The sequence below is a fragment of the Nipponia nippon genome, unplaced genomic scaffold (assembly GCF_047370975.1).
Source record: "Nipponia nippon isolate SJK-2023a ecotype South Korea unplaced genomic scaffold, ASM4737097v1 scaffold_4, whole genome shotgun sequence".
NCBI classification, from domain to species: Eukaryota; Metazoa; Chordata; class Aves; order Pelecaniformes; family Threskiornithidae; genus Nipponia; species Nipponia nippon.
Genome location: NW_028262358.1, coordinates 86,733,532 through 86,877,710, shown reverse-complemented (window position 1 = coordinate 86,877,710; position 144,179 = coordinate 86,733,532). Strand labels below are relative to the sequence as shown.

At 41.1% G+C, this 144,179-nt stretch overlaps 4 protein-coding genes across 10 annotated transcripts; 2 read left to right on the top strand and 2 right to left on the bottom strand.

Moving 5' to 3' along the window:
• Window positions 1-8,976: 8,976 nt before the first annotated feature.
• Window positions 8,977-10,467, top strand: HTR1E (5-hydroxytryptamine receptor 1E). The gene has a single exon (XM_009475600.2). It carries the CDS (start codon window positions 8,992-8,994, stop codon window positions 10,084-10,086), a length of 1,095 nt encoding a protein of 364 aa, XP_009473875.1. The 5' UTR covers window positions 8,977-8,991; the 3' UTR covers window positions 10,087-10,467.
• Window positions 10,468-45,237: 34,770 nt separating this feature from the next.
• Window positions 45,238-62,839, bottom strand: CGA (glycoprotein hormones, alpha polypeptide). The gene is made up of 4 exons (XM_087776159.1): window positions 62,774-62,839; window positions 47,950-48,056; window positions 46,797-46,981; window positions 45,238-45,315 (listed from the first exon to the last, which is right to left on the bottom strand). Exons 2-4 carry the CDS (start codon window positions 48,047-48,049, stop codon window positions 45,238-45,240), a joined length of 363 nt encoding a protein of 120 aa, XP_087632285.1. The 5' UTR covers window positions 48,050-48,056; window positions 62,774-62,839.
• Window positions 62,840-73,160: 10,321 nt separating this feature from the next.
• On the top strand, window positions 73,161-129,664 carry ZNF292 (zinc finger protein 292). Of its 7 annotated transcripts, XM_087773622.1 has the most exons (8): window positions 73,161-73,465; window positions 103,795-103,949; window positions 104,487-104,565; window positions 105,924-106,059; window positions 115,016-115,218; window positions 118,061-118,197; window positions 119,453-119,594; window positions 121,316-129,664. In XM_087773622.1, the coding sequence occupies exons 1-8, from the start codon at window positions 73,304-73,306 to the stop codon at window positions 128,501-128,503; spliced, it is 8,202 nt and encodes a 2,733-aa protein (XP_087629748.1). In that variant the 5' UTR covers window positions 73,161-73,303; the 3' UTR covers window positions 128,504-129,664. The 7 variants fall into 7 exon arrangements, with proteins under 7 accessions (XP_087629748.1, XP_087629749.1, XP_087629752.1 ...); XM_087773623.1 differs by lacking the exons at window positions 118,061-118,197; window positions 119,453-119,594 and having other exon boundaries at window positions 73,162-73,465; XM_087773624.1 differs by lacking the exons at window positions 73,161-73,465; window positions 103,795-103,949; window positions 104,487-104,565; window positions 105,924-106,059 and adding an exon at window positions 111,371-111,454.
• Window positions 129,665-130,776: 1,112 nt separating this feature from the next.
• GJB7 (gap junction protein beta 7) lies at window positions 130,777-136,054 on the bottom strand. Its single transcript, XM_087773642.1, is given in 2 exon segments — window positions 130,777-135,371; window positions 135,373-136,054. Coding segments are annotated over 2 exon segments (753 nt in total). The 5' UTR covers window positions 136,036-136,054; the 3' UTR covers window positions 130,777-135,281.
• Window positions 136,055-144,179: the final 8,125 nt, after the last annotated feature.

Here is a 144,179-nt window from a genome sequence, read left to right as displayed (position 1 = left end):
TCAGCAACCTGTGCAAACCGTATTTTTCTTCCCAGACGAGAGGTTAAGTGTGTAGGTTACATGTCTCCTGGGTCTGGCTATCTACTAAATTAGGAAATCACCAGGGATCAAAAGCCCCTTCTTTGCACTGAGACGAGATCTGCCGATAAGCACAGCTCCGGAGCAGCCAAATGCTGCTGTGGGGCAATCAAACAAGCTTGCGTGTCTCTGTTAATGTAGATGTCCCACATATCAGGGAAGAGCATGTCAGCTAGCTTTAATCAGGTTAACTCACATAACACAGCTGTCCAGCTGCGGGGACCGGGAACTCCATGGTGGAGAATTTACCCTATTTCTTGGCTGGGTGAATTAACCCATTCAGCACTCCATGCTAATGTAGCATGCTGTTTCTGGTACTCAACCTAGCTCATTTCAGCATTTATACAAATACAGTCTGCAAAACAAATGAACATCTTTTTCTTTTCTGCACTGTCAGGCACAGATTTACAGTGAAAGAAGGTTTCTATCTCCATAACTCATCTCTGGAGAAAGAGGAGGCACAGGGAGAAGGTCTTCCTGACACAACTTGGTGGGAAAGGCAGCACTTACATATTTTGACAGTGTAGGGTTGTACAACTGATTACTACAAATTCTGCCCCAAAAAAGGTTGCAAGATCTAGCTACCCATGTGTCCTGGTTCCACAGTATGGGAAAATACAGCCTCCAGTGTTCATAGGTTAAACACCTCAGGATTTAAGAAGGTGCATCAAAAGGAGCAAGTGAAGTGAGCTACAAAGAATGAGCTGAACCTTAAATGAGTATTTTGTGTAGTATAAAACAAAAGGGACTTTTTAAATGTACAGTGCTAAGGGTCTAAAATGTTATGAGGAGTGATGATAAGTTTTAAAATTATTTTTTATTCAATAGTCTCTTTAAAGCAAATTATTATAGAGTATTATTTATTACAAATTATTACAACTAGAGTAGGTGTCTACTCTAGTTGTTTACGAGAAATCTGGGTATTTTACCATCACAGAGAATTTTATTTATGTCTGATTAAAGACAGGATGAAATCTGCATTGAGTCCTAGTTTGTATCAGATTGCAGCTCAGCAGCATCTTATGAGCTTTCACTGCCTAAGATTTACGAAATTTTTTATTCAAAGCAGATAAAAATGAGTAATCATCTGTGAATGATAATTATACCACTGCTTGTGGGAGGAAGCATGGTTTGAAGATCGTCACTAATTATTGTTTCTCATTTGCATGTGCCAAGATCTACACCAGAAAAACTTACCTCTGAAGTGTGATCCTGGAAGGATTTCTGTAAAAATAACTTTGCTAAACTGCTGGCTTGTGGTCTTTCATTGACTCCAGATCAGATTGATTCAGGCCCAGGTTTGCAGTGGTTAGGCAAAAGGGTGCATTTTCAAATAAGTTAGTTACACCACAGCAAAACTCATCCTGGAGATTCTTAAATAAGTTTAAAATGGGTGTACATCAATTTGTCTTAAGAAGGTGCCGTACCAATTGAAAATACATCAATAAGCCCACCCTAAAGTGTTTGACTAACAGCATGTGGTTTCTTGTAACCGGTATTTCAGGTTAGAGTATAATTGTTTTCAAATATAATGATCTTGAGCATTGCCAACATGACAGAGGCATTTCTGAAGTGGATGGGAAGAGTCTGCAGGAAGTTGCACACCTGTAGCAAACTGCATCACTGTATAATTTTTGTTAGAGAAGCGTGCAGCCAGGCAATTTTTCAGCAATGAAAAAACAAATTTCTCCCATTTTGAGGGCATAAAGGCTGGGAGCTGGGATGTACTGAGGGAGACAAGTCTTAGTCCTGACCTCACCCTGAGCCAGAGCCTCTCTTGACCCTCCAGAGAGAGGATATTGATGGGCTGCTGACAGCACCATGGCTTTTTGGGAAGCAGTACCTCCCCTCTCCCAGCAGTTTTCTCCCAGGCTCCTAACTGGGAAGGAAATCCTCCAGATTTCCACTGGGAAGGGAGGTTGAGCTGTGCTGATGAGAGGGGGGAGATCCACTTTCCAATGCTGAGAGAGTTAAAACGTCATGGTCACACTGGCATTCGTCCTATGCTCTTCAGCAAAAGAGCTGGAGAGCAACAAAACAGCAGATCTGGGGACAGAAATAACAGTGCTAAAGCACCGCTTTGCAGCTTGCCGTTTCAGAAACCCCATAGGCAGCATTTAGGTTTCAATGGATGTTTAGAAGAGCCACTATAGTAAGCACACACACACAAAACTGGCCTGCATGAGCGCTTGCTTTTGGTCTTGCACGGGCGAGAGGACACGGTCACACCTCATTGCCCTGAGGAGGTGGTGGGTAGCTACCAACGCCATCAGGTCTGGTCCAGGCACCAACATGGTGGCACCAGGGTGCTGCATCCCTCTGTCCCCTGGGTCCCCATGTCAGCCAGCATGGGGAAAACTACCCATTCCCCCAGGCTTCCCAACCACAGTAGTGGGTTTGACTCATGTGCTCTGATCTGAACAACAGGTTGGGTTATCGCCTTGATTTTGACTGCGGGTGAGCAATACATACACCATTTCATCTTTGTTATCCCTTCTCCCATTTCTTGGCCCTCCTCTTCACCAGTCTTGAACCTCCCTTGCTCCATCCCAGTCTCCTCCCAGGTGGACAACCCTCCTCCCCACTGGTCGCCGTTTTGCAACATCCATACCCAAATCTGGTATTTTTGATATGGTTATGTAGGCAAGCTCAGCTTTATATGCAATTACTGATGCAGTGACCAAGGTGCTGTGGGTCTTGCAAGGCTGTGCTCCCAAAAAGTCCCCAGCACTCCCCTCCACTTGTCTGTGAATTTTGGTCATTTCTCACATAACTCCATCTCAACCACCTGCAAAACCCAGCCATCCCTTGGGGCACCATCTGTGACTTTTGTCAGGTGCCTGCGCTGGTATCTGTCACGTCCAGCGATTTCTCATTTTGTGCCTAGCAGTGTCCCCTGTGCTGTTCACTCAGCCCATCCTCTGGACAGGACCAAGCTGGGGTCTCCCTGCAACCCTAGCAATCTTCATCACACAAACACACTGGAGAACAGGCTACAGGCCATTATATCCTTGATTACAACGTACTGTGCTCTGGTTATTCATGTCAGGGTGAGTACATGTATGAGTGTTAGTCGAATGCCCACAGATACAAATACACAAAGAGATGTGCCTCCACACGCCTTGCTTAGTGCTGAGTTCCTCCAACCTGTCTTTCCATCGTGCTGCTTGGTTCACCGGTGTACACAGGGAAAATCTAACTTGAAGGTCAAATTCATAGCTCAGTTCATACAAACGTCATAATAATTTCATTCTCAGCCTCATTCAGTTTGTGTAGAAAAAGGTCGCATCCCTAAATCTGAGGCCCAATAATGCAGCTAGGAATTTCTCAAAGACAGGTTCTTACAAAATTTCAGCTCTCACACAAAAATAGCCATTTCATTTATTGTCCTACCCCAGTTTATGCTGTTGTAAGGCAACCTTGACCCGCCTTCTGATAGTTTGCCTTCATTTTGCCTACAATACAGCTGGCATCAAAAATCTCATGCTGTGAGTGTGAATATGAGCTGCCTGGTGACAGTAAGATTTTATTTTGCTGACAGTCCTGCCACAGATTGGTGTGATTCTGACCATCTCCACTTTCTCATCTTCCGGCTACCACTTTTCCCAATATGACATGTTACAAATAGCATTAGTGCCTATATAAATTGCAGTCAATTAAGACTGCTGCCATAACATGACCTCTGCAGCATTGAGATCCTGAGAAGTCCGAAGCAACACCACCATGCCAGAATACAATACAAAGTATTTGGAAACCTATAATCTTCAGTTAAACTCAGCTCTATCAGTTGGCTACCAAGGAGCCACGAAGCCCAAGAAGATTGGCTGACTCTATAAGAGCAGGATGATCTAGAAAGTTGCAAGATCTTGCAAAATAAATTTGAAATGAAAGGCTTGAATTTCAGTGCTTTTTACAGGAACTTGGAAGAGACAACCTCTTTGAGATAACAAGGAAGAATACTGGAAGTTTAGCATCTTTCCATAGTTTGAAATATTAACATTATCATAAATGTGCTAAGTCATATTTTCCATAAGCTAACCACCTGTCTCAGAAAGTGTGACACATATTCTTGCCCTTCACAGCTGCTATCATGGAAATATTGAAAGTGAAAAGCACTCAGACCAATGCAGGGTTTAACAAAGTCAAATTGATTTATTGCTGTCAAGGGCACAAAGATGTATCATTTGCACAGCGCCATAATTGCTTAGAGGAAATGTAAAACCGTGGATGTAAAGGAACTAACCTGTCCTGCACATACACATGTGCAATGCCAGTTCCCCTTGTTCTCTGCAAGTGATGTTATTCCATTTCTTATGAAATGGTGAAAAGTTCAGTGGCCAAGGAGTGGGAGCCAGTCTGTCCACCAGAAATTCAGAGTATTCTGCTACATAGCGGTCCTCTGCTGAGAAGGTGGAGATATTTTCTGGCAGGAGCAGACACGGACATTGCCGTCTCACAGCTTAAAGCTGTCCAGTTGCTTTTAAGGAATAATTAATCATCCTCTTCCCCCTTTCCTCCTCCCAGACAGCACTCAATGCCATTACCGATAATCAGCTAATATGAAACGTGATTGATTCCCATTTGGAGGAAGCCAGATGAGTTTCTCCCACCAAATCAGTAAAATTAGTCTATGTGTGTAAAATTCACGCTGTATGAAATGACTGACAGCCTAAAGGGATACAGCTGCAAAACATAAACATGGCAGTGCTTTTAGTGAGAATACTTTAAATAACTACGTTATCAATGTCCCTTCCAAGAAGTCACTTATAAAACCACAATCAATTACTATAGTGATAGTAATACTATACATATAGCAATAGTACGCAAGTGATATAGAGATACTGGAAAACAGCTATTATTGACTAGAGATGATAGTAAAATTCTCCTTGTTAACATACATGGCTTTTTCACTGGATCCTTTGTAGCTAGTCTCTCTACATGTGTTTGTCATAAATGACCTAACACTCAGACTATAAATTTTCCAATACTGTGTTTTCATGAGACCAAATCTCAGAGTCCCTGTGCCCCTTCCCCAGTGCTCCAGGACTGGTACCTGTCCCGGTCGCATCAGCCTTGCCTTTCATGCAGCCTCAGCTGAGAAGCAAATCATGGAGGTACCCTGGCCAGATCAGAAAATGAATGCGAAGAATATCACATCAGTTCCCCAAGCTAATCCTAAACTAAGTGATGGGAACCCCTTACACTGGGGTTACCCCTGCAGGCTTTGCCTTCCTGAATCACAGCTTGAGTTCTTCTGTTCTGTTTTGGACTAGGTGATCCCTGACTCTGCTCAGGGGCTGCCAGGTACCACCAAAGACAGGCAGTAAACAAAGAATTAAAATACAAGAACTACAAAATATATGACCACAACCGCACCTGCATTTTTAAAGATTAACGATAAGTAGCATTTAGATACTGCCCTGCAGGTCAATCATCACTGACATCTTCTAGTAAATCACTTCCCATTTTAAAACCCCATCTCTTTTCTGGGCCAAAATATTCCATATAGGTGCCTTCTAATTCAAAAGCAGAGAGATGAAAGCTGGGCAAGCGAGGAGAGTGAGGGCCAGGCTGGGGCACAGGTACTACGGGTGGCTGGACATGAGCCCTGGCCAAGCCACAGGAGGGAGCAGCTAAGATGGCAGCAGCAGGTCAGGGGAGCATCAGGCTGCTCCAGCACAGGAGGTGAGCTGAGAGGCGAACAGCGAGGACTAAGGGACCGAGTGTGCTTTAGGAAGCAGGAGTTGGGATTTGATCGTATAGAAGCAAGGACGGCTTGGAAAGGGGCGCAACAAGGGAAACAGCAGGAGAAAGAACACACAATGCCTACAGTCAATGTTACTAAGTAATGTTATAATGCCAGTGTGTGTCCTCATAATGTGGGTAAGGGATGAAAAGAGGTACAGACTTAAGCCATAGGGGAAACCTTCAGCCCAACATCTCTAGACTATTCAGTATATAAATATACTTCCTTAATAATGTTGGTTTAATATAGTTCTTGTATGTGTTATTTATATTGTCTGAATTGCTAAGGGCCCATTTCCTATAAAGAGCACGGGAATTAAAACCGAATAACTCTCCAGTGATGGGTTTTGATGTGAAGCAATGGGCCTGCCTGATCTGAGGTACCTGCAGGCTCATGTTCTGCAGGGAAGATGCTTTGTTTATATTTTTCCCCATCTTCAATTATTGCAGTGGTTTTCCAAGGAAAAAAATGTTGGCTCTGCTGAGCAGTGAGCAGACTTAAACAACGAAACTCCCCTGTGTTGTCAGCAGTACTCTTTGTCCTATTGGAAACCTGGTGCTTGGGCCTGATAAAGTGTGATGGGGTTTGTTTAAAGACAAGTTCATTAAGGAAAGGAAGAATTTATTTTTCAGAGTATCCTTGTGGTGCAGAGAATGGATAGAGCTCAGAAAGGATTTCCCTGGGGCTATGTTGGTGTGAAGGGCCATTGCGGAGAGAACCACAGCAATTCAGTTCCTACTGGATTAAAGATGCATATAGGCAGTGCTCAGCAGAGAATAAGGTGGGGACCACACAAGATGGGGAGAAATGCCAGGGCCATGAAACTTCAGGGCTCCCAGAGAAGCGAAGAACAAGCAGAAAAAAGTGCCGCTTACATCAAGAAGCAGCAGGAGCTGTCTTGTGCATGTACCAGATCAATAGGCGGTTGTGGACGATGTGTGAATCACATGGTGTCTTCCAGTACCTTTGCGTGTGCTTATGGATCAGGGGCATTTGCTAAAGGATAATGCTGAGGAAAGCATATGGATTGCAATTGCTTATGGTCCATGCTCCTGGAGTGCAGAGAGCCTCTTTGCTTTCTCCTCTGGTCAAACCATCAGACATAATCAGGGTGCAAACTAATGAAATCAAGATCTGGCTTGACAGATAAGACTCCCATGAACAATTCGTGAAGAAGGTTTGAGCTGAGGTTTTGGCTTTAGGCTTAAACGACCAAATCAGCATTTCCTATGCAGTAGCAACCTGAAGACTGATGGATGAATTTCCATCTGGCCTGACCAGTCTGTTCCTAATAAGCAGGCCTGATATTTTCTCCAAGGTTATTGATACTTTAAAGCAGTTTCTGAAGAACAGAGTGTAGTTGGGGGCGGGGGGGAGGGCGCTTCTGCTGTCCCTTGGGTAGAATTTAAAACTCACATTTTCCTAACACAGTCTACAATGATACAGATCTGCTTTCCTAAGGCCTATCTGTGAAGAACAGGTTTTTTTTCTGAAGTTTCTATTTTTGATTGTTCCTCATTCAGTTCATTCAGAAGACGGCACTCCAATTTTTGAATAAGATCATATGTACACACAGCTAAGCAGCTGACTAGCTTTAAATTCATAATTCCTCATTTAAATTCTTAATTCCTCATTAGCTTGCATGTGAAAACTCTCTCTCAGAGCCTAATCCAAGTCCCACTGGTGTCAGTGAGAATGGGTTTTACCTCTCAAATTTAGCCATCTAAAAATCAGGCATGTATTCTAAATGCAACTGTGGAGAAGCCACTTGTAGTCAAAACAGAGAAAGATCAGCATTTCCAGGATGTGATTCACACCATCTGCCGTAAAGACTTGTCTTGAGAGGGGACAAGTGTATTTCTGGCAGCCACTGTCTCATTCTCCTGCCTATCGAGGGAGCTTGTACAACTAGCCTAGAGGACTCCTTACTCTTCGATAAGTGAAGCCAGGGGAAGGAATCTTTCTGTTTATTTTAATGGAAAAGGATTCAGGTTTTCAGTTTTCTACATCCTTTATGCCAAGGTAAATTAAAAATGAGTAAGCAAGGCCCCAGAGGGTATCCCAAGTTGCATCTCACAGACTGCTAACTCTGGCTTCAGTCAACATTTGGATGTATGGAAAAGACATACGAACTCCTGAAACAAAATTAAACCTTTTTTTTTTTTTAATTATTGTTTGTACCTTGCATCATACTGGACTGCCTGACTGGGAGCATGATTTGATAGAAATCTCAAAGCAAAAGCAAAAGCTTTTTGTCTGTCTCCTCTAAAGACATACACAGTGGGATATGTGAAATGTCAGGAATAATTAGACAAAACTATATAAGCTCCTAGCAACACTAATGTGCTACGTAAAACTAAGCATTTGCCATAAAGCTTTAAACATTGTTTGAAAGCTGCATGTTAAAGGTAACCTGAGTAATTTTTAAGTACTGTTTCCAAGATATTAATATAGATGTGGATATGAAAAAGCAGGATAGAAAACTATGAAATGCTGGCATGCCTTTGCTGAGATAGGCTGCTCTGTTTCTTTTTTCAAAGGTGATACATAGAAGTAATTGATCCCTCTCGTATAGCAATTAAAATGAAAAGGCAGATTTCCTCAGCTCTTCATCTGCTGGAGCCTATTTAACAAGCAGGAAAAGGACTAGCTCCTAGTATCAATAATTCACAGAGATCATAGAAATGTTTGTTGGAAGAGACCTCTGGAGGTCCCTTAGTCCAACCTCCCACTTTAAGTGAGATCTCCAAAACCAAAGGAGAAATAATCAGTTCACATCAGCAGGAAATCTGGCCCAAAGTACCCTTTAGAGAAGAAAAAGAAATGAACTATGAATACAGAGAAAAAGGGGAAGAAAAGGCAGGAGAGGAGAAGAGAAGGAAAAACAGACCAACATTTTTATTTCAGGTGGTAATATTAGAAGCGTAGGGCTTTTGCCAAAAGGCGGGATTTGTCTAGGTTCATTAACAGGTGTGGTTTTATCTTCTAGGAAAAGAATGAACAGGAGGAAACCTGGAAGCTTTTTGCTGCTCTGTTGAATATGGGATTATAAAAAACAATTGCACCTGGAGCATCTCAGTCCCTCTTTCAAATGGGTGACTTCTGAATCTGGAACTATTTATTACCAGAAGCAGCAACGTCTTTCACTGTGCATCCTGGAGGGGAAAATGAATTTCACAAATTGCACCACTGAAGCCAATGTGGCTGCAAAGCCAAAAACCGTAACTGAAAAGATGCTCATTACCCTGACCTTGGCCACAATCACAACCTTTACTATGCTGCTGAATTCTGCTGTAATTGCGGCAATCTCCACAACCAAGAAGCTCCACCAGCCGGCAAATTATTTAATATGTTCACTAGCTGTGACAGATCTCCTTGTTGCTGTTCTCGTCATGCCCTTGAGCATCACTTACATAATGATAGATAAATGGACTTTGGGATACTTCATCTGTGAGATCTGGCTTAGCGTTGACATGACCTGTTGCACGTGTTCAATCCTTCATCTGTGTGTCATTGCTCTGGACAGGTACTGGGCAATCACAGATGCTATCGAATATGCCAGGAAAAGAACGGCAAAAAGGGCTGGGCTGATGATAGTCACCGTGTGGACTATCTCCATTTTCATATCAATGCCCCCCTTGTTTTGGAGAAATCACCACAGCGTCAATATTCCCAGTGAGTGTCGCATTCAGCACGATCATGTCATCTACACTATTTATTCCACATTTGGGGCATTTTACATCCCCTTGACTTTGATCCTGATCCTGTACTACAGAATTTACCACGCTGCAAAGAGCCTTTACCAAAAGCGGGGTTCAAGCCGCCACCTCAGCAACAGGAGCACCGACAGCCAAAACTCCTTTGCCAGCTGCAAGCTCACACAGACGTTCTGCGTCTCGGACTTCTCCACGTCCGACCCGACCACGGAGTTCGATAAAATCAATGCGTCTGTGAGGATCCCTCCTTTCGAGAATGACCTGGACCTGGCTGGCGACCGGCAGCAGATCTCCACGACGCGGGAACGAAAGGCTGCTCGCATTCTGGGGCTGATTTTAGGTGCTTTCATTTTGTCCTGGTTGCCCTTTTTCATCAAGGAGCTGCTTGTGGGCCTCCACATTTGCACTGTCTCTCCAGAAGTAGCAGACTTCTTGACCTGGCTGGGATATGTCAACTCCCTTATCAACCCTTTGCTGTACACTAGCTTTAACGAAGATTTCAAGCTGGCCTTTAGGAAGCTCATCAGGTGTAGAGAACATACTTGAAAGGACTGGGAGGTGATGATGATGATGATGTGACTCCTGGCCTTAAGAATGAGAAAAATCGTTTGACTCTGTCACCATTTCCCTTGATAAAGGGGATTTTTGTGTTTGCCTATTTGCTTGACTTATCTTTAGCCTGTAATTCATTCTGCTGTTTTTTACCTCTAGTGTTATTCATGGTAAAGAGTTTGAAATAAACTTATTCTACAAAGGAACAGATTTTTTAGCAATTAAACAACAAAAAAACCAAACTGTTATATACTCATGTTTAAGACATTTTGTGTAATCAATGATTCGAGAAGCAAACAACAATACTCACTTTTATACTTTTTTCATTTAAGAATCAAATGTCTAAATTATTGTGCACTGTAGTAATATAAAGGCTTATAAACTCAACCCCATAAATACGTGTGCAAAAATTAATAAACATTTCATGGTCATGACAGCTAAACAGCAAATCTTTACTGTGGCATTCTGAGAAAACTGTAACAGTCATTCAGAAGGAAAATAATCACCATTTCCAGCTTGGGGTAAGGCAGAATAAACCATTCCTTTCTTCAGGAATACACTCCCAAACCAGAAAGCAAAGTTCAGTACATTCCATCTAAAAATGGATCCCATTTTGTACTCCAAAGTAACTATTTAGGTGGCTGGTTTTGTGTAAGATTCCTGATTTATGTTCAAAGTATTGGGCAGACACCTGTGCAGTTTGTTTGGCAATTGAGAGGACACAGCTAGCAAGTGTCACACTTGTAAGATCAGCTGCACATCTGACTGGTCACATTTTTAATACACTAACCATATTTCTTCAGGGCTCAGGCCTTGTGCCTTGGTCGATTCTGGGGTGGCATTATTCACTTTTACCACACTTCACCTGGACCTTGTGGTGCACAACCCCACGGATCAATTGATCTCACCCTGCCGACTTAAACAACTGGTTATCTTCTCAGCAGGCCAGCAATATACAAAAATTCAGAATCATCTAAAACCAAATTATTTTCTGCTTGAACAGCAGCAAAAAAAAAAACATAGGGAAAATAATTTTTTTAAATAGCAGTCTGCACATCTCCTTACCATTATCTTACAATTCACCGTGGCATTCTTGTCAGCTTAACCTATGACCGGGTCCTCTAGCAGCATTTCTTGTTCTGGGAGTCCTTCATGGAGTTACTTCCCTTGTCTTGAGAGACAGCTAGACAGTCCTTCGTATCCTGTGTTCTGTGCTTATGAAAGTTAAAATGTCCTGGTTCAGATATTTTGGAAATCAAGCTGGGAAGGGGCAAAATCAAAGCTGAGAATTTGGTATTGTCCATTAGCAACTCCTAAGCACTGTTTAAATATTGATTACTTACCTTGCACCATAATTTTCTTCCCTGTCCATCTTTCTGGACAAATTCTTTTTGAATTATACCGATATACTGTATAAAAAATATCACATACGTCAACCTGACATGCAATAACAGTGAACTATAGCATGGCAGCTCCAAATCCATCAAAACAAATATTAGGGGTAGCAAAAGTGTTGTAACAGCACTGGAAGCTATCTCTGAAAAATGTTTTGAAAATTTACAAGATGACAATCATTTGTCTTACCAAGAGTCAAGGAACTGTAAGTAACATGTGAGTAATAAACTCCAGATGGAGCTGAGAAATTACATCCTTATTTCTGAGAGAAAGCGTTCAGTTGGAAAGATGCAGTGCTGCAATCTGAGTGTAAATCAAGTCTGAAGGCGACAAAAGTGTGGCCTACCACTTACCCACATGCGGTGGGATTCTGCTTTAAGGACTCCAAGTTTTCCATGCCTGAGTTTAGGAGGTTTATCTCCAGCTGCCCTTCTGAAGCTATTGTCACAGCTGCCTCCTCCAGCTGCCTTCAGTTCCCTACTAGCTAACATTAATATCTAAAAAGAGGGAAAAAATAATGTCAGCCACTGAAAACGTCTTGTAGTGAGGAAGCACAGAGATCCATTATGGTTTTTCCTTTTTGCAGCTTGTTGGAGATGGAAACTGTTGACTGAAGCTGGGGAAGAGTGGCCTGACCCTGTCTCTCTATAAAACTTCCAAAGCAGCCCCCCAGAGTACATATGCTATTAGGAAAAAAAATAGCCAGGAATTAAAATAAAAAGTAGTATTTGTAAGAACTGCTGCAAAATAATTTTATTTTTTCTTTCAGCAAGCTCAATAGAAATGATTAATAAAGAACAAGGATTGTGCATAATTTCCCCAAACATGGTGACTACTGCAGGGAAGACAGGGCACACAGGCAGTTGTTGCTAGAAGAGAGTAGGTTTTGGTGTCCCTTGGGCAGTTTGCTGCTCTGCTACAAGGGTGCCTAGCTACAGTAATGATCAGAGAGGGAAAAGTAAATGTGTAAGACTGGCCCAGCAGATAAGGCACTCAGCTAAGATGAGGCAGAAGCTGCACCCCAGCCAGCTTCTTTGGGGCTGTCTCTGGGGCTTGGGTTCAGTCGCAGGGTGGGCTGCATGGGGGCCTTTGCTGGGAGAAGGGAAGAGGTGGGAGTGACAATGTTGGTGAAAGGTGTTTCAGAGGGGAAAACCAACAACATGAGATAGGCTGCCAGCTCTGACTGCTGCTTTGTAAGGGCACATCGGCACACAGAATAATTTAGGTTGGAAGGGATCTCTGGAGGCCAACTAGTCCAATCCCCACTAACAACAACCCTCCAAGTGGGGCCAACCCCACAGCTAGATGCTGCTGCTGGCATGCGGTGTGCAGTCACATTTCTCATGCAAAAGTAACGGCTCAGTTAACTCTGTCACCTATACTGATGCTCGGTTAAAGCCAGAAGTATGGCTGAAGGACCAAAAATGGTGAACATGACCTCCACAGCAGCTGTTGTAGGTAGGTAGAAATGTTTCAGAGTCAGGTATGAAAGCTGTAAAACACAGGAGCTGCATCATCTTCATTTCTACTAATGTATGTCTGTTGGTATCTGATCTCCACTATTACACTCAAACTACCAATCAGTTTGAAGACTGTATTCAATTTTAATATCTAGAGGTAATTAACAGGAAAAAACAGATGGATGGGTAATTTTTGTGCTTCCTTGTTAAATAAAGACTCACCATTCACTGCCAGCTGACTACTGCTTTTCTAATTAAGTCATTAGCTAAACACAGAGCTATGTTTTCCAACAAATGCCACTAGATTGATGAAGTTGTCCTGTATGTTTTCCCCATGCTCATACTCAAAGTCAGGAGCAATTTAAAGGATTGTTTACTTAAAACAATTTAACTTGATCAGAAATTACCTGTCGTCTCATGGAAATAAAAACTTTTGCTAGTCTGGCACCATTGTTTGGCAATTTCATTTTTTTTCTGTGTCAAGCATTTGCTGATTTTACAAAGGGTTTGGAGACACTTCCTAAACTTTGACTTCTTGCCCATGGCAACTCCCCATTCATACCTGTCCTGGATCAGGCCCAGCCACACTACGCTCTGCAATGCAAGCTCTTCCCAGCAAGCTCTTAATGATGCATCCAAGAATTTCAGCCTATATCCATCTTCCTTAGCCTCTCTAAAACACCTTTCCTTCTCAAAGTGTTATTTGCCCTAATGCTCCCCTTGCATAGCTGTCTTCCTACATTTCTTCCTACATTTCTGAAAAGGTTTTTCTTCCCCTCTCCTCCTTTCTCTACAGCAGGATTCATACAGACTATTCAGGCTCTCTCGTCACTTCTACTGACATATTTTCTGAGTGCTATTTCCTCCTGTCTTTATACCCCTAACTCACCATCCTGTCTTTGGGTTTCTGACTCTCTCTAATCCCTAAATTTGTCGTGGTCCTACTGGAGCAAGCCCCCGCTCTCTCCCCCCATCTTAGTGCTGTTATTGGGATTCCCATGACTGCAGGTGTTCCAAGTCTGTCAGGTTTTACTTTGTCTTACGTATGTCCGGGCCATATCCAGAAGAGTGAGTTCATAGCCCTGAAGACTGCACCCATCAACCAGCTGGCCTCCCCAAAAGACTTACTCTTCAAATGCTATTTTACCTGCTACTTTTATCTTGTCATCCTCCTTCTGTGCCCTGTCTTTGTTGCTCCCTTTCTATCACATTAAAATTGACCCTTATATTACCATTTTAGGGTGCTGTATCTTCACTTTTGGGGACCTGTACCTGCACAGGTAACTCAGGTTGCACTCAGCTTCTGGTCTTCTACTTGTGCCAACCTCAGCTCTCTTCTCTGCAAGCTTTGTCTTCACCATCTGCATACAGTGCAACCTCTCTCCTGTTCCTTGCAGCTGATGTGTTTTTCCTTCTCAAACCCATTTCTGACATGACTCCTGAAAGGAAAACGTCAACATGGGCAGTGGAGGAATTATTGTGTGGGTATCATTTGTACTTTTTCTCCATCTTTCCCACATAGATCACATCATCTCCCGAGGTGAGCTATCTCTCTCTAGTACATAGCACATCCTAGATGCAGCAAAAACATGGCAAGAGCTATGTATGTCCTGAGACACTCAGATCTGGTTCATCCACATCCCTTTAAAGCTTAGGGGTTGCCCACCACAATGATGTACTGAGCTGTTCGCAGCACGTGAGATTAATTTTGTTGATCTTCCTGAATGGAGATAGATGATGGGATTGAACTTTCCAAATGGGAAAGTTTCACCCTGTTTCACCAAGTTTACATAAAAGACTGCCACTATTCCAACTTCACTGCCATGTACCTGAGCTGTCCAGTTTTCCGTAGTTGCCACTTCTTATTTTCCTATATTGCCTGCAGACTCTGTCCTTTGCATGTACCAGGAGGGAATAAAAACAAAAATGTAGCTTTACTTGGGACAAGATGTTAAAAGAATAAGGGAATCTTTTCTAAGGTCTCTATTTCCACTCCTCTGTTTTCAACGCGTTATCAAAAAGTAAACAGCATTGCAGTGTTGAGGGGAAATACAGGCTTCCAGCACAAGTGCAGAGATTGTCCTTGTGCTTGCCTGTTGTTTAACCATTGCAAATATCAGTAACAGACAGGCTGGTTTACGTTCATCTTTTACACGCCCAAATGATTTGTATGAAGAATTATCTTAAATTGCTTTATTCTTTAAGTGGACACAGTAAATATTGTGATACCTTTTATTGCCTTAGCCAATATATTACAAGTTGTATTTCATAAGAGTCCCATACAACACATACTCCCTTTGTAATTGCTACCTGTTTTTCTCTTAAGGCCAAAAAGAATAAAATTTAAAAAAAAAAAAATCTGTGTTTGGATAAATGCCAGGTTCATCAGCTGTAAAATTATTCTTTAACATTCTCTATTTTATGCTATGTATGAAACCAGAACAGCAGAAGATGTCAGAACTATGAGCGAGCTGTGGGAAAAAACACACAAGCAAATAATATGAACCTTTGCTCAAAGACCTAAGGAAGAATGATTTGTTTCAACTTTTTTCCTTCTTAATCACTTTTCTTTCCTCCTCATCTCACTATTTCCTGGTCTGTGCCTCCTGTTCATTAATTTTTCCCTCCGTTTTTTATTTCTCTCTCCTTCCCTTCCTTTGCAGCCTTCCTGAGCACCACAGTGGCATCTAGTAACCTGTAGCAAGATGCAAGGCTACTTTGTGCTATGTTGATACACACCACCTAAGCATCGCTCTGCTCTTGATTTTAGGAAATCAGGTTGCAGACTCTGTTCCATAGCACTGCTCTGCACAGCCTCTGCTACTATTTTATTGCAGTTTTACTATAAATCAGATGTCTAACATGCATCAAGATTCTTCCAAATGAAAGATGCTGCATAATACACCACAATGTCTTCCCATGTGTCACAATTTTTTAAGATGCCCTTTTAATAATTCTCTCTCTTCTCCTCTCCCATGGGGCTTCTATCAGTAGAAACTAAACCCACAGCTAGTATGGTTCCTCGATGCAATAAGCAATGTTGGAAATGCCTCCCTTCACCATTCCACTACTCCTCCCCCCATATTTCACCCTCTTCCAGTTGCTTGCACTGCATTCTTAAAATACATTAGCATATAGATCAGCTCTCTGAAGTTTTCATGGATTAATTTCCTGCATGACAAATTCTCACCCTCATTTCTATCTGGTGCAAAATCCCATGTCATTGGGGTACTCAAATCTTCTAAAGCACTATGTTTCCCATACTCATTTCATATGCCACATGACTGCAAATGGACACATTTCTATGAGGTGAGGCAGAAAGCACTGTCTCCTTGCAACTATGCTTTATAAAAGACGCACATTTTGTCAATTAAGAAACAAAACGTAACTTCTAGGAAGAGGGAGGACAGAACTCCTTTTGTAAACTGTTGTTTTGCACATAATTTGAAATGACTCAGCTTCTGGCTATTAATTTTAAAGGAGTACTAAGAAGCAAAACACAAAATCACATGTGCATGCCTGCACTACCTGCAACAAGTAGAGTGACCTTCCAGTGGATTTTACAATAAAAAATTGTTTCTTTCCAAAGCTTTCTACAACAACCTTTTCAGGAGAACAGAAAGTTCCACACAAATGACTTCCACTTCTGTGACGCCACCAGAAATAATATCTCAGTCCTTTGTAGGAGGAACAGCCTGCCAAGCTGCTAGGGTGCTGGGATAAGCCTCAACAAGTTTATTTCTCCAGTAAATAAAAAATCAGGCTAGCACCTCCAGGTTGAGAGTTTTTAAATTGGAGAATCTGACCACTAAAATCAGGTCTATCAGCTAGAGTTTTACTTTTATTCATACATACTCCAGTGCAGCTCCTCATTCTTTTATTGCTAAGTCTGTGTATAAGAAATAAAAAGAAACACTTTTCAAATTTAGAGTAATAAGAAAATACTCTACCTCTTATTTTTGCAATTTCAGGAGAACAGTTTTGTATTATGACTGGATGGTCATTGTGAAGCAGGCAGAAAGAAAAAATTAATCCAATTAGGTCACAGAAGTTAATCTATCATTGCAAAATTAAGCATGGTGTTCTTGCTTCAATGCTTGCATATACACACAAGTCACAGATCATAATCCTTTAATTTTTCACTACAGCAGTTTTGCTCCTTGCTCAAGAGCAGGTTATCTGTGGTTTTAATTAAGGCCAGTCGGAGGCTGTACCCCTTCCTACCACGCATGCAGAGCCCATGGGCAGGAAGGGGATCGAGATCCGAGGCGTTGTGGCTGGCAGAGGCTGCGCCTCGTCTTCCCCTGTGCAATGGGGACACAGTGTCACCGCTGTGACCTGCCTTCATCAGAGCACAGTCTGCCTCCAGCCAAACTGCTGCTTCCACCTTCGCCCAGGGGACCCAGGGCACCTCTGACCAAAATAAAAGTGGGGGGGTGTGAAGGACAGGACCACTGTCTCCCCTGGGCTGTGCACTAAGCAAGTGGCCAGAGTTGTGTCCCCCAACCCCGTTGCACTAGCAGGGGGGTGACAGAGCAGGACAGGCGTCCAGACGGGCAACAGACTGTGAACTAGCTGCCTGCATCAGCATGGTACCCCAGGCACCTCTCAGCAAGGCACAGCCCCCAAGGCAGCCACTGCCCCTTTCCCTGCAGCATGGCCCAGCACACCAAACCTGCTCCATGCCAGTGGCTCCACTCAGATCTGCAGCAGAAACCCCTGGGAGAGCAAACCTGCCTGGCCTGAGCACATGTCACTATATCCCTGCTACTTTAATCCAGCCTGTATGGCAAGTTACAGCAAGGCAGACAACAGCAAAGGCTAAGCATTGTCCCTCATGGGGCTGTACTCATGTGTCAGCCCATGCAAAAGCTCAGGCCACAGCATCTTGACCAGACGTACCCCAGTTAATGCAGAAAGGACACATTATCTTGTGTTACAGGGATGCTTCTGCTTTGCTCAGTTGACCTGCTTTTTTTGCCACCAAACTCTTCTTCGTACTGCAGGGAGGCACGTACCCCATGGGCAGTAACAGACCAACTCAGGTGGTAAAACAGCCACACCAGGGACAGTTTCTAAACTTATTTAAACTATTCCCTAAAGCAGATTAACAAGGCTTGATTTTTCACAGAGTAGAACACTGCCAGGCAGGAGATTCAAACCCACAGTAAAAGAGAGCACTGCTGTTCTCCTCCACCACCGGTCCTGGCTGGAAATAAGCCATTTCCCTAGTCCAGACACTGCAGCGACTGTTCAGGCTAACAGAGATATTGACAGTGCATACATGTTACTGAGACCAAACCTACCCCATGCACAGAAAACCAAGGCACACAGTGGCCATGCCAGCCAGTACTCATCACCAAGACATTTAAAAGGTTATCCTTTAAAAGGTTACCAACCCGAAGGAGGGGTTGATAACACCCACCATGCAGTGACACCATTAACCCCCAAGCACTGCAGCTGCGCTTCCCAACACCTCACACAGCAGCCACCGATGTCCACAAAAGCAACCATTGCCAAGGTCTTACCAGTCTTTAAAGGCCCTGTTGTGGTGACAACAGCTTCTCAGCTCAGCGCCCAGCTTGAACAGCTGAGGAAAGGCAATGGAAAAGACCAAATGCCCTTTCTCCCCCAGGCTGGGGAAATGCAAGCTGGTGCCACTGCAGCCCTGAAGCAGCCACAGACTTGTGGCTTGCTGCTCTCCACGCTCCGGGTGGGCACAAATGTGGAATAAGGGAGTTTTTGTCACAGCTGATGGGTTAGATCACTCTTAAATGTGCCACGTGGCAATCACCAAGAACAGCCGGGGCACTCGGCAGTAGTCAGGCATATAAAAGCACATGAAACAGCTCATGGGGCACAGAGTGCACTGAGCGGCTCCCGCTGGCTCTCCTGGCTAATTGACAACCTCTCACCTCCTTCCACATCCCTGTTTGCTCCTTTTCCTCTTCCTCTCTGGAAAATCAGTCATTATTAATGGATCCTGATGGAGCCAGCACAGTCACCTCAAGTCGGTGGTGATGACTAACCGCACAAAGGCTGGAGGTCCTCTGGGCCAACTGCATTCTCTTTGAGGATTACAGTTATTTCTATATTGAAGAAACAGCCTCTAGGGCACTTCTAAAGGAGAATTGCTTTTAGAGGACAAAGTTTTGAGAAGTTCTGGAGCATGGTGATCTGCTCGTCGTGTTAATTTTTTGTATATTGTAGACCCACAAAATTTTGGGAACTGTATCCAAAGTCACACAAGTCAGTGGTAGACTTGGTACTGTCTTCAAGTACCTTTGAATCAGTCTCTTGATGCACAAAATTTGGAGCTACTTTTGAAGGTTGCTTGAAAACTTGACTTATAATCTGCTTTTCAGAGTTACAATAACCAACAGTGTCTGAATGCTGATTACTTTAGATGAGAGATCTTATCTCGATTCCATGTCTGCATTTCCTCCCTCTTCCACACATTCCCCCTTTATCCTGTTGGACTAATATTTTACTGTGAACCATTACCTTAGATCCAGTGGGTCGGTTTGACTTCAGCAGCAGCACATAGGTTAGCATGTGCATTCCCCAACCCGTTAACCAAAAGCCACAGCAAACATGAGCTGGAACACCAGCAGAGGTAGAAGATACCCAGGACGAGGGTTGATTTGCCCTCCTGGTTTGCCCCCTACGTGTTCTTCCTGCATTTCTCAGCAATTCTGTGCCTCTGCAAGAGCACTCTGCACTTTGTGGTACTCTGAGATCAACACTTCTGTCATTGGAGTGACAGGGAAAAAGCTAAGCAAGCTGAAGAAGTGACAGATGAAATGTATTATGCTTTTACATATATATGTGCACCATTGGGGACAGAACTACCATCAGCAGCATGAAAACAACAGCCTACTGTCATCTGAGCTAAAAGGCATACTTTTCTAAAAAGTCTGGCCTCCTTGGCAGGCCAGCAGCTGGAGGCAGACATAATTTCAGGCCCCTACACAGACCCCTGGCGCAGGAGGCAGGGGTGGGCTGCCCGCCCCCAGCCCCAGCCCCAATATTAGGCTGTCACAGAGTAGACACGTGCTGCACTGCCACCCCCATGGCACTTGTCAGGGACACTCTGCTCACTTTGAACACTGTCACAGCTCAAGTCTGGGTTTAATTCACAGTTGTCGAGTATTGTCTTCCTCTGCACAGGAGTGTGATTGCAGAGCAGAGATGATACGTTGCGGGGAAAACAGAGGGATGGAAGTAAACCTCCTGCCAAAGCCTGTTCCTTATTCATCCAGCTGCAATGGACTTTGCCATGGGGCTGGGGACCCCAAGGAAGCTGGATGCAGGGCTATGCATCCTGCTGTCTCATATGCTATAAGCTAGAGAAACAGCACTTTTACCTATACTGAGTTTGAAATTTCTTTTCCCCCTTGCAACTGACATCACGTATTTTTAACAACATCACTGAAGAGCTTGATTCGAAGAAGCAGCCAGCAGCCGACTCCACCAGGAACACCCCGCTGGGTTCAAAAGCACAGATGCCAGCCCGGGAGCAGGTTGGTGTCGTGGATGTCACTGTCCTGCACCAGGGCAGGCAGCGGGACGGCAGCGCAGGCAGGGGGAAGGCAGCACAGGCAGCGGGACGGCAGCGGCTGCATGCCCAGCACCCACAGCTGAAAACTTCCATTTCTCAGGATGGCCATGAGACAGTCACCTTCGGAAACGCTCCTAAACACCCAGTTTGCTTTGTAGTGCGAACAAGTGCCTGTGTCAGAGCTACAGTAGCCCGAGGGGAGTTTGGGCTGAAAAAGGAAGCTACTGTTTATTAAGTTAACTATTAAGTTCTGTTTTTTAGGAGGGTTTATTTCACAAACAGGCTTCAAACATCATTTGTTAGACATCTAATTTGCCAAAACTATCAAAAAAATAACATGCACAAGTCTAAAAATCAAGCAAATCCCATTTAAAATGTTCATTGAAAGCAGCAGAAAAACAGTATTTTTTAAGGGCATTTTAAGCTAAGTAGAAGGAAACAGCCGGGGGTACTCTGGAGATGAATCTGTTCCTATAGGCTTTCGCTTACGTTGATGAATTGCCTCCATGCTCTAACCTTCCCAGCTACTTTACACTGAATACTTTCCAATGGTAGTTTTCTGGCTTTTAACCAAATTAGTGCACACGTTGTTTTCACTGCTCAGCAGGGGTGTTAGGCACACAGTTCTTCACATTAGTCTTTTCATTTTTCCTGGTAACCCACAATTTCATGATCTTTTTAACCTATCTACCATTTTATGTAAGGTGATTGACAAGTGAGCATCTTGAAAAGCCACATTAATTAAAGAGCAAAAATCAAACACTTCCATAGCTATAAGACCTCTCATTGGCTCTAAAGCAGCTTTGCCACTTATTTTTCTAATTCCTGCCAATGTAATTGCTACATTATGCCTTACATGAAGCTCATTTTCTTGCTAGAACAGGAAATGCAGTACTTGGCTTTCTGGGGTATAGAAATTTCAATGATCCAAAGCTTTTTGGTGCCCCATTCATGAACACTTTGTTTTCTAAAGACAAAAATGAAAGTTCTGATTATTTCATATAACTCTCCACTTAAAAAGGAGAGAGCATAGAGCTCAGTTGCTCTTTGTCAGCAGATGCAAAATGAATTGAAATCCCAAATGGTCAAGGCTGCATCATATCCCCAGCCTAATGAGGCTGGGATTGGGAGCACAAGAGGGATATCAGGGAGTGTCTGGAATGGAGACAGACAGGATGAGATCTGGCTGCATATGAAGACACCCAAATTTACGTATACTGAAAAGTTCCTACATGTGTGCTGGGTTTGTCTGCTCCCATTACAGTCAAAAGAGATCTGTCCAATGCAGCCTTTGGAGTCAGGGGTTGTGATTAATTTTGTCCTGCAAGACAGACCTGCATATAGGCATGACACAGGCCTCACAGATCTGTACCTTTGCAAAGCAACAGCAGGACACTTTAGGGCACCTCAGGTATCACTAGGTGCCTACCTGTGAGCAACTGAATTTAGCCCTAGATTCTCACTGGCTCCAATGGGAGCTTGGACTCCTGCCTTGTCTGTAGGCAACTGCACGTACGCGCTTGAATGCTGAAACACGGTCATCCAAGAATGAGTTTTCTAGTTTGACCTTTTTAAAATAAAGTCTTTAAAAAACATGCTCTGTGTGAACAGCCCATCTTCTAGGGACAGATGATTTTCTTCTTTTTCCCACTAGGCACTTGCTTTGGTCTTTTTTTGAATCACATAAAAGTATTTTCTACTTCACTTCTTCAAGATAGTCATGTGTAGATCAACAGGGTGCTGGAAACAGCAAGCCTATCCAAGGAAATAAAGGTGGGAATATATGTTCAGATGAAGGAAATAGCCACCTTTGTGCAGTGAATACATGAGCACGCAGGGGAAAAGGGATGCAAACAAAACCAGTCTTAGGGGTCATCTAATTCCAAGCAAAAGACATGAAAACCTAGAGATAAGAATAAGTTTCTGCACAAAAAAAAAAAAAAAAAAAGGCCTTAAAAATAATTGTGGCAGCCAAGGCAGAACAGTTTCTCTGCTCACAAGCTCATGTGCTACATGTGGCTGTGTTAACGCAATTTTCCTTGAGGGTATATTTTTTTTAACTGATAGTGTATCTGTGTTGTTGAAGTATTTGCTAATGGACTGTATAAAAACATCCTTTGGTCTATAGGCAGAGAAAGGAAACGCAAACATAGTGGAAGCTCCTTGCCTTGGCAATAGCCATGAATCCATGTCAGCTGCAGCCTCATGCAGCTGCTCTCCAGGACAGCCTGGTTTGCACAGCTGCACAGGAGAGAGGCACCAGCACTTTGAGGAGCAGCATGGTTAGGGGATTAGGCTCCAAGACCATGGCTTCACTGCTCTGTCAGGTTGTCAGGACCACATCGACACTGATGAACAGACAGGGCAATATCAGTCACAGCAGCTACCCCACAGGTGGTTTTAACACTCCAGCCAGGTTCCCATCCTCGTCTCATCTCCAGTCAGAGGCTCCTGCCCATCCACAGGCTCCTGATCTTGCTGTGTTGGCCTCCCGCACCCACTCAAGAAGGGAGAGAAAAGAAGCAAGAGATCCTTGCACACTCCAGGCACATGGGGGCATGCCACAATGCTCTCTGTCAGCTGTACTGCAGATACCCCAGGGGTATCTGTTGTGGTTTAAATGCAGGACAGTATCTTAGGAGCTGAAGCCCCAGCACCGACACCAGCAACAGCCAGTCTTTCATACACCAGAAACATGGCCCATTGCCAGGAGCTGTTGCCATGAGTTGTAGACCTACCATGTCTTGACCATTATGGACACGTCACAAGCACCCTGTTGGGACTACCCTATACTTCTGATTTGACCACTAATTTGAGGATGCAAATCTTCATGGTCCTGAGCCCAGACCAGCCACCAGCTTTGTAGTGGCAGCTCACCAATGTGCAGCCCTCAATCCCCGTACAGATACAGGTAATTGCTCTCTTCTGAAAGCTGATCCCATCAGTTTCCTATCCCCCCTGCCCCATATTAGGAGCTAACAATCAGCAAGTTCATGCTGGCTGTCCTTATCATGGAAGCCTACCAGTCACACTGTCATCTGCTGCCTCTCCAGCTTGTTTTCCCCCTGTCCTAGCCCAGGCCTCATCACCCCCTTCCAGGTGAGCAGTATGCCCAGCTATTCTGGAGCCGTTGACTGGACACTTATATCCCACCCAGTATCCCTCAAAGCAAAGTAGTGGTTATTGCAATCATGGGAGGAGCAATTTCTTCATACACTGAGGCCCCACCGGACACTGCCACAATTCACACACATCAACATCATTTGCAAATACGATGCTGGCATACTCTGGAGCCCTGGTTTTTCTCTAAGACATGTACCTATACTGACACCTAGGGTGTAATGATGATGACACTTGTCGATTTTACCACCATTTTCTGCTGTCCCAGCAATCACAGTGGTCACTGGGAGACTGACCGTGTTGTCAATTCCTACCTGATGGTGTCAAGCACAGATTTTGGTGGCCAAAGGCCAGCTGGTACTAGCTACAAAACCAGCCAGAGCCGAGGAGGCTGCCTAGATCACCGTGACCAAACTGTGCATTTCACACACCATGGGAAAACAGTGGGAAGCAGGTGCTGAGCGGGTGGAAGCAGACTGGACACTGTGAAGGGCCCTTGCCCAGCCAGCTGACCACCTTGGACGCAGCTTCGGTTCCACGCGGCTCCTGTAAGGGATGTATATCCTGTCATCTGAGGCTCTGTTCAAAAGTCCAGCGAGAGAGGGAGAGCCAGGAAGGGAAGCACAGGGAACAGGCGGGGAAGGGACACCGTGCACAGGGCAGTGTCAGGAAGATGCTGTAATTCACACAGGTCTCTCTTACACCATTCAGGTCCTACCTGAATCAACAATAACTCACACTTCAAAAATAACCAACCCCCCCGCCCGGTTCTTTAGAAAGTGTAGTGCTGTATGACCCAGTCTGCAATATTAGAAGCAGCAAGTGTTACACTCAGACCTTTTAAAATAGGCTTCCTAAACAGGTTCCCCAATCCCTCACTTCGTTTTAGGAAATTAACCCCAATTAAACATGAAGTGTTAAACTCGTGGCTGTTAGGCTTACTGTTTGTACTCGCAGTGGTCTAACAGTCTGACAAACAGATTGCTGTGGTGTTGATGCCAACAGACTTGTCCGTAGTAGATAATTCATCTCAGACAGCCAGCAGATCATAAGGCTGGAAGGGCCTCATCCATTCCCTAACCTCAAGACAGGGTCACCTACAGCCATGTCACTTCTGACAAATGTTTGTTCAATCTGTTCTTAAAGTCCTCCGGTGATGGAGATGCCTCATCTTCCTCAGACAGCCTATTTCCCTGCTTCATTTCCTTCAGCAACAGAAAGCTTTATTCACTATCTAACCTGAATCTCCCTTGCTGCAGTTGGAGTATGTTGCTTTTCATCCTATCTACCACAGACAAAGAGAAAAAAAAATGCACTATTCTTTGCAGCAGCCTCTGAACACTTATCACCTGACAAACCTTCCTTCCTATTCTGCTTATGTCTTGCCCATAAACAGATTGCAGCTATTCAGACATTATGGTCAGAAAAGTTTCCCTCAAAATGTCATGTGTATTTAAGGCTTCCAATCTGAAGACTGCCACTTTGCTGCAATTGCTTCACAGACCCCCTGAGACCTCTCCTGCTCAGTTCAGCCATGGAAGAAGGCACTAATACTTACACTGCAGCTTCTGCTGAGTGTTTGCTGCAGCAAATTTGCTTAATATTAATATTTGCTGAGTAAACTTTGGCTGCACAAAAATATATGGGAAGCAAGCCAAAAAGTTTGGCTGTAGACAGACATTTGGAGTTCAGCGCAGGAAACCATGCACTGCAAAAGAAGGTATTTAACACCAGTCTTCACCGTCACCTCCTACCTGCACCCTCGCTCAGGGTCTGCCTCCTGGTCTCCTCAATGCTCTGCATCTCCTGACCCATCAGCCTCGTCCTTGAGGCTCCACCACCCACCTCTTGTTCCTCAGTGTCCTCCTCTCTGCCTCAGGCCCCAGCAGTGCCGCAGCAGAGCCCAAACTAGCAAGCTGAGCATGGCTCAACAGGGTGGATGCTGCTCTACCGTCATGATGTATGATGGTGGCAGCGCTTTGAGGTTCACCTCACTGGTCAGTGACTGGTGCTGTAGGAAACACTCAGGTGGGATTTGTTTCACCTAGTTTTGGCCACCCAGAAATGAGGCACCTGAGCTACTCATGTAGTCTTCTTCACTATGCAACAAGGACACAAATGACCCTTGTACAGGGATGTGTCTCTCTCCACTGGTTATAGAGGAAGCCCTAATACCTAGGCAATTTAACAAATTTCACTCCTAATGAAGAGAAATAGTTCCCATCATCAATGCCAAAGCCACTGGATTTCACATGGTTTCCTACAAAACTCGAGCAAGGAGCAGAGTTTGAACAAAATATGACGATCTCACACCTAATAATGAAGAGGTCAAGGTCAGTATCAAAGCCTCACTGCACAGACAATTATCTTTTCTTAAGATGCTTTTTCTGCAGATCTCAGTGCACAAGGAGCCTAAGACCCGTGAGTTGTAAGTGAAAAAGACGACCATCACCTGCCCCTCAAGTCAACAGGAGCAAAAGACAAGAAACCAGCCTACGTTCAATAAGCGGTTCACAATGACACACTTCCTTTTTATTCCTCTTTAGCTGAGTGCCTATTACAAGAAGTACTTACAAGTATGAAATGCCCCATATAGCATACATTTAACTACCAGAATACTCTTCAGCAACTCTTATCTCAGGAGAGAAGTATTCCAGGAAGCACACCACTTAAACAAGCATGTGTTTACCAGAAAAAGAAATGACCTTTAGCAGCAAGAGAAATCTCTCACGCATATCTCTGAGCTCCAGGCTTTACAGCCAATTGCTTTTCATATGCCTCACATATATGCATGAAAGAGTTGCTTTTCAGTGAAGTACATAAGCCAGGCACCTAGCATGTCTAGGACCAACTTGCACAATAGTGCCGGCTCTTCTCACTTGAGTCTGTCTCCCTCCTTGCTCCACATACACTGAGTAGCAGAGCCAGTCTGAGGTAAGAGAGAGCATATCCACACACCTAGGACTGGATGGGATGTCCGTGTCTCTGCCCTGATGCCGTCCCCCAAATGCTGTGTCATACTATGTCTTTTACAAACAGACCACATGCTACCTTAGTCTAGTTTCCCTATTTCTTTGCCCACCTCAGAACAGGAGTTTCTTCCAAAATCCCACTGATTTGACAGTGTGAGCTGGCGGGAGCTTGAAGCTCACTGCTCTTCAACCCACGCACTGGGATAGGGCCACTCCTCAGCAGCCATCTGGTGGCGTTATGGATCTGGGCTTATCTTTACATTATGACTTTCTGATCTAGCAAAACGTTGCTGAATGGACAAATGTGACAATTTATTATTCAATTTCTAGTTCTTCCAGGGGCTGCGAGTACAGCAGTGCTTGCTTAAACAGAGCCTGGGTTATCACAGCTGCAGAGGCCGTATGTCTACATAATGCCACTGGGAAAGCTGGGGGACTGAGCTGTCTGTGACACATCCTTCTTCTTCCAAGAAATTTGGGACAGTTCCCCCAAAATCAGCTCCCAGAAGTTGGTAGTGAAGCACATGAAGGCACCCATTCTTCCAAAGCATCATACCCTGGGCAGCCACTTCTTCCTTCCAGCCCAGATACAAATCAAGGCATTGCAAGGACTGCTGCATGATGCCAGCGCACCATGACTTCCATTGCATTGTGTTGACATATCCCAAGGACCTCTCTCCTACCTCTGTCCCAAGGGACAGTAAGATTCTCTCATGTATATACGCAACAATGGAAAAGACCTAGGTTTTTGCTCTTCCCATCCCTGAGCTGCAGAACTGACACAGGGAGAAAACTCAAGTTCATTTACTAGCAATCCAGAAGAAGGTTCCAGTTTTGTCACTTTTCTGAGCTTTTCTGCAAAGGTATAATTGAAATCACAGCACACAGGGCAGCAAAGCATCACAGCCTTCAGATTCTGTCTCTTTGCAGAAAAGCAAGAATTTATCCCCCCTACATGCCTGACATAAGCTTTGTCTTGTAGTGATCAACACTTAAATTAGCACAGGCTTGAAAACATTCTGAGTCTACCCTGGCTGACTATGATTTCTGTGTAAAGTCCCACTTCTCCTTGCTTCTGCACCTCCCCACCCCCCACTTCCCGATTCAGAGACCAGCAGTAAATCCTCTCTCAGTCCCCAGTGTATGAAGCTTTCTGAATGTAGACATCAACCACAGCCAGGGCCTGAGACCACTCTGAAAAAGTAATTCTTTCTTTCTTTTGGCTATGAATTACACAAAGAGAAAAGCTCTAGTTTCCTTTCCAGATTGTGGGACAGGGAATGCCTTTTATTATTTTTCTTCAATACAGCACCCACCACATATGGTTATTACCAGTAGCAGATTTGACCATAACAGCTAGCAATGGCACAGAATTAGTAAGGCATGCTAAGATTTCATGAGCTGTCCTAAACATGCTGTTTAATGAAAACATCCTGTGCATACCTCAGTGTGTATTTTAGTTGAACTTTATGATAATAACTACAGTATTTCAGTTAAAATACATAAATATGGGCATGTTCATCCTTCTCACTTGCACTTACAATTTGGACATAGAATTTGAACTTTTCTCCATCTTTTAACTCTGTTATAAGATACCAGTGTGATAATCAAAATCTCAGCCCAGAGAAACCAGCCCCCTCATCTTCTAAATTTCTTACCAGAGCTCACTGACTGATTTTGGGTGGTGAGTTCAGCTGGCACAGCTGTAACTCCTATGTTCGTTCCCCACCTCTATTCCCCAGGTTTCCATTCCTGATACAGGGATGGCTTAAGAGGACAAATATCTCCTCTTGAGCAGTTTACAGTTCAGTGATTTAATAATGTATGTAACATAGCATTAATGCAACTATATACATTCTCCTCTTCCTCCTACATGGCTGCATGGTGAAGTGGCAGCTGCAACCAGTGGAAATCTAAAAGGACGTCAAAGACAGATTAGAACAACCGTGTTTCCAAAAGTCCATTTTCAAATATTTAATTCCTCCCTTGGAGAAAAATTAGACAAAGGAATCTATTTCAGGAGATTTTCAATACAAACCAGCAGTATGGCCATCAGCCACTCATGCTTTGGGCATCTTGAAACAGCAGTCTTCCCAATTAACCTCAGTGTTAAATCACTAATGTTTATTTGTCAGATCTTAACAATTCCTTGAAAAGAGTTTCCATGAAACAAGTGGTAGAAACACTGTGAAAATGTGTTTTCAAATCTGGCAGAGTCCCCAGAAAATCCAAGTCCAGGTTTCATTTGTGGCTGTAGAAGCAACAGGAAAGCAAATGACTTCATGGAGTGTCACATAAAGTTTCCATTCATTTGCATTGTAGTAGAGCATTGACAGGCAGCATTTGTTGAAGAAGCTCTGCAGATGATTTCTAGACAAGAGTATTGATGCACTTTCCAGAAAGGCAGCAGGAAAAGTTTCCTAGTTAAAAATTTAACAGGCAGCCACAAAACAGTAACTTCTCATGCAAGTTCTCCCATCCATCCCTGGTGGACTGAACTCTGCCACACTCACTTTCTACAGGGAAGATGTTTCAGCCCTGGATTTCTCTTGACAAAGAAACTAAGTGAAAAATGGTGTGGTCATCCTCTACAAGGGGAAATACCCTTCCAGAGTGCAATCTGATTCACCTTATTGTCCTGTGGGATTGTTTAAGTTCAGATCCCCCTGGTCCTTGGGGTCTCTGATGCTGACTTTCTTTAGCCTACTGACATTTAAAGCTCCCGTTTCCCAAGAGCATTCCCAAAGCACCAAGGCAGAGCCTCAGCTCTGCACTGACTGGAGTCAGACTTTTCTCTCTTCTGCTGGATTAGGATTACTTTGCAGTCCCAGTTTTTTATCTGCTATCCATCTGCCCCAGCCATGTACTCAGATAATTCACCACAACAAGTCTTCAGGAGAACAGCTGAGTTGCATTGCCATAATGATGGAAAAGGTCAGTCCACAGGAGAGCAACAAAACCTCTTCAGCTGACTTCAGTTTGGGCAGGTTGTGTTCACATGAATGGGATATAAATAAAACTCAAGTGCAACTGAAGGAAACTCAATGAATTCAGTAATTGCTTCTGGGAGCACAGGTGGGATGGGGCTGTGCAGCTCCCAGGTAAGAGAGGTTCTCCTCAACCCTGCACAGCCACTGCTCCAAGCACCCCTTGGCCACTGGCAGGAGTATGTGTGGTCTCTTCCCCTCAGTGATGACCGAAGCAGCCTGCTCCAGCTGCCTTTGTACCTACCAAGTTTTCTCTCTGATTTTTTTAACCTGGTTGTACATTAAGCTGATTTTTTTTTTCTTGTCCCATCCCACCACCCTTTCTACTGATGTCTATATAAGAATTTTCTGTCTTCTAGGAGACTATTAAGTTCCCTCCAGTCCTCTCTTTCCTGGGCTAAACAAGCCTGCATCCTCCACCTTTCCTTCACAGTCACGTATCCTGCACCCCTGATGAGACGTGGTCTGCCCACAAACACCTTCTCCCCCAGAGCTGAACAGAGCCAAGTAAATACCTTTTTCTCTTACGGACTCCTGTCCAGTTAATTCAGTACAAGGTGTCATTTGGCTTTTTTTTTTTTTTTTAGTTAGCAATGACAGTTTTACTCCATGCAGCTTGTGACAAGAGGCTTCTATTCTGTTGCTGCAATGCTTTTAAAAAAAAAAAAGTAATTACTTTTAAATATGTGCTTTGCATTAGACTTCTTAAGTGTTGCACTTTCACTTGCCTTTGTTTTTATTTCATTTCCTTGATTTTGGATCATTTGCCCAATTTATCAAAATCAGTGTGAATTCTTCTCCTCCAGGGTACATAAAACCACTGACCATTTAATGTCATCTGCAAACTTTGCAAATTTCCCATCTAGTTCATCATCCAAGTCATCAATAAACATAATGATTAGAGGTGCCCTCAGATCTTGTCCCACAGGACTGCATTTGCAGGGTCCTCCTTCTTTGACAGTGAATCCTTGAAAATTATTTAGAAGCACAGTTTTTCAGCTAGTTGTGCACTCATCTAGGAATGAAAATTTTCTCTAGACCCAGACATGATTTGAAAATAATATATCCAATAGCTGTACCAGAAGTTTGACTTAAATGCGAGGTAAATTACATTTCTCACTTCCCCTCGTAGAGTAGGCCATTACCTTGTCAAAAATGAAACTAGTTTGCTTTGACACAATTTATTTTCAACAAATCTATGTTGACTATTTTTTTTTATTTGAGGAGGTGTGTACAGATTGATTGCTTAAAAGCGTGTCCTGCACCTTCTCAGGTGTCAGAGTTAGTCTGGCTGGGCCTGAAGAAGGTTTTTCTTTTTTAGGAATGATATTATTCAAGCCCTGTTTGCACTTTTCTAAATGCAGGCACATTAAGCCTCCCCACACTCCTTTAATTCTCTGTGATAGTTGTTAATTACACAGAGGTGGCTTTGACTAGTTCTTTCCACACTTGTTTAATCAGATGCGGTCAGCCTGAAGACATCAAATTTACATGTTCTTTAACCTGTTCTTTGAATCATTTTTAGCCTATTCTTTAATCACTCCTTCCCCTTTCTGGCCTTGTTGTGGAGAAGAGAGAAGAAAGCGGAAAAGAAGCAGGGGCTGTCCTCCCCTTGTGAACCTGTAGCTGCTCGCGTTTGATTAGTTTTGATGGCATCTGCTGGCAGACACGGGATATGCCACTGCAAAGCAGAAAGGAGCCAGCAGACAGACGCGGACTGTCAACAGGAATATTTGCACCCCCATGACAGAAAACAAAGTGAGACAGAACTGTAAGGATAAGTCCTGGTGAAAATGGGGATGTTTTGTGAGGAAATTATCTCTGCCCAGCACCCAACCTTGTTCCCGTGCTGCTGGAAACAATACTTTAACTACACTACATGCAAATAGAGAGGAACACATCAAACAGCGCAACACAACCCAGACTCAGAAATACTAGGAGAGGCTCCAGGCAGAAGCCCCGTCGCAAGGCAGAAAACACGCTTGTGCGGCACTAGGGTAGCATGGGTCTCGACGTGGCTGCACAATGTACCCGTCAGCTTCTTCACACGTGAGAGCCACAGCGTCTGATTGTGCAAGACTGACAGAAAAGCGAGTGTACGGCACGAACTGGGGCCGGCTTTGCCAGGACCAGAGATCTGTGCTGCCTGCTGGTTTTGCCGCCGTCCTGAGCACCCGCAGGACATGTAGCAATGACTGCAGGGTACTGTGCAGGCAGGCACAAACACCCACACAAACAGTACCTGTGCCTCTCTGCTGTCAGGATTAACTCAGTGTAGAAGTCATGTTCCCTCTCTGCTTCTTGAATCTTCTGTCCCTCTACCAGGAATTAGTGGCTAACCCCAAAAATGGAAGGAGATGCTGAACCCCCTGGGCAGCCTGAAGAGGAGAGTCAGAAGTGGGGAGCAGAGGCAAACAGTGGAAGGACCAGGCACCCTGGACCACAGGCAGCCCTGCCTGCCTCTGCCTGTCTCCCTCCACGTGGGTGTCTTCCTCCAAGATGTGGGGGTACAAGGAAGGCAGAGAAGCTTGAAAATATGGTACCGCTAAAGGCTGTAAAACTAGCAGGCAAAAAACCTTACAATCTATTGCTGCTAATAATTTCATCACTCTTATGCTGGGCTCTTAATTTTTGAGAAATAATTTTTGAAATTTTTAATTTTTGAAAAATAATTTTCTTAATTATTTTCAATTTATTATTGAAAATAATCTATGCTTATTTTTCAGCACTTGGAGAACTGCTACGAATCCCAGTTGAGAACTGCTATGACTCCTCGTTTCTAAGAGCACTTTGTTCCTTGAGACATGCGGCAGATAAAAGAGAGATGTGATTTGCCTCATCAAGAGAAGCATATGCAGGACCTTCATGAAAAAGGCATTGGGAATATGCCTGTCAAAGCAAAAGGTAAAGAAAAGTAACACCAACAGAACTGCGTGATACGTCTTTCCGGGGATTAGTGTTCAGAGACAGGCAGACTTGGAGTGTTAATCCCAAAATGTATGCCACTGTTGTTGCAATAGCTTCCCTGAAAATTATAACTAGGGAAATCAGTGGCATTGCTGATCCCATAGTCCCCATCCCATAGCAGTCCTCACAAGCATGCAAATGATTTAAACACTCAGGATGAAATGAAAACAGGCGCAGGTACCATTTTGTGCCTCACCACAACAGCTAAGGACTGAGTAGCCATTAATGCCAATGCCAAACATAACGATAAACACTGTCTGGGATTCAGGATTTATTTGAGTACTGTATTCTGCCTGGGACTTGTACACAAAAGGTATAGACACTCAGCCATCTAACAGTACAAGTCCTTGCTCCCCACTCCTGAGGCCAGCTGGCATGGTCTGTCCTCCAAACTTGTCCTCCAAAACTGGGGCCATACTGGAATAATCCCGAATGCTCACTCTTGAACCAGGTCTGGGATTTGTGCTAGATGGCACGGAGCATGCTAACAGGTCACCAGTATGAACGGCCAGGTCTGATAGTAGCCAGGGAGAAGGGAACTCTTAGGTGGAGACAGCATGAATATCTGTTCATCTCTGCGCTGCAAATCCTTGCAAGGTGAGGAAGGGTCTACGTAGGAGCCTGAGGCTTCAGGACAAGGGCTGACCCTCGTTGTCAAATTGGTGGTCGAGCACTGGGCAGCGTAAGTGGTTGCAGCTCAGGGTGTTAAGTGGGGAATCTTGCTGGAGGGCAAGAAATCATAGTTTGACATGCATCTTGCTGAAAAGCAGAGGTGACTGGGCAGAAAGTATTTTAAATAGGAAAATTTGCCCCAAATGACATGAGTTTTAAAAGACTGAAAATCAAAGGTTTGCAGAGATATAAAAAAGAAGATGTTCTTCTTTGTAAGAAGAAATAATAAAATAAGAAAATGTTCCTTTTTTTTTTTATTATTACTTCTTTCTGTTTTCTGGCCATTTACCTCTTTGCTCATTCTATATTGCCATCATTAAGTGGCAGGGATGGGGAAAAGCAGAAACTGGGTGAGGAGAAAAAACAGTGAAAACCTGACTTTTTAAATTGTGGTTTAAGAATTGAGCAATGATAACTATTTGAAGAACTGTGCTTATTCTGTACGTTTGTTGTTTGGAGGTTTTTTTATCAAAACCAAACATTTAAAAAAAAAAAAACCAACAGCATATATTTTTAACTTCCAAACAAACCTGCAGTTTATTGGGCAGGCTGAACTGATAGACTTTGTTGTTACCTGCAGTCTGTGGTTTTGTAATTGCATAGAATCAAATCCTTACTGAATCCACACCATAGGAAAGTCAGAAAGTACTTTTACTTAAGTAACAATGTATTCTCGACAAGGCATATTTTGCAATCTCTGTCTATCAAGTTTCTGAAATACCCAGTTATTCCAAAGCCTTGCATGGAAATGGCTAACAAATCAGTCTCCCTCCAAGTGAGCTCACATTCTAGGTCTCCTGGTCCAGCAAATCCCAAGAGAAAATTCTGCCTAAAAAAATAGTGAAGATGAAAAAGTCAGCCCTTGCAGTTGTCTAAAGCTTAAAGTTGTTTAAACCTTGAGCTTTAAAGCTAGACAAATTCAAATTATAAATAGGGTATATTTCTATCTCACATTTTAAAGAACTGTGAAACACCAGATGGCTTTTCTGTTGCTGTGACCTACCATATAAAATATAGTTTTATGATTTCTGATTTCACTACAAATAGGGCACAAGAATGATACGCTGTTAATGTAAAAATAATTTTACGTGTGAACTTGCCATGGCTGGAAGCAGTTTATCAGCAGGCTGGGAGATGCCCTGCCTTTCCACCACTGGATGGCATTCAAGGGCCATAAATACTCACACTGGGAACTGCAGCAAAAGAAAATGCCTTTTAGAAAATTAAAACACAAAGCGTCCAAAGCCTTTGGATTCTCGGTAATGCTTCTGTAATATATTCATGTTTTCGAAGTTCGAAGGAAATAAATCCAGAAAATGAAAAACAGTTTCTGAGGAGAAAGGAGCTTTCCTCTGAGATGCAACAGAATATGCATGTAGGACACGGGACAGGAGATCTGAAAGCAGTATTTCAATTAGGAGAATTCAACAGTCATACCCAGTCATCTCAGTCTATGTCAGCACTAATACGGGTTGGCAGGGGACAACTGGATGGGACTTTTGCTTTTCCTTCCAGATATGGTCCCAACAGGGAGAGAAAAGGTGAGATGTATTAACTTGACCTTGGGTCTACACAGACATGATACCCTGGTTGCGTGACACCTGCATGCACAAAAAGCTCTTTAAAGCATTTCTGCCTTTGTCTTCCTTCTTTAAAGCTCAGACCTGTCCTGCTGCCAGGCAGCATCACTAAAAGCCACCTGATCTCACAGCTGAGCTGGCTGTGAGCAGGAGGTCAGGCTGGAGACCTCCTGGGGTCCCTTCCTACCTGAACCGCCCTGCGCTTCCATGGCCTCATTAAGAATAAAGACAGATTGACTTTTTTTAATAGATAAGAAGAGCAACCCGCAGTGGTAACAGAATTTGTGGGGGTGTAGCCATAAGGGTCTGGGAGTGCGAGTAGGGTCAAGTTTGTAGAGAGGCAACTGCTTTTACACACCAGCTGATATACCTGGGAAAGGGGAGGTGAGCTCTGGAACAGAGGAGCATCTCCTCAAGTCTGAAAGAGCACAGCAAGCTTCAGGCTGTCTGCAGGCTGGCAACATTTGCTGAGTTTTGCCAATTAGAGGACTTTAAAGAAAAGGATAGTTTGCACCTCTGTGGTACAAAGAAAGGTTTGGAAGAGGAGAGATGACAGAGTCACAGCCTCTATGGTGTAAAGATGGGGTAGAAGCAGCGAAAGACTCATCAGGAAAAGCTGCAGTATTCTAGGAAACCAGTGTCCTGCCATGTCTCTCATTTTTGCCATGAAGCCTAGCTATGAATTTTAATTCCCTCTTTAATTTTTGTAAGTCTGCCTTGGGAAACCACTGTTCCTGCTACTTGCTGAGAGTGTGACCGCTGGCGGTGGTCTGGTCTCACTCGCGCAAAGGTGTTTGGTGAGCTGTGTTTCTCAGGCTGTACTGCCTGAGGTACTTCTCACAGTGTTTCTAGCAGTGGGCTCAGGACTCAGTTTAGTTCCATTTGGGGTATGATGGCTACAGGATATGTTTGCTTCTGGAGAGGATTTTGCCATGGCTCAGGGGATAGATGCCTGTGGGTAAAAGGGGAGATCTGAGAACACCTAATTTACAATGTGGTCTCCTTCAGTTACTATATAGGGCACTTTGCAACAAAAAGAAGTGTACAGTTGATGGGGCTTCATCTTCCTATTGTAGTAAATGTGTATGTGGTGTTCAGGTAGTTCATTATATATATATTCATGTCCCTGGAGACGTGTCCTTTGTTCAGAGAAGATCCTCAGCAGTGTGCAGGGTGCTCTTCTCACAACAGCCTGGTGGTATCTTAAAACCCAGTTACACACAGCTTTTAGGGCTGTTTGGTTGATGGTTTTCTGGACAGGATCATGTTGGTCTCTGCGTCTTTGATATATGATAACTTCTAATTATCTCTCTGATATAGATTATGAGGCCTAGAAAGAAGATCACGGAGTTTAAACAGTCCTGCACGTACAACCTTGTTCTCCCAGCCTGTGCACTATCCACGTCAGGGCTTCAGGGCGGGAAGAGGCTCTCAGGGAGCAATCTTCTGGTCTTCTTTTACACCATCTGCTCAGAGGACTCCTTATCAGATACAGACCTTGTCCAAACCCTCTTCCCTGTAAGGCCCATTTTATGTTAGCTGAAGAGGTGGAAGTCGGTGCTGTGGTTTCCAGTCTTAAACTACTATCTACGCACAAGATTTTCTGCCCAGCCCTTGAAATGAGGTTTTAAGATAACAAAAGGAGAAAAACACACTTTTTTTTTTTTCCTGGAAGAAAACAGTAACAATTTTACTTCACACTTTATACTACAGTGTAATATAATATAAAACAGAAGAAATAGGAAACATCAAGGGCAGAGTTTTAACTGTAAGTATCAAAACAGTGACTGCAAACTGGGTTTTAGAAACTACAAAGCACAGTTCAAATATATGATCGTTTCTCAACAAAGATTATGTATACAACAAAGGCATTATGTTTTAACACATTCCTCATTTGAGATTCCCAGCATTATCTTCACTCCTTAGCCACTCTCTAATCAAATGCTTGAAAGGAAAAAAAACCTTTGTCATTACCTGCACTACATTCATGGCCACATAGTCACCCAGAATCCCATCAGCTAATACGAAATGTTGTTCCACAGTCATCAGCTTCTGCCTGTAGAGCCCTAACATCCAGTTCAACAGTTGAGAACTACAGCTCCTTCCTGAGCTGGTCCACAGTGCAACCACCGGACTGATCCAGAGCATAACCACCGGACTGATCTGTCACATCACCACCCTTTCTCTTCTCAAGCATTTCGCAGAAATCTATTGCATCCATGGCACCAACAAAAAGCCAGCGGGCTGTTGCTGCCCAAGGAGGGGGAAACTGCAGAGTGCAGAAACAGTAGTTGTTATAGTAAAGAGCTTTACACGGTCTCCATGGGCTGCTTTGTTATCATGAGCACCCTGCTGTTTTTTAGTCTCCCCACTGCCTGACAACACATCCAGAGCAAGATCATGTTTTCTCTTCTGATTGGAACAGAAAATATTCAGTAATACTAAGAAACTAAGAAGGATCCTTATTAGGAACACTAGGAAACCCTGTATCATCCACCCCAGCAATGGTTAATGCCTCACACCCAAGGAAAAGTAAAAAAAAAAAATAGAAATAAAGAAAACCTATCGAACAAGTATTTGATCTGACCAAAACACAACGAAGAAAAACATTGTTACTAATGCCTACAGGGCCAATTTACTTCTTGAAGTGCTGTATTTGTTTATGCTTGCCATTATCTTTGCATTCATAGCTGCAAATGTTATTAACGGCCATGCAATTATGCATCTCTTTTAACATTAAATTAGAGCTGTTTCAGACTCTTACCTCCAGCCCTGCACTTGGAGGCCCCATCAGCTGGAGCTCCTTCCCCGGGGCTCCCAGGCAACTGCGCATCCCTTATGTCTTTTCAAGAATACACGGCTCAATGTTTTGCACTTTAATTTATTTGGTGACTTTTCAGAATTGCTTTGTTATTGTATCCTCCTCTGGGAGTATATTTGCATGAAAGGAACATTATGAACCGCTTAGTATAAAGGCATAAAACAAGTGAAATGACAAACACATGTAAAACCATAGCTATTCCAAATCAAACTAACTCAAAATCTTGCAGGGGAAAAAAAGATAATTTTCCCTTCATGCCCTCATCTGCCCTTACCTTACTTGGCAAATTAATGAGTGTAGACTCAGGTCAAGGAGTGAGAACAAGGAAGAACATCCTCTGTCCCTGTCTACTGGAGATGAGAGCTGATGGGTCTCTGCACTCACTTGAGTATCACTATGGAGAAGATGGGCAGAGAAGGATGAAGGTGAAGAAAATGGAAAGAAAAAAAAAAAGAGAGAAAAAGAGCATGTTGGCTCTTTCTCTTTAAACAGTGGTTAGCTTAGCTGTGACCGTGTGGTGGAAGTTATTGTGTTGATATAGGCTAGCAGTAACTTAATATAATCATGTCTGGAAGGAAGAGAAACAGGGATATGAACTGTGGCTGGAGTGGTGGTTTTATTTCTGGACCGATTCTTCTCTGGGCTGTCTCTATGCGGAGGTGTAGGAAGTGGCGACGCAGCCAGGAAACTCAAGCCTTGCCTTCTCTGAGCCTAACTATAGCTAGGCTTGCTCCAAAAGAAAATATCCTTGCAAAATTTTCAAGAAAGGAAAACTGACTCAGCTGTGAGGAGACCTGACTCCAAACCCAGCGGCAGGGTAAAGGCAGTCTTAGCAGCCACCGGGCTGTTGTTCAATCTCTATCAGCAGCTCGAGACAGCTTGAACTGGATACTAAGATTTGGGGTGTTTGACTATTATAACACCACAGAAAATGGAGACATGCCAAAATAATGCTGAGAGAGTGTTTTTAAAGCAACTTAAGTGGCCACAGGGCTGGAGAAAAGATTCCTCTTATGAAGTAAAAGCTGACTGAGGGATAGGGAGCAAAGAGTAAGGCTTAATGGGGCTTTTTACTTTCAAGGAAAAATGCTGGAAACAGTTTTATTCAACATATTCATCAGAGATCTAGTGAAGGAAATCCACAGTGAAATTTCCAAATTCACAAATTGTACTAAACTCTTTCAGACAGCCAAATCTTATGCTGATGGTGAAGGACCCCAGAAAGACCACACAAAACTAAACAGGCAAATGGGTGTCAGACAAGTTTCAGCGTAGATAAATGTAAGTTAATGCATCTAGCGAAAAATAAGCCAAACCACACCTATATGATGCTGAATACAGAACTGACAGTGACATGACAGAAAAAAAGATCTTAGAATTCACCACTGACAATTCTCTGGTCATCAATAAAAGCCAAAACAATATCATGAAAAAGGGTACCAAGAACAAGACAGATGGTGTCATTTTCCTGCTACATATAACTTTGGTGTACCTGAGTACAGTTCATGGTCTGCTCTCTGCATCTCAGGAAGGATGCAGTAGAGTTAAAGCAGGTATGGAGAAAAACAACCAAAATGATCAAGCAGCTGCCTAACAAAGGAGGACCTAAAAATGCTGGGCTCTTTGTGATGGAGAGGAAAACACTAAGAGGAACAGTTGAGTATTACAAAATAATAAAGGCAATATCTAGGAGATTAGTTTAAAACAAATTAAAGTAAGTAGTTTTTATACTTCTCTAACTTATTGTGACATGAGGTTATGGAGGCAGGTAATATCAGCAGGTTCAAACTAGATTGGATAAATTCATAGAAAAGAAGTGCATGGGTAGACAGAAAACGGACAAAGCAGAGAAGTACCCTCTAATACCCCCCAATAAGAAAATGTGGATGCTGGGGGTGGTACAAGGGGAACTGACTGCAAGATGTGGCCAGACTCACGTGCTCCCCTAAACAGCATCTGATATTGCCAGTGTCAGAAACAGAGTACTTGGGCTAGAAGGATGATTGCTTTGATCAAAAAGGCATCTCTTATGCTTTTAAAACAACCAAATCATGGAGAGAGACAGATGTTTTTAAAAACAAATGGTCAAATAAACAAAAAACAAATTCCCAAGAAATTATGCTGAGCTGAAATCCCCTCCCAAAGCAAATGTACTGGCTTTTTTGTTTCCCTCAACCAAAAGAATACTGGTTTATCTCACACCTCAATACCTAGAATCATTTGGCAGGACAGTAACTGTTAGATTTACTGCTTACACGTGTGCATATAATGAGATGGCATCTTATTGCAACCTGACAGCAGGCCAAGTGCTGGGTTAACATATGCCAGAGACACGGGAAACTGTGGAGCAACAGGGAAACCCCTTAAATGGGGAAATCCTCCAGACAGTAATGAAGTGATTAACTGTTAGTTTTATTCCATCACCAAATGTGTTTACATGTTTCCTGATGTCATCTTCAAATCTCTTTTTTCATTGACACAGCCAAATGGTCTTCCCTCCACTGCAAGAGGCTCCTCCTATATATGAATATACTTAGATGACTTTCACGTTAGTAAGGAGCTTTCACCCAGCTGTAAAGGGGAGACATATAGCCTGCACAAGTCCTGGGATAACCTCCTCTTTCCCCCTCACCACTATTTAAAGTCATTGGTTAGGCAGTGTGACAGGGAGAGAAAAGAAAGGCTACTGCTCACTTGGAGCTTCTCAGGCTTCTCAGGTAGGAAGTCTGGTCTGAAATTTCAGTTCATTAAAATCCCTACAGCTCGAGAGCTTCACCTTTCTGCCGAGAAGACACCCGTCCTGCACGCACCAGCTGTGGACTGGAAATCGCAGTACTTCTGAATCATCGGAAGGATTTTTAGCCTGGCATCTTGCAGTAGTGAGGCACTCACACTGTCTGTCTGTCAACACATCTGTCTGACACCTCCTTCTCAGCAACTGTTTAACCCTTTGGTTGGTTTTGAGCATTTTCGAGTGATGGGTAATGACCTCAGACCTTGGAAGGTCTTGCCAGTTTTGGGGAAAATCAACACCTGCTAATTGCAAAATATAAAAATTGGGGTCTGACTGAAAAGAGGCTAGTAGTAGCCTATATTCCCAGCTTTAAGAAAACACACTGGATGGGCAAACAGTGGCATGGCCCTGGCGCTGGCTGATAGCTCTGCGCCAGCTCGGCAGAGCACCCCATGGGGCTGCCCTGGGAGGAGGGAGAGGGGTTTGCTGAGGACAAGGTAAAATGGGGCTTTGGTGAGGCAGAGCACAGAGCATCAGGAAATCAAGCTTCATTAGTCCCTCTGCTCACAGAATGAATTTGTTATTAGGACTATGGTGATGTAGGTTTATATAGGTCACTGTGACAGTAAAAACATATCATTTTTATCTTCAGCTTGCTTGAGCTGCAGCATTTTTAATCCGCAGTATCAGCCTGACTGATTTATTACTACTTATAAACCACACTGACAAGGACTTCGTTTTATCTCTATGCACAAATACCCTGTTCCTAAAATACAGAAGATGCGCGTTGGCTGTCACTGTAAACAAGAGATTAGTCTCTCTTCTGATTTTGTGACATTGTCTCTCCATGCCCTCTCGAATATGTGTTACTGATCTAGCCTCTATCTCAGCCATTTTCTAATGTAAGGAAACCACATGGTACTTTTCTGTTTTCCATTCCTGCTGGAAATCTGGTATTTAATCCCTAAAGATATAAACCTAGATTGTCTTCCAGCATATATTCCCATTCATATCCCATTTATTCTCTATTATGGTCAACCATATTAGCTTGCTGAGAACATGTAGCATTGTTTTTCCCAGCCCTGACTGTGTATGGGCTCACTGACCTATCACCACCACTCTTCTGACTACGATCTTGGTTTTTACACTCAGCTTCAAACACATACAATTAAATTCTGACCTGATTCTAACAGCTACAATGTGAAAAAATGTATTTGGATAATATATCTTAAGGATGTAAAGGTTGGCTGCTGAATCCCACGGACTCCAGGACCCAGGGATCCCTCCTTGCTGACTGCTGCAGCCCAGCCAGGGGCACGCAGGGACTCAGGACATCTCTCCATCCCTGTCTGATGGACACGGCTCCTGTCCCTGTGTGCACGTTTGGCCAACGCCGAAGCTGAGCATCTGTCCCAGACAAGCACACACACACACACGCACATACACACAGAGGGCATCAAGGCAGCCCGACACACAGACTACCTGAGAGACCACTGCCTTTAGCCACAGTCACATAAAAACCAACAACCCTCACTTAAATGTAAGTAAGCCCAGTCCTGTTCCTCCTCTCTGGCTGATCAGGATTGAAGTCCTTTATGAAGTCCTTACCCAGCAAGGCTCTGACCTCGAGTCCTTCCAGATGCAGGCTTCCTCCTGCTCACCAACTAGTCTAGCTTGAAGTTTGCTAGCAAATTACACATACACGTGCACACAGGATTAAATTCACTGCAGGAAAAATAAATACGCTTTGGTATTTACAGGTGCTGCTATTTAGACCTCTCCCACATAAACATACACCCTGGTCCCTCCAGTTGCTGACATCTAGACCTCTCTGGCCCACGGTCCCTCCAGTTGCTACCACCCACACCTCTCTGGCATATCGGTCTCTCTAGTTGCTGGCACCAAGACCTATGGGGCCCTTCTCCAGTTGTTAGCACTTAGACCTTGCAGCACTTATACATAGGATAGAAAGTGAGATTACACAGAAAAAAAAAAAAAAAAGAAAAGAAAAAAAAAAGAGTTAAGTAAAGGATTTAATAAGAAGACGGGACAGACTGCAGCGATCAAGCAGAGGGCTCAGTCAGACAAGCATACTGACTGGCAGCTTGCACACACGACTGGCCCCTTTAGTACCCCTCTCCTCTGTCTTCCCACACTTGCTCCTCGCCAGTCCACCACCACCTTTCTCCACCTCCGGCCCTTCCCCTAAACATCCCATAACGAGCTTTGCACAGCCCCCCGTGCCCCCCAAACACCCCAGCGCACCGCGGGCAGCCTCGCTCCCCCTTCCCACCGCTTGGCGAGCGCCGGCTGCCCCGCTCCGCCGCCTGCCTGGGGGCCACTGATTGATGGCTAATGATGGGCTAATGGCCCATCAATCAGGGGCTGAGGAGGTCTGGTCTTTCTTATTGTCTCCCTTATCGCCTGCTGTTAGGTTTGTGTATCTGCGTGTTTATTTTATCACTTTCCTTGTTAGTTCTTCTGAACTGAAGAGTTTGAGCCAGATAACTTAATGAGGCGGACGCTCCCCCATTCCACATACCCGCACAATACACACCTTGCGAGCTCCGAGGTCGCCTCAGGGAGGAGAGGGATCCATGAGTTGAGAAGTTCATGACTAAATGGCTTTGTACAAGCAAGAGGGAAAATCCGCTGAGAAGGAAAAAGAGACCAGGCATCCTAGAATGACACAGGGCTACAGCATCCCACGTCTTCTTTAAAGCATGGGTTTCACTCTAATTGGACCTGGCTCTCCTGCAAAACTACCCGCATCAATCACGTTTAATAAAATTGTACAACTTGGAATTGTGAGTCACCTATAGCGGCTGCTTGATGTGTATTCCCGTAATGTCTTGAGTGATGCTCCAGAATGAGAAATTAGACTTCTCATTGTGAAAACCTGTGCTGCTGATGTCATTAAACTCATCCTAAAGACCACCCTGCTGGACTACCTCCCCTTTGACCAGAAGTAATGTCGAAGCAAATGAGATGTAGAAAAAACATTAGGGAAATACTTTCCAGAAGACTGAAATTTTCCAGCATAGTAAGAATAGTGAAGTGACAAGATCAGTCTCCTTGGAACATTCTGGAACAACCACTGGAGGTTTTTTTCAAGAGCAAGTCAGGCAAGAGATCTCCCAGGAGTGGCACGGTGCAGCTGACTCTGCACTAGTACATGGGACTGGACCAGACCAGTGGTTCCCAGGGGGGAGAGACTGAATCAGGGGGTTAAGGAATGTAGATCAGGCTAATAAGGTTTACTGGACATACGCTGAATAATACTTCTCTAAGAACCTCATCTTCCCTATCTATGAGAAGTCTTTTCTTCTCCACAAAGCCCCATGACTGTATTCTTAGAAAACAGCACTGAACTTGCGCTCCAATAGACAGAAGGGTGGATGGATAGTGGATTTAAAGCATCATTAGATCCTGCCGGTCTTGGGCTGCTCAAGTGCCCCATCACAGCTTAGCCCCGGAGGCCTGTCTAAACTGCTCAAGTCATTTGAGACTGGTGCAGACATCAGCCATGGTCATGCCCCAGGACAGACCAGACGCCCTCATAGCCTGACCCCGGGGCAACCTTCCCTGTCCCCATTAGACGCTCTTACTGCTACCTTCACAGCATCTGCTGCAAGGAAATCCCCCACAAATATACATGAGGCTTTTTGAGACAGCGCATTTAAACCCTTGCAGCCAGCGACCATAGCAAGGCTGATGTTCTCTACCCCAGATATTAGGGTGAAGAGCAGGGGAATTCCTTCACTTCGGTTCCCATGAGCGGGTTCCAGACCTGCAAGCAGTTCCTCCAGAGTCCCCGATCCAACCCACTACAATTGAACAAGTGCTATCTCTAAAATCCCAGTTTATGATATTAAGGTCATGTATTCTGAATACATACTCTGTGGTCCACTTCTCACCTAACATAGAATCACAGAATCACAGAATCATTTAGGTTGGAAAAGACCTTTAAGATCATCCAGCCCAACCATTAACCTAGCACTGCCAAGTCCACCACTAAACCATGTCCCTAAGCACCATATCTACAAGTCTTTTAAATACCTCCAGGGATGGGGACTCAACCACTTCCCTGGGCAGCCTGTTCCCCAGGAACATATTCCTTACCTTTCCCATTTGTTTATTTGGGAATTACTAAAGCCCTATACCATGCTGCTCAAGCACACCTTAAATAGCTAATATTGTTGTAGCACTCCTCTAGCCTACCACTGCTACACCAAACTGTACAATTTTTTATAAGGTCTGATTCTGCATCCATTTATGTATCTATATGAGAGGAGATTAAGTTCAAAGAAAAATAAAAGATGGCACAGAAGGACAGAGCACTGTGCATAGATGATACACTGTTAAACTTTCTGCCTACAAGGTAAAGAAAAAACGGAAGAGAAACAGGAGAAACAAAATGTTGAGTCTTCAAAAAAATCTAATCACTAAATGAATAAGGGGAAATGATTGCTTCTTTTTCTATCCACTTTCCCATCCCTCCCTTCCTCCTTCCCTCCCTCTCCCACAAAAAAAAGAAATCTAGAAATTAACTGCAGCAGAATCTTTTTCTGTTTTAAGCTATTAAATAATCATTTTTCCTCAAGAAACATTGATGATTTAACTGACAGTTTATTTTAAAAATAGATCAAGCCTTCGGTTGTCATGCAAGTGCTGTATTTTATCCCTAATGGAAATAATTAAACTTACTTAAACGCATGAAGAAGCAAAGAGGAAATAAAACAGCCATCCATCTTATTCAAAGGTCTACCCAGTGTCTTGATCAGAAAACATAAGATTTTACACAGCAGTGCTATAAAAGCTGAAAAACAAATATTCCATTCACCGTTGTCCTTGATCATTAACAAAGGGACAGGCTTTAGGATTTATGATAGTAGCAGGTACTGCAGTGACAATCTGTATGGTTCTCTATCTTCACATTGTCCTTAAGGGTAATCTTAAAGAAAGAAAACACACACACATAAGAAATAATTAGGATTAGCTAGACAGTAAAAACAGCATTCTCGAGTAAAAGATGTCTGAAGCCTTTTTCTTAACCATAAGGTACACAGGCTCTGTGGGGTACGTATACTAGAACAGCCTCTGAACGCCAACCTGCGAGGCTGCATCATCAGTGGCTTTCAGAGCCATAAAGAGAAAGTTTTCAAAAGCGACATAGTTTGGTGTCCTTAATTTGGCACTTCTTAAAGTGTCTGATATTCAAAAAGTGTCAAGTAACCAATCTATGAAAAATCAGGAAGTGTTCTTAGAGTTTTTCACACGGCGATTATAAAAACAGAGACCACAAACACGATGAGTCATTTTTATTTTTAATCTCAACCAAATTCTAGTTGCTGCCTCAGGGCAAGTATAATGTCAGTGGTCTAGAAAAAGAATCTATGCCCTACTCAGATGAAGAGCCAGGGTTCAGCCAGGTTCAGCTGTAGGTGTCTATAGGTAAGTCAGGTACCTGGGCTCTCATCACAGCCAGTGGAGACCCAGCACTTTGTTCAGCTGCGCACACAGAGCTGTCAACTGCCATTTGAGATATCAGAGGGGATCCCACCAAGCCTCCAGCTACCACTCCAGAAGGTCTTTTATGGGTCCTGTGTCTGCCAGCCGAACACAGATGTCTTGAGTACCCCAGGGTATTTCATATGGCACCAAATCTGTGAGTGGGTAACTGACCTGAGCCTCTAGTCAACACATTTAATGAGTCTGATTCAGATCACCACAGGATAGACACCTTAGCTTGTTTCAACTAGCTCACCATTTATTCAATGAAATTTAAGGTTTGTTCACCTGGAGCTGAATCACTCCCAAAACAGTCAGCTTTAGCAGAATCTCTCTTTAAGAGAGCCTTCCAGATGAGAGCATTAAATGCTCAAATAGTTGCACACATTTACAGTTCCCTCTTGGTTATACTATTAAAAGTAAACACAACCTCAATTAATCTAATGAGCACAGATGGTTTTGGTCCCTCATTCCCATACATGTAATTGATAGTATTGACCAGCCACCTTCCCAGAGAACTTCTGCCTATGCAGGAAAGACACAAGGAAAATGACTAATTAAAATCAAATACACACTGCATAGCATTTAAAGGGAGGGTGCATATCCAGGAGAGCTAAAAACAAGGGGACAACAAGTCCATCACCAGAACTTCAGGTGTCATGAGTCAAAGTAGTTTCACTGAAGTCAGTGACAGTGCATCAATTTCCACATCCCAACTGAATATCAGACTCAGTACTGGCTGACATTTTAATTTCCTCTTTAGAAAAAGAAAGAACCCAAGAGCAAAGGATATAAATGCCAAGGATGTTTCCCTCAAATAGTTCTCCAATGTCCTCCAGCAAAAACATATTTTTTTCTGTTCACTGGCTCAGCTAAACATTGCATCCTGAAACAAGCTTAAACGGGTCTCATTCACAGCCTCACCTTGGTAAAAGCCTTTGCTACGCAGCACGTTGCTTCTGATGTAATGTTCTTTGGAACGAGCATGGTCTTCTTGGACCTCATCGGAGTGGGATAGGCCCGGGAGAAACAGCACCCAGTGCACTGGTAAATGGGGGCTCCTGGCTTGGAAAAGAATCTGTTCTCCCCTAGCTTGCACTCTGGACAACCTGCCATAAAAATATAAGGAAGAACCTTTTACTTGGTCTCCAGCTGTATTTTCATTTTCATAAAGAAAGGGAAAGTGCGGGCAGTAAGAGGAAGCACTGGCCACATTTTGCTGCTTGATGCCTGCAGAACAGAAAAGCACAGACAGCAAAGCTCTCCTCTTTGGGGTCCTTCAACCCTGCAACATGCACCGTCTGTAAAACTAGAGGGTGGCTTTCTAGGTAAGGCACGAGCATCATTGTATCTTTTCTGGTTTTCTAACTTAATTTTGTTGACAGTTGTGGAGGCTTTTTTTGTATGTCTACTACACTAGCTGTCCCTAGAAAACTTCCTACTAGCTACAGATGGTTAAATAACACCAGCAGGACTTGTAGTGTTTCTTAAACATTGTCTGTTTTCAGGCAAGACTCTGTTATCAAGTTTTAAAAATGCCCAGTGATCCCGAGATTTTTGTAGCTCACATTTTTCTACATTCAGTTCGAGGCTGAATTAAAAAAAAAACAAAACGCAACCTCCAAAACACCCCTAAAATCTTCCTAATATGCTTCTTTCGTAGAATGCTACACCACCAACATCCCATATTCTGGGATCTACAGAGGACAAATTTTCTGCATATTATGAGGAGAAGCTATGGTTCTGCTGGTCCTGATGTTACGTTGCCATTTAGATCTCAGGAATACAAGAAACCAAAATGTTTCTATTTGATAATGTTTCAAGGATTAAGGTTACCCATGTCAACATGAGGACACAGTCATCTGTGAGGCTCTTGACCTGGAGAAATCAAGTTTAGAGAAGAAATAGGAAGTATATTTATAGCAAAATTACCTTGATTTATTATACCTTCATATCTCAGTGTCAATAAATGCAACTGAATGATAAGATTTATGACTGCATTTATAAAACATGTGAAATTTTAATTAATACTCTTTACGAACAATTGCCCTATTTCTGAATGCTGAAAGCAGCTTACCCTGCATGAGAAACTCTCCATCTGGGAAAGCATGAAGAAGATGCAGAAATACAGACAAAATGGTCAAAGTGACAGCTGCATACTTCCCGTAGCAACCCATGATCTTTCTGGAAATACAAATAAATACATTTTTAAGGGACTGTTTTGCATTGGGTACAGTACCAGCATCTAGGCTACACACTGATAGAGCATTCAGCGCAAGTAACAGAGACAATTTAGAACCAGGATTAGAAAATGAAAATGCAGTGTACTGATGTGCATTTTATAGGCTCAGAAAATTGACTTCACCACTATAACAAAATTGTGCCTTTCTTTCTGGCCTTAACAGTTTTTTCTGAATATTAACATAAACCACAGCACATAAACTTCAAACGTCATAACTGCCTAATATTTACGGTAGACTGGATAAAGCCAGCAAATGCTTATGGGAGGATGAGAGAATCTGCAGAATCTGAGCCATGAAAAGACTAATTTAAGGGGAAATAATTTCACATCAGGACATAATTTCCTGAACCAAGAGTCAGATTATTTGTTCACACACTGACGTCTTTAGCATCAAAGTCCCCATAAACAGATTTTCCCAGTCCTGTCCCTCAGTGGGCAAAAGCTCCTCTGACCCTTGTAATTAGACAGGCACTATATGCTGTGCTCCAGAGCACCCGAGGGGACACGGTGCTGAGAGAGAGCTCAGGAGGGCTTGAAACAGCCCTGGGGCCACCTGCATCGCATGGAGGCCTCGTCAGGGCAGCTCAGGGTCAGGGTGGTCCTGGGGAGTTCAGCATCTCTGCAGCCTTCTGGACCAAGATTTCTTTCAGGCTTCATTTTCCTGATGCAGCAAATAATTGACTTTTGGGTGCTGGTACAAACACACCCCCAGTCAGCTCAAACTTTTACAAATTTTTTCAATAGATTAATTTTGTGAAAGAAGGCTACATGCAGCACTGCACATCCATCCTTCTACTGCTAGCTCACAAGATGAAGTGGCCGTAAATAGCATATTGCATGTTCTCTGGGTAATTCAACAGAAATGCAGTTGTGTGGCTATATTTGATCCAGATCAAAGGGTAACGCGTATCTCTGATATGAATAACTGGGGGAACCACAACATTAAAGATGCAGAATATGTAAATTGCAACTGTACGAATATTGTCCCAAATTCTTTGCCTGATTTTTTAAAAAATGAATTCACTTTTTTTCATTATTATTCACAATAAGATGGGGACACACACACACACACACACACAAATCCTCAGTTCTCTCCATATCCAAATATCAGATGTACTAAGTAAGGGATACATGCAGATCAGTAGGATCCTTTTTGGTAATTACCACAGGACCTTTAAAATTATTCTGAAGCATTCTGTACCAGCCTGGTCAGAGATAAAAAATGGTCATAAATTGGTCATAAACTGGTGTTTCTTTTGAGCTAGAGAACTCCTATGTGCCTGTGGCATGGCCTGGGAGGACTTCCCTTAACTGAAAAGTCAGGCAGGATCTGAGGCTAAAGATGCCACATGCATTTCTGCAACTTCATATTATAAACATCTGGCCAAGTAATGCTTCTTTTAAAAATCTTGGATTCGTCTGAGCTATGGACACATAAAACAAAATACCGAACCTCACTTCTGCTCTCATCAGTATTAAAATGTAGTATTTTAGGCATGAAGTTTGTAACCTTCCTTCTCAAGCACTAAGCTTCCGCATTGTACTGACAATTTCATTGTGCTTAGTCAAAGACCATTTTGGCCCAGTCTCTCACCCAGAAAACAGAATTTCCCCCTTAAAAAAATATTTTATTCCAAAGCATAGACCTGAGCCCTTACTTTAGAAATGAACAGGAATTACTTATATCCCACGGTGAAGTAATTGGGTCCATGGAGAAAAGAGCCATATAAAGGATGCTGAAGTATTAAATTCCCAAACGGGGGCAGCCTGTGCAGGTGACAGAGACAGCAGCACTCCTTCACCCAACCTGGCTGGCCAGGTGTCCCTGGCCTTGCCTCGGGGGATTGAGTTTCAGGGTCTTTTTATTGCTGAGACACAGAGCACATTTCAACAGGGGGACTTTCCCTGCCCTTGCAGATTACCCTGTGAGGGATTCTGGGCTGAGCACTGCTCACCTTCACCTTGAAGAGATGGTCCTTGGCTGTGGCTGTGCAGCAGTGCCTGGTTCACCAGCCCCAGTTGTTCCTGACTGGCTTCAGACAAGCACCCCAGGCAGCATCCCAAGCCCACAGCTCCTCATCACCATACTCTTTACCTGCCTTCTCAGAAACGTTATCTGATCGTGCAGATCTCTCCACCTCTGCAGTCACCCCCCAAGGCCCTGCCGGCAGCTAACCGAGGGCTTATTTGGGCTGTGTCTGAACTGCAGCGCTGACGGCATCTCCAGACTCTTGCAACTGGATCTTTTGAACAGTTTCTTCTATGCCTACATAGACCACCTGATCCCTTGACTTTAAAAGACTGAAACTGTCACACAAGAGCATGATGTGCTAATGACTGATGTGCAGGATAAGGCCCCAAGCTGACAACACTGAAATATACATTTTAGATACTGGAAGCTACTGTGCTTTGCAAGCAAAAGAAAAAAAAAAAAACAAACCCAACCCCTAACATTCAATCCTTAACTACTTAAGAGCTTCTCTTCTTCCAAATACACCAGTCAATGCTGCTACTCCATGACAAATATTCTCTAGGGACAGAACAAATTGTGGCACCAAATATTTCTAAAAATGAGGTGGCAATGAGAGGGACAATAATGCCAGCAACAAAGAAATTGATCTTGAGATTTGGTGTAGAGGTTATTTAAGCATGCTCCAGTGATTAGAGAAGGAACTGACAACCCTAGCCAGGAAAGATGGTAGAAAATTGAGAGGGGAAAGTATAATTAAACAAAGATAGTTTTCGCATAATGGAAGCATCTTTCTTTTCAGATTTTGCACTTACACAGCAGAATCCCCGCGACAACTGCCACAACGATGCAAATTTTCAAATAATGCCTGCTTACATCTGAAGTCAATCGGATCCTGTATATTAGGAACCTGCCATATAAAATCACAGCGGAGGAAATGTATGATATTTTCGGGAAATATGGGCCTATTTGACAAATCAGAGTTGGAAACACTCCTGAAACGAGGGGAACAGCCTATGTAGTCTATGAAGACATATTTGATGCCAAAAATGCTTGTGATCACCTGTCAGGATTCAACGTGTGCAACAGATACCTTGTCATTTTGTACAGGACCTAATATACAGGATCCGATCTGCAGGGACAGGCAAACTTGAGGTGGTCCAAGGAATGAAACTACTTGCCTGGTATGATTATCTGAGAGTGAATCTGGAGCACTGGGATGTGTGCAAAGAGAGTATTGATTAGCAGAGGGACACTCCCTCACTGCACAAATTCCCAGAGATATATGGGGACATGAGGCTGCTATGCACCGGTCAGCAGGTCTTGGTACATTGATCAAGCAGACATATAACGCAGTCATCAAAGGTAGCAGTTCAGATTGCAGCAGAGCACAGGCCCTACAAGGTAGCTTTGAAACCAGGACAATGATGGAAACAAAATCAAAGAGAGCTCCATCCTTGTAGCAATCAGAAAAAGATCATGTCCAGGCAGATGAGGCTGAGACCAAAGGCAGGGTGACAAGAACAGGGCCCTTGCCTGACTGGGGTTAGCAAAGTGAAAAGAAACAAAGTTTATGAGCAAGACTGATGCACAATGCTCTCCAGTGCAATGAATGAAGACACAAAAGTGGAAACAAGCCTCCTTCTAATTAAGACAGCAAAAACTAGAGGTGAGAGACTGATTTGAAGCCCAGCTAAACTGAATGGCTAAGAGGCCAATGAGGTTGCAATTAATGGGTGGCAAGGGTTGGGTGCTGGGTACAAGTAACTTTGCCTCCGCCCTCCCACCTGTCCAGTGAGTCAGTCCATGCTGGCAGAAAACAGAGGATAAAGGAGTTAAAAGCAGACGATAACGAACAGGAAGAAAAATCATTGGCAGCAATTGTGGAAGCACTGGAAAGAAGCATTTGGAAGAGGTATCAAAAAGCCAGTTCAATGTATGTATGTATGCATGCAGGCTGAGTGCAATCTGTAGTTACTCATCTCTGCTTGGGATTTTACCAAAAACCCATCTGAGTAGAAGAAATAGTATTCTGATATTAGTCAACAGGTGGCAAAGGAAACAGGGGATGCTGTTAACATGGTAGTCCCATGGAAGCGTTGAACGTGGCTCTAAGGTTTCTGAGAAGTGGCTGCCAGCTCTCTGCACCCTGTTCCCTTGACAAGAGTAACCTGTGTCTGCAGGAGAAAGGGGGTCCTTCACACCATTTAGATCCACAGTCTCCTATGGTCCTGACAAACGTTTTGGGAACTGAACTGAGCTCAGCCACATCTATGGAGTCGCGCTGAATAAATTGGCTGGATCGCTCCCTCCAGCAAACAGGGCTTTTTTTAAGGTTATTATTTTCTGTATATGCTCTTTCCAGCCCCATAGAGGTGGTGTGACTGCTGGCAGACTGTGGGACACAATCCCACAGTTTTATGTCAAGCCCTGCTCCATCCAAGGAGACATTCCCCAGTGTGAGGAGCCGGCTGGAGGGGCTCATGCACCAGCAGAAGACAGTCAGCCATTTCCAAACAACCTGTTTCCACATCATCCTGAGCTTTTTGATAGCCTGGATGCTCCAATGGCTCCGATAAGATGCCAGCCACAGGAATAACAAAACCCTTGCCTGATTATTCTGTGATTTCATGCTCTTTGCTGAAGGCACAGTGGCATTCTCCATCCTAATTTTTCTGAGAACACATAATGCTATGATTCGGTACATTATAAGGGTTTGAGGCAATCCCAGAGGGAAGTTGTTTAAATTACATTAACCAAAAGGGGAATTGAAATTGCAGTTTTGCACTTCCTCTATTGAGTCAGACTGCCAGGCTCATACCAAAACCACCAAAGATACCTGTCAATAAAACCCAGATGTGATCTTCTCTACTTTTCCAATGTGACAGGCATTTTGCCTGATGGTCTTACTTGGTTTTCTGACTGTGCCCACACTGCTAACCCAGTTAGTGTCTGCACCACTGATTTCATCTCACCATCAAATCAAAGGAAACTTTCACTTTGCTCTATTAAATATTATCTTTCTTAAGCTATTGGAGCATTATATAATGCATAAATTTAATCAGCTCTTTGGAAAGATGGTAATTTAAAGTCTTCTCCAGCAGTTAAAGTCTCACCTCATTTACAATATCTTGCCTTTTTCTATAAATAAGTTATCATATTATCAGTTACCATCATAAAGACAGGCAAATATAAATACAGATCATCTGTATTTGCAAACAGGTCTTCTGTTGAGGTACAAGTGGGACTCTGTGGATGCCTTTACATTCATGTCAAGCTCCACTGGATCAGAACCCTTCGTCTAACTCTGCGGTCCATGTCCTGGCACAGACATGTCGGTGAGCTCTGTTCAATGGGCATCCTTTGTACTGATTGTACAAAATAACTTAATGTTTTCAGCATAAACTTGGGACGTCTCTCTATACTTTTCCATGGGGTGACAGTGCTGCTGTCGTACCCAACAGCAGTTAACCACTTTGCACATTGTGTTCATATCTTTCTGGGATGCTTGGCCATGAGGTACGGCTGTGTCACAGCAATGACAAGAAACAAGTGCCAGCGCTTCACTTGCAGCCCAGTGTCATGTACACAGTAACCTGTCAGCAAACCCAGTGTCATGTACAGAGTAATCTGTCAGCAAACTGCTGAAGAAACAAATCTTCACTAACTTTTTTTTCCCTTCCCTTAAGATATTTAATCATGACTGGCAATTTAAAGACTCTAAAAGATGTGTTAGTACCACAGGTTGTGTACCCTTTGACATTTGACAGCAACACCATTGACCAGGAGAAAAACACAAAGTTACTGATGAAGAATTACCAGACCTGATCAGAAATCACAAAATGTCAACATTTAGCTGCAATACAATTCTAGAACCTCATTTTCTCTTACTTAGAAAGCTAGTTTAACCCCAAGCACTGATGGTTTAATCTCAAAGCAACCTTTAAGTTAATTTTCAAAATAAAAACTTTGACAGAACGGAAGGAGAAGAAAACTTTTGGAGAGAAGGCAAAGAGAATGTAAAAAAATATGTAATTGTTCCTCTTTAACAATAACAAAAATTAAAAATATATTACCTCCCTTGTTCAACAAGAATAAATCAGACAGCTGAGAAACTGCAGGATGGTGTTTGAAGGTGAGCTGTCCTTGACGCTTGGATGTACGTTCCCAAAACTAATGTTTGAAAAAGTTGCATCTTTCTTTTATACCAGTAAAGCTAGATCATATTCCTTGCCCACATCTAAGCCATAGGATCAACTGTACATTTTATCTAATGACTGAACATTACTTTATGTAATTACCAGCCCACCATGCTGATCTTATCTTCGACTCGACTTTCATACAGATTATTTTTTTTCTTATGATGTAATGAAAGAAAGGTCAGCTTGCAAGCACAAACTCAGTGCTGTATGAGTTTCCTGGGGAACTCAAATATCGAGCATCCAGTCATTTGCTGCAGTTTTCAGTGAACAGAATCTCATTTTAAAAAAGGAAGAGTTACTAAGGTTTCCTAACACTTCTTATTAAACTGGAGAATAATATTTTTTTAAAAAAACATAAACCACTTCTACAGCAATGGCATTGTTTTAGCAAAGAATAACAAAATAAAGAGCAGCAGAGATCTATACAAACGTTTAAAAAAATAATCTCCATTTGAATTTAATGCCCAGAGAACGAACACATGGATAAATATAGGATTACCTTTATAAAGATAAGATTTCTGGCAAGATTTCATCTTGTTTTTAGAGTAAAGCTAATGCAATGGAGGGATTTCTGAAAACTGCACCAGGGTGCAGATTTTTAAGGCTTAGGGACTTCTAAGTCCTCAATTTCAAATGACAGAGTCTGTGCCAATGCTGGCTAAACAAGACAGGTCCCACTCTGCCTTCTGGCACCGAGGCCGAGTGGCACAGCAGGGTTTGCATCCACTCAACTCTTCCCTTCCCCTTCCCAAAGGGGAGGTGCACATCCAAACACCTACTGGGAACAGCCCCTGGCAATGCAGACAGTCCTGGGTCGGTGCTCAAGGCCATTCCTGCAACCCTATTGTGTTTTCAAGTCCTGGAGACTTGAGGGAGATTCACTTCAGATGCCAGAAGTTCACTTCAGAAGTTAACTGCCTAAATCTCAGTTACTCGCTCTAGACTGCCTTTATAGTCACTGGAGATAAATAGCCCTAAACATCTATTTCGACACAAGATTAAGTCACTTTTCCAATGCACCTGTTTTCACCACTGAGAGCCCCGGGGTAACTAGCTTGGACTGCTCACTGTCCTACCCTTAGAGCGTAACAAATATTTTATAGCTTTAAGAAACTCCTAAACATCCAAAGGGTTAAAATTACTTTTTACACACCTACTTTTTGTCACTCATTGTTGGAGGTGCGATATTGAAAGAGACCCCTATAGCTTCTTGTGTTCCTATGAAAATGAGACTTTGATTCGCGATTCAATCAGTCTCTTCCAAAATGTTTATTGTGTAGTTGGATTTAGTGAATTGCACCTGTCCAGATTTCTGTCGTTCCGTTTTCTTATTCCTTGCCTCGACTCTCTTTTTAATAACAGCAGCACCCCCGAACTCTGTTAGCTATTTCAGATACATTTATCGCAACCTTATCACCTCTGCCTTCACTAACACCCTCATCTGCTTCAAGGTGTCAGACACCTCTTTTTCTCTTCTATTTGTTCAACTGATCACTATAACAAAGTTAAACTCAAACCAATTGTCCCCAGCCTACACTTGGCTTGAAATTGGCTTCTGTTTCAAAATTGAAGATGGATTTCTGCACCTGGAAGCTTGTCTGGTTTTTATCCAACAATATGAGCTGATCTAATAAAAGATAAATAAAAAAAAAGTCTCTCTCCCTATGATCTTGCTTCATTTAATAACAAAAGCATAAGGCTGAAATTTGAAAGCTATTGGTAAACATAGTTTACTGAGAAATATTCCCCTGGAAGACAGAAGCTTAATATTTTTTGTCATTCAAAGCAATATTGATGAAAATTGCTGAAGTTTATAGAGTGCCTCTGACTTGTCTGCCCTGCCCATTTCATACTCACCCCAGCTTGCAGTCCTATGGGAAACCCAGGATGACTTGTGATGCTCCACAAAAAAACGGAAAACTATCATCTCCATCATCAGGAAAACAAGCAATGATTACATTGCATATTCATACGTGATACTTATTTACCTATGTATTGTAGCACGCCATCAACTAGTAAAAAGGAAATGCTATACAAAATAGTTCTTTCATTAGAAGGACCCAAGTACAGTGACAATGCCCGCCCCACGGCATAAAAGAAAAATAAGTGTCCACAACCTGGTACCCTTTTCCTATCAGAATGTATTAGGAATAAATCTTGTGAAGTCAATGGAATTACACTGGTATAAAAGATAGTTTAAAAAAAGCTCCTATTTTTATTAAGAGGATTTCTTAGTTTAGCCGCTCCAAATCTCCAACTAAAAATACTTGGTCAAATCTGTCTTAATGTGTGACTGAATGAGAAATGAGAGAACGTGGCTCACTGTTTTAGAGGGGGGGGAAAAACCCTCTAGTTTATTAAACAGGGTATTCTTAAATCGCTTAGCAATACTCTTACAGGTTTTTGCTACACTGTGATATTATGATTTTATGGTCTATATAAGTACATGGATGAAAAATGTATATGCCAAACTGGACCATCGAATATGCTTTGCCAAGATCAGTATTTTGTTTTCTATTTGTAGGAGCAGAAAAAGTCATTCTGAGGTGGAAAAAGGCAATAAACTGCTAAAACTTTCAAGTTTCTTTGAGGCCACTGTGTTCCTAAATTGGACTGGGACTCTTATTAAGCACCATAAGTTAAACTAAATATTGCATTTGTTAAGACTGAAATCAGTCTGAACTCAGCACCTAAGCATTATGGAGTTTCAGAACTTTTGGCTCTCTTTTAGGAGCTGGGTCCTTACAGCTCCTTCTCTGGCTTTCTCTGGAAAGGAGGGTTCATGTCTCTTCCCTTGCTCTGCCAGATGCTGTCTCAGGGTATCTGTCCTACTTCCCTACTTAGTGATATCTGCTTATCTACAGGCTGCTTCCTGATGCTGCCTCTTCCTCACTAGAGGAAAGCTTTTCTATTTTGCCACTCAGCGGAGTTGCAGGGCATCCCCCAGCACTGTCAGTAAAAGAATGGGAAACGGCTCCCTTGCTTCAGACAACAAACTCTTTTATTCAAAAATAACAACTCCACTTTATCAATAAACAGACACCCCCCCCAAATGTGGTCACAGATTAGCACTATTAAACACTATTTAAACTATTAGCACTATTAAACACAATTTACCTACTTTGAATAAGGGTAATACAAGGTTTGCTATACTATAGACTAGCAGAAAGGACAATCCAGAGCATACCTACATTTTTTTTTATTCACTTTTTGTATTCTTCAGAACTATTCCTGCCTTCTTTCTTGATTTTGCTATTCTTTGTAGATAAGCAAATGAGAAGAAACAACTCTTAAAATGAAGTTCAGATAGCATTATTGGCTTGGATGGACAAGCAGGTTGAGTTCTGGAGGATTTTTTTTTAATAATAACTAAATCACATTTCAGAACCTCCTGCAAATGCAGCCAAAATCCACCCTTCATCATTTGTGCAAACTCAGAAAACAGCGGCCCCCCCCCTTCTGAGAATGGAAGCTATCACGTACGCTCACTGAACGCCAGAAACTCCTCTTTCCTTTGCCCTTGCGGTCTTTGAATATCTCCTTGGCTTTTTTCTCCAGCCCTGCCCTACAAGCTGACACAGTACCCACAAGTCCAAGCCTGCACCAGAAGGCATCCCGAAGCACTGGTACTATCTCTTGCATTTTGGGTGTCACTTCCTTAATTTCTTGTGTTATCTTCCAAGCATCCCAGGAGGAGAGAGGCTCCCACATATCACAAGCTGCTCTGCACTGACGCAGGCAAATTATCAGAGTTGCTGAAGAGAGATAACATTGAAAAGTCCCACCAGAATGACTGAGAGTAAGATTTGCTGGGGATTCAAGGAAAAAAGAAGCAACTCGAGTGTTAAACAAAAAGATAGCAGGTATTTCAATATTTTACTGAGTCTCCCAACTCCTTCCCGGTTTGCTCGTAACTTTTCCAGTTGCCCTGTGTCTGTTCTCAGAGACAGTAACACCAGCTCAGTAGATGTACACTTAAACAAGGCTCCCCAGGACAATGGCAAATACAGATAAACACCATTCTGAAATAAAGAGCTCCTGTCTGCCAAAATACTTCATACCGTATTATGCGTAGAGTGAAAGTCAAGTTTTCTGTTCTTTTACAGATGTTTTCAACTGATTATCTAAAATTATCTCTCAAAGCAATACTTTTTGGCCTCATCCTCCTCCGCTTAAAATCAATAGGAGTTCTGCCATTATTTCAAATGACACTGGATCAGGACTTTTAAGATTAGCTATTAGTGTTCTCAAGCTTCAGCCAAACATTGATTATTCTGAGATAATAAGGCTTTCAGTACTTACTGCACATAAATAATTGACTGCAAAGCCTCTCCTATTCTAAAACCACAGTGTAAAGAGGGTTCACTAATACATATTTTTTTTTGTTTTTAAAGGAATTAATATTACAGATGGTGGCACTTCAGAAATATGTGCAATAATCATTATTTCACTAAAGCTAAGTAAAATTTGTGCCTCAAGAAAAATAGTAAGATTATAAGGAATACATACACTTTTTTCCCCTTTTTTACTGTAACTTGTCAACGTCAAAACGTTTAATCATGCCATGTTATTAGGCAACTTATGGTACTGACAGAATGATGGCTTCTGTTTAGCTCTGTTTTCATGCTTCTTTTTGGAAAAGTTTATTTGAAATCCAATTCCTTTGAGCAAAATTAGAATATATAATATTACAACTGTCACAGCATTGTGGAACAGCAAACAGAATGTCATTAACATGTAGGTTTGACCTCAAGGGCTTTAGAGATTGTATTTCAATATTCTTTTTCTCTACTTTTAATTAATAAAAGTAACTATACCTCATATAATGACTAAACCAGCTCACAAGGTCAGGAAGGACTACTCCTGTTGCGTATAATGCTGCTCAGTTGAAGTAACCAGGTTTGTTAGACTCCTGAAACATTAAGTGCTTATTCTCAGACAGAGGTAAAACACTAGACTAGATAGACTACTGATCAAACTGATTATGTCAGTGAATATGTTCCTGCATGATAAGGGTAGACCATGAGAGACAGATAATGCAGCCTTACTTTAAACATATTTCAGTATTTAGCTTTTTTCGTGGGGAAAAAAAAAAAAAAATTACCATATGAATGGATCATTGCATGTCAGGTTTAGATCTGATAAATAGCCATGTAAAAGTGAAATGTATACTTTGAGTGCAGCTAAAACAAAGAAGCCTGATCAATAATGCAGGATGTCTCATTTATACAACTAGGAATTTCAGCAACTCTCATTATCTAATACAGAAATAATTGTTCAGACAATTAGCTATTATCTTTCTCTAGCCCCAAATATGAACACTTTCATATGCTCACTGTATCACCTCTTCTATTAGTAGAGATTTCTATTAACAATTGGTTTCACATTTCATAGAACTTTATTGTTTGCTTTTTACAAATGAAAGTAGAAAAAATGCTTAAGTTCATCAAATTCCGATCAAATCGTGGCAAGGATGAAGTAGCCTACAGTGCTGATAATAAAAAAAATGCACTGACATAGAAACGTAGCTGGAAAAGGCATTCTGCAAACAACAACTTAATTCTATCACATTACCAAGAGGTTGGTTACCAGGTTGCTGTTACCCTCTCTACTGTCACTGCAGAGAGAAATCTGGCTGTCCAGTCATATAAATTCATATAAATTCACTGTACTTACGATCTGTATTGTGGCAGCACCTAAGAAACCCACACTGAGACCAAGCAGGGATGGTCCCCTGCCCTGGACAACTCACCATCTTGTACCAGATTTGGAGAAGTCATTCCCCCAAACTCCTCCTGTTCCGCCCACCTGGGCATTTTTCTGAAGACATCAGATCTCAAACTGATGTTCTGGGCTTCATCAAAATTTCCAGATGAGGTTCTAGGTCTACGTAGTGCAGCAGGTCAGTTCCCACACTCACAGTGGTCTCTTCTGATCACGCATCTAAGCAATTCCTTCACACAGTCACCTGCCCCTCTGAAGGAACTGTGCGTAGCATACGTTTCATATTTGTGAGAGACTTTCAGAGCAATGAATGAAGGGAATTATACATGGTATTTGGTTATCAGTGTGACTCAGTGCATGGAGAATGGGCTAGTGTGGTATAATTAGTGCCACACTGAAAAGTAAAGCATGTCAATATTGCCCACCTCCATACAGTTACCTTTCAGAAATAAAAAGGGCTTACATTTACATAATAACACTTCAACATAGATCTTATGGTACTTTGAAGGCTGGATATTGAGAGTTGATTTCCCACGTCGTTGAAATGTAGCCACTTTCAAGAGGCAGAACCGTAGCCATTTGCTGCCAGCAACATTACACAGCTGTCCTCAGAGGGCCAGCAATGAATCATAGTAATGTCTCAAATTTAAGCTAAATGTCTATCTAAGTAGACTGTAAAAGTCTAAGCTGTAAATCTGGGGAGAGGGAGAGGGCAGGGAAGGAGGTCCAAAAACCAGTAAAAATTTAGAAGGTGCTATTTTACATAATTTTGTGGTCCAGGCTATTTCTTAAACTTAGACTATAAAAGGAAAGTCTAAGTCTATAGCTTAGACTATAAAAGGAAAAAGCTGAGAATGGGCTAAATAAAATCTCTTCGTTCAAATGGCCTAGATGGTGCATATGTCCTTTTTCCAGATAAGAGAAACACAGTGGGAAACGCACAAGTGCACAGAAGGAGAAAAGACACCATAGTGGGAATCAATTCCCCCCAACTTTAGACATCTGCAGCACAGATGGCCAATGCCCAAGCTGCTTAGTCTGGCTACCTCTACAGTCAATGGGAAGACACAGGCATTTTCAGGGTGCAGTTCCTCTAATCTATCTTAGCACTCTTCTTAGAATAAAATGGGAGATGTCCTACAATTGCTTGTTTCTCTCCACTGGTTATAGACAGGCCAAGAAAACTGGCTTAGATAGTCATATCCATTTTTTAAGATATTCACACTTGACCAGATGAATCCAGCCCAAAGCATCTTTCATGTTATGGCTAATACACCAGGAATAGATACAATCATGCTTTTTTTTTTTTACATTTAGACAATCTGAGGTCCATGCTGTTTCTCAAGTTCTCTGTAACTTCCTACAGCTCATCCAGGAGGTTAGGAAGAGGAGGAAGGTGAGAACTGATCTTATCTGTTAAATGCTTCCTAGATTCTTTCCCTTTGTCTGTGCTCATTTGTCATCTCTTGTCTTATTTGGTATTTAGCTTGAAAATTCTCTGAAGCCAAGGCTATCCTTTTATTCAAACTATTTTTATCCATGATGAGTTCTCCTAGACAGTATAACTTACAGACCAACACTCTGCTTGCTTGATACTAAGAAGGGAACGCACTGCATCCTTTTAAAGTATGGTGCTGCAAGCATGGCTGCTGTGATGACAGTGAGGAGACTTTCAGAAACATAATCACCTTCCCAGAGCTATTCCCAGGTAGGGATAACTTCACAGAGACCTAGAGCCAGATAGGCATAGGGAAGACCACAGACTAACAGCAATGCATTTAACAGTACTTGTTTTGATTTCACAGAAATACCTATTGAGGTCCTTCAGCTTTTAGAGTCTTTGATACAGGCAGATAGTCACAGACCGGTGAAAAACTATCCTGGTAAGTGCTGCACAAGATCCTGCAAGCAAACCCTCAGCTCCAACTTCGGGATGTTGATATCTTTTTCAGGAGTGCACTACACACTACTCCAAGAAGGCAGCCTGAGCTTTTGCCTAGCAAGCTAATAAAAACATTTCAATGCCACCATTCATTAACTGACTGTATTTTTTCCTGGGAATATCCTTTAGAGTTGTTCTGGTATTTTTTAAACATTTAAAATGCCATATCTAAATGTTAGATGGGAAATTCAGATAGCACAACTTTGCTACTTCTATCAGCTAGTACGAAATACTACCAAGTGAAGTATGACTAGGTAACAAATGTCAATGTTTGATATGCTTTATCAAGCTGAAACATGCATTTTTTTATTTTAAACAGAGCTTCACTGCAGCACTGAAGCAGGCGAAGCACACTGGCCAGTGAAACCAGATTCGCTGCTGTTTGATATGCTGCAGAACGTGGCAATACAACTGATTTATTACAGCAAATAAGGTCACGAGTTTGCCATTGATTTATTGGTTTAAAGGGTCGCGTGTGTGAAATCAGCTCACTCTGACAGGGAAAAGTAAAGCTCAGTGCCAATGTCATTGTGTTTTAACAGTTTACTGGCTGTCTGCTTTAGCTCTTTCACCAATGTTGCTTTAATATGCAGTGAAACAAAGGAAGCAATGACATTGGGAACTTTTTCAGCCCTGATACCCATAGTAGTGTGCTTTAAAAAGCTATATTAAGCAAATAATGAATTAGGACTCATAGACATACCATCAGCAGTCCTCAGAGCACAACTTACAGAATTGCTCCATGCAAACGGGCAGGACAGGGAATGTAGTGAGCAATGGGTTCAGTTTCCTGGGGTGTACAAAAGAGTCCTCTGAGCCTACCTTCAATTTACATTAGGGTTACTCATCCTGCTGTCTGCGAACCACTGCTGGGTCACGAGACATCTTGGTGGTGATCTAGCAAATGTTTGCAAGAAGTTTAAATCCCATGCACATCCTTCCCCTCCCACTCAACCAAATCCTACATAGAAAACTGCAATCAGTACCATCTACAAATGAGGAATGAGCAAGCACTAACCACAGAGAAAGTGATTCATCAGTCTAGCAAATTAAAGTCTAACAAAATAAAATTGAATGCAGATGAAAGAGTGGGGAAGAGAAATGAGAAAAAAAGCAGGCATGGATATGAACTGATACTTTCATTATTTACCATATTTGGTATGTATCTTTGAGGGTATGGCTACACATATTCTGCAAAATTTACTTGAATAAGCCTGAGATTTGTCTGACCGAACACAGGCAACTGCAATGCCATATAGACACCTGAGCTGGCTGTCTAGATTCCCTAAGAATCAAAAGAGAAAAAAGGCATTTTTAGACCTATTTTTGCCAACTATCTCAGGACAAGACAAACTGACCACTCTCCTTGGTTATAAGGGGAACCTAGACAACTAGCTCAGATGTAGGCATTCTTACATTTGGCCAGAAAAAGCTCACAGCAAGCCCCAAAAGACCAAAACCTCACTTTTTAGCAGCGTGTCTAAAATTACTCTATCTATTCCCTATTTCAACCACTACACTTTTTCTCAGAGCATCACTACAGATACTGAGGTTCTGAAAGTAGGTTAAAAAAGGCCAAGGAGGGTATCAACGTAGGATCTAGAAGTGTTCTGCAGGCACTGAATGGTGCCAGGATATCCACCGGTGTGGTATGGCCCCGTACAAACACACGAGCTCAGTCCCGAAAGAAGCAGAGACACAACAGCGTGCTGCCACATCTGAATTACTATGTTCAGCTGAGAAGCAAGGCTTGTCACCAGAGTCACAGAGATATCCCGGTGCAACTGTATTGCTCCTGTACCTGGGACGAACATGGCTTAGGTGTCTCTGCATGTGCTTCCCTGCTTGGCACAGAACTCACCCGATCAATCTGCCCAAGGCCAAAGACACGACTCGCTGCTTAGAATCATATAATTGTTTAGGTTGGAAAAGACCTTCAAGATCATTGAGTCCAACCGTTAACCTATCACTGCCAAGTCCACCGCTAAACCATGTCCCTAAGTGCCACGTCTACCCGTCTTTTAAATACCTCCAGGGATGGGGACTCAACCACCTCCCTGGGCAGCTAGATGGGCACACACCCTAGTTTAACACCTCGGCACACAACCTGTTCACACCCAACAGCGACTACGCTCACCTCTGCTCTTCTTCCCCACCAACATCCTTCTATTCCAGTATGCAGAGAGAGAGATAATTTCCAACAGCAAGTAGACATTCAAATACAATTTAGGGCAGGGGATCACACCAGGTCCCCGACTGAGCAGTCTGGGGTTGTTTGCAGAGCAGCCACTGGTGTGAAGTCTCATTAACTTTGGTAAGGTAGCAAGTCTCAGTGATTTCAGAAGCATTTAATCATGTACTTATACATTGGCTGAGCAGGGGTTGTCAAGCATTGGAACAGGCTGCCGAGGGAAGTGGTGGAGTCTCCATCCCTGGAGGTATTTAAAAGAAGGGTAGACGTGGTGCTCGAGGACATGGTTTAGTGGTGGACTTGGCAGTGCTAGGTTAACGGTTGGACTCGATGGTCTTAAAGGTCTTTTCCAACATAAATGATTCGATGATTCTATGACTCGATAAGTACACGTGCTTTCCTGATTACAACAATTTTTTGACACTAAGCACACACTCTGCAGAATGGTATCGGGATTGTCAAGGACAAGCTTAGCGAGCCTAGCCCTTGATCCCATGATACTTAGGGGAAAAAAAAGAAAAAAAAGTTAGAGGTGTTTAAGTTAGTGGGCTGTGACAAAATTCACAAGGAATGTTCAGAGAACTACCTGAAATAATATTTGAATCATTGGTGATCATTTTCAAGAGATAACAGCAAGCAAGGAATGTTCAAACCCTAGAAAAGTATAAATGTAATACTTAATTTTAAAAGAGAGGATAGAGGACTTAGAGCATTTTATACCTGTCAACCTAACTTTTATCCCTTGAAACGGAACAAATTATTAAATAAAGAATTAGTAAATACCTGGAAGATGATGATAATTACTAAAAAACAGTCAAAATGCGTTTGTCATGAAAAGAATCATATCAATTGATGCTAATCTCCTTCTCTGACAGGATAATTGCTCTAGCAAATAAGTGCAAATAGCAGATATGATGCATCTTGACAATGACAAGCTTTTGACACTGTCCCACACAGCATAAGTAAGTCAAGACAGTGCATTCCAGAGGTAATTAGCAACCCAGGAGGTGCACAACATTTGAAAAATTGTTCTCAAAGTGCAGTAATTCATGGTTTGCTGTCAATCTGAGAAGGTTTCTCCGGAGGAGAGCCACAGGACTTTTCCCTGGGGCCAGTTTTATTCCGCACATCCATTAACAGCCCGGGCAACGGTACATGGGTGCGCTGCCACAGTTTGGTGGTGACACCAAATTACAGAAAGCGGCAAAGTGCTTTGAAGGATGGAAATAGCACTAAAAACAGGCCTCAAAAATTGAAGAAGCAGCCTAAAATCAACCAGGCAAAATACAAACCAGACAATGCTTTGGAAAGAGAAATCTAATGAGGGCAGAAAGTTAAATATAGAATAGGAAATGACTGTGTAGGCAGAAAACAACGTGGGAGATCACAAACTAAAGAGTCAACAATGTAATAGATGACACAAAGAGTAATTATTCCACTTAACTCAGCTCTGGCAAAGTCCCAGCAAGCGTAGTACTGGGTTCGGCATTGGTCACCGTGCTCCAAGAAAGATAATGGCAATCCACCGGGCGGGTAGTACGACAACAAGGAAAGTTTAGGAAATACCAACTGCGAGGAAAGCTAGAGGAACAGGGTTTACGTGGCTTAGAAACAGAGCAGCAAATTGAGAAATGAAGAGATCAAGGTGGAACACTATAGCAGCACTTCAAAATGTAGGAAGCTGCCGTAAAAGATTTGGTGGCCACTGTTCCACTGTGACAACTAGAGGAAGGACAAAGATCAGACAAATTTGCAGCAGAGGTTTAAGTCGGGTATTATGAATCCTTTCAAACAGTTAGGATTGCGAAGCATTGAAACAGGCTATTTCAGAGGCTGTGAAATCTTCCCTCCAGAAGTCCTGATCCTACTTCTTTTGAAACAGCAAATAGCAACTTTGTTTGTATGATTAATAAAAATACTAAAGGTGTACGTGGTCATCAGTGAGGTTGAAAGGTCTGTTTGGTCTCTGTAAGCCAAAAGTTACTCAACTCCTAATAACTCTGCGTCACTGCAAATTCACATCGCAATGATTCAATGTTTCTGTAAGCATGGGCTTGAATGGCAACAGGATCAGACCTACATTTTTCCTTACACAATGGTGCCTAAGTAATGGAATGCGTCTCAGATCTTTTAATGTAACATAATTTAATGCAGTTTTTGTATTTGAATAGTATGCATAAATCACTGCAAAAGAACTGCTATCTCACTGTAAGAAGAGAGCTACTAAACTGTGTGTCCTAGACAAAGGAAATATTTTTCAAGTGGTTTGCCTGCGGGGGGATTTAACAGAGGAAGTTAATGCATTCCAGCAAGAATCTCCATCACTATAATACCAGTGGATTAATTGTAAGTAAAGCTAAAGCTGTGAGTGAGGAAAATTTGCAGCATAAAGAATGTGGATGAAAAGTGTGGGATGGCTGTTGAAGATAAATACATAATTTAAAATGAATTTTATTTAAAAATGGTTATATTTTTTCAGCATTTTGTTATTCCCATGACTAACTCTCAGCTATAAGAATGAGTTTTTCATTTTATTCCAAGAAATCATTTTTGAATCAAGAATTCATTACATTTCCATCTTTTCATTTTCACTGCAGTGGTTTCTTTCTCTGTGCAATGATTTTATCATCTGATTGCAATCAATATTGCTGTAACAGGCGGTACATGTAGTTCATCATCAGTCAGAGAATGGTAAGGGATTGCAGAGCATTTATACTACCCATGCTTAAAATCCATCCCTCTGCCTCCTCCTCCTGCCCTTTGCAGGCTGTACCTTTTTTTCTTTCTGTTGACACTGGGATCTGTATTACATCAGAGGTTTTCAGTATTAATTTGCTGAAAAATTAAATGAAATATTAGTTTTTAAAATAAATATGTTGCTGTAAAACATACTCTTGAGAAGCATTTTTATGGTTCATCACAGTGAAGAGCTGTGTGCCACTACTAAGCAATAAACTGATTATAAAATAGCTAAATCACAGAGAGTCAGGAATGCAGAATGCAAATCAACAGGAAAAACAAAATCTTCTTTTAACTGACCTCACACCTACCAGCAAATTCTTCCTTTACCTCTTAGCAGTATAGTCACAGTTGTTATTTTAAATAAACTCTCTCCCCACCCTCCCCGAGTTGTTCACAAGAACTGCCCTATCCTGATGCCCAATCCCCTTTTTTCTGTGCTCATGAAAAAGATCCCGTTCTTAGACACAAAATTAAAAACAAAAGAAAAAGTGTTTCTGTGGAATCCTCCTAATTTGAACGCCTATCTTGTCAAATGGGAAAGGAATGAAGAAAAGAGTGCAATGATGGGAAAACATATCTATCTCCAGGACACCCTTTCTTTCTTTTAATAATTTTTTAAAGTACAGATAGAACTCTGTTAGATGCTCTCAATGAGAATAAAACTATTGAGGATTCAGCCAGTGTGCACTGGGAAGTGAATAAAGGAAAATGATAAACAGAAAAGATTATTGGAAAGGTAGAAGGTAGAAAGGCACCATTAATTACAGGCAATAGTATTGTGGTTTGTATTAAATTATGTAAAATGAGAACATAACCACTCCCTTGCTTTTCAGATAGCTCTGAAACTATTTTGTAAGATTTGCTTTTGAGCAAACAGCTCAATTCATGACCCAGGCTATATTTTCAAATGTGCTGTCCTCCCTCATCATTAATTTGCTCCCTCTGGAATAGAAAGATTCTCCATGCAATCTGAAAATGGATGTTGCAAAAACTTTCTCCTTTCCTCCTCCCAGCTCATGCAGAAGACAACCTACAGACCACACTCTGCAGTTGTTTTTTTTCTTGCTGACAGACATTTAGACCATTTTCATTACTGAGTAATATATAGACATACCTCAGTGATTTTGAATACAGGTGAAAATGGCCCCAGCCTTGACAGAAGCCAGCAGTATCATTAAGAAAGATGTGACTACATGAGATTAATCTTCTTCCCCCTTTTGGAGTTCGTGTTTCATTTGCAATCAATTTTCATGATGAGATCCCCTTGCACAAATCTACCATTTTACTGTTTTCATGAAGTTTCTTTTGTAATGTTGTGGAGGAACACGTAAGTGCCTTGGAAATAGCACTATTTATTGTCTAACGTGATAGCTATGTCTGTTTCAACATTCAGCAATCAGTTAACACCAGTTTTTCTTCACACAATACCATCCTTTAGCTTGAAAAGCTTTTGTCCTAACTGATGCTTACTTTTAGTGTTTCTAGAGGGAAATTATATTCCTTTTCACCTTTTGTTTCACTAAGCTAAATGAACCATTTTGTATTCTACTCTCATAAAACAGATTCTCCATTTTACTGATCATCCTTTGAGTCCTTCTCTGTACCTCAAGCCGTGTGATCCCATCTTTTCTGAATAATAGTGACCAGAACCGCACAAATTGTTTCAGAGGAGATGAGACCAATGTTTTTATCTGCAGTATCTAATGGAAATAGCTGACCTGGCATGTCGTGTGATTTTTACTAACTTTTTTTTGCAGCTGGATCATATCTATGACTTGGTCATCATCAACTAATACAATGAGCACTTTGTACCCACTGTCACTTCCAACTAATAAGGTTCCCCTCCTAGCAGAAAGTACTGCTATCGGTCTCCTTGCATGTTGTGTTATTAAAATGAATCCATTCTGTTATTTAGGTTTGCAAGGTCATCTAGTCTTGATCCTTCTCATATTGAAAGTGTCTCACTATTTTGTGTCATCAGCACATTTCATTATTACAGCTCATATTTTTGTACCTACACCATTAATGGAAATTTCTGGCTGAATAAAGATCTTCTGATGTTTCAGATGGGTATGTGATAGGTTTTTTGCTTTCATCTCAAATGTGGAAACATTCATTTTCGTATCTTCTTTCTCATTAGCCCCTACTTTAATTTCCCTTGTAAGGAAACTCAGCTGGGTTTCTGACAATTCTAACTTTATTCTTACCCTTCTTAATATTTTTCAAGCAATCATTTTGTTCCATTCCTTTCAAGCTTTTGATTGTTCCCAATAACCCTTTTGAAGTGGCTATTTATCCAGCTGGGATTGACTGTCCCTCTTGTTTGAGAGATGAATTCCAGACACTTTTTTGCAGAGAGACTTCACAGATGCCAAGCCTTCTCCACATGCAAGTCCTCGACCACCTAGACGCAGTTGTCGTCACCAGTTCATTCCCTTAATTTCTCAAAGTTTGACCTTTGAAATTAAGAACCTTAGTTATCAACTTACTTTTGCTCTAAGTAGTATTTTTCCTAATAATCTTACAAAAACTATTTCTCTCCAGACTTGAACCCAAACATCTCTAACATGTCTTCAGGCTAACAGAAGCTCTTTGCCACATTTCCCCAACACTGACTCAAACAAGTTCTACTTTATCTTTCCTGTCACTGTTTGTTTCTTTAATATCTATCACACTGCAAATTCTAATCCTGCATCAATCCCCTTTGCCTCCCAAACACCATAAGCATTTTAATACTTGTGTGTTCCTGTCCTGATTTCTATTCTGTCATATCTTCTCTTATCCCTAAAAGATATAGTTTTGTTGCCAGGGCTCCAATGATACACAAACATCACCACTGTTTCTTGCTAACACGACATTCTCCCTGGAAGAGTTCATAGTCCTCCTCCCAACTATCAGCTACATACAGTCTAAGCAACACTCTCATCACTATTCCAACCCTTTCTCCTTGCTGTCCATTGTCCTAACCTCTGGCACGCTTGCTATTCACTTGATTTTCCTCTTCCAGCATCTTAAAACCAGTAGTGGAACATCACACAAATTGTTTCTTTATTAAAGCTATTTCAAACAACTGATAGGTAAATAACCCACACACAGGTGACCTCAGATCATGAAGACTCCTTTTTCTCTCATGCCTTTCTAGCCAGGCCCAGCATCCCAAAACATACAACCAGAGTATCTGAAGAGCCATAGCATATGCCTGCTCTTAATGACAGGTTTACTTGAGACATGACAATCAAAGCGTGGAGCTAAGAAAACACCACACTGTGGAAATACTGAGTCAGTCAAGGAAGTGGCAAGAGTAAGAGAGCAAGGAAGAGTGTATCTGAATCCCAAAGGAATTTTTGATGATGAGGAATCTTTACTGCCACAAGCCCTCCTCTTAAATCTTTATTTCTAGCACACCCTAGTAATATGCCTGTCAATTCCTCTTAACAAGAAATTCCACCTTTGTACTGGTGTAAAACTCAGGTCCTTCCCCTTATAGTCTTCCATCCTTTTTCTGTTCTTTCTCACAATCTCCACTCTCTTTTTATTCCTTGGACTGTTCTGGTTGGTTTTGGGTTTTTTTACCCCCCTCATGGGATTCATTGTCCTTCCCCATACACACATCTTCCCCAGCTGCTTCTTTCCTCTCTGTATTTTCCAGTACAGCAAATGCCTTCCTTGACGGTATTTCCCCTGCAATAGTAAGCCTTCTCTCTCCTATATTCACATTATTTCACTGTTGCATATTCTGCCCCACAAGTCCTTGGAGAAAACAGGTATCTGAAAAGACTGTCTTCTCTGTTCAATCTCCTTCTCTCCTGTCACTGCCAGGCACCAGCTCTCCTCTTCCATGAGCTCTATGTACCACAGTGTAGTTTCTGTCAGGATTCAAAGACAGGACAAATACCACAGCTTTGTATCTGGTTGTGCCCAGCATTTTTTTCCTCTTCCTCAGGCCACCGCCACGCTTGCCTCAGTAGCTGTCATCATATTCTCATTGTTGCCAAACAAGTAAAAAAGAACTCCTCCCTTATTCACCACTGTTTGTGGTCATTCCTTCTACTTACTAATTCCTTCCTTGGTCTCTTAGGTGTAAGCTTAGCAATTAACTGCCTGTGAACTGCGATAAACGACAAGAATCCTACCTTGCACAAGGCCTCTGGAGGCCTAAGTGCAAGTCCTCTTCTGGGTAGGACAGCTTGACCCCAATGAGAACAAAACAACCAACCCTTACTCTACCATCTCCAAGTGCTAACCCTTTGCATGAGCAAGAAACTCATGCTCCACCTTTCTCCTTCCTTCTTGGCCCGTGCTCAGTTCAGAAAACCCTCTGGGCGAGGAGGAAACAAGACAGCAAGCTAAAACAAGGACAGACTATGAATATGCATTTGGCTATTGTGGTTTACCCTTAAGTGAAAATAATTACAAATAGCGCAATATAGGACTGAAAGAGTTATCCAGAGGAGAACTTAATTTAGCTCCTGCAGATAAATTAAGTGATTGAGAAAGAATAAATAGGTCTTTGTGCAGTTGTTTCTAGTATTTGCATCACTCATTAGTACTGGTGTCATAGGCAGTTTGGTGGTGAGGAATACATGCAAACCAGTCAGATTTTTCTGGTACTACATTAAGCCTTAAATGGGAAAGCTGAAAGTTTTCTCTTCTTCTGCTTGGAACAGAATGCGTTTCACGTACAGTAAAAACCAGAAACATAAAAGGTTTCAGGCTTACAATGGCAAATAAGATATTTACTTGGTTACTTGTATGGGAAACCAGAAACATACCACTTTGGGCTTACTGCTATGACCCGAAATGCGGTCATTTTTGGACCAGACCCCCAGACCTGTCTCCAAAACGTTGCATATTTAATACTATCACTGTGAACATCTACACTTGCAAACTAATGTTTCTGCAATCTCAGAAGAACGTCTTTTCTTTCCAGCTCCGATTTAGCGTTCATTCCATCATACACCTCAGCTTTCAACTGTATGCAAGAAGTAGGTAGCACCACTTTTCCTTTGTGACAAAAAAAAGAGGACATAATCATCAAATCAATCCAATGGTCATACAAGATAAGTTAGTGGGTGCAGGACATTGTATTAAGCCTGGGTCCGAGTAAGACTGACTGACATACTGAGGAGTCTGCAGCTACAGTCTCTTCCAGCCAAAAAAGCGTTACGCTTGATTTAAGTTAGTGCAAAATACCAGTGTTCCTCATTTTCCAGATGATATGAAATACCCATCTTAACACAGCACACCTTCTCTCACTGCTGGCTGACTAAGAGAAATGATCCAGTCCTGACAGACAGTGCTCTCGCTGCAGTAACACATTTCCTCCTCACTTCCTCGATGAAGACTGGCAATGCGAAGAGTGTGAAGCTGTCAACCTATACAGCCTAGAAGACTGCAAAAGATGTATCCATGCCAATTCAGTGCCCATCAGGTCCGTGTTTTCCTCCTCATCAGACTCAATGCCTCAGGCCAATCTCGAGTATTTCCAATACTTGTGACAGGTTAAAGAGTCTCCTCAGCTTCTCAGGCAGATGCAGGGGAGATCAATGCCCACCACTGGAGCTTTTCACTGTTCTGAGGACATCACCAGCATGTGAGAGGGAGCTTGGCTCAGCACCAGGACCGCGTGGGCAACAAAGCCCTCCACAACCTCCAGATCTTACTTGCTTCATTTGAAGAGCAAAGCCATACTTCTCACGTCCAATTATAATAAAAGCAGGACCATCCAGGTATGAAGAAGACAACTCAGTGGCATCCTGCAGGCTAACGCACCCCGTTACTTCCTGCAGGGGAAGAAAGAGGAGGGAACAACGTGCAACAAAACTCCAGCGGTGTTGGCCATGGCTGACCCAGCAGCACTTGGTGCCACACAGTGCTCTCAGGCAGGAGCGGGGAGGAAATAACCCATTCAGGCCCCTGGGGAGAGCCACAGCCTCGTTGCGCGCAACGACAGCCAGCGAGGGGGGCGCAGCTCTGGTACAACCAGGCCGCACGTAAGCTGTCGCCGCCGTCAGAGCTCGAAGGACAGCGGCGAGGGCCGCCCCGGGAGGCAGGGCCGCCCCTGCGAGCCCCGGCCGCCGCCATTTGCTGCCGTTTGCCGCCAAAACCCGTCGGCGGGAGGGCGGGGAGGGCCGTCACGTGGCCGCGCGGCCGCCGGGCGCGTGGCGTCGCGTCACGTGACGCGCGTAGCCACGCCCCCTTCCCGCTCTCGCCCCTCCCCGGCCCAGTCCTGCGCCGCGGGGGACGGAGAGAGCGCGCGCGCGCGCGCGCGCGCTCCCCTCGTCTTCTCCGGCACGTGACCCCTCCCCGGAACGTGGCATTGTGTAATCACGTGACCTGGAAACGGAGCGGGGGGGGCCGGGAGGCCGAGGCAGGCAGGGAGGGGGGGGGCTGCGTACGCGACGGAGCGGGGTGCGAAGATGGCGGACGAGGAGGCCGAGCAGGAGAGCGGTAGCCTAGGTGGCGACCTCCTGGAGCTGCGGCGCCTGCGGGAGCGGCTGGTGGAGCTAGAGACGGGGCTGCGGGAGAGCCCCGAGCCGGCGGTGCAAGCGGCTACCGAGTACTGCAAGCAGCTCTGCCAGGTCAGGCCGCCTCTTCCCTTCCCTTCCTTCCCTTCCCTGCCCCCGCCCGCGCTCTCCCCTCCCCCGCGGGGTGTGTGTGCGCCTCTGCCCGGCCGAGAGGGAGCGCGGGGGGCGGGCGGGACCAGCGCCGCCCCCGCCGGGACGCCGGGGGGGAGCCGCAGCCAACGGCCCGGTGCGGCGGTTGGCCCGGGCGGGGGGAGGGGGCGTCGGGACTTAGCGCTCCGGGCCGGGCCGGGCGCCGCGGGGCGATTGACGGCGCCGCCGCTGCCGCTCATTGTGGGCTGAGATGAGGCGGCCCGCCCCCCTGCGCCCGGAGCCGCTCCGGCCGGGCCTGTAATCCCCTTCCCCCGCCTCTCCTCCCCCCTCCCCGGCGGCCGCCCCGGTTCTCGCGGTCTCTAGGCCCCTTTGTTGTGCTCTGCGGCTCGGCTTATTGAAGGGCCCTTTGTTCCTGGCGGTGGCGGACCGAGGGCCCCCCCCTCCCCTCTCCCCGTCCCCTTCCCTCCGGCACCCCTCCTCCCCAGGAGGCGAAGCGGCGGGCCGAAGGGAGGGAGGCGGCGGGCCGGGAGACGGGGGCTCCGCTTCCTCGCCGGGGGGCCGGGGAGGAGCTGAAAGTCCGTCCCGGGTCCCCTCGGCACGGGGCTCCTGCTCTGTGCCCCAGTCACCCCCTCCTCCCCCCGCCCCTTCCCCTCTCCCTTCCCTATCTCCTGCCCTAGAGGGATAGCGGAGTTTTTGCTATCCTGGGAAAGAGAGGGCGGTGAAGTGGTGGCCGACTAAACGAAGTCGCCGGTGATGGTGGCAGGTCTGTAGGTCTGCGATGCTGCTCCAGTGTTTCCTCGCCCTGTCAAGGGAGCGCAATCCCACCTCGGGAGAGGGCTCCCGAGCTGGCACTGTTGGAAGCACCATTGTGTGTAATTATTCTGGCTGTGACTGCCGTCAGGAAAAGGCCTGCTTCCCGAGGGCTTGGGCTGGTCCTGAAGCAGGGATGTTTGCAGGTGTTTCTTCTGAACCGGTGACCCTGCTGGGTATCCCTTTCTAAACAAACTTTGTGGTGCTAGCTCTACAGGTAAAACAAACTGCTCCATTTTAGACACATATGTGTCTATACGTTGCCCTGATTTCTCTTAGATGCCCTTTCTTAGCTAGCATTAGGTATGACACAGCGTATAAAACAATTTCTTAAATATTTTAGGCCACAGAAATTGACAGGAACCGCTACTTCTGTAGCTTTACTATGGGTTTAATAGTCTAGCTGATAAAAGTGATAATGTTTGTTTACATGGTACTGTCATCCATTCATGGAACGTAGGCACATTGTTAAAAGGTGGAACGGGTAAGAGTGAATTCATGTGGTCGGTTTGAACTGTGATTTATTTGTGATTTTGTATCTGTTTTCTTAAAGACTCCGTTCTTGATGGTAGCCATTGTAGCATGCTAATTTACATGTCTGTCACTTCTGGATTAAACTGGGCTCTACTTTTTGCTAACCAGGGAGATTTGCTACTAAATATTTTAAACATATTCCTTTCTTGTATTTTATTTCATATATCCAGGAGTCATCCTTCAGGTTCTTTTTCTCCGGTCAAAATTTATCATATTGTATTTGAGTAGAATGTCTGTGTAGACGCACAGAAACAAGATTGGTTTATGTTGGTGCAGATCACTGTGTTCTCAGTCTACTTAATCTTTGTGCCTACTTTCTTAAATTCATATGCTGAGAGGTGGAAATCTGGCTTTCCTGGCTCCGGCTCGACTTCTAACTTGTGAATGAGCTGTTCATTGAACTGAAGTAGTTGGGTAGGTGGGAATGAAGACACCATCCTTGACATGTACAGAGTGGATTACTGGTGTCAAAAGCAGATTTATCACTGAAATTATGGTTGCATGTGCTTAGTGAGTGGCTTGAGTAGTTGATTGATTGATTTTAAAGTTTAACAAAAATTAATACTCTTATTATTTTAATGGCTGTTGCAAAAGTCCATTGTAAGGCCCAAGTTTACCGATTTTCTTAAACATACACCTTTTAAAAACAATTCTCACTGAGCAAAACAATTCTGTAGAAACTGACTTAGATAAAAATCCATGCTGTTTTGAAATGAGTTGCTGTCCCTTCTATACCAAGATTTATAGGAAGGCTGTATCTGTTTTTGCAGGCTGAAGACTAATGTGTAACACTGAGAGCTGAGACATGCCATTCAATATTGAAAAATCCTGCATTTCAAATTTTAAACCGAGGTCTAAACAGATGCTTAATGTCTTAAATAGTGTTGTTGGGCGGATATTTTTTATACTTATTCAACAGAGATTTTTTTAAAATCTGTTCACCTGTGCTGGTGGTGCCAAAATACTTAGTCAGCCTCTTCTACAGTGTTAATTCGTTATTGGGGCTAACGCAAAATAGTATTCATGATTCAAATAGTGGGCTTAGCTACTTAGCTTGCACTGCATGACAGGTTATAGAAAATTCATGTAATAGTAAAAGCAATCTCAGAAATCTCTTTCAAGTAACAGTTTAAAGGCTTCTGCCATGATTTCTAGAATACAGTCTTTGAATATATATGCATGAAAGAATAATTTGAGTGGTCATATATACAAAACTTAGTCTTATTTATATCTTAGGTTTGGACGTGCAGTGCTGAAATTTTTTAGCATTTATCTCAGTATTATTTCACCTGCTTTTTTTTTTTATTCGTGCTTAGTTTCTAGGCTTGAAATAACTACACAGAACTTGGGAAGTCTTGTGTCCTTATTTTATTTTGGCTGGTAGTGACTCTAGAGCCCAGCAGCCACATAGCTTGTTGCCATAAATAAACTTTTTAATTTTTTTTTAAATGAAGTGGGTAGCATAATGTTTGAGAAATAAGCATATTTTCATACTGAAAGAAGCTAAAGGATGTGCAGTACCGCATTGAAAGATCCTTAGGTTCAAAGGCAAATAAGGAATTTAAGTATTCTACTCTCATTAAATGAAGTGGGAGTTGTAAGGCCAAATCCCTTATCTGATTTTGAAAAATCTCAATTTGAACTATTTCAACCCAACAGTGTAGTACAACTGTTACAAACACAGAAAAACAAGACCCCTTGTACCTTGACAGAAAATAATACTATAGAACTGTTTTCTTCTAGGAATAAAGTTTACTTTGATGTATTTTATATGCAGCATTTCATTAGCTATAAATATTGTTGTGCTTTGCTGCTGATTGCACTGTGAAATGATGCAATTATTCTTAAATTGTAAGGGGATTATAGACTGGACCTTAATTCTGTGCCATATCTGTGTGAATGTAGTCGTGTTCACCATTGTCAGCATGCAATACAGAGCATTATTTTTAATTGTTATGAAGTGAAATTCACATCCGTAAGGATATATGTAAAATGACTTTTTAATTGTGATTCATGCTCTTCTGTTGCAATTTGGTAATTAGCAAATCGGTGACAAACGGTTATGTTGTCACAAACAATATGTGTGCAGACTGGAGCAGACAAAACAAGTATCTTCAGCTGTGGTGACTAAAAATTGAAAGTGTGAATTTTGCAAGAATTCAGAGTGGTCCAAAGAAAGATTGCTGTTTTTGTCACCATGTGGTGGCCGATTAGATTCTTTTCAAACTTTGCTCTTAAAGGTGATCTGAGAGCTAGGTGAGCATGATGCTGATGGATGTATCAGAGCTCTTCACTGTGGACTATGTTCCCTTCCAGTTGGTCATTACCCACTGTAACCTTTTTTTTCTTAAATACCAAATTGCAGGCTGGTAACAAATTTTCTTTTGTAGCTAGTCAGTTGTGAAATCTTTGTGGTACCTCTACTTATCCTGACTCTTTTTCTGCAGTTGACATGTTTCATCTTTGAGCTTATTAGTCTTCCCTCCATTGTTATTTTTGACTTTTCATCCCTTTTCTGAATCTGCTTCTGAGACTTTTTTCTTCTTTTTTCTCTTGCTGTACTTTGTGATACAAATTCTCCAAAACTGTAAGGCGGTTAGGTTTGTTGCACTAATGTACAAGTTGTCAACATATAGTAAGCTCCAAACAAGTTGTCAACATATAGTGAGTCCAAAATATTTGGACTGTTGTACCACCCTTCCTCAACAACTTTGCCTGTACTTTTTGTCTCATCTGTTGGTTATCTTGTCATGCCTGCCTTTTATGAAAAAAATCCTGTGTTAAAATATGTTAACAAGTGTTCTTAACACCAGCAGCAAAAGTGTAATGCTGATGGAAAAAAGGGGGGCGAAGGTTTTTAGCTACGTAAAAAAACCAACCCAAACTTCTTTTAAAAAAGCTTGTTTTAAACTGATGTGACTGCATAGAGGTTATTCCTACTGTTTTAAACTGATATTTATTGTGTGTTGAGGTACTAGTGAAGTGTTACTTGGGGAACACGTGCATAGCGGTCCTACCTTAATACCTTAAGGTCCTACCCTATGTTTTTTTCTTGTGTGCTGACACACTAAGAGTAGATCTTGGTAACGTTGGGGAATATATACTGTACTAATCCAAATATAAGATGTCCCTCCTAAAAGCAAACAAACATAGCTCTACATAAAAAGTTGGGGTTTTTTTTATTACATACCTGTTTTATAAAGTTTTCAGTAGTGATTTGTTTCTCTTTATGGTTAGTCTTATTTTCTTCTCCTATACCTTACTACGGTCGGCTTTCAGATTTTACACCTCACAGACTTCACAACTTTCTGGTACTGTCACCCTCTTCACTGTTGTCATCTTCTTCCCTTTCAGTCTGTATTCTCAGCTTCCTCTTCAGACTCAAGATGACAGAAGTAATCTTCACTTCTGTCCATAGAATTTGAAATAAAGCCTTTCTTAAATGTTTTAGCTACAACTTCTCGATTTATCCAAACCCAGTCTATCCCAATCCAATGACAAAGAAGTGTTTCAGTAGGCTTCTTCATTTTTTCCTGTAGGAGTTAGAGTATGATCCCTTGCCAAGAGTCTTTCTGTGTGCAAAGACCTCAACGGTCTTTGAGGGGCTTATTTGCTATTTTATCAAGTACCTGCAGTTGTGATGTCCTTCTTCCTGATGTGACTGTAAGATTGGTATTCACTGACAGTGAAAAATACCATCAGCAAAATGTCAGGTGCCCTTTTAACACAAGACATTTCCTCTTTTTCTCAATATCACACCTGGTCTCTTACTCCAGACAACATTCATCGAACTCTTCATTGAGTGGGTAGGTAGCCATCCACCCTTGATTTTGTTTGACTCAACAGCTAATAGTGATCTTTATGTAATAAAGTCACAAACTGCTGGAATGTGAATGTTGGTAAGGTTGCTATTTTTTGAGCTTTCAGATTAATGATTTCCTGTGTAACCAGGTCTCTGTCTCTTCTTTTGAGTACGCAAAAATTCTACAACTTCTACTTCTTTAAGTAAAAAGCATTTTCTTTTGAGTCCAGTGAGTGATTTCTGCACTGAGCTAACCCTTAAAAGCTTCTGTTTTGATGTTTCCGTCTTTGCACATTTGCCTCCACCACACTGTGTTTCTTCCTAGTCTCACAGTTACTAGTTTTTCCTATATACATTACCACGAGCGTAAGATTTCCATCATATCTTCTAATACTTTTCCATTTTGCTTTTGTACCTGTGACTTCCAGATGATCTGCTATTCAGGGAGAGATGTACAGCTGCCAGAAATCAAAAGGAATCCGCTAACTATAGTACACCACACAGATTCCCAAATGCATGAAGAAAAACAACCGTCATCACTATGTCATCTCATGCAAACTTTGAGCTGTCGCAGGCATTTTCGTGCTCCTTTATTGCTATAAGACCTGCCATGTCAAACAGTCATATTGTCTTACTGACGGGGGGGGGGTGGGGGGGGGGGAATGACCCCCACCCTGATTTTTTAAGTTAAACTACAGGGAGTCAGGGAAATCGTTTTGCTTTCAAATAAATATGTTGTGTTTGCATATCTGGATATAATGTGTGTCTGTTTACAAAAAAAACCACCCTCACTGTTTAGGGTAAGTCTAACCAATGAACATAATTGTTACAGTCCTTGTCCTCAGTAATCGCATCAAGCCTCAGTATCATGCCAGATTGGAGCTGGTCTTCATTAGAACTTCTGAGCTCTGTGCTATAAGTTTTTATTAATACAAATTTTCCTGTATCAAAGTAAGTGGATGTAACTGACATAGTTAATTTTTTCTACTTGTATATCTCTCTGAAAATCAGAATCTCGTTGATTTGCTTTTCTAATCATGCTAATGTCTAAGCTTTCTGCCATGCTGTCAGTCCTTCTTTTTGGTCATGATAATTTTAGTCAAATATGTTTGAGCATGAAAAGTACCAAGATGTGATACACATGGATTTTTTTTTTTTTTGAGAGATAGCTAGCATGTTCAGGCAGCAAGTTTAGTTCAGTCTGTGTTTAGCTCATGTCTTACCAAGTGTAACGATCTTGTAAAATGTAGCTTTCTGTAGTTTATTTGAATTGTTTCCCAGTTACATATTAGGTTACTTGGACAACCAGAACGGGTGCAGTTAGTGTTAGGTGTGCGTTTTCTTTACAATCTACTTATAAAAAAGCCAAATCTTTAGTAACAGCCTTTTAATGTTATTGTTGGACAGATTGGGGGAATCTTAAACTCATTTTGGTGACAGTTTTGAGTTAAAGATCTGCTGTAATACAAATCAAGTCTTTTCATTTTTGTAAATTGCTATCGATGTAAAAGGAATCATTTGTATTCTTGATTTTTGAAAAAATTGATTCTTCTGTATTAAAAACTCCTTAAATATGAGTAGATGGTTAGGAAAGAACAGTCATAACACCATTGTGTTTTAGTTTTGAAAACTTCCCTTTTGAGGTAGCTGGGTTTGGCAGTATTTTCCCTGTATGGAGTAAGTATCTGGAAGAGGTCTCACTCAACTAGACCATGATTCCAAAGCAGGACTAATTATTGGTAAGCCATAGCTACAGATGCTTGTTTAACCTGTTCTCAAAAATTTCCAGTAAGGAACATTCCAAGAAAACTCCCTGGATAATACATTTTAGTTCAGTTATCTTTGCCTTCAAACCTTTTTTTTTTTTTTCCTTCCCCCCCTTACAGTCTAACTTGATCTCTAATGTCTTGTTGCAATTTAAGGCTACTGTGATTTATCCTATCCCATGTAGACATGGAAAGTAGCGTATTCCTTTTCTGTTGGAAGCACCTCTTAGATTTTCAAGGCTGTTTTCAGTCTTTCTCCAGTTTTCACTTTTGTGAACAGAGTTTTTGTAGTCCTTGATTTTAATTTTTTCCCTTTTTTTTTCCCTTTCCTTTTTGCTTTGTTACTGTATCCTTGGAATCTGTGTGGTTTTGGAGTATTTACCTGCAGGGAAGGTAACAATCTAGTAAGAATTTGGTAAGAAGGTGACAACCCATGTAAGAGTTGGGATTTAAGGACTTTTCCTGTAAAACATGCTATATATCCTTCCAAATACAAATAGTCCAGAGAAGAGCAATAGTTCTCAAAAGCATAACAAATTAAGGTAGTTAAGAACACGACAAAATGTAGATGGAGGGATTAAAATTAATAAAACTTCAGAATCTTTACAGAAGCTCACCTTTCTATGTAAGGTGCTGCGTATGATATTAAAATCAAGCATTCCACTTAGTTACTGTGTGAAAGAAAAAAGCTTTCAGTTCGGCAAATAGATACTTAGTTTCATAGTTACCCTGACGCACAACTTTTGCTGGGTTAAAGTTACTTGGTGCTTTTACTAAAGTTATTAAGAAAACCCCTATTATCAGCAAACTGCCACTTCTCTAAGAAATACTTTTAGTCAAAAAAGCCGAATCCTTGATTCTTATTGCCCATTCAAAGACTGTGAGGCATTCTGCTTTACACAGTCCTTCAGCCATTTAAAAAAAAATCTGAAGACCTTACTGTAGACTTCAGTTTACCCATAGTAGCTGGCTGTAAACAATAGCTGCGCATCTGTGCTAGCATAACTAAACGTATTAGGTACTGTCTGTACTGGCACATATATTCTTGCATTTACACAAATCCAAACTGTTTCCCTGCTTTTGAATACTGTATATCATAATGTCTAGATTGCTTTCTAAAACTATGGTTATTGAAGATTCACTGTTTAAAAAACATGAAATACTGACTATGGAAAACATCTTCCTTATTGTGCAGGACTATACAAGGAATATATATATATATTTGTTAATATTAATATTTGGTAAAGTATCTCATTTTATCAAAATATTCACATTATACATCTCAGGTTTTTTGATAAGGAAGTTATATGTCTATTTGAATGTTCAGTCCATTTTCTATCTCTTTCTTAATATTTTTTAATTATTATTTTGTTAGAGAATGAATGCCTCATAAACCATAGATCTTGAGGGAAGGCAGTGAAAAAAAAAGTGCACTTCTAGGGAATCATTGCTTCCATTGTGACTAAGAATCAGGGAATTTCATCTGGCCTTTTTCATTTACTCTGTCATTTAAATGACATAATGTTTTTTTACTCTAGGCTTTATGCAGACATACTATTTATTGTAGGTGGTTTCTACGTAAGACTTCCCTAAATTAGGGGTCAAACTGGAACCGTGAAGAGACATCAACATATTGTTTATTCAGTGTGATGGACTACCTAAACTGACACAGAAGCCAAAGAAACTATTTCAAATTCATGTATGTGTGGAGCGTATCTTCAAGAAATAGTGCTCCGGGCATTGATTTATATCTATCAAAAATTTTTTGTTAGCGTTGTTTTTAAAGGCCTCCATATAAATCCTCGGGCAGTTACAGTACAGTGTGTATAATTCTTTAGTTTTCATGAGGGAAACTAGCGTGACATTCTGATGCCATCAGCTTCTCAAAAATGATGATGTACAACAGCTTGCAAATTTAAGTTTAAATAACAAGTAAACAATATGACTTGAAACTGTCTTTTGAAATAGTATTCCCCATTTTATTAGGTCTGTGCTTTTGCATATGTTAAGAACTTAATGTCCCGTGTTTTAAGGAGTGTGCGGGGGTTTTTTTGAGGTGTGGAATATTTTTTTTTTATTTGTCTTTCCAAATATGCATTGAAGAGAGCTCCATGGTAGTATTTCTGGGATCTTTCATCTCTAAGGATGAACTGCACTGCTTTCATTTGGGAAGAGTTAATCTAATAACACCTATTACGTGGCAGAACAAAGACTTTCCGAAAGAAGGTATATGTAACATCAAAAAGGCGATGGAGCTTTATGAAATTATTCTCTGAAAATAGGCCTCATCCAATAGGAAATTGGACTAAACTTGCAAAAGCGTGTGCCTATAGTTTTTGGAAAGAATAGTTTGATCAAATTTCTTCTCCATCTTTTTTTCAGTAACTGTTGTACAGTCTTTTGGTATGTAATGTTTCTGGCTTCGTGATTCCCTGTATGAAGTTAAAGTAAATTAATCTTTCATCGGAGAATCAGGAAAATCCTGTGCTAACTAATGTAATTGTCACTTGATTATTTTGTTAATTATTCTGAGCCAGTCACACAATTCTTTGTCCTTATAGGGACTCATGTAACATGGACAACTTCTGCCAAAGCTCCATCCGGCTTCAGATACTGACTCCTAGTGTTCATTCTCTCCTAACTGCTGGACAGGTGCATTTGTTGCTCTGAGAAACTTAACTCCCTGGAGTAAAATTCTTTAGTATTTCTTTAGGGTAAAGACCAGTCTTTATTTTGTAACTCTCTGTTGTCTTTTGGGTTGAATATAGCAGTTATCTTAAGAGTTTTCATTTGAGCTTATAGCGAATATGGTGTTGCTTTCTCAGTCTCCTGTATATCATAAAGAACAGAATTTGGTAGGACTCCTTTCGTCTTCTGTTATTCAAAATGATGGAGAGAATTGATTCTGGTGAATACATAAATCCTGTTTGATATTTATGTATCTAATACACTGAATACTGTTTTGATGAGTTCAGTGATCACACATTGAATCAAATTATGAGTAAGGAGTTCCTCAGTCTTGTGATTCCTACTTGTCTCAGAAGCTTGTGATAATACACTATTTTATAACAGAATGAGCACAAGGACGAGGACAAGAAGAGATTAAATGTTCAGAATCACAAAAGACATAATCTGAACTAAATTTTTTACTTTAATTATTGCAGGGTGACTCTTATGAAGAGAATAGCTGGGATAAAAAGTAACTTCTGATTACAAATCCATAATAATGAAGATGGTAAAACTTAAATATCCCAATCCTACAGACCTGGAACTTGCATAATGTTCTAGTTGAAACTGGCATGGCAATTGAACCCTGCTTTTGGATACCCAGCCAGACTTCATGAACCGTATCAGTGTGATGGCAGGAGGTCCGAGTTCTGTTCAGGGTCGCTAACATACTCAGGAGAAAGCATAATCTTGGCTCCTCTCCTTCCTCACACATGGACGCAGTGGCAGTACCTTGACGCTGGTATAAGGACACAGTTGGTTATTAGACTGTGTGGATCAGGTAGACATTGCCTTGTTCTTTCACAGGAAATGCGGATCAGATGGAAGCATCCTTTGGGATGCCAATTTGACTGTGCTCAATAGACAAGCTTAAAATGGCAATTAAGTAACCTTTCTACTGACGAAGAAGATTATCAATTAAGTTCTCATTAGAATTAAAAAGGTTTGAAGTAGCAGTGGGAGAAGTTGCATTCAGCTGATGAAGACACCTAATACAAAAATGTAATGCGGATGAACTAGAGAAATATTTGTAATGTCTCATTTCACTTGACGGAGAGAGCAGGTTCAAGTCACCTATATTGCAGGAAATGCACATATTTTCAGATTAGACAGTGTTATTTCTGGCCGTCTTCCTATTTTTAATCTGTCCATATGCCAGTCTGATAATTAAAAGAATAGGTAATTTAGATTTCCTGGCAGTGGATAAAAGTTTACTGTAATGAACATCCCACCGCATTCCTGAAATGCCTGTTTAATAACCAACTGCTGAATATTGTTTTTAACTAAACAGACTAAAATATGAAGGTTGGGGTGACAAGTTCACTTCTTATGTAAGGATGCAAGAGAGAAATCGGATACTACTGACAAGAACAGAAAGAGCATATTGAATGCAAAATGTTGAAAGATTAAAGGCAAGCCTGAAGAAGGATAATTTCTGCTACTGTATATGACAAACCATGAGGCTTAATGTTAAGTTACTTCCTGGTATTTTAAATAATTTACTTGTTTTAAAACAGTTCATGTACGTAAGCAGAGACTGTCCATTCATTTCCTAGGTTTTTCTAGTTCTTTTTCTAAAATGAGCTGGGTTTTAAATCTTAAGCAAAATAGTGACTAAAGAATAATGGGAGGAATAGCACAAAGGTAATTTGTCTTTCGTTTTGCCTCTTTCAATTTAATAATTAGCCATATGAGCTCATAAAGTATGTTCAGCATGCCCTGATGAAAAACATACAAGTCACTTGCACCTTTTGACTTGCATTTGGGGAGAGAAATGTCTCTCTATCAGTTAACAGAATGTTCTGTGTTTGGTAATTAACTTTCCAGAGTCAGTTGTCTCTCTTCCTTGCTGTGTTTTTTGTGATATTTACTTGGTGACGGTAGATGACACAGTTACTATTCTGAGAGTTGTAGCAGAGCCCCACAAGCTTTTCTTCTGTTTCTGCTTCCGTATCTGCTGAGGTGATTTTTTTCAAACCTTCCTCCAATGTAGACTCTGCTTTAGAAATGGAAATGTATTTTTCGACAGCATATTTACATCTGTCTTGGTTTTGTAGTTGTAAATTGGGGTAGTGGTACTTCCCTGCTATTCAATGTTACATACATTGGAAGACAAACTTGGATTTTTTCTGTTGTTGTTACTTTATCTGCCTAGAGAAGTAGAAGTAGTTGGATAAGAGGCATGGTTAACTTTTTATGCTTGTGTGCTGAAGACTCAGGGCACTAATGTCCTTACAAATTGAATTGTAACAATAACTTTTCGAAGATTTTTTTTTTTAACTAATCTTAAGGGTGAGTTTATTTATGTTGTCAGTCATCATTACATGGATTCTTCCTGCAATTAGTCTTAACTCTCTTTACCAGAGATGTGCAACCATGAGGGTATGAGCTACAGTCAAGTAGTTGTAAAGAACCATCAAGGTCAACACCTTAGGTGGTGTAAATAAATGTAGGGGGAAGTTCAAATAATCAATGCACGCTTGCATTTTCAGAAGCATTGAAATCTGTTTAGTTATTACATATTCATGGTAACTAGAGCTGTGGTGAGATTTATTAAAAAAAAAAAAAATTTCCACGAAGGAGACCTAAGTAGATGTGGTTATTTGGGGAGAATCTTTTTAGGCAAGAGTCAAAAAGTAGTTAATGATAATTCTTACTAACTTTCTATCTTTTCTCAACTTCTGTGTTTTGTAATTTTTGTGGAATGATATTCAAGAAACTTATTTTGCATAATAAACTACTACATATAGTGTATATATACACTATATAAACTACTGTGTAGATGTATGAATGTGTAGTGATTGAACAAACTGAGAAAATGAATCATTCACTGCAGGGTAGTTGGTTACTTTTACTGGATTTTAAATGTATTCTAATTCTTTCTATTAAATCAAAATTAATTAGAAGTTAGTATCAGTTCTTTAACAATTACCTTTTCCGTGTGTGTATTTCTCTGAACTTATTTACTATTGTCTCTGAAAATCTCCAGGAGGATAGCTTTCCTTCAGTATGAATATGCACATGAGTTGCTGCAAGATAAATGTGTAAGACTTGATCTCTTGGTGTTTCCGTGCATCCTTTTTTCCCTTTCTGGTGAGACTTGAGCATAAAACTTAGATCTGTATCTTTATATTTTTGCAGTTTGCCGCAAGAAAATTGTGCAGTTATAATGCAGTTTATTCTTTGTGTTCTGGTTTAATAGACAGCATTTCAGATTTACATGGTGGTTCTGAAAACTCAGATTAAATAAAAAAATGAAGAGGATGGTGAGAGGAGAATGTTTATTTAAAAAAAAAAAAAGAGGCTTGTAGATGGGTAGAATTTTGCAACACTGTTTTGCAGATTACCTTTAAAACTTCAGGAAACTAGTACTTGAAAGTATTTGAGGTACCCTTTTTCTGTTTAGATAACACCTAAACACATTAGTTCTTAGTAATTGATGGTTATCTGCACTAGAGAGTGCATACCTATGTATCTGGGTACTGAAATACCCATAATAAAAATCAGTGCCATCGTGTAGGTGGTACTTCACTCTGAGTACAGAACAGAGCGTGGGTTTTTTTTTTTTTCCATGGAAGGAGAAACACTGTGAAAGACACCAGAGTATAAAAACATACATGCTCATACACTATAACAAAACTACTTCTATTGTTGTGAATATCTCTCTTCAATAGATGAATGAGAAAGTGAGCGGTTGAAAGAACAGTTTTCAGGTAATTTAACATCTCTATAGAAGATATATGTGAACCAAAATAGTGGGTGCCTATTCAGTAACACTCTGGGTCAGACAAGAAGTTCACTTTGAAAGTGATCTTCTGATCATCTCTGCTTACGACACTTTGCTTTACATTGTGGAGTGCCTTTGCAGTGTGGAAATTGAATGTGTTTTGGGTAAAACTAAACCACAAGCTGTGCTTCAGAAGCGATTGCAGGCAGTCTGCTTCAGCCACTAATAGGTATCCAGGTGATGGAACCAGCTGAAAGCTAGCCCAAAATAAGATCTCCTGCGGTAGATACGCTGGAGACTTGGCTTCTCGGCACCAGTTTTTCTGCTGTATGGACCCGCTTTCCTTATGCAGTGCATTGCACTGAAGTGCGATAGTCATCGTGAGCTTTTTGTGGACCAGCACTTAATTGCAAACTCAAATTTTCGTTTTGAACTTCATCTCTGAATGAGTTTCTCTTGACTTTGTGAGTATTTCCTGGACTCAATAATTCAGTACTCACTAATCTTGACTTGACTTTCATTTGCTTTCAACTGCAGGATAGAGAAACTGATGGTGTTAGGATGGGGGTGTTAAGTGTAAAAGCAGCTGGAGTTTTCTGTTCGAAGGAAAAGAAAAAAACAGTGAAGAGGATTGGAACTGCAGCCTGTCAGTGGAGAAGAGGAGTAGTAATGGGAAAAAAAAAATTGGATAGTTCTGCACCATGCCTGCAGAAATTGAGAATGAAAACAATTGCTTAAATACAATCTTGTAGTAAGTGATGGAATTAAGAGTCTGGCTTCAGTCCTCTCTTCTGGGCACAAGTCAATATCTCCATTAGAATTAAAGTAACATCAGCTGACTCTTCAGCCAAAGGCATCTTGGCTTTCTAGAGCTACACTTTGCCTAACAACTTCATTGTGAAACAATTCAGAAGGCACATTCAAAGTAAAAATAGCACATCAACAACTTAAAATCTTGAAGGGTTTTAAAAACTAAAATTGAGTAAAACTTGGGATTGATGTTCTTTGGTCATAACCTTAATTTAAACAGTACTTGTACACTAGAAAAGATAATCATATTTGATTATGTCATCCTTAGTTTTGTAAATGCAATCTCATGTTCTGTACCTGCTGAAGTTTTGCTCTTCGGTTCTGGATTGTGTTGTGTTATAATAACAAACATGTAAGAGCTCATACTCACGCAGCACTTGTCTAGCTACAAAATCAAGGTAACAGGGCTAAGTCTCGGTAAACAAATATTGAATCGGTTAACTAGTACCAGTTTTAATTTGCCTAATTAAACTGCTTTGGAAATGAATTAGAAGTACAATGCTGTGTTGACTTGTTGTAAAATGACCTCTCCCTGCACAGATTTAAATAAATAGAAACTGATTTTGTTGACTATTTTGATATGACCTGGTTCTTTATTTTGGCATATCTGTGAGGGCAGCAGCATTTCAGATGGTGCTGTTCTGTCTGATGCTTGTAGTGGACAGATTTGAAATATCCATGCTTTTCTATGTAAGTTTTGTTCTAGTCTAAAAATCAGTTTGCCTGTAGAGCATCCCAACTAAACCAAAATGGAAAAAGGTTGTTTGTGTTGGAGGTTCTTTGTTGGAGGCAAAGGTGAAAGGGAAATAAAGATGGGTTATGATTATGGTGATAGGGAGAAATGCCTTGATCAGAACGTTGTCATACCACAAAGGAATCATTCTTACTCATCTCCCCTCCCTCCCGCCCCTGTGCTTTTTAAAAAGGGCAGGAGGTATGATGGGGTTCATACTGTATGTAAACATTTAGTTTACTCTTTTAAATGCTTTAAAAATCGTCTGTCATAGTATTTGTTTCTAATGCCTTAAATAGTGAAGTCTCCTGGGAAATCTGAGCTAGACTTGGTTTAAATTAGACATTGTATTAGTAAGGTTTTTTTTTAACATGTAGAACTAGTTCAAGAACTATTCAAGTTTTTACTTGAATATTCTATTCAATTGACATCTTAGTTGAGTAGTCTGTCCTGTATGATGTGGACATAAACGCTGGTTGCATCCCAGCTGCTCCTTAGCTGCCTCTAGCCTCCTCCAATTAAAGTGCCTTTCATGGGAACCTTAACCTAACAACTTTCTTTAAAAGTTGCAGCAGTTATCAAAAGACTCCTGCTTTTTATGTGATGAAAGGCTTGTTCTCCATCTTCTGATAAAATGCTGAACAACAAAGAGGAGAGAAAGCAGATCACAAAAAAAAAAGGTGATCTTCAGCTCTAGGAGCTGTAGATCATTGAGGCTAAGAATAATGATATTTCAACACCTGTAAAGATTGTTTTGGTGTCCCTTTAGGATGTAACTTTGCTGTGGGACTTCACAAAGAGATCATCTGGTACTGATGCATCGGTACCAAAGCCTCTTGACTCCAAAGATGTCTAAACTGGGATATCTAAGATATTTTTAGTATCCCAACTCCTTCATTAAAAAGAAAACATGCTATAAGGCTATTCTCAACCAGTCAGTCCATTTTCCTCATGGAACAGAAGAGAGGCATCACAGCCAATGTTGCTGCATTCACTTAATCAAGTTCTGATGGTCTGGAAATGCTTCTTGAACCAACTCCTTTTTAGATGCTGTGGGGCTTTGAGGACATGACTGCCCAGTGCCTCTTCTTTTGCTCATCAGCTGTGCCTACTATCATCCTAGTCATCTTCTAATTTACAGTGGGTTCTTGGGGCAGGGATGATTTCAGCATCGCAAACCAGGACTAATGCTCCACTTTGAAAGGAGAGATCTGTTTACTTACAGGTTTGTTTTTATTTTACCAGTTCAGTTCCATGCCTGACTTTTCATTTGATTCTGTAATGATACTGGCACAGGGCTGGAGTTGCACAGAAGAGTTGAGGCCAGAAGTCCAGCTTAGTTTGCAAACTATCATAAATTGCACCTTAAAAGTAGACTGTTACCAGCTTTCCAGGAATTTGAACAATGCTATTTTCATTACGTGCTCAGTTCTTTAATGGTTGTAGCAGCCAGTGAGATTATGCTTCAGGCTCACAGAGTTTTAGTCTCAAACGCAGCCTTCAAAAATGAACTTCATTTGGATGAGATGGATGTCGAGCTCCAGCTGAAGAATCACCATACTAACTGTGTTTCCCAGAAAAAAAAACAGCCTTTTTTTTCTCCCTATTGTTAAGTCAGAAGACGTCATAACGACTGTATACCTAGCTGCTTGATTGAGAATACAGGTCAAGTCATCATGTTCCTTGTGTTTCATCTCTTAGGATTCAGGGGCTTTGCCATGAACTAAGCTGTCTTGCAATTTGTATCACTTGATTACTCTCTGGGACCCATGCTCTGTTGCTGTTTAGGGGCTTGTCATCTCTTCATGCAAGCTGAGAAATTCCTTCTTGCCTGTCCTAAAAAGAATAAAGAACATTTCATCCTGTTATCTTTATTCCTGGAAAGCAGTGTCTTATACAGTGGACATTCAACGTTTTTTGACTCCTTTGATGAAGGTGTTTTATTTCTCACCATATTGTTCTGTCCCTGATCTGAGGAGTGGGTTTATGTGTAATAGCTTTATTTTCATACCGCATTTTGAAATAGTCTAACCCACTGATCTGTGAAATACTTTTTATTTATATGTATCTCCTGTAGATATTTCACTAGTGAATCTATCAGTATTAAAAAGCACCAATGTATTAATTTTTTTTAAAGAAATGTGTTCATCTCTGATATCTCAAAGCAACTGTATAAAGCTGTATACTCATGAAATGGTTTTTGAAACTTCTACATCTGATGGCCTAGCTGCCAAAATTATACTGAGAGCTCAAAATATTCTGGTGTCCCTAGTATCAGGATGTGTGCACACCCTTAGTGTGAATGTGTCTAGAAGGACTGTGCTTGTGCACGGTGGCCTTGCATGCTTCTGTGTTGGAGTGCTGCACATCTGAGATGCCTCAATATTTGTTCTTTAAGATACTGGTCCCAAATGCAAGAGCTTTCAATGAGCATATTTACTGTGTAGGTGTAACTGGTGGAGACTTTGCAAGTTTGAGCATAGAATTGTGTCTGTGTGTGGGTTCCAGTACTGATGAACAGTACCTCTTGCAGAACCATGGATACTGCAAGAACTTTACTGGTTTAACAAATATTTCATGGTGCTTTTAACTCCCCTAGGAAAGGAAAGTTAACAGCAATTTCAAATCTTGTTCTGTTTTCTTTTGAGTAATAGTTAAATGTAAGCAATTAGTTGCAACTCATGACTACCGTACCTGAAAGGTCAACAAAGTGAAGCATATGCATGGAAAATACTGTTTCAGGGAGAAGCGGACAGGTTTTAGTTTTGGAAGTGAAAACTGACTGAAGATTACAGACCCTCGGAGTTAGTATTGGAGGGGGTCTTTAGTCTTACTAATTGGGCTATTTTTCTAACTGAATAGTAGACAGCTCCTTTGTTGGAGAAGGAATCATACAGCAGAGAGAAATGGTCTAGGCCTACTAGTCAGACTTTTAAATCCTTATGTTCATTTAGTGATTATCTGCAAGGTATAGAGATAAATGAAAAAGGGAACAAAATGAAATACAGATTCATGAAGGGGGGAAAATATTTTTTACAAGAGAGATAGTAAATCTTACTTGTCTGAGCTTCAGTAAAATTACTTTTGAAGTGTCAAAAGCAGAAAGATGGCAGTTCAAGAATGAGAAAATGCCGTAGGGTACTGGATAGCAGGATACAGTGGCTGACGTTTCCATTTTAATTTCAGTTGAAGTTTTGGTAGGAGTCTTAGAGCTTACTTTCAGGACTACATTTCAATTTTGTGATACAAAACAGAGGATTGTGCTGGCAATACAAAGTTGGGAGGCGTCATCTGTTCTTTTCTGTTTTCTTCACAGGTCAGTATAGCTGCGTTGTCAGTGTTCCTCACATTCAGCACCAGTTGGTTAGCATAGGAAGACTCTCTCAATAGGCATGATAAGCATTTTCATATCCTTACAGCTGCTGTGTCTGGCTTTGCCAGGTTCACTTGGCTCATCATTGCATGCTTTAGTAACTTGGGCACTGACAAGGGGGAAGTATCTTAGCTTATTATTGTGCATTACATTCTTAAAATACAGTTGTTTATATTTGAAAGGTAGTTCTTGCTCATCTGGAGTAGTACACAAGAAATTTGAGGAAGTGAGAGCTCAAATAATTGTAAGCACATAGTAACATGGAGCTTTTAAAGATCAGAGCACTGAAGTTATCACTCTCATTTTGCACCATGCATTAGCTGACCACAGGCAATATATTTCATGACCTGAAGGAAATAAATATATACAGCCTTGTGTTTCCCCAGTTTGCATAGAAAAAGAAAACTACACAGGTGATTAGCAGCACTTGAGCAGTACTTGAGTGGAGCAAACTGTTCATGGTACTACAAATTCTACTCCCTTTCACTTTTGGTGTATGTTTTTAAAAGGCAATGTCTGGCAATGGATCTGAGTTTATAACAAGGTAATAATGGAAGACAGCTGTTTCCAAAGAGCACCTATTTAAATCATATCAATTTGTATATCTCATTCTCCTTATTTTATCGTCAGATAATAGTATTGCCACAGTAAGGTGATTTCTTCCTTCAAATAAAAAAAAAACAAAAAAAAAAAACCAAAAAAACCTGTCTTTCAGGATACTGACTGACCTTTTACTTATTTCTGTGAGATGTGTGTATCTCTGGCATTCCAAGCTAAATTAAGATAATTGTCTGTTTTTCCCAGTGTCTGAAAAGTTACATAGGATTTTGACAAGAAACATCTTTTCATGTACTTTTTAGAAGAGGAAAAATAAAGATTTTGGCAGTTAATATTTTTGAACTAACTCTTTGGCAAGAATAATTATTTGAGATTTTTCTCACAGCGGTCTAGTAGACTTGAAGTCTTAAACAGACAAACTTTAGACATTTAAATACAGAAAGAAATCATGGATATATCTCTTCCTATGCTTCTTGATTTCTTTTCCCTAGGTTATAATCTTCTAGGGAGGAAAAAATTACTACGGATCAATTTTAGGTATTGTCTCACTAAATAGAGAATAATGAAAATTTATCAGAACTGTTTGAATGTAACGGTATTTGTACAAGATTGATTTGAAAATTGAGAAATAAAGCAGGTACAGACTGTACAAAACCAGAGAAGGCGCCTGTCTAGTGCAAGGAGAGAATTCTTTCTATCTAGTCTTGTTGCTTTGCACACGATGCCCGAGTGAGTTGCTCCGGATAGGGTGCAGTTTCTGCAATAGAACAAGCAACTGTCAGCTGAGCTGGTTACTGACATCCTGAGGTTGCAGAAGAATACTGAAGTGAATTAGAAAATTAACTCAGAAGACTCTTAAAGCAAAGGGGAGAATTTTAGCGCTATGACTGGTGAAATTCTTGGTAGTTTAATTACTAGGAATATTCAGTTCATAAATTATGAAACATCTGTGGACAGTTCCTAATTTTCATATTGTTTTAGAAGAAATTTCAGTTGCTCATTTCAAAAAGTGCATTAAACAAAGTGGATCCGAGTTGCATGTTTTACAAGTATTATCATATAGAAGATAAAATTAGGGAACATAGACGCAGTGCACACGTTCTGCAAGGCAATTATTGTGAAGGTTACTGCTTGTTAGTTACTATTAGTGTTGTTCAAAGAAGAAATTGGATAAATCTGCTCATGTTGTCCTGCTGATTTCATGCAGTAGTTTAAGAGTCTTAAGACAACGTTTTCCTGAAAAGAAATAATTCTGCTTTCTTTGCTTTTTGCTGGCACAAGCACTGGAGTCTACACACTGAACATGTTTGGGGGGCTGATAGGAATTAAAACTTGTTTCTTGCTGATTAAGGATTAGCTCTGGTCATGGATTTTCTCAAGGTCCTAACAGCCCTTACTCCGTAAATGTTAGTTAAAAGGTGATAAAGAACAAACACTAGGGAAATGGCTGTGCAGAGTTCAAGTGAAGCTACTGGTAAGCACAGAATCACAACTTCTTTAAACTGTCAGTAGTGTCAGTAATACTGAAAAAAGAAAAGAAAATACTACGCTCTTTATGGGAGTTTGATATAGACTTTTTAATCAATGAAAGTGTAATTCAGTATCTTGGACTACTGCAACCCATAGGAGTGGTATGAGCCATTTTCCTTACTGGAAACACTGGTTAAAATTATTTTTACTTTCAGTCCTTGCTCTTTAAAGCACATTAAAAACTTGCACTGCAGAGAGAAATTGAAAAAGCTGTTCCTGCTCGGTTTGTGTAAATTTGTGCAAAGGCTGTTCTTTCCACCATGGAGTTGCATGTGGAACAATAAAAGAATGAAGATGTTGCCATACCCTTAAATTGGAGGAGACAGAAAGACAGGGCAGTGCATTAGGGTCATCTCTACTCTGTGTATTTTGCTCTGTTGTAGGAGCTGGCAATGGTCTTGGTTTTCTTCCCCAGAGTGTTGGAAAGTGTAAGCCATGAAGACTGGGATGTTTGCCTAGAAACTAGAATTACTGATTTAAATGATCTATATACTGTGCTGCTTCTTCCAGCCACTTCTCAGGTTTTCTGTTTCGAAATCATGGTGACACCTCATAACAAGAGAGGGGCAATGAAGTCATTGAATTCACAGTACTGCCTCAAGGATCTTGATCAGAACTGGTGTTTTGTGGGGAAGGGCAGGTTGTATGCCATTTGAAGAGGTGAATATCTATCATTGTATCAGTTAACATCAGAAAAAAAAATCCAAGAGCTAGAAATAGTTTTCTTTTAAATGAAAGCCAAGACTTCTGTGGGCTGTAGACCCGTGGATCAGGCTCCAGGGTCAATTTTCTGGCCTGGATCATGTATTGGGACCTGGTTTTGCCTATCTTTTTGTACACGTGCATGTACAGGAGGATGTTGATATCGTCATCAGCACAAAATCAGCTCTGTTTTACTAGCTGATACCGGTGTCTTGATAAATACCTCTTTCTGAGATATTCTCTGTTTTACGTAATCATAAGCTTCTACTTCATGTCTAGATCTTCAAGAAAATACAAGCAGTGACAAAATAAATATTTTCACAAGCTGTTAATTCTTAAATCAAAGCATGTTCTATAATAAAATGTAAGTGCTGTGATAATAGATTTTACATGAAGTTGGAAATTTGTCAGGATACCAAAAGTCTGGGTGGCTCTTGATTTAGACAATCAACCAATATTTTTTGTTCAAGTGCGAAGTGTTATGACATAACAAATTAAGTACTAAATAGTCACATTTTAAACTAATGTCTACCTTACGTTCTTGCAGCTGTCGGCATTGTGATGTAAATAATCAAAACTCCTTTAACTTTTGTGATGCTACTACTTATTAAACCTGGAAGAGCTATTCCTGTACTGAACTACTTGTTGGTCACATTGACAGGTGGAAAAATGTCAGCGTTTTTTGTTTAAAAATTACAGATGAGTTTTGATTCCAGGCAGTTTGAAGTGAAAGGTTGTGAGCTTGGCTTAGGTGCCTCACTGATACACTCAGTATTTAACTGTGTTTGGACAGCAATAAAGACAATGTCAAAACTTAAAAAAAAAAAGTGTCACTGAACACCCTAGGTTGTCACACGCTCCTTGATAACTATTTTTATAATTATGTAATATTATTTAGCTTAGCTGTTTAGATAATATGTGGATTTGATGGGTTTGTGTTGTTCAAGAGTATAGGTGTTAACCATCATATTCTGTGGTTGGTGTCTATGGGTTTACACACATAAATATGAAGAGTCTTGCCTCTTTTTTTTTTTTGCTGGGTTTTAAATTACCTTACTTTCTGCCGCACTGAGGGGAAACACAACGGTTCTACCTGAGAAAGGAGGAGCATTGGCATACCTACTCTGAGGCATGATGTTTTGTTTGCATTCACGTAACAGTTTGGCAATAATTCCCATGCATACTGAGTAGCATGACTGCAGAATATACCAAATTTGATAGGAGTCCATAAGAGAAGTTATAACTTGTAAATTCCCTCATGCTGTTGAAAATGCTTTATTCTTATTATCCCCACCATCAACAAATATCTCAAATCATCTCCTCCATCCACCAAAAAAGTATACACTTTCTCAAATTATATAAATTGTTCCCTGTTTGGTTTGGCTTATTCCAGTACTGCTTAAACTTCTCATACGCCATAAAGTATACATTTTGCTATATAAAATTTTTGGATGCCACGAAACTGAGTGTTGAACTTCACTGACATGGTACGCTAGCCAAGAATGTTCACCATGTATGTTAGCCAATGTGGTTGTCTTTGGATTTTCAGAGTAACTGATAATGTGGAATTTAGAAAAGGAGTAGTTTTCTTACAGAGGAAGCGTAAGACTCAAGTTTAAGTCTTTTTTAGTAGTTACAGAAATACTTTACAGATAACACATGTTAAGGCTGTCATCTCTGAAACTATATTAATTTCTTAAATTTACTTATACCCCCTTTGGTTTTGTAGCTTATTTGTCCAATTTGTTTTTTCCGGTAACAAAAAAAATTGTTTGATTTGAGAAAAACAAAATTGTCACAGTCCCAAAGCAAGAAGAATGTACCTGAAGGGAGGTTTGTCTTAATATGATAGCCTGTGTGTGTATTTGCACATATGTGAATTACATACATATTTATTTAAGACAGAGAAACTTCTTTATCCTTGAAGTGTTGCTAGAGGTTATGCCCCTGCCCCATCCAGTTCAGTATTTGGGTATGTGAAGGAGACTTCACCTAGTCTTGCTTTTTCTGGGAGATTTGTCAAGATGAAGTGTTCCAGAGTCATTGCTGCAACACCTTAGTTCCTTTGCTCAGACTGCTACATCCTCCATCATCACTACTGGCAATCTTTGTTGTCATTCAGTTCTTGTCATTTTCCCCTAACAAGCCTCATGTAGATGGGCTTTCTACCCAGGGGTGGAATCTAATGGACCTTGACCACACATGGTTGCAGCATGCTGCCTGGTGACATTGTGCATAAGCTGTTCTTGAGTACCTGTTTGATGTGGGTGCTCTTTGTATATGAGTCTCGTGGCTGACTGCCTTCAGTTTGCAGGTAGTCTCCTGTTCAAAATGTTTCTTGTTCTGAGTGATCCCTCACCATCTCCATACAGACCCATTATGGCTACACATTGTTCCTGACATAGCATATTAATCCACATTGCTGCGATAGATCTAATCTACCGTGCTGCAGTCCATACTGTGGGGTCGTTGACACTCCAAGGCATTTAGCAGAGTTTAGTAAGCAACGTCAGCTTCTTTTCTCCTGATCTAGTCTTTAGGAAGTCTTTGTTCTGGATCAAGTTATGGTATATGTCTTCTTCCCTTCAGTCCCTTCAATCCTAAGCATCCAACTCTAAACCAGTCCAGAGTAGTCAGTGGAACCTGACTTGACTGAAGTAGTTGCAGTGTCAGGCTCATCAGGGTGTACAGCATCTCTCTGCACCTTCCTCTATATGATGATAGCAAACTCAGGATCCCCAATTCATTTTCACTTGCTCATGATCCATCTAATGATACAAGCTGTGAATGGCTCTGGTCATTAGAGCAACCCTGCCTTCTTCACAAGGGAGAATCTTAAGCCAAGAAGTTGTTTCTTAAATCATGTGCATGGTTGATATGGGAGACCTGCTTCACTGATGTTCTTATGTTATCCTCTTTCTTGACTGTAGCCTTCACTTTCTTTTGAAATTTCTGTTGGTCCTAACAGAATTGTAGCCATCCTTCACCACCCTTGAATAAGGCCTGCCCTTTTTTCTTGAATCAGACCCTTTGATCGTTCCTGTGAAAACAGCTGCTCTGCTGGGTCAGTTGGTTATTGAGAGGTACTGGAGGAGCGGGTAATGGGATTGTGCCAACCGAGGGGAGCCCTGCCTTTGTGGGAACGTGCTCCACGTGAACATGAAGTGGCAGAGTGATCTCACTGAGAAGTGCTGTCGCTCCTGAACCCGGCTATTCACATGGAGCTCAGTCATCGCTTAGCTACCTCTGCCGCTGGGGAAGTTGACTTCATGGAGGGCATTCTTGCAGCCACTCTTTGTGTGCAGCTCCTAAAGGCTCATCTCCAGATAACTTGATTGTTTCGTGCTTGTTGCTTGGACTCTTCTCCTGTGTGGATGTGCTTGAGGAAAGTCACCAAAATAAAGGTTTTGCTAGTTACTGGAATGGTTTGAGAGGTGCAGCTTACCTGTGTGACCACGGTCTGTCACTTCCCCTGCCTCTTAGTCCCGTGGGCTTAGCAGGGAATGGAAATGGCAGTCCCAGGCACGTTCTAATGTATTCAAGTAAGCTTGCCCTTATCCTGATAAGGGCAGGGGTGAGAATCTGATCTTAAGAGCTGAAGAAACATGTAGGTGTAGACTGTACGTGTGAAACTCTGAAACTCTGGTTAATAGTAAATAATGCCTTCTTTTAGTATGAAACATATTTTTAACACAGCTTTGGTATTGCAGGGGTAGTTGTAGCAAAGAAGGTTGCTCAGTATAATTTTTGAAAGTAGAAAAGCATCCGCCGGTGGGTGCATTGCTACTGCAGCATTCACGTAAGCGTTCTGACAAAGATTGAAAAAGATAAAATGTATTATTTGAATATTACCCATAGCTAAATATTTTCCACAGTTTAAATCACAGGTATAATACTTATTGATTTTTATTGTACAAATTGAAATTATTGCATTTTTTTGGAGCATTCTTGACTGTGTAAGCTGCTGCTGAAATAAAATGCCCGTTTCGGTCTCAGAGAGGAACAAAACTTTGCTGCTGTGCTCTGAATACAGTACTTGGCTTGATTAACAAGCATGTCCTGACTAGGGAGATAAATAACTTAATGAGGCCCAGGGCTGGGGGTAAAATTCTTTCTTTTTATGGTTGTAAGCAGAGCACAACAATGATTCATTAAGCAAAGCAGAATGAATTTGATTTTCTTTGTACAGTGGCAGTGCTGTATAGTCTGGGGACATCCAGACAAGGAAATCTGTCATACTGATGAATACTTTTGAAGGGCGTGGTGGGCGTAAGTGCTTAATATAGTTCATGTAAAGGCTTGGAAGTGACTGATCTATATATACGAGATAAAAATAGCACTATTTAATGCTGAATTTAGTGCCACTATATTATAGTGCAAACTTCTTTGCTTGCTTTATGCAGTGTGTTTGCATCTGTACGCGCCACTTTTAAAGGACAATATTGGTAGTAACAGCTCACCAAGGTACTAAATGTTTTTTGTTAGGTGGTGGATTTGGGGAATTTTCCCATGTGTTGATTATATATACTTTTATTTTGGTTTTGGTTAACTACTACTAAACTTCATATTTTCAAAATTAAATTTTATTTGCTTCAATTTATCCTTATTAATCTGGACGTGGATTGGAGTAGTGTTGGTTGGGCTTTCATAGGTTCTGCAAGTGCTTTTGTAGTTCTTCCCCAATCCAATTTTCTGATGTTAATGACTCCATGATACTTCTCTAAAGTTCCTAATTATCTGGGAGATTTCCAGCTGGACTGTGGCACGATGGGCCTGCAATCTCCAGTATCCTCCCTTGTGCAGATCAGATGGTGATACTGCCTAGCTGGAGGCTTTTTAGGATGCTGACTACCTGTAAGGTCTCTCTTTCCTGCCCCATGAAACTTGTGATCTTCTGATCTGGTTGTTACAGGTCTCCATGGTCACTTGTCATGGCTTGCTTTATGGATTGGTCTCTCTCTATGGGGGCGATTGGTTTCTTCTTTAGGTTCTAGGTGTTGCTGTCAGTCTTTGCAATGTCTGGTGAGTATCCTCTGGATAATTTTTCAGTCACGCTTCTCAGATGACCAATTGCTTAGTTACATCTCCCTGCTTCCTTCTCCTTCTCAACTCAACAGTTTGAGACTTTTAGGGTACGTTGTCCTGGCTTGGTAGCCAACTTTAAGATGTCCTTCACTTGCCAAAGCTTGCATTAATCTTGTTGCAGACTTCTGAAGAGGACACTAGTAAAGGTAGATGGGCCACACGTTCAAAATGAGATTTGCATCAAGTCTTTAACAGGTTAACCTAGTGTTTCTGATATTAAACAGGATTAATGACTTCATATATCAATTTCCTAAATATAAATTTATCTTACTGGCAGAAGCTGTTTGGCAAATTCATGATGGCCAGACCAGCTCTAGCAAGTTTGGACAATCAGCTGGATAAAACCGAATGGCAGTTTGTGCAACCTGTTACTGCCTTGGTCTGATATGTTAGCTACCACTTGTTTGTTTTGTGGGTTTTTTTTTTTAAATATTTAATCTAAAAGAAGAAATATGTTGTTTCAAATTAGTCAGGAAAGAAAAGTAATTCATGGGCACAACATTAGTTTTAACTCCGATTACGAAGCTGACTCCCTGTTTGAGCTAGGTAGCATTCCAAGCTCACACAAAGAATTTTCCCAGCATACTTAAGAATCCATATGAGCAGTAAGCTATGCTGAATGTTTTATTACCATGCTTGTCCCTCTTTTATTCATAATGTTACCAGCAACTTGTTTTCACGTTTCCCCTTTGCAGGGAGAGTTGTTTCTTTTAAGCAAGTGAAAATTGGTTATGCTGTAATATTCATATAACAAAAAGCAGTTGTGTGTTGTTTTCTCCAGTGCAAAAATAAAAGTTGTACCAAATCACTTAAAAGAAGTAGTCTATTCCTTAAGGAAAAAGGATTATACAAGTATGCTTTTTATTTTAAATTTTCTATAGTACTGTACTGTGCAAGGTGCTGCATTGATTGCTCTGCTGTATTCTTAACAAGAAGCAACATCAAGTTAAGTAGAGAGGGGTTTCTTCCGCAAGTCTACGGCATTCATGTAAACCTGAAGCTTGTCCTGTTTGTTCTTTTAATATGGATACTTCTGTCAGGTGGATAAGGGGAAGAAACCACTCACGCCTGTTCCGCCCAAAATATTGCTTCAAGACCCAAAGAGTGAAGGATGTAAAGTACACTTTCATAGGCTGTTTTTTCTTCAGCTTTGCCATTTTACCACTAGCGTCCTTAAACATGTCATCTGTGACAAATCAATAACTGAAATCATAGTACATCTGATTGTGTGAGTATTTGGGCAGAGGGAGACTTTTTACTCGAGTTTCTTTTAAGATTCTTTGAAGCAGACTCCTTTGTTCTGATCTAATTATTCTACTGCATTGATCAAAATTGCCAAATGGTACCGAAATAGATGTTTGCTAACATTGTTAGCTTGTTTATCCATTCTTCCTTTGTTGCTTCTTTCATGCTTCCGCTGCATTTTACTCTTCCTTGATTTGTCTGCCATAATCTGTGGTGCTTTTTTGCTGCTGTTAGGAGAGCATCATATTGGGTGTTACAGTAAAACAGACAATATTCCAGTCGGGTTCAAGGTTCCAGTAGGGAGCACTAGATGCTGCAGAAGCATCTTCTACTGCAGCAGAAAGGTTGAGTATGTAACTTCTTTTAAGGTGACTGTGTATTAAGACCTCCTTTAAAACCAAAATAGGTTTTAATGCAACAGTTTGCCAAAACCTGTGTATTTCTTACCTATTATGTCCTTGACTGGGATACCTTTGGCCCGTGTTTTGCCTGTGCTATAACCTGGCAGCAGTATTGTGATTGTGAATAACCACATGAAACAGTTCTCTGATCCAGTTAATATAGTTGACATTTTTTATCAAGAGGGTTTATTTTGGATACTGCCAAATATGAGAATTTTAAGTATGTTCTTAATAGTACCACTAACTAACTCAGTACAGATGTCTAACACAGACAGGGCAATGCTGAATTTAACTTACTCTAAGCTTAGTAGAGTTGAAGACAGGAATAAACCTAGTTTTGTTTTGTCTTGTGTTTAATGTGACTGACTTGCCTATCCTGAGGAATTAACGTTTGGTTTTCTTACTTTCTAATACATAAAGCCAGAGTCAACTTGCTCAAAGTCCACATTTATTGTTTGAGCTGCATTATATCCCAGACATAGCAAGTTCATTAAGATTTTTACATTTGCATAGTAAAAATTAAAAAGTATTTTAGTATTTGCATGTTAAAATGAGTTGAGAACTACTTTGTTTTGTTTTTTTTGTTCAGGTATGTGGGGGATTCTGTAGCAGAAGAGCTTTATTGTCCAGAAGGCTCTGAACCAATATTGTCAAAATTGTTTTAATTACAGCTGATGTTAATAAAAAGGGGAACCATGACTTTTGCTAAATGACCTTATTGAGCTATGTATAATATATGAGCTATGTAAAATGCTTTCACACTGACAAACCTGATTTCCTTCTGTGATGAAGCTGGTTCTGCAGATGAGGGGATAGCGGCAGATGGTTTTCTGCCTGACATCAGCGAGGCCTTGGACTTCGTCTCCCATAGTATCCTTATAAACAAATCTATGAAATAGTCCACTTATCCAGGCAATATAATAAGGTGGCTGAACCGTGGGTCTCAAAGACTTGTGCTTAGTAGTACAAAGTGCAGACGGCAGCTGGCCACTTGTGGCATCCTATCAAGGCTTGACGCTGGAGCAAATACTCTCTAATTTCTTTATTAGCGAACTGGATGAGGGGACAGAGTACCTTCTCAGCACGTTTGCAGATGATACTGAATTGATGGGAACAGTCAGGAGGTCAGGGAGACTATTGAGAGGGACCTCAACCGCCTGGGGGAATGGGCTGACATGTAGTTCAGCTCAGGCGAGCGCAAAGCCCTGCGTGTGGGAGGGAGTAGCCCCACGCACCAGTAGAGGCTGGGGAGCAGCTCTGCGGACATCAACCCAGCGCTCCTCCTGAACAGCCAGCAGCGTGCCCTTGCGACAGAGTGCCGGCTACACCCTCAGCTGTGCCATCAAGAGCGTGGCCAGCAGGTTGAGGGAGATTAATCCCTCTATTCAGTACCCATGGGACTGCATCTAGGTACTGGGACGGGGCACAGGAATCACAATAAATGGTAGTCAGGCACAGAAGGAGGTTGCCTACAGAGGGTGTGGAGTCTCTGTCCTTCAGGTTACTCACAGCTCCATTGAACATTACTCCAAACAACTTATTCTAATGGCCCTGGGTGTCAGACAACCTGAATTGCTATCTGTTACTTTGAGCTTTCTGCCTGTTATAACCCCAAAAACCAAACAGCAAAATTGATCATCTTAATACGACAGGCTGAAACCTTCAGCCGTTAAGCTGCCTCAGGCTTGAGAGCAGAGATCTAAGGGGACATGGTTTGGATGCTGGTAGGAGAACCTTACTAGCTACTCCACCTTAATGTGTGTCTGAGTTCCCTGGCCCTAAATAAAATGAACGGAAGCCTTTTCTACTTTGGGTGGTGGTGGTTATTCCATCACTCTCATGAGTTTTATTTCGAAATCACTGTTTGTAGGTATTCATGTGGCAAATAAGAAAACAGCTTTTTGACTAATGAGTTTTTGCTGTCTTTAAAATGCATAGTTCATATTCCTTTCAGGACCATGTAAAAAACTATATCCTCAGGATACCTGTATTGGCAAGGTGTCAAGAGAGAGGAAATGTAAAACTGTTCCTGAAAGTAGGGGAGTTAAAATAAAGGCTAATACTTTCAAATTTACTTGCTGTAGAAGCTGAACTGTAGAGGTAAATGTTTAAAAAACGAGTTTTCAGTCCCTTAATTGTGAATTTCTGGAAAAAAAAAAAAAAGTTAAGCATCTGTGTTCCCATTTACGCTCTCCAGGCTTGTGTATTTGGAAAATATGAATGTAAAATGAATCGTATGGTGATATAATAGGGGGGAAGTGTCACTCATAACGTTTTTATATGATCAGAGCATGATCGTGTGTGGAATTTAAGTTCCAGTTGTTAATGAAACAATAAATTTTAAGGAAAAAAGGCATGCTTTGAGAACGTGTAATTCATATTACGGAGACAGATGTCATCATTAAGGATAGTCTACTAGTGAGGAGTATAAAACTAAAAATTTATATTTGTTCCTGAATTTTGGGGTTATTTTTTCCTTTTCCTAAACAGACTTTGCTGGAGTATGCAGAAAAGTGGAAAACATCGGAAGACCCTCTGCCCCTGTTAGAGGTGTATACAGTGGCTATCCGAAGTTATGTTAAAGCACGACCTTATCTTACCTCTGAGTGTGAAAATGTAGCCTTTGTGCTTGAACGTTTAGCACTGTGAGTATGTTTTTCAGTTACTAAAACCAACCTGTTTGGTATGAACTTTTCACTGTCTAAATGCTTTCCCAATCCAGTTCACAATCTATAGAAATTCTAAACAGGTTGTGAAGCACCTTCCTTCCTTATGGTGAATGCTGTATGTGAGAGAGAATATCTTTGGTTGTTGGAAATGGGGCGGTCTTGAGAAGGACTCCTGATCTAGGACAAGCCAACATCCCTGGCCTGAAACACTTTGCTACTATTGATCTGTATGCAATCTGAAAGTGCATCAATTTACACAGGCTGTTACAGGGTTGGACTTCAATGATAAATCCAATTTTTTTTTTAAATTGGTGTCTTTTAGAGTGTTTGCTCTTATAGTTTCTGCAGGAGTATCCATGACCACCTTTTCTTTGTATGTTGAAAGAAAGCAAACTGTTTTGTGACTTTGGCATTTCAAACAAATAACTATTTGGATACTAGAATAAAGAATTGTTGATTATACATTTTAAAAGCCAAAAGTTGCCTCGAATAATATTCCCATTTGACTTCCAGAAGCTGTATTGAACTTCTACTGTGTCTGCCTCTTGATTTACCTGAAAATAAATGGGAAGAATTTCAGGCTTTTGTACAGGTGAGTTTGATTCATGAAATGAAGACGTAATAGCTTTTAAGAATGGTTTGGAAACCTAAGGATATTAAGTATGTAGCATGTCTGAAGACTTGTTTCCTGGTGGCTGATAAAGATCTAGGCCTTCGGCTGGAAATCATATGTACTCTGTAGTAATTGCTGTCAGTCATATCATTTGTCTGTCATAGTTCATGTAGCAGCCATGGAGAAAAAAAATGTTTTCAGATACTTGAAAGAAAGCTCATGTTTTAAAAGATGTTTGTCTATTAACACTGTTAGAAATGAAATAATATATAAGTCATTCTTTACTATTTATGGTTGTACATTTGAGACTTCTTATGAATGAAAGATCTGTCGATACTGCAGGATTGTTACATCTCCCACAGGACACTAGCTGGTTAAGGATTAGAGCTCTGCTTTAAAGGAGGGTGTTGAAACAAGTTCAGCTCCTCAGCATTTATCAGAAGTATGTAGTGGGAGGTCCTGCCTACAGTTAATGAAAAAAAAAGTGGGGGTTAGGGAGAAGGAAGGAATAATAGTGAAAAAGACCAGATACAGTTACCTCAGGATTCTCAGCCTAAATGACATAGGAAGATGCAAGGCTGATTTTTAGAGTGAATTTTGACTAGCAACTGCCTGATGTAAATCAGTTCTGAAGAGGTGTGTTTGGTGCCAGGAGGTTTCACAGCCATCAGAGCAGGTAGAAAAGTAACAGAAAAATGGAGATGAGCCCTTTCTTTTTTTTAAGGACCAGTGTTAGTTGTGCATTGCTACTTAAGCCACAGATTTTTGCAGGTCTGTAGTTTGCTCCCAAGCATACATCTGCTTCCAGAATTTATCCTAGTATCTAAATGCAGTAGAAACTATTTTAATTGATTTTAAGACTCCAGCCTGCCTTCATCGTATTTGTATAGAACCATGCAGTGAGGTCTTACAGCTTAAATCGTTCGCCTTTACAAAAATATTTTTTTCAGTGTCTTCAGTGTGTAAAGATTTTGCTGCTGAAGAGTTGAAAAGAATAAGAGTTTAGGCAGCTGATGCCAGACCAATATGTGGACCAAAGAATTTGCTCATCCATTTTTAAAAGGGAGGCCTATTTCAGAAATTTAAGAAGTAGCCCTGTTAATAATCTCAACGTGAGTTTGGGGCACTCAGTTGTTTTGGTTCCTCCGCCAAAATCTTAGTCAACAGAGGCAGAAGTAAAACTTATATAGGCTGAATATTAAGATTGTTTTGTTATGCATTTAACTCTTTATCTGATAAGGGTTTTTTTTTGACATAAGGTATAAAGGAGTATAAAAGACACATGTTCTTAGTATCTTTTTTTAACAATACTTGGTTTTGTAAAATATATTCTTCAGGTGGCTCATAAAAACTTGATGGAAAATGGCAGCCGGGAACTGCACATTTTAACTACACTTACACAAGAGAAGGGAGTGTGGAAGAACCCAGTGTTGTGTGGAATTCTTTCCCAGGAACAGTTGGATCCAGATAAAGGTAAAATTTAAAATGATGATTGGGATAAAATATACCTTATTTTTATAATACATTGAAATATTATGATATATGGAAGCCTTTTGTTGAATATAGTTTATGTGATAATTTATAAGCTATATAAATAAATATACTTGTAGCATGTATTGAATTATTAAGACAGTGTGTTCCTAGGAGTATACAAAGAATTTAATGTTGGTATTTTGCATAAAACGTAATCATACCTGGAGATCTCTTGCCATTTTCTTCATAAGCCATGTGAAGGGAGATTACATACAGGCTATTTTATGATGGGGTAAGTTCAGTACTGGTATATAAAAATTATTTGACATAAAACAAAACATAAAAAATACTTTTTTTAATGAGAATGGCATTTATTCAGTTATGAAATGCGAAGAGGGCCATTACCGAAGATTCATTTAGACCAGAGTTCTGAGAATGGCTAACAGCAGTTGCATAAGAAAGAGTAAATGATCAGCAGACACATACAATGATATTTTCCTGATGTATTGTTTCCATTGTTAATGATTTGCAATTCAGAAGTGGTATCCTTGTGTTAATAAGTCTTAGCTGTTTTTTTGATTATTTGTCTAATTGGTTTTAAAATCTGTATGAACCGTCACACCTAAGTGTCTGTCGCAGAGTTACACAGTTCTCATGTCAAGTAAAGTAGTCCCTCTTACTGTCTGTCTCCTTTTAGCCTGATGCCTGCTTATTTCATGTGATATTCTCCATTTATTAAAAAGTAAACTATTCTCACGCCTTGTAATGAATGCATCGTAAGACATGATTCGTTAGGCCGCTGTCATATCCCATCTTCTCTCTTCTGTAGTGTCTATTCCATACCATCTTTTAGCTTTACTGTCCCATTCCTCATATGGGTGACCAAAGGTTTATTCAGCAGTCAACATGTAGATGTACTGATTTTCTGCTTCATTCGGCATTCCTTTCCTAGTATTTCCTAACATTAGACTTGCTTCTTGACTGAGCATTGAACCGACGTTTTCTTAAAACTGTCTGGTTTAGCCCTGATTTCTTTCTTGAGGAGTAGTACCTATTTCAGTGTTAGGATTTTCCCCTAACACACAGCCTGTTTTTCTGTAGGTGCAGTTAGGATTGCATTTTTTCCTAGTGAAAGTCAGTTTGGGGTTTTTATCAACACTTTAGTTTTGTCTGCTATGCCACGTTATGGAGTGCAGTCCTCTTCAGTCTTTTACTGTTGGCATGTTTTTGCTACCCTGCTTTTATCAGCATGTTTTGTCACCTTGTTCTCTACCCCCCTTTTCCAAATGTTTATAAAAATGCTGGACAGCAGAGGTCCTGGTACAGATCCTCCAGGAACTCACTGAGAGTTTGGGGTTTTTTTTTTCCTTTTTTCTTTTAACTGATAATTTATCCATATAAGGATCATCATTTTACTACCAAAATAGGTTGGTATCTTTAGGGGTTTTGAAGGACTTCTTTTAATGCTTTTAGAAAATTAATTGGATCTCCATTATTCACATTGTCACAGCTCCCTCAGATAAGTCCAGTAAACGTATAGTGTGATTTGTTATTTTTTTTACGAAAGTTGTGCTTACTCTTCCCCAAGATTTGCATTTTGCCGCTTCTTTTATTAATTTATTATGCTTCTAATACAGATTTTGGATTGGTATGCAGTTCTCAGAGTCCCCAGAGTACTCTTTTACTAGCTTCATATCAACCACCTTTTATTCCTCTTAACAGTAAGGTACTTCTAAGAGAGAGGTTTGATTAATATTTTACTTGTCTTATATTTGAGGGTTTTTTTTAAGAATTCCCTCATGAATCTGGTTTTGATGACTATTGATTTTATCAGTGTTTTAACTGCGAAGTTTTTTACGGACATTTCAGGATTCCTTTTACTCCTGAATGTTGTTTACTCAAGGATGCTTCTGCCTTGGACTTGACTGGCTGACTGCTGTTACAGTTATTACTTGTATCAGTGGCAAGATTGTCATGCTATGTATCCATATTTTTGTTACTCAGTTGGCAAGGTGTTCTCTAGCTATTGGCATCCTCTGTAATACTGCATTGTTTTGTGTCATCTTCTTGCTGATTTGAAGGATATTTTAGTAATACCAAAACTCCATCGCTCAGAGAGCTGGCTTTCTTGTCTGTAATCCAGCACTCCCACTGGCCACCACTTACCCTCTTTCAGTGGACAGCTGTCTCTCAGCAGCCTTCAACCTTAACTCCAGTATAATAGTCTTTGGAATATTTGTAAACTTCGCTTACAGGATCTTGGTTTTGTTCTTAATGTTGCCTTTGCCATTTACTATTTCAGAAGTTCGCAAATATTTAAGTAGTCACCTTGTTAATCTGCTGAGTTTTAGGTCAGTGATTACCTCTTCTTGAAGGCCTCTGTTGTTGACTCGTAAAGGTCAGTTTGCCTCTTTGCATCTCCGGTAGGAAGCACAACTAGGTGTCTGTTTCTTCTCAGAGTCAGATCCTTTTGAATTCCTCTGTTTTCATATTGTACACACTCAGGACATAGTGTGAGACACAAGTTCATTTTCTCTGACCACACAGCACAGCTGGTTTGTTCTGATGACAGTCAAGCAAATGCAGGCTTGTCTGAACTGGACGATTCTCTTGCGCTCCTAGTTTTGGGAATGGACTGTTGCATGGGTTCCACCTAAGTGTGAGCAGGAAGTACTCACTTCCTAAGATGTTAGGGAGACTGTTCTCGGGAGTGTCATGTCATTAAGTAATTGCTTTATTCCTGACTGCCTTGGGCACAGCTCAATTTTCTGATGAATGTGTGTCTGTAAGGATTCATGCACCAAGGAGCTCAAAGGAAGTAGAGGATGGATACCCAGTTGTTTGAAGCAGTGACAAGAACAGCATGCCTGTCACTGATTTCTTTGATGCTGATGGGTATTACTGCATTACGACAAGATGTTCATACAGTACTATGATATAAAATAGTAAAATCTGTCTTGAACTGTACTGCAGGAACTACATACATACAGTAGATACAGATTTGTGTGTGTGTGTGTGCGCACATGAAGTCTTTTCACACTGGAAATATTTTCCAGCCACTTGATTTGTCACCTTCTTAGGTGACAAACATTGGCATTGCCCTGGATTTTTAGCCCATCTGTGACTGCAAATGCTGGGAAACCTGGCTTAAGTTACCAGATTCTGTGCAATAGATGTCACCAAATAAAAGAGAATCTCCTCTTGGGAACTATCGTAATGCTGATACCCTACTTGAGTTGTTTCTGAAGAAAGTTTATCTCTCTCCCCCTCCAAGTGGAACATCAGCATTGTCTTTTGGGGCTGTGCTTGTTCCCATAATGCTAGTCTGTTTTGTATGGAGGACTAGCCTGGAAATGGGAATTTGGATTCCTAATGAGCTGAGGAATATATTTTTTTCTATTCTTGACTGGTTACTCCAAAGAGAATTTATTTGCAGAAGCTGAATTGTCAGCAGGGTCTTTGGATGTTGTTTGTGGGCCCCCTAAGTGGACATCTGGAGTTGATAACACTACTCATAGTTGCCATCTGAGAGATTTCCTGAGAGAAACTCCTTTTGAGTTTCCTGAATCTGTTTGGTATTGTGTCATGAATCCATCTACATTCATTTGAAGAATGCCCAGGCAATCTTCCACTCCCTCAGAGTAGTTCAGTGCCGAAAAGAGAGATCCTTCCCCCAGTTCTGCATATCTTATTGTTTCTTGCTTCTGTCCCTTGCCTCTGTCCTTATCCAACAGGACCCACAACAATTATGCGACTAGGCCTGCAAGTTCTTGATTCGAATTTGGGGTCCTCAATAGTATTATCTCTTAAAAGTGTGCTCAGGAGCTGTAAACTACTTGCTTGTTCATGTGAATTTTCTTCTTTTTCCACCTAAACCTGTGTCCTGTGTCTTTAAAGAATGTCTATCAAATTTTGAGTTTTGTCTGTGTAGCATCATGGACATTTTAGACTTAAGATATCATCCAAAGTTATATGATCACATCGGGTCATGAGGATAGCAAAGTACCAATAGTATCGAATAATATTTCAGAGATCCCTTATGAGCACATTGGTAACATTCTTTGCTGTGGAGCTCTGCTCAACCAGTTTCCATTGACCTCAAATAGTGGGAAAAACTAGTCTCAGTACCAAAGCAGAAAGAAATTTGGAAAGATATCCTAGACATGAAAATAAAAGTATCTTATCCACATCATTAAATTCAAGATGGCAGTATTAGCTGTGATCACTGACTAGTCTGAAAGTAAATGGTTCACTTGCTTTAGCACTTGGCATCTGTTTTCATATTGGTATCAGACATTGTATTTGCATGTTGACTGGACCTGCTACTACTTCAGGTTTCAGCTGCATGGCTACTTTTTTCTTGAGATTGCATGTGATGAACAAGAACCGCTTGTATTTGGAGAGAGGAATTTTCCATGTTTCTCTGCTTCATTGATTGGTTAGGGAAGAAAACCTTAGTAACATAGTCTTAATTCTTCACATGATAGTGGGTCTTTTGTCTTATTGTCCTCCTCCTGAGCTACCAGATAGCTTAATTTGAGATCAGGACTGATTTAATCTTGAATTGAAGCTGATCTGAATTCATGACAACCAGAATTTATGTATCTTGAAGTTGTGTGGCTAATCTGGTCAGCCTTATTGCTTACCATACCGAAGACTGAGAGTTGAAGTATACTAAGTGGTTTGGATTATGTGATAGCCTATGCAATGGTAAAACACACTACTACTGCACTTCCACCTTCAGTTTCTGTCAGCGTGGCTTGTGCTCTTCAACATGAACCTGTTTTTCCATCCTCAAGGTTGTCATTTTCTTGTAGTGATGGTGAAATCCTTCAAAGCTGTCATTGGTATCTCCTCAGCTGGCACTGAGGGTGAGTGGAGGAACTGTCCAGAGGAAAAGGATCTGAGATAGCCCTACAAAAAGCCAGGCTGCTGCTGCTTCTTTTTTAATCTGATTGTGATTATTCTTAGAGACTTAAACCTGGATGTCAAGAACTAAGTTCTTGAATTTTTCATAAGTTTAAATGTAGTAGGCAGACTTCTGAGGTATGTCCCACTGAAAAGAGATTCAAGGATACAAACATCACTATTCAGAGATTATCAAGGTGGATAACAGGCAGGTTAGAATTTAAACAGCCAGCATGGAACTATTTTCAGTAATCAGAGCATCCGCTGCCAGAAGTCGAATGCTACCAGCAGCCTCACTTTTTTTTTTAAAAAAAAAAAAAAAAAAAAAGTGTTTGCATCCTGGGTGTATTCAAAGCAGCCACCTGGAACTTCTTTTACCCTTTCACCAGACAATATGCCATCGTAGAAGCATCCAGGATTGGTGCTGCATTCAGCAGAATTGTGCTGAGATGTTGTTTGCATGAAGGATTCTGAGACCCAGCTCCAGGTAAATATGAAAGTATCGAGTACAGTTCAGAGTCACCCACAGTGTGAACGCACATGTGGACTAACACTTGAAGATGACTAAAGAGGTTACTGACTAGTAACTGAAGTTCTTTGAGATGGATAGTCCACATGTACATTCACCTCCTGCCTTCATCCTCCTTGGCCAGAGCGAGGTTGAGAAGAAAAAAAGGTCTGTGGTAGGTTAATCTAAACCTACCCAAGAATTGGCGAAGGGTAGAGTTAGTAGGATTGAGTGCTATCAGCAAGGCAAAAATTCTTTGCTTTGTGCTCTACAAGTCCTCCAGTCAGCCAAAACATGACATACATGTGGACTGTCCACCATAGAGAACTTACTACTACAGAACTGTGCTCATGGCTTATTCATGCTCTTGTGTGCTACTAATCTATGGATTATCTTTTCTCTTTTTTAATTCATGCATGGTATAAGCATTACCTGTAATAAAAGTTCATAGTAGTTCTTGTGGACTTGACATGGAATCACTTGGTAGTATGACCCGAGACTCCAGCTATGGGATTCAAGGGAATAACGGGGAAACTGTGTCTAAAAAGTTAGATTCCAGTATCTCCAAGTTTATTTGCCAGAGTTAGTAGATCATAGTACCATCTGTCAGGTGTCATCTGCTTGTCTTTTTTTCTCTCATGTTAGTTTTGTAATTTTATATGAATTCTACACATGCCTTGCACAAAGATAAGTTTGTGAATTTTAATGAATGGTGGAACATTGCACAAAAATGACATTTAATAATTCTTCTAAGAATCATGCTATTGATAAACCGTACCGTTCTCATTAAATACTTCAGGTTTTGTGCTCATAGAGGTTAACTAACTTGTGCTGAAAAAGCACTTGTGCCTCAAAGCATTTTTTATGAAGTTATATTTGTTATGGTAAACTAACAGTTTGTCTAGAACAACTTTTGAAATAGACACAGCACTCTAAAATATGTTTATAAAATGTTTAAAAAAAAAAAAAAGTCTTAACCTTAAGACTCTTCCCCGCCATAGACTTGCTTCTGCAACTTCGGCACTGTTTTTTGTCTCAAAATGTCATACATAGTTCAGTTACGAAACAAATATAATTAAAACTTGTGTTTTGAATGAGCTTTCAAATGTTAACTGCAATGGATTAGAATAAAGGCTTACTAATATGTAGCTTTAACCCCGAGGTCTTCCTATATCTTGTTGAGAAGATAACAGAAAATGTTCTGATGCTTATGCAAGGTAGGCTGGCTGAAGCAGTAAACACTAAAGGAAGGGGATTACTGAGGACTAGCAGATAGAACACAGTCTCTAAAATATTAAATGCAGTAATTATAATAATAAATCACAGTGAAATGTCTTGGGTTACCAATATAGCTTAAAGTCTAAGGTCTTCCTGTATCTTGTTACAGAAATAAGGTAAAATGTTCCAATGTTATTCCAGGCAGACTAGCTGGGAGTAAGCACTGTAGGTGAAAGGATTACTGGTATCTGGTAGGAGGAAGAGCAAGGCTAAAACTACTGAATGTAATTAATCACTGGGTCATTTGTGGGTTGACAAGAGTTATGGATGTTTTTTATAAGGCATTGGTAATGACGTTAAAGGAACACTTATTCTGCTGCTGAAAAGGCAAGTGTCCTGTAATAAACACAGAAATGGTTACCATCTACCATTTGTTTGTTAGCGTGCTCTAGTTTTCCTTTGTTCCTACATGAATAAAAATCCGGTCATATCTTCATTGACATGGAGAGAGGAAGAAAGAACTCGTATTTGACTGAATATTCTTAGACATCAGTGAGCCATTGCTGATCATTTGCAATAGTGTACAAGGATCCTGAACAAATAACTAATAAGTTGATTGAAATGATAATTCAACCATAAATCTGAAAATGCATGAAGGATAACGATGGGGTCTAACAGGCCTGATTTCTGCAAAAGGCAGTATTTTCTGCCTTAACATGCTATGCGCTAAAACAATAAAAAAGAAAACGGTTGACCTAATTTCGATTGCAAGATGGGCTCTTAGTAATATCCTGTATAAGAAGCTAGAAGAAGGAGAAATCATGAGATAAAATGAAAGACAGTCATAAATCAAAAACTAACTAGGATGGGAGGAAGCAAATAATAAAGTGAGATGATCTTTTTTTCTTTCAGTAAACCTAATTTTGGGTATACTAACACTCCAAATACTAGAGAGGTAATTAATTTTGCAGATGCTGAAGTTAATTATTTCATCAAGACCAAACAGGACTTTGAAAGTCAAGAAAATATAAATTAGGTGAATGGGAAGCATGATTCAAGTGAAATTCAAGGCGAGTAAATTAAGAAGAATGTAATGAATGTTTCTACTAATATGTGTCAGAAAGTGAGTGCTGCAAACGCCCAGAAGGTTTCAGGAAGGGGTGATGAAAATACTCAAAGGCTAGAAAAAATCTCATCCACAAAAGATCAAGATTTTACCCTAACGTTGAAAGAATATCACGCATCTGCTGTTTTTCAGGAAAGAATGGAAACAAAAAACGGTAGAAAATTCTGTTGTTTTTAAAAGATGAGGGAATATGTCATGAAATTAAGATGTGGGTAATTGAAAGCCAAAAAGACTTTTCATGCAGTCTGTAACTAGCTTGTGGAAACAGTTGTCTCAGGGAGGGGTTGATGTCAAAAGGATTAACCAAAATTGATTGTCTCTGTGTCTATCTAGTTTTAATAACTAACTGTAAATATTTTGGAGGTAGTACTAAACCTCATGCTTCAAAGCTGAAGTAATTTTGATCTTGAAGATCTGGATGAGACCTGAGATGTATACCTAAGAGTAGAAATATTACCCTGTGCTCCCCTTTTTTGTAGGATTCTTACGCCTTCCACTGAAGCACCTAGAATTGAGTTGTTAGTGTAGACAGTAGAGTTTCAACTCTGGTAGCAGCACATCTACAGAATATAGTTGAATAAAATACAGTCACTCCTGTGTCTTTGAGTTTTAAACTATACGCAGTCAAGTGTATACAAGACAAGCCTCTTTTTTGTAGGAAACTTATTTGACTGAAAAGCTCTTAAAGGAGTTTGACTGCATTGTATGCATGTGTAATACAAAATATTCAACACCGATACAAAGAACTTCAGATGCTTCTACAGTTGTCGCGCTTATCCTTCTGTAGCAAGGTCTTTACAAGGCAACTATTAGCAAAGGCGTAGCACAAACACATAAAGAAGGATGTGAGAAGTGGTTTTGTGTCATTTGTCTTACTGTAGAACTATAATTATATCTAAAAATTTTTATATTTATATGCTTTCTAAATCTGTTTTGTGTGCAGCTGTTTTGCCAAGAAATTAGAATGAATTAAAACCTGCAGGTAGATAAAAAGATCTCCTGTAGCAGGGAATCCTTGTAATAAACAAGTACAGTTATCAAAAGATGCTTTTTCTCGTCTATGCTTTGTACCTTTTGTACCTTTTTTTGATTTTATAAATTTTAGGGTTTAACCATGAATGAGTAAATGCCATCTGTTAACTCTGTAACCTGCTGTGAAACGTGTATGTAATATTTTGGCTTTTTTTTCTTTGAAGTGAATGAATTTTTAGTGTTTGAAGGCCCCGTCCTGCTGGATATGCGTATTAAGCACCTAATGAAAACAAAGCAATTAACACAAGCTACTGCCCTGGCAAAACTGTGCTCTGACCATCCAGAAATCAGTGCAAAAGGCAATTTCAAGCAAACCTACCTGGTCTGTCTTTGTTCAGGATCACCAAATGAAAAGCTAATGGAAGAAGTAAGTAAAAAATGAAGAACTCTTCTTAGACTTATTTCTTTAATGATAATGAAGTCATTAATCATAGGCTGTTTTTCTGTAGAAGAGGTTTTTCTTTTAAAATATGATCTAAGATATTTCTGGTATCTTGTTTTTTCTTTTCATTTAAGTCACTTTTAAACTGACTAGTAATGACGCAGTTAGAACACTTGTGGAAGTGTAATATGAGGTTGCTAGTAGGCATTTTCTGGCTCTGCCACAACTTTGTTTGATTTTGCATGAAGTATTTTAAAACTCTGCCTCGGATCTTGTTTGTAGGGTGAAGATAATGGTTTTCCCACTCTTACTATTTTAACTATAGCTTTTTGTGTAGTACCTGGTACATAGAATGGGGCCCTTTAGATGCTATTTCAGTTCAGAAAATGAATGTAACCTTTTTTGACCCAAATGTCCAGGTGAAATTGAAGGTGAAATCAGATATTTGATCTGGTTTGAAATATAAAATCGTTCTTATTTAAATGCCAAAGTTAAAGAAGACATGACAGGTTTGGTCTTCTGCATTCTTTCAGGTGACATCTTCATTTCTCACCCCACCCCAAAGTTTTATCTGAGCTTTTTTCCTTCTTAAAGGAAAACTAACTGCAGTTGTCAGTTTTCTTGACTGTCTGCATCTTTCTGCTGTCTTTTTGTCTCTGTCATCTTTTTATGTTAATAATAAGTACTAAGCATATTGAAATTGATCTTAAAGGGATGCAACCACACAGTGATTAGAGTTGGAAAAGTTTCCTACCCTAGATATAGACCGAATTCTAAGATGACAGCTTCTCACTGGGCATGTTCTTCCAATGCTCAGTAGAATCAGATCGGTCTTACCCTCCCAGCTCTGGCTGCTGTAGGCCCTGCCAGAAAAGGTTCAGGAGGAGCTGTGGCAGGGCTGTGCAATCTCATCCTTGTTTCCTGAAGACTCTCAGTGGAACTTGGAATTTATGACCCTGCAAACGTGCTTCCTTCGTTACTCAGCCCCACTGCGCTCCCAAAGCAGAATGGGCTCAGTCAGAGAATGAACCATGAATCCTGTGGACAAAAGGAGTGGGGTAGCCTTGTTTCTTAGGATGCCATAACATACAGATGAGTTTAAACTGGGTTGTCACAGAAAACCTAATTCAGATATTTCCAAACCTTGGATTGCTTGGGTTGCTTAGCTTTGCAGCTTCAGCTGCAGCACGATTTGCAGTATTACTAACCATTCTGGAAAGGCAGATATGCTATTAACGTGTCAAGGTGGAGTTCTGAACTGAGAAGGATAGTTATTTTGTAGTGTGAGAACAGTAAGAAAATGGAAAAAAAAGGTAAACTGTAAAGAAGTACAGCTCACTCTTTAGTGGTATGGAAATTTTGATATCCATTCAGAATAGGCACAAAAGTAGCATTTGAGCTCATTTTCAGCTTGGATTAGTCTAATAGTTTGCTTCAATAATGTGAAGAATTCATATTTGGCGTATGTGAAATGCTAGACCGACAGACTCGATGGCTGGACCTGTACAGACCTTTGCTGCAAGCTGGGTCCCTTAAGAACTCTGAGAGGCTGGAAAAACATTTCAGAAAAAAAATTTCCTTTATTGTAAGTTCAGTTTCCCATATTCTTCCCTAAGCTTTTACCGGATGGCCACTGTCTGAGATGGGGCGCTGAGCAAAACAGAGCCTCCGTCTAAATTGGTATTACAGTTACGTTAATCCATCCTCTCTGAGGTCTTGAGAAATGCAGTTTTCTTTATAAGATGATTTTGAGGTTATTAAACCTCAAATGATGTTCAATGAAGGGTTATTAATATATTTACAAAGTGTCAATTTAGAGGAAAAAATGAGTTGCTGTGCTCTTCAAAATTGTAGTTTGATTGCTGGACCAAGAGCTGGATACCATTGTGGCCAACCAAGCTGTGCTGCCACCTTACCCAAAGTACCAAACTCGCTGGGTGTTTGGGTGGGCGTTTCTGTTTCTTGCTTTGGGTGGTCTTGTGATTTCTCAAGAGAGACTTCTAACATTGCTGTTGCAATGGTCAAGTTATTCTTCAACTGCCAGTGTCAAAGAATAAATACCAGCATGTCCTGCCAGATGCGCTAATTGATGTAATCAAACCAGTCTGCTGAGAATCAAATTAGACAGTAGTTGTTACAACAAGTGCGCTGATTCAGTACCGATACAACCATCTAGTACTACCAGGTGACTGTGGGTTTTGGTTTGTTTTGCTACAAGACTAAGTGCTTCCATCGTTGCTTGAACAAATACGTTATGTTGCAGAGGCTGTAATGTTCTTCTGGAAAAGCATTCAGTTGACCTGCTTCTTACTGCACAGCTTCCCTTTTCTTTTTATCTCTGATTTTTTAAAAATACTGGAACACTCAAGTTAAACTTTGGATTCCGTAATCACCAGCTATTGTATTAAAGCAGTAGTAACATCAGTGACTAGTAAATTGGGTTAGAATTTCAGGTAATAATCTTTTTGTGTTAGGCTGCAATTTAAAGTTACAAATCTGCTTATTACGATTTTCACCTGTATGTAATATATATGAATAATGTTGTACGTTAAAATTTTTAGGTGACTGGGAGAGTAGATACGAATAAGTCATGCCTGAGAAACAAATTCGTATTCACTTTAATAAAACAGTTTTTCTGGTGGCATAATAAGTTTTGTCACTCTATCTAGAAGCGCAGTGATTTGCTTTCAAGCTTATCTCTATCGGATAGAGTTAAATATTCACTAAGTTCTAAATTACTGTCTTTTTGCAAAGGATTGGATGACTGTATGTCTGAAAATGAAACCACTTTTTTAGTCTTGGTCTTGTTTTCTTTCCTCCCTTCTAGATTGCAGAAGTAGATTGTAAAGATGCTCTAGAAATGATCTGTAACCTAGAATCTGATGGAGATGAAAAAAGTGCTCTAATTTTATGTGCAGCATTTTTATCTCGCCAGCTGCAGCAAGGAGAGATGTACTGTGCCTGGTGAGTTTGAATATTGTTTTCTGTCTAGTGGAACAAAAATTAGTTTTGGGAAGATAGAGCTGATACATAAGCCATAAGTTAACTTTTCTTCAGCTGATAAAATCTGTGAGCCAAACAGGAGGGAGATAAGGCTCTTGGAAAGCTAAAAAAAGAAAGTTAAAAAAGTATTTGACAAGATTAGCTTCCATTATGGGAACTGGAAAGCTGCATGTATGATGAGGCATTTACAGATACCGGTAGCTGGTTAATAACTTCTCTTGACAATAATCTTGTGCTGCAGCAATAAGGAATTTAGTATCTGCAGGCAGCTAGTCAGCATTATGTCAACATTTAACACACAAGTACTGTTCCCATCTGTCCTTATTTCATAACACAGTATTTCTTTCTCTAACAAACTTCTAGAAAAGGAGGAGCTTTTTACTACTATAAACAAAATAATAAGCTACATGAAGATACTTACTGTTTAGGGCTTGCTTTCATTAATATGAGAACAAATAACTGGTCTTTGTTGGCAGATATTTGAGCTGTTAGGGTCTGAATTTCCAACTGCTAACAGTTTGGTTGTACTTCCAAACCTGTACAATTCCTGAAGAATTCGCTTTGTTTGTGCACCTCCTTTTTATGTGCAGCAGCAAAAGAACATCTGCTAATGCAGGGTTTTGCTTTAACAGATTCTGCTAAAGTTTGGGGGTTACACCATTCCACAAGGTACTAAATACTCTTGGCTATTCCCACCTAAGGAGGAATGAACTAGTGAGTTAATGTAGTTACAGTAATACTCTTTGGCTTTGGGGGCTAATTTCTCACTAAATCACAGTTAGATTCAGCTCTTAAAGCAGAGCAGCTCAAGAAAAAATTATCTACCACAGAGAAAAGCCATCCTCCTATAGCTGTTAGTAATTACTGTGAATTCAGAAGTGTAAAATTCCAGTCTGTGGAATGAAGAGTAAACTACTTTTGCAAGACTTTTTTCAAGGCCATATCATGAGTCTGTAAATTATGTAGCATAAATTGTGGTGATACTGGTTTTATTCTGATCTGTCCTTCTGGAATTGAGTCATTGTAACAATTTTTAAAATTAGATACTAATCGCGTGGGTATATTAATAAAAGCCTTTCTCTTAAGATAAGGTGTGAATAAATTCAGATTTTTTCCTTTCCCAAAGACAATGTAGAAACTGTTCTCAACCTTGCATTTCTTGTGATCAGATTAGTGGTTGCGTTGCTGGCCCTGAAATATTGTTCTCTTGTTCTAGGGAACTGACTCTTTTCTGGAGTAAACTGCAGCAAAGGGTAGAGCCTTCTATTCAAGTGTATCTAGAGAGATGTCGTCAACTTTCTGTGTTAACTAAGACTGTTTATCACATTTTCTTCCTGATTAAAGTAATTAATTCAGAGGTAAGGATATTCCTGAAAGAATATTTTTGGCACTTTTTATGGAACTGTAATCAGGAAAATTTATGAAAGCTGCTTAGACATCCTGTCTCTTTGTGTAGCATCAGCTCTGGGAAAATCCGAATTGGTTTTAGGAAAGGCTGTAGCAACTTTCTTCTGCAGGTAAACTATAAGTTGATTCATTTTGAATCATTAAAACTTCTTTGTTCCTTTGGAAAAAAAAAAAAAGGGGGATAAACAGAAGAGCTGGATGCCACAACTGTGATGAAGGAAAAACTAAAGGTGAGGTTATAGCCTCTACTATTGTCCGTGTCCTCTAAATGAGGTGTTTTCTGTTAGCAGGTCCTAACTTTCTTCTTCGTTATTTTCCATATTTCAAATATTACAGAAAATGGAGAGGAAAAGCTTATGAGGAGAGGAAATGAAGGCTGTATATTAATATATAAGAAAATTACAGAAAGTTAATAATAAAAAAAAAAAACACAACACAAAAAAACCCTTTTGAATTGCCCCTTAAGAATGCAGTTTGTTTTGATAAATGAAATACTTGCCTTTTGTGGACTTAGATCCAATGTTTTATTAAAAACTCTGTTCATCTATCTCAGCTAACCTTGTCATCTAATTTTCCTAGTTTCTTCTCATTAGTAGCTGCATTATTTAATGTTTATAGCTAAATGGAGCTGTTCTGAAAGCTTTTAGTTGGGGAGAGTTCTGTAATTTGGTATATTAATTCTAAGAATAAGAATTCCTTTTTTCCTTTTGCAGTGTTCTGGTATGGCTTCTAATCTTGAAGACTGTTTTTTTCCAAAGATCTGAACTAAACTGGTGTTAGAAGGGGGAAGGAAAATAACTTTCACAGAGGCTTGTGGTATTAAGAGCTCTGTCTGCTCCGTGGCATACTGATTTTTCTCTAGTGAGCTGTGGATCATTTCATTGGTGGCAGAAATTGGAGACCACGTGGGCAGCAGACTTGTGCATTCATAAATACGCTGGACTTTATTCTTATGTATACCACAGCCTCTCTGTGCATCCATGGCAGCATAAAGGGACTGTAAAGTGGACATAAATGTAATTTACATTGCCTGAGGGTATAAATGAGAAAAGACCACATGACCTTTGGAACACTTAAATGATGGAACATTTAACTATACTTATTACTTCCAGTTGGAATGAAGCCATGTGTTCAGTTGAGGTCAGTTGACTTTGAAGTGGCATGATGTTTAAAAATAAAAATAAACCCTTATACCTTAAGTGATTTCCAAATTATAGATCTTTTTGAAGAGCATGTGTTTCTCTTACTTTAGCACTTTTTACTATTTGAATTCTACCCAGTGTTAACTTAATGCTGCATAGAAGCTCATCTCAAATAACTGTGACACAACTGGCAGGCTTTATTTCATGGAAAAGGCTCAATATTGCTCTAATGTAAACTGAACACCCCTGACATACAGCCCTAAAGTCCTCAAACTAAACAGAACATACAATTAATTTGTGTTTTAGTTGTATGTAAACTTTCACATTTTTTTAGTAGCATGAAGACAAATTATGCAACTTAAGGAATAGCATCTAAAGACAAACCACTGTGTTTCTTAAGGTAAAAACTATTATTATAAACTCCAGGTGCATTTTTTCTGACTCTTAGGGTTGAATAGTGACACCTTTTATTTGCAAATCTAGAAAGGGTTGTGATAAGCTGACGTACTAAAATTAGTCTTGCTTTACAGATCGATGGTGCTGGACTTGCAACTTGCATTGAACTGTGTGTGAAAGCATTGCGCTTGGAATCCAGTGAAAATACAGACGTCAAGATATCTATTTGCAAGACTATCTCCTGCTTGCTTCCAGATGACTTGGAGGTTAAACGTGCTTGTCAGCTGAGTGAATTTCTTCTTGAACCCACTGTGGATGCATATTATGCTGTTGAAATGCTATATAATCAGCCTGACCAGAAGTATGATGAAGAGAATCTTCCAATACCAAATTCTTTGCGCTGTGAGCTCTTACTTGTACTGAAAACTCAGTGGCCTTTTGATCCAGAATTCTGGGACTGGAAAACTCTCAAGCGTCAGTGTCTGGCGCTGATGGGAGAGGAGGCATCCATCGTGTCATCAATAGACGAACTAAACGATAGTGAAGTTTATGAGAAGGTTGAGGATTGCCAAGAAGAGACTAAAGAAACTTCTGTGAATGGGCTTGCTGGCACTTTTGATGAAGCTACAAGCCTTCTTAAGGGTATCAGAGATGAAAAGCAGAAAAAGAGAGAAATTAAAAAACTCAGAGAGAGGGGGTTCATATCAGCTAGATTTAGGAACTGGCAAGCTTATATGCAGTATTGTGTTTTATGCGACAAAGAATTCCTAGGTCATAGAATAGTTAGGCATGCACAAAAACATTATAAAGACGGAATTTACAGTTGCCCTATTTGTGCCCAAAATTTTAATTCTAAAGAAAACTTTGTTCCCCATGTAACTTTGCATGTTAAAAAATCCAGCAAAGAGAGATTGGCTGCTATGAAACCACTGAGAAGACTGGGAAGACCTCCTAAAATAGCAACTACCAACGAGAATCAGAAGACTGATTCTGTATCCAAACAGGAGCAGCGACCCATTAAGAAGAACAGTCTCTATTCAACAGACTTCATTGTGTTTAATGATAACGATGGCTCAGATGATGAAAACGATGACAAAGATAAACCTTACATACCAGAGATAGTGCCAGTTCAAAAGCCACTACCTGTTAATGAATTCACCTGCCCTGTAACATTTTGTAAAAAAGGCTTTAAATATTTCAAAAATCTAATAGCACATGCAAAGGGGCATAAAGATAATGAAGAAGCTAAACGTTTTCTTGAAATGCAAAGCAAAAAAGTGATTTGCCAGTACTGTAGACGACATTTTGTAAGTGTTACTCACCTAAATGATCATTTACAAATGCACTGTGGCAGCAAGCCTTATATCTGCATACAGATGAAATGTAAGGCTGGTTTTAACAGTTACGCTGAGCTGCTGACGCATAGGAAAGAGCATCAAGTCTTCAGAGCAAAGTGTATGTTTCCAAAATGCGGCAGAGTGTTTTCCGAAGCCTATTTACTCTATGATCACGAAGCACAACACTATAATACCTATACCTGCAAAGTCACAGGCTGTGGAAAGGTATACCGTTCTCAGAACGAACTGGAAAAGCATGTTGAGGATCACAACAAGCAGCCTGAAAAAGCGCAACAGCCTGAAAGCCAGCCTAATCAGCCTGATCTTAGTCAACCTTCTAAAGCTAATGAAAATACCGATGGAGTTGCTGTTAAAGAGGAATTGACATCACTTCCGGCTGACAACCAAAGTAGTTTTGCCGAAGGAGACAACATCATCTGGAATCCAATCAAAGCAGAACCAGTAGGGAATGAAAGTGTAAACGCATCAGCGAGTATACTGCAGCAAGGCGATTCTTTGCCTAATGCTGCTTTGGAGCAGTCTCCTACGGGTTCGGTGAAGACAGAAGCGACAATTCCAGCAAGCAGTGTTAAGGTGGCTGCTGTTAACCAGAAGATCCGAGATAACTTTGTAAAAAGAGGTAAATTGGCTGCTACTGCAAGTAAAGTAGATACCACTAAACCTGGAGCCCAGCAGCTGTGCTCATCGGTTGACTCTTGTCTTCCAGTTTTCCAAGAGAGAAAGGAAGAAGACTGTCTCAGTCAGACTCAGAATATTCAAAATATTTCTGTGACCTCAGACACACTAAAACCAGAAGCCCTTGAATCAGAAAGCTTAGAAAGACAAGTGAGCATTGTAAATCCATTTAGTGTGCAGAATCAGGCAGGATATCGAAACAGTGTACCCATTTCCAAAGTTGAAATTGAAGACAGTATTAAGGCTGCAGCTAATCTATATAACCTGCCTTTAAAAACTTTAGAAAGTATTACGTTTATTCCTTCACAGCCTAACATAAATAGCTCTTTAGTTCCAGCTGTGTCACCAGCAGCCCCAATTCAGAAATTTAATTGTCAGGTCGAGGGGTGTACTCGAACATACAACTCGTCACAGAGTATTGGCAAACATATGAAGGCAGCACACCCTGACCAATATGCTGCTTTTAAAATGCAGCGTAAAAATAAGAAACCACGAAAATCCAGCAATCTGCAAAATGTGCCGAACGATGGGAAAATTGTGTATCTTATGCCATCGCAAGTGGGCAATCCCGCTGGTGCTGCTTTTACCACACAGAACAAACCTAATTTGAATCCCACCTGTTCCAGTCAAGTGCAACATGTCTCAAGTACACTTTTCCCAACCCACCTAGAAAATTTGGCCAGTCCTATGTTGCCTATAGTAGAAAGTGTCGTAAATCCAAGTTTGTCTACTCGTATTAAAAGTGAGCCTGAGAGTGTTTTATGTTCACATATGGAAAATCTGTCTGGTGCAACCTTACCTTCCCCGTTGGACGATCTGGCAAAAACAGTTATGCCTCTGAATATTGACGGCGGTTCAGATCCTTTTCTTCCTTTGCCTGCAGAAAACGGTCCGATGTCTCTCTTTCCTTCATCAGCAGAGAATCCTCCAAATTCAGTCTTTTCACAACTGGAAAATAACACAAATAACTTTTCATCGCAGCTAGAAGGAAACACTAGTTCTGCTTTCCCAAAGGAGGAAACTGTTGATCAAATATTTCCCTCACGACTCAGTAATGAAAATAACTTCAATGAAACTAGTTCTCAACATCCAGCTTCAGAAAAGGTGAAAAAAGATCGTGGCCGGGGCCCAAATGGGAAAGAAAGGAAGCCAAAACATAACAAGCGGGCAAAGTGGCCAGCAATAATTAGGGATGGCAAATTTATCTGTAGCAGGTGTTTCAGAGTTTTCACTAATCCTAGATCACTTGGTGGTCACTTATCTAAGAGGTCTTACTGTAAACCTCTTGAAGGATCAGAAATCTCTCCAGAAGCTCTGCAGGCTAATGGACAGTCTTTGCTTGCCAGTATGATTATTTCTTCAAATTCATTAAACTTGCAGCAACCCCAGGAGTCTGCCTTCAATCCAGAGACGTGTTTTAAAGATCCGTCGTTCCTCCAGTTACTTGCAGCTGAAAATCGTTCCACAGCCTTACTGCAGACTATGTTTCCACGGGCCAATGTGACTAACTTTAATACCAGTGGGAATGAGGAAGGAAATCAAATCATAAAACAAGCCTTGGAAACTGCAGGCATCCCGAGTACCTTTGATAACTCAGAAGTACTTCCACACGTAGTTACGACAAGTTGTGTCACTGGTACGACTCAGATAAACGCAGCTGTTCTGCCCAACTCAACCGCGTCCCCTCTGCTGCAGACAGTCTGTAACCCCAGTACCCTGCTAACAGACCAAAACAGGACCCTCAATGCCAAAATTCCTCCAGTAAGCGAATGCAAGAGTTTGCCTGGTTTTGCAACAGAAGACTTAATGCTAAAGACTATTGAAAATGGCTTATGTCCCAGCTCGTTTTCTAATACTGTTGCAGCAGCGCAAAACTTTGCAGGGAACAGTTCACGAGTTTCAGTTATAAGTAGTCCCAAGAATTCAGGATCAAGCAACTTGAATAAGAAGGGAACCAGTGCTTCAAAGAGGAAGAGAAAAGCAACTACACCCTTGCTTGCACCCAATCCGTCACAGAAAGTAGCAGTAAATAATACAACAACGATGGGACTTCTAACCAAAAGCACTGAAGGAAACGTGCAAATACAGGGAGAAGGTTTTCAGTCCAACTTGCTGGCAAATTGTGGCTCTCAAGCAGTGGTGGAAAATCTCACACAGAAACTCAATAATGTTGACAATCAGTTATTCGTGGCCAGTATCAAAGAGAACTTCAAAACAAATCTCGAGGCTCATACAACGTTACCCCCTTTAACAGTAAAAACTGAAAATGGGGATTCCCAAATGATGGCTGTAAATTCTTGTGTGCAAGCAAATTCGGAGGAACAGATTTCAGAAGACAATGTTATGCAGAACTTTGAAAAAACCCTGGAAATAATTAAAACTGCTATGAATTCACAGATACTTGAGGTGAAAACTGAAATTCAGGATACCGTCGCTGCTTCAGGACAGAACTCGCAAGTAAATAATGCCCAGGCTTCTTTGGGAAATTCTGCACATAGTGTAAAACTACCTGCTCCCACACAGTTTGCTGTGCATGCGGGGAACGTCACTGCTGCAAAGAGTAGCTCCGCTCAGCCTGAGACATCTCAAAAAGATGATATTCAAATATTGGAAATTTTGGAGGGCTTGCAAAAACTGAAACTAGAAAATGATTCACCCATTCAGGTCTCCGAGACTCTTTCCCAGTGCCCTCCAGCAGATACGCTAGCACCAGCAGTTCCTGTTGTATCAACTGAAAACAAACCCCTCGTCCAGATATCTTCAGAGGCAAGTAACATTCAGTTTAGTGATAAAGTTAATAAGCCTTTTGTATGTCAGGATCCAGGCTGCAATTATAGTGCTATGACAAAAGACGCGTTATTTAAACACTATGGCAAGGTTCATCAGTACACTGCAGAAATGATACTAGAAATTAAGAAACATCAATTGAAGTATGCCCCCTTCAAATGTGTTGTAGCTACCTGTCCAAAAACATTCACAAGAAACTCTAATCTCCGAGCACACTGTCAGCTTGTGCATCATTTTACGACAGAGGAGATGGTAAAATTAAAAATTAAAAGGCCTTATGGCAGAAGATCCCAAAATGAAACTGTAAGCACAGCCCCGCGACCTGTTGAAATGAAGACTTCACAGACACTAATAATAGAAAACAAAACTGCAGTTCCATTGGTCAAAGAAGCTCAGATAAAGGAAGCTGTAGAGCCTGTTAAAGTCTTGGAAAAACTTCTACCGGAAAATAATATTCCTGAAAGACTGGAAAAACCTCCCCAAGTGGTTTCTGTTCCACCGGAGCAGCATAATGCAGCCTCTTTTGGTAGTACACCGGCGCAACCCAAAGTACGCAAGGTTAGGAGGTACAGGAAGGAAAAAGAGGAGAGAAAACGTAGGAAGCCCGTAACAAAATCTCTGGAGTTTCCCACTAGATACAGCCCTTACAGACCATACCGATGTGTCCATCAGGGCTGCTTCGCAGCTTTTACGATACAACAAAACCTAATCCTTCATTACCAAGCCGTGCACAAATCTGACCTCCCTGCCTTCTCTGCCGAAGTGGAGGAGGAGAATGAGCCAGGTAAAGAGGAACGCGATGAGGTGGAAACCAAGGCCTCTGTCAGAGAGTTCAGGTGTGAGGTGAGTGACTGCTCTCGCATCTTCCAGGAAGTTACCAGCTTGATACAACATTATATGAAGCTTCATGACATGACCCCAGAGCAAATTGGAAACATGAAACTGGCTCCAGAGGCAGGAAGGTTTTCTTGTGATCAGTCTCAGTGTAAGTCTTCGTTCACAGCGTATCTTAACTACATTGTACATCTTGAGGCAGATCACGGTATTAAGATAAGGCCAAACAAAGTAGAAGATGACAGCGTATTCAAGTGTGACTGTGAAGGCTGTGACCGTATTTATGCTACTAGGTCTAACCTCTTGAGGCATATTTTTAACAAACATAATGACAAGCATAAAGATCATCTAATAAGACCCAGGAGACTGACACCAGGTCAGGAAAACATTTCAAGCAAAGCAAATCAGGAGAAACCATTGAAGTCCAAACAGAGAGGACTAAAAAACAGATCGGGAAAAGAAGGTAACAGGCTGTCAGTGAAAACAAAACGAAAGAAAAACGTGAACTTGGAAAACAAAAACTCAAAAGGAATGCAAGTTCAAGAAAATAAGGCTTATTCACTGAAACGCGGCAAGCACGTGTATTCAATAAAGGCTAGAAACGATGCCTTATCGGAATGCACGAGCAGGTTCATAACTCAGTATCCGTGTATGATAAAGGGATGTTCATCTGTCGTTACAAGCGAAAGTAACATAATAAGGCATTATAAATGTCACAAGCTGTCCAAAGCATTTACTTCCCAACACAGAAATCTTCTTATTGTATCTAAAAAGCACTCTGTCTCAGAAGTAAAGGAAGCCTCTTGCGACCAAGAGGAGACTGATAAAAAAAGTGATGTGAAAGAGCCTGAACCGAGTTTGATAGTGAGCAATAATGATTCAAGCACACCTACATTACCGCAAAAGGAAACTGAAAAAGGTGAGAAGGATGAAGTGGACGAACTGACAGAACTATTCATTACTAAACTGATTAATGAGGATTGTTCAAGTACTGAAAACCAAGCAAAAATCTCTCCCAGTGTAAATAGTGACTTGCAGGAGACCAGCTCCTGCCCCTCAGAAAAGCAAAAATCAAACAACTTGAAAAGAGCAAGCAAAGAAAAAAATGTATCTCAGAATAAGAGGAGGAGAGCCGAAAAAACTGAGGAGGTGCTGCCCGTTGACGTGAGTAGCATGCATAAGGAGGAAGAGACTGCTGTCGCCATTCAAACGGCCGAAGAGCAACCTGCAGCTTTCGACTGGAGCTCGTTTAAGCCGATGGGTTTTGAAGTCTCATTCCTCAAGTTCCTTGAAGAGTCTGCTGTGAAGCAAAAGAAAAACACCGAAAGAGACTACCATAGCAGTGGAACCAAAAAAGGATCCCATTCGAACTCGCGAAAATCCAATGAGAAGACCTCCGTAGCAAGTAATAATGTCACTTGGTCATGTTCTGAAACTGAAACCCTTGTACCGTTTGCCAACCCATCACAGCTTCCATGTGGTGATAACGTAAAGATAGTTTTAGACAAGACTTTTAAAGACTGCACTGAGCGTGTGTTGAAGCAACTTCAGGAAATGAAACCTATCGTCAGTTTGAGAAAGCTCGAAGGACGCTGGGAGGATAATCCAGAGGTTACAGCTGCAAAAGTAATCGTTATGGGTACCGAGGAAGGGGAGTCAATATACTGAAAACCTAATGTGTTTAACCGTGAGCTGTAATAAAATTTATTTTGAATAGGAAGCCATCAAGCATGCTAGTAACTGTGGAGCTCTTTTATTTTGAAGTGATTTAATCTAGCAAAAAACATGACATGAGTCATGTAAACTTCTTATTTGTTTTTATCCCTATGGGACTTGAAGAACAGAGTAATTGCTTCAGTTTTGTAAATACTTGATCCAAAACCTCAACTTTCTATCAGATTGTCCTTTCCATGAACTAAATCTTTGTGAGTTGTCTGTGATTGGTATCTTTCACCAGGTCACTGCTCATGTATAACAGTACTCTTTATTTGTAGATACATTTTTTTTTGTATATATTTATTATTGTAAATCATTTGCTGCCACCAGCAGTCTGTAAGTCTAAACTATTAAATGACACATTTATATTCGGAATTTTAATTTGTAACTAAGTGAGCAAGTTTTTAAAACTGTCCTTTAATCATTTTAAATTAAGAACTTTTGAACTAAAACTAGCTAAGTCTGCCATATCCAGTTTATTTTGCATAAAGCATTTATTTACAGGAGAGGAGCTGGATAAGATCACATTTCATAGGTTAAACGTACTGACACACTCTCATTTTTGTAAATTTTAACATCCAGTATCTATGGATGATATTCATATGTAGTTAACTCATAAATATAATAGTTTTCTTATAGCTACATTTTTCATTGCTTTTAATTGGATACAAAGCATTTATGATTCCATAATAAAAATGGAAATGTGAATAAAAATAGTTTGCTACATTGGAGATTTAAAACAATATTTGGTATTAAAGAATCCGTTGTGAATGTGATAGAAAATTAGTAGTGTGGAGCAGTGTATATATTTGAGGTGGTGATTTGTGAAGTAGCCCAGTATTGCCTTAAATAAAATCACATTTCATTTCTTGTTTTATACATGTGATCTTATAAAGGTTATTTTTGTTTCTGTAACTTAGATTGGTGTATAGTTTAATTTTTGTTAAAAAAAACAAAACAAAACAAAAAAATCTTCAGAAACCGTTTTTGTAAATAGTGGGTTTATAAAACAGATGGTTTATTTTGATAATACCAATTTGGTATCTATCTATAAAATACGTGAGTCCTTATGCCATACCGTTAAAAACTGAATAAACAAGGCACTTTCTGAAAGGGAAGTGAGATTGTGATCTTACAGATAAACTCAGTGGTCGTGCTCTATTGATGGCATAGGCTCCCTCCGTGCTCTTCTGCCTCTTGCTGACTGTACCTGGCCGCACTCTCGCCACCTCTCTCTTTTCCACACTGGAACGAGCCTCAGAAGCGGTGCCGCTGGTAGTGCCCAGGATTGGAGCGATTTCTCTCTATGCTGCTAACCGAAACGACAGGTATCCAGTTTGTTCAGTAACCAAAAGCGTGAATGTGTTGGCGGGAGCTGTCAGTACCCAGGAATCTACAATGTTGGTTTTCGTGCGTGATGATGCTTCACTCGGATGGGACAAGCCAGCTGGATTGTGTGGTACCAAAAATTTTTCTTGGATTATTCTCATTACTGGATGTGACTTACCTTCAGTAATATAAAATAGTCTTTATCTTGGGAGAGATTGGCTGGATTTTTTTTTTCTATAAACTTGTCTTGCCATGTAAAGCTTTGCATTAAATGCTACACTTGATTGCTCTTAAGCTATTCACCTGGAATCCTTGACAGTTTACTTGAATGTCAATGCAGAGGGCAGATTCCTACAACCACATGAATTGACTTGTCATGAGAGTGAAGATTATGTATGAAAAAGCGGAAAGGCAACTGCATTTCAGCTTGGGCATAGCCCGTGGTTTGATATCTGGTGCTAAATTGCGTACCTTCTCAGAAAGCCCGTGCTTCCATTTGAAAGAGCCTGTTTGCTCCTCTTGCTTTTGATCCCTCCCGAGTGACTAAACTGGTAATTCTGCCTAGTTAGTAAATCAAAGGTGCGGTCCGAGAATGATAAAACTGAAACAAATCCTTGCATTTTAACTCTAGGAGAGATCTTTATAATCGTTACAAGCGCGTGGTGCCGCGTTCTACCTACCAGAGGCTGCGCGGTCTCCCTGGATGGAGTTGCTGTTGGATGCGATCCATGGTGATTGTAGAGGGGAATCTTCTGCAGGGGAGAAGAGGGCAGAGGACGTCCTCTGGAGAGGATCCGCAAAGCTCACCTGAAATCTTTTGGTTTCAGATGTACCTAACCACTGCAGTCGCTGTCAACAGACCTCACAACTGTTAATTTTTAGAAGATATCTTTTTGTTTTGTGTAAATTAAATAGTTTCAGCATTGACATTCCCTGTCAATGATAGATAGTGCATCGTTTGCAGGTTTTTTAGGCTTAGAATAGCTACAACTATTGAGCTACACAGTGCTATACTAGAATGCTATTTTTAAAAAAAAAAAGGAAAAATAATTCCAATGTCATAAATATCCAGGAAATAATTTCTGGTTTGGATCTGAATGGAGGGTCTGAATTTCAGGGAATGAAATTTTTTAATATTGTCTCATTCTTATCCCAATTAATCCAGTTAAAGTGGGCACTGTACCAATATAGTCAGTGCCCTTCATGGCACGCTCCCTTTTAGGTGGGTACTGACAGCCTGTCCAACAGGTAAGCTAGTATGGTATTTATTTTCATTTTTTAAAAAAAGTATTTTAAACTTAAAGTGGGGACTGAAGGCAGGGTCTGATTTAAGATGTCATGGACTGCAGAGGGCACTACAAAAGTTCCTGAGGAAGTAAATTTGGTATTTGCATTTAGATATTTTATCTTGAGTGATGTGTAATACCTTCTGCTACAGCTGTGGCAGCATGTCCGAACCGACTGCTCCTCCAGAGCCTGGAGCCGTCCCCCTGCCCTTGGGGCTGCCGGGCGGGATGGGGCTGCCAGCACCACCCCAGCCCGCGGGGTGCCCCGACACCTGTGGCTGCGGCCGGCCCCGCTGCCCCGGCCCTCTCTGTCTTCTCCCCTCTCTCTTTCTCCTTCCTCCTTCGTGTCTCTGTCTTCCAGACATGTCACCCATGAACTGTGGCGCATTTGAGCTAAGACGCTTTCTTTTAAACCCCTTGTCATCGTGAGGAGTGTGCTGACTGAAGCAGCAGTTGTTGCTGATGGGGAAGCAACCAAATCAAGGAGCCTGGATGTAGAGTGCAGACTGTTTTGTGATTGAAAGACATCTTTAAACCAGCAGTCAGCCTGCCTCTCTTGTGGTTAACTATGTTTATAAAGAAATCTTAATATTGTCTGAGCCCTAATTCAGTGTAAATAAGAGTAGTGGGTTTGTCCTCACGTGTTTTGGGGCGGTCGTTCTCAGGGGGATGGGGGGGACTGTTGGTCCTGGAGCGTTCTGGCATGTCCTGTCTATGGCTGTTGGATAGCGACGGAGGGACGCCTTTAAAATCAACACTGAAAACAGTCACTGGCTCAGGTGAGGAAAAGTAGTTGGCTATATTCTTGCAATTAGTTTCTGTGCTAAAGAATTAGTATGGTTGGGTCTCCCACCCGCACGGGCACGCTGCCTTGAGGTTTAGGCCACCAGGGCTAGCGGATCTCGCTGAAGCAGGAGTTGGGGCAGCAGCTCCTGCTCCTGCCCTGCTTCTTTCTGTCACTTTTTCTTTTAAACGTCATCTGTCAAAAGGCAAGAACATTGCTTGGGTTTTAAAGAAAACTAGGATCTAGGTAAGACCTGGGTCTTTTAATGTTTGCAGAGATGTTTTGAAATATGAATGAGGTAAATGTTTTTGTATGAACACGCATGGAGCGATCGTGTTATTTTTCCATTACGGTATGGGCTCAGGTCAGCTTCCTGCAAATTGCTATGCGATTGAGGAGACTGTGCTTCTACACTTCAAAAAGAAAAAAAACATAGCACTTGAATGGTTTTAAATTTTGTCTGTTTGTGTGAATTGGAAGTTGAATACACAAAAAAGCCCTTAAACCTTTAGTTTTAGGGACCGAGTCTACAAACTCATTTGAACCAAAAATGTAAGAGCAAATGACTTCAGGGATGGATGGATGAGTGAAACTTAAGCTGAAGCACAAATGAGTGTAAAGGCGGGGAAGGGGCTGTGGAAGGAAAGGAGCCAGGAAAAGACCAAATGCTGGCCAAGAGCAGGGTTCAGAAGGCAGCTGAGTTTGTTTCTGTTCTCTTAGGTTAAGTAAAATCTGACGGAGCTGCCTTGCGTGATGCTCGTTTCCTTTTCATCAGGGGCTTTGTCAAACACCCCTCTAATTTTGCAGCACGTGGTGTAAAAGCCCCCCTGGCTGTTTGCTACGAGTGAGTCGGGGGTTACACAGAGTTGGGTCATAATAGTTTTTCAGAATATTTCTCATGTAAGGTACTGGCTTTGTCCAAACTGAAGTATCCTCCGAGACTTGAAACCTGTTGATTTTGGAATTTATTTATCATTTCATGGCTGTTGAAGATAGGAATTAGAAATAAAACCTTGAATATACATTCCAAAGAATTAAAGTTCTTGTTTCACGGGAAAATTTTTGGTCTAAGTGGGAAGCCCGGACCAGCCACAGAGCTTTAGGGGAACTCTTCAAGCCCTGACTTAACACAATTTTTCTATTAGAGAGCAGTGAATGCACCAATTTAATCAGAAACCTGTGTTGGCTAAACTGTGTTTGCTTCTCTTCGTTTTCTCTCAAATAAACCTTGCTTTAAAAAAAAAAAAAAAATAAATAAATACTTTTTCATTAATGTGCTGTCTTCAAATCTGTCCTCCATAATTAAAAAACAGTCATTTTGGAAGCATTTTTCATTTTGGTCGTGTTGCCATTGTCTTAAAAAATGATGCATTAAGGTACGAAAGGGCGAAGATAATTTTGGGTTTTGTTCTCAGCGAAACTGTGGCGGCCACAGTTACAGAGGGCTGGTGGGCAGTGGTTTTGCTTCACGCGCTGCTTGGTTGGTGGGTGTTGTCCAGTAGCTGCAAAAGAGTTTCTAACGGCATTTCTGTCATGAGCCGCAGTCTGCGTATGTCGAGATTTAACAGAAAAGGTTCTGAATTGCGTAAAGCGCGTTGTCTCGATATACACACCGATTCAGCGTCACTCGAGATGTAAAACTTTAACTGGCCACAAGCTGGCAAGCTAGCGTCTGAGAGACTGCTCTCGCTGTTAAGTTCAATGGCAGCAAATGTATTTTCACCTTTGATAAAAGCAGGTTTATTTTAGCAAAAAAGCTTGAAAAATCACAGCACATAGTTTATTGATTATTTCTTAATTCTGTAACTGCTACCCCAGTACTCATAAAAGTAATAGTTTGTAAGCAAAGCTGGGGATTTTTGGAGTGAGAAAGTAGTTAACGTGCTTTTGCTACCGTTTCCTCCTCTTTATCCTGGCACAAACAATGAAACCAGTTCAACATTCAGGCAGCTCCACCGATTGCAGTGGTGTTTTTCTCTCAAGGGTGTGTTTTGATCAGGCTCAGTACTGATGGATGTCCAAAGGTCTTTCATCCCAGCAATGGAAAGAGAACACTGCTACCCTGAAATAAGTCTTTTTAGGTACTTAATTTCTGTCGGCTCAGAAGTCTAGGTTCAACAGAAGACACGTCTTGGCTAATCTGTGTCCCTTTCCTGTTAGCCCAAGTGACACACATAAGGAAGAGCGGAGATGCGTGGTATTTAAGAGAGATTCTGAAATCTGGGGGGAGGGGATGGGTGGTTCTTTTTTACTTTGTTTCTACTGGAGGCTTTTCATATTTTTAGATTCCACGTGTTGTTCTATGGCAGGGAAATATACTGAAGGAGTAGCAGTATTTTCAACCTTGCTAAAGGGACCAGATTCCAGGCTACTGAATGCCAGGGCTGCTGGCTACTGTTTTGCCGTGTTGTGCGGTCTACATTTCTCTACTCAGATCCTAAGGAATTAGGAATGATCTTTTCCCTTAAATGCCACAGCCACAGAGCAGAAAAAAAAGTCTAATGACTTGGGAGCTGCTCAGTGCGGGTGAGCCAGAGTTAACTCTGTACTCTGGTACGGGCTGCCTGCGCCAGTTTGAGCAAGTACCTTTTCTTACGGGATGCATTCTCATGATAAATACCCTAAAAAATGTAAAGGGCTCAAATACCTCCAGAAGGAGGTGCTCCACAAATAGCTAAATAACCAGGTCTGTCTTTATCACCATGGGCTAAACTAGATGTGTCTACCTCTTTTTATTTTTTTGTTCTTTTTTGGAGAAGTTTTACAGTAGTCCAGTGGAAGGGGCTTGTGACCATCCAGCTCCCTTCAAGACAGCAGCAGCCACTGTATGCCAGCACTTGCCGATGGCGATTTCAACAGCTATCGGATCCACTCAGCTGACAAATGCTGCGCGTCCCCTTCCTGTTCAGTGTCTTAATCCCAGGTTTTTCCAACTCTGCCTATAAAAAGCCTCTTTTGGCTTGTACCAAAGCAGTTCTGTGTAATATTCAAAACTCAACTCTTTGAGCAATTGTTTCAGCATGATTTATCATAAGCATCTGTGTTTATATTAAAACTGCATGGAATTTTCAGACTTCTACACTTCTTGTTTCAACACGAACAGATCTAGATGATTCGAGGTATAACATACATAATGCAACTGGATTTATCCACTCAAGAAAGGGGGAACTAACAGAGAAAAAATATTTCCTACATAACTATCCTTTCAGTTCTGTAAGGCACTGATTGGAAAAGCAATCTGTCAAATACAGCTTGTGTAACGGGAAGGTGGCCTCTGACCTTCTTCTTTCAAGTCAACGGGGAGCTTTTTTTCCACATTTGTCTTGTATATTCAGAGGCAAGGACGAGGAGCTGATGTGGAACCGTCCTGCAGCTGCTGGTCTGTTGTGACCACTGATTTCTGATTTGTGGCAATCACTTTCTGAGCCTTGATGTTTCTTGACGTACCTCTTCAGATAACATTTTATGGAGTATTTGAAAATGAGATAACTCAATTCACTTAGATTTAATACAATGCACAGGCATGAAGTTGCCACCAGAAAATAGAGGAAAATCATCTTCTCTGTGGGTTTGGAAATATAGCACTCTACGGTATTGGGACATGGTCTTATGTCACATTTCACAAGGCGTGGTACTTTGAACCCGTTGTACAATTTATAAAACAGAAAAAGAAAAACTATTTCAAATCCTGTTTTTAAAATAAGGCTGGTAAGGTAAGTGCACAGCAATCCACCATCTATCTCTCCCACACTTCTATAAAGTTTCTGGTTGTGGTGTTTCTCTCTGTTCTCTCGGTAAGCAACATGAAAAACAACCAAGAGTGAAGGGGTAGAGACCATGATTAACTGCAAAGCCCAAAGACTGATGTGGGAGACAGGGAAAAAATGGTCAAAGCAGACATTTTCACAACCAGGCTGCTTGATATTGCATTCAAATTCATCGTGTTCGTATTTCCAGATGTTTTCTGCGGCCACAATGTAAATCAGTAATCGGAATATGAACACAACTGCTACCCAAATTCTTCCAATTCCTGTTGAATACTTATTCACTCCACTCAGCAGATCACGTAGGAATCCCCAGCTCATTTTTCTCCTCAAGGAAAGAAGGAAATGCTGTATCAAAGAAACAAGATCAGAGAGATGCTTCCTCTTGGGTGAAGAAAAATGAAACGTTCATTCAAGGTGAAATATAACAAGTAGCTGAAGCAATTTAAAATTATTAAGCATTTAAAAAGGAAAACAACAACAAACTGCTCTTAGTTCTGATAATTTGTACCTTCTGAGGCTATTACACAAAATTTATTTGCTGTTAAAATAGATTTTGTCAATTAGGCTGAAGCCTAATTGTTCTGTTAAACTGTCCTCTGCAAGTAAATGTGCCTGTTCTTCCCAAGGGTGTCCTGAGCGTCAGGCAGAGCTTTCTCTGGCAAGTTCAGGCTCGCACCCTACCACTGAGGTACGCTCAACTTAGCCCTGTCAGTTAGGCAAATACTGAGCACAGTCAAATCAGATTTCACTTTCAAATTTATGTATAGCAGCCATGTGTCCCATAATTAGCTGATGGCCAAAATGCAAACTTTTTTCTTTGTGGACCAACTTCTCAGTAAACTTATGCATTATTTTGAATCCTGTCCTGCCTCATTGGATTTTCTTTGTTGTATTTCTTATCGTTTAAGAAATGCACTTAACTTAACTGCAAACATGTTTCTATTTTATAGTTTCTTTTCTGCACAAGTCTTCCCCTGTCCTAACTCCGGAATACTTCTTTTGGAAGAGCTGCCTAAGGAGCTGTTGGCAGCCAGACTCTCCTCAAAGTCAAAAGAAGACCTGAGATAACCACCAAGAGCACACAGTCATCTTCCCACCCAGCCCCACCTCCGAGGTCTGCGTGGATCTTCGAGGATACCAAGCTCCTTTGTTTTGTAAGAGCAAAAAGTAGATGTATTCCCAGGACACTGAATGGCTGGGAGACATGAGGAGGGAAAGCTAGGAAGTTTCCAGAACTGTGTATTCTATCTTTTAATGTCCTCATCCCATCTACTGCTCCTGCAAGCTCTGCCTAGCAGGAGAGAAAATGTACCCCTCTGTGGCTGCAGTGGCACATGCATATCCCACTGCCGCTGCCATAGCTGCAGTGAGTACTGGTGTGTGAGCAAGTTTACCAACTGGCGAGTTTGAGTACGAGCGGTAATAAGGCCACAGCGTCACAAAGCTCAATGCAGACAGAAAGCTCAGTACTTCTGCTGCTGTCCCTTGATTCTGCGGCCCACCATGAGCTCTGCCTATGGCCAGACTTCTGCTGGAAAACAAGGATATTTTCCTATTTGGGTATTCCTACATTGCTACCGTTAGAGCTGGTGAGCTGGTGACTTGCTTGAGGAGCTGAGGGACAGCTGCAGAAATGAATATATTGCTGATTTATACTGGGAAGGATGTTGAAAAAAGGTGTTCTCATGAAGAATGATTACCAAGCTGCTCCTTGATGCTGCAGGTAAAAAAGAATAACAGGAGAATATCGGTTGGCTTATATCCTATCGGGCATATGCTTAAATGCTTTTAAATATGTTTGGCAGGGTGGTGACTTTGTCATTAAAGAGCTATTTCTGTCCTCCATGTCTGCAATTAGAGCTCCAGCAGAAGTTTAAATCAGGCTCTTCAAGACATCAGCACCAGGGCTTAAATGCTTTCTAGATAAGTAATACACAGTCAATGCATCGGTCTCAAAGGAGCTGAATAGCAAAGCATGAAGATACTACTACGTAATAAAGCACAGGCAAGGAAACAAAACTGTCACGTGAGCGAGCATGAATACTAACATGTACGAACACATCTTGTGGATGAGGTGTCCTCTGGAGTAGATTTGAAGGAAAAGCTCAAAAGGCCTTTCCTAGGATTTTAAGATGTGCACAAGCACTACAGAAGGGCAGACTGAATTCCATGGAAAGTGAGTATGGCTGTGAGTGGGCTTTTGCTAATGGCCCTAAGAACTGCACCATCCCTTTCTAATGTAAAAAGCCTAATATCACCTATCAGTCCATGACTGAAGTTACACCAGTTCTGAGTCTCCAGCTGAACAAGTCAGGACGGAAATGAAAGATATGCTGGGTTCACCAGCAAGGCACAAAAATTAGTGGGAACCAACACCGGTGGAAATCAGGCCATGGAGATACCTAAATACAGATTGAGAAATTTACCTTGAGGTCTCTTTTCCCAAAGCTAAGCTGCTACTTCCTTACCTGAGCAGCAAGAGGGATTAGTAAAGAACAACTTTAGACCCGCTTTCGCTGATCTCACATTGAGGAGAAGGATGTGAAGGAGAAAAGAAAATCCTGCCCAAAGAAAATGGGAATCAAGGATTCGACTAAAATCTCCAGCGGATCCTGAGCAATGGGCAAATTCTAGCCAGCCAGAAGACTGGATGGATGAAATTCCTGCAAAGCTATTTTGAAAGACAGGAACACATTCTGGTACCTAGAAGTCTGGCAGTGAGGCAGCAGGGATTTCACAGGACTAAAGGTGGCTCCTGGCCTATGTGCTCTGGTGGTGAGAAACTGAGATCTGTTCAAGGACTGCAGGGCAGCTCTTGTGGCCAGCGGTGCTGTGGCAGCCAGAAGCCTGCAGAGCTTTGGTTATAGTTTTCCACTTGCAGCCTCCACTTGATGGTGAGAAATGGTTGTATAGGACAACCTTTGACCAAAAGCCTAAAGGGCCACAGAGCCTGTTTTGTGGAATTCTGTGATGGGTTGACCCTGGCTGGACGCCAGGTGCCCACCAAAGCCGCTCTGTCACTCCACCTCCTCAGCAGGACAGGGGAGAGAAAATATAACGAAAGGCTCATGGGTCGAGATAAGGACAGGGAGAGATCACTCACCAGTTACCCCCACAGGCAAAACAGACTTGACTTGGGGAAAAATAATTTTATTACCAATGAAATCAGAGAAGGGTAATGAGAAATAAAAACTAAATCTTAAAACACTTTCCCCCCCACCCCTTCCTTCTTCTCGAGTTTAACTTTACTCCCAATTTTCTCTGCCTCCTCCCCTGAGTGATGCAGGGGGATGGGGAACCTGCTCCAGTGTGGGCTCCTCTCTCCACGGGTCTGCAGGTCCTGCCAGGAGCCTGCTCCAGCATGGGCTTCCCACGGGGTCACAGCCTCCTTTAGGCACCCACCTGCTCTGGCGTGGGGTCCCCCACAGGCTGCAGGTGGATATCTGCTCCACCGTGGACCTCCATGGGCTGCAGGGGGACCGCCTGCCTCACCATGGTCTTCACCAGGGGCTGCAGGGGAATCTCTGCTTTGGTGCCTGGAGCACCTCCTGCTCCTTCTTCACTGACCTTGGGGTCTGCAGGGCTGTTCTTCTCACATACTCTCCTCTCCCCTGGCTGCTGTTGCGCAGCAGTTTTTCCCCTTCTTAAATATGTTATCGCAGAGACGCTACCACTATCGCTGATGGGCTCGGCCTTGGCCAGGGGCAGGTCCCTCTTGGAGCCGGCTGGCATTGGGTCTATCAGACACAGGGGAAGCTTCTAGCAGCTTCTCACAGAAGCCACCCCTGTAGCCCCCCGCTACCAAAACCTTGCCACGCAAACCCAATACATATTGTTTGGGTTGTAACCAGCACAGCTCCTCTGTTCAAAGGAGCTGCAAACGTGCCTTTAAAAGGTTATGTTTGCTTTTTGCACCACTGTTGCTATAGAAGATAGTGGATATTAACTGATGCTTTTGTATAATTCGAAAACACAATTAATTCACTAAGTCATTGCAAAGAACACATGGAACGGAAAAATTAAAATGGACTTCAAAGATAAGGCATTACTCAACAGGTGAACAGGAGATAATTGACTTCATGGAACAGCACAGGCAGACAGTGATAGGTTAAGTTAGCTGAGGCTAGAGAAGACAAAGACGTTATATGGGCTGTATGAAATTCAGAGAAACGTGAGGATTCAGACAGAAAAAAAAAGAGATAAATCTTCAAGTAAGCACACAAGTGAGCAGTAAGAAAAAGATGACAGTGGTTTGAGGTTTTGTAACACTTCTAGAAGTGGCAGCACCTGTGGAAGCAGATGACAAGAGTAGTGTCAGGGCATGATGCTTTAGCAAAATTATATTCTGACTAACATAAGGACAAGAGAGACAAAAATGTGATCCAAATCCTTGTAGCCAAAGAGAGATTTCAACCTTAGCATTCAGAGGAGGTTCATTTTGTGCAGAATGAATCAAAGGGAGTCAAGAAGGGAACTGGCTAAAGAAATTGAGTAGATTGTGGAAAATGTGGATGACATCAGTTTGCATCAAGGTAATGTCCAGCGTTGAGGCTAACAATGAAATGACTCAAAGGTTTAAAAAAACAACAAAAGGGTCAAAGGGGCACCTATTTGGCACTGTGGAAATAAAGACCACAAAAAGACTTAGCCTCTATTGGAAATTACAAAGGAGGCACTAGAGAGTCTTAAACAGCAAAAGAAAGATTATTTGCTCCAAGTGCTCAAGAAAAGGTTGAATGGAGCAAGAAGTGAAGAGCAGGAATTTGAGGTTAGATTTACTTTAACCCCCTGCTCCATACACATACACACACACACACACCAGCTTGGACAAAAGCTGAAGATTAGAGATACATTGATTTGTTGTACTGATTTCTAGCTGAAGTACCAGGGATGAGCTTGAAAACAAGTGCCTGGGCTTCTACTACCAGCCAGGAAATGGAGCAGGTGATCTCCCTTCCTCCTCACATACATCATTTATTCCCTAGATGTGACGTAAACACCTCCCACCACCACCACACACCCTCCTTGTCCTGTTCACTAGAGGCACAAATGACCAGAAGACCCTCCACACCCCCTGCTTCCCTCAGCCGTACCAGTGGCTTGGATCCCCCCTTAAGGCTGCACACAAGCTCTACTGAGCAAACAGAGCGACCTGAATGCATCATTAACTTCTGAGTGTGCTGAAGGTAATTTATTGAGTAAAGTGTTTGAATAATGCTATTGTTGTTGAATATATTCATCAAATAATCATTTCTGTCGTTCAGTGAGGTCTACAGAAGGTTGGCTAATGTGCATTGAGTAATGCATCCACTGAAAAGCATAGTTGCTCAGAGAATTAGTTCACCCAGATTTCAATCGGCTCTGTTAATTTAATTACTTTAAAAGCAGAAAAGGTATCTTTGTGCAGAGGAAAATGGGGGGGGGGGGGGCGGGGAAGTAAGAAAATGCAAGAACAAACTGTCTAAGTAGCGAGGAAGTGGGGAAAGCATCCAAAGTGTCAGGGGCACAAAGAGGGCAGGCAGCTCGGAGCTTGGAGAGCAGGCAAATTACAGGAAGAAGGTGCAGCATTACGGGAAACGGAGAAGGAGTGGTGAGAACAGAAAGAACACGAGCCTGGGAATGGTGGATCTATGAATTCTGTACAAGCAAGCTGAATTATCATCACAGGCTGAGAGATGGAAAAACACTCTCTTTTTCTGATATAAACATTGCTAATGGCAGTATTTTGCTGCACCTGCAAGTTAGTAACATTTTTTTTTTTTTTGACAGGAAGAAAGAGAACCGTAAATAGTGGCAAAGATGATAAAGCAGAGAGCAGAAGCAGAGAATCACAGAGGAGGATATAGGAGTTGGTAACAATCTTGAGTCCCTCCTCTCCATTTTTTTTACAATTTAATCAAAACATCATGGCAGCGCTTTTTTTTTTATGAGGAAAAGAAAAAAAAAAAAGCATTGGCACAATGGTTTCCATAAATGACCAAACAAATAATGAAGCTTAACTTCAGACGTTCATTTAGCAACTGTATTTTCCCCTTATTTTCTTTGTTTGCTGATATAAGGAAGTATGCATCCATTTTACGGTTGCTGAGTCTTTGTGCTTGTTTCATGGACTACCCACTGCTTCCCTACTGACTACCAGAGGTATAAGGTCCACAGGCTGAGAAACACTGATTTGCTTCATTCTCTGGCCCTAAGAAGGCTTTGTTGTGCGTATACTCTTCCTGACAGATGTTTGTGCAGTCTGCTCTTAAATTGGTAGAAGCTCCACTAGCCCCCATCCCCCACCCCAGCGTGGTGCATCTATTCCAGTGCTCCGCTACAGAAGAAGAGGGAGCAGGAAACCTCCTGGGAACACCAAGGTACAGTATGACTCCATTCAAAGTCCCTCTACCAAGCTGCTACGCAAACTGTTGCACATCTGTGATAGGAGCTGAAAAACTATTGCTACAAGTCACTAACCTTGCAATGCTTTTGTTTCTTGTTCAGCGGTGAGAGTGCCAATGTAAGGTGATTTCCAGGTCCTTATGAAAAAGCCAACAAGAGAAAACAGACAGGTCATAAAAATTAACATTTCCTTGTTCAGACAGCCCATCTCTTACCACCAAATAAGTAAAGCTGTAACATTAACATCGTACTCATTACTTTTTAAGGCTCTTCTGAAACAAGCCAGGTAAGGTTTGACAACCCGTGAGCAAACACAGCTCGCCAGGTCTGTGTGCTGGCCAAGTTGTTCGCTGCTGCCACAACCGCTGCTAGTGGTAGTGCAGCAGAGTCCATGGTTCTCAGGCTGACATGAGCCAAAGGTTTCCCACCTATTTCATCCTTCAGATGCTTCCAGCAGAAGTGGAGGCTCCTGAATGGCAGATGTAAACGTACTGGCAATAGCTTGTTCTGCTCTCACAGATTGTCAAAAAGTAATCTATAGACGCTTTAGATTCAACTTCATTGGTATAAACTCTTCATTAACACATAAAAAGAAATAGAGTCCTCTCCTCAAAACACCAACAATCTAGACAGAGAAAACACATGCAGTGGAGGAGGAGATGTCCACCAGAGAGGTGATGTGGTTTACCCAGCATCACCCAGCACATCAGAGGCAGAGCTAAGACAAGAGCCATGGTTTCTCATAGCCCCGTCCCTTGCTTTCATCTTCCTTAGCTTACTGGTTCTAACCTCTCACTACTTCATGCCTATTACTAACTTCTAACTCCTTAGAGCAAGAAATATGCCCTTTCGTACATTGGGAGATAAACCTCTGGATACTGTGATAAGTGATACGAAAAGCAGAATTCCACAAACAATTAGTAGTGCTTAAAATATACAAATGGTGTGTAAAAACATCAGCCTAGATATTCATTTGCCACCGGCTACAGGAAGGAAAAGATTAAATGGAAGAGGGCTCATCTGGTCATTTAGCACTAGACCAGAGCTGGTTGGTTTGCCTTTTACACCTGACTTTGATATTGGCTTCCCGAGTGGCTTGGGACAAATCTTCCTCGCTGGGCTTCAGGACCTTACCTGCCCAGCATTCAGTTCCCTGCAAATATCACTTACAAACTACAACTTCAGTAGGCTTCATAACCTTAAGCATGCTTGGCATTCTTTTTTATAGTCAGTGGTGGCAAAATCCCGTCTCATTTTGTATTTAGGGAAACCGCAAACACCACTTAATAACCCAGCAGCTGCTGAGTGTGATGCTTTGCCAGCTGCTAATTGCTGTGGTCTCTCCTCCACAGCGATGAATGGGTTTTGAGAGAGGGCAGACACAGTTCACTGTTTTCTTTGTTACTTTGGTAAATTGTGTAATTAAAAAAAATTAGAAGTAGCCAAAATGACTTAATTTTTTTTTGAAGTCGTGATGTCTGTATTTTGCCCACACAACTACTACTGTGTTTCTCATCACCTTTATGCCAAACAGACCACCCATCTCTCCCATGCCTTCCTGCTGTAAACAAAAATTCCCTCTGCAGCGAATGATCTTCAGCATTAAAATGTATTACGGCTTCATTCATGCCACTGTTGTAATGCTACTGTTGTAACGCTTTAGCCAACTCGTAAAAAAAATGAATTGACAAAGTCAAAAGATTTCCACTTGAACAAGCGATGGTCAATGGCCACACTACAGTTTGTAACTCTTTAGTAGCTGTAAAGTACTGCAACACTGCAATGAAAAGAGGATTATATCTGTGAAAAGAGGATTATATCTGTGTTTTATGCTTTCATGAGGCTATTATCAAGCCTGTTTGATTTGGTAAAACTATATTTTATGACTATATTTTATAACAAGAAACTCTAACTTACCTGCATCTCAGTGAATGATTACGGCTGGACCCCAGCTTTCTAGTGGCATTAACAATCAACGAGTCATTTCCGAGAAAGGGAGTTACTGCTTTAAGCCTTGAAAATGGAAACTGCTCGTCTCCTAGGTAATATAAACTAAACGAGTGAAACCTGATCACCTC

Excerpts from the sequence above, each read along its gene's own strand:
- HTR1E (XM_009475600.2), top strand. The coding sequence starts at position 8,992 with ATGAATTTCACAAATTGCACCACTGAAGCCAATGTGGCTGCAAAGCCA.
- CGA (XM_087776159.1), bottom strand. The coding sequence starts at position 48,049 with ATGGGTTGCTACGGGAAGTATGCAGCTGTCACTTTGACCATTTTGTCT. Across the intron at positions 46,982-47,949 it reads TGGAGAGTTTCTCATGCAGG|GTTGTCCAGAGTGCAAGCTA; the intron begins GTAAGCTGCTTT and ends TTTTTATGGCAG. Across the intron at positions 45,316-46,796 it reads TAGCAAAGGCTTTTACCAAG|ATTACCCTTAAGGACAATGT; the intron begins GTGAGGCTGTGA and ends TCTTTCTTTAAG.
- ZNF292 (XM_087773622.1), top strand. The coding sequence starts at position 73,304 with ATGGCGGACGAGGAGGCCGAGCAGGAGAGCGGTAGCCTAGGTGGCGAC. Across the intron at positions 104,566-105,923 it reads AATTTCAGGCTTTTGTACAG|GTGGCTCATAAAAACTTGAT; the intron begins GTGAGTTTGATT and ends TATATTCTTCAG. Across the intron at positions 106,060-115,015 it reads ACAGTTGGATCCAGATAAAG|TGAATGAATTTTTAGTGTTT; the intron begins GTAAAATTTAAA and ends TTTTCTTTGAAG.